General features: G+C 35.8%; 1 protein-coding gene across 3 annotated transcripts; it reads left to right on the forward strand.

Annotated features, from left to right (window-relative positions):
• Positions 1–17,755: 17,755 nt before the first annotated feature.
• LOC149542062 (increased DNA methylation 2-like) lies at positions 17,756–101,746 on the forward strand. 3 transcript variants are annotated; one of them, XM_089797104.1, is made up of 3 exons: positions 17,756–17,891; positions 99,653–100,806; positions 100,935–101,746. In XM_089797104.1, the coding sequence occupies exons 2-3, from the start codon at positions 99,828–99,830 to the stop codon at positions 101,207–101,209; spliced, it is 1,254 nt and encodes a 417-aa protein (XP_089653230.1). In that variant the 5' UTR covers positions 17,756–17,891; positions 99,653–99,827; the 3' UTR covers positions 101,210–101,746. The 3 variants fall into 3 exon arrangements, with proteins under 3 accessions (XP_089653230.1, XP_089653232.1, XP_089653231.1); XM_089797106.1 differs by having other exon boundaries at positions 17,762–17,891; positions 99,759–100,806; XM_089797105.1 differs by having other exon boundaries at positions 17,888–17,980.
• Positions 101,747–144,179: the final 42,433 nt, after the last annotated feature.

The following is a 144,179-nucleotide window of genomic DNA, read 5'->3' on the forward strand; positions in this document are numbered from 1 at the left end:
GTCTACCCTTTTAAAGGCTTAAAATAGTTACAATGATTAGAAAGAAAACTATGGATATTGATCTAAGAATATGGCACACCTTGCCTTGTAGATCGTTTGTGATTACCCACAAATATTTATTGATCATCTTCTTTTATTTTGGCTTGCTTATATGAATGATTCTTTCTCACATCTTCCTTTTATGTCTTTTTATGGTTATCTTTGTTCTTCTCTTTGGTTTGTCTTTCTGAACTATACTACTCTTGTGTAGATCTTCTCTCAACAACAACCTCAAAATCATCCAACTTCAATAATAAAGTTAAAGTTTCTAAATACACTCCTTCCATGTGGGCATCAAAACCTTAATATTATCCCACTAAAAATGTGTATTCGAATTTGAAATCCATGAATGATCCTATTACATTATACCCTGACTACCTATACATGGGTGCCTACTCATGTAGGCATGTCTGTCCTCCTATGATTATACATCTAGAGTTGTGTCCTTTCATCCTTTAGATGCTTCTTACTATGTGCATGTCACATCAATATTAGATTGTCTTCTAGTCTTGTCACATCCATTGCGATTCATCTTAGATGATCTATGATCAACTAACCTCTACTCTTATGTGTTGGTCATAGCCTTGACTACACCATTCTCTTACTCTTAACTGGTATGCCAATCTACCATAGGTTGCAATACCTTACAATACTTCATCCTTTGTTAATGAGTTTCTATTCAATTATAATATTATAAGTCTTTATGAATTTGCATCTTAGTCATCATCGTTTTCTAGTATAATATGTCATTGTGACTCCTTAGGTCCAACATAACATGGTACCCTTCCATATTTATTTTCACCTCTTTACCGATTTGCATTATATTATGATACATTGTTCTTTTAGGAATCTAATGCTTCATTTCATGCAAGATAATGTCATAGGTCCAATTTATTTGAAGGTCATTGCTAAAATTGTCATAAATATGGTAATGTTGCATACGAGTGTAGATCTAGACTTAGCAATAAAAACACTAATAGCAGTTTCAGTGGACACTACTACACATGCAACAAGTTGTGACATAAATTTTAGAGATGTATACTCAAGGTGAAATTCCCTAGGTCACCTCTTTAAGCAGTAAAATTTGATAGAAGAGAGTAACAATTCAATCCTACATGTTTGGTGTGTGGTAATCTTAGAAATATAACTGAGATTTTAAGATTTAGAAGACAAAGAGGTAATTCTAGAGATTATCTTCCAATACTTTTTTTTCTAGTGCAACAAAGTTGGTCACATTGTCAGTTATTGCAGATACAGAAACTAGTCTCCTAATGATGCAGGAGCATCCTAGGTGTAAGAGCAATCTTCCATCACTCAAAAATATTTTTATTTGCAGTCTTTTCTATTTTAATAAGGACTAGATAGGGGATTACTATTACTGGGAACTTGCTATTTTTAGTAAGTTTGTCATACAAGCTCGGAACGTTCTCATTTTCTACATGAAAGTTCATTTTATAATTATAAGCCTACCATAAAAATCACATTGCTCCATCTTAAATATCAAAGAAGTTATTGTGAATTTCAATGGAAAATTTTGAACTCAATTTTGAAGGCCTTAGAGGCCCCAAATGAGGTTTAAAACCTTGATGAAAGGGTGCTTGCATAGCTCTAAATCTGTAGATCAGGAGTTGGCATTTTCGAAAAGTGGTTATAATAGCCAATCAGAGCAACGGTTCAAGAGTTATGGCCTTCCAAAGTTGGGTTGCCTAAAATTTCTAAAATAATTGTCAAAGATGTATTTAGCCAACTCTATATGTATTGCTAGCATTTGTTGGCCCTAGGAATTAAGTTTGAATGTCTAGAACCTTCCCAGGCGGCATGAAATTGCCTATTTAAGAAAGGCCCGAACATTGTCTAGAACAACTCTAGGTGATAGTTTGCAGTGTTGTATTGCAGATTATTGTAATGAAGGCACCCATGTGGGTTAGCATATTGTACTTATGGATTCTGTAATTCCGCATTTGCGGCGATAATAAGAAGTCAATATTTTGGTTCTCACATTTGTTGTTGTTTCTTTGTTTCTGTTATGTGTTATTAGTATTAAGGGGAGCACCCTTCAACACCTAAACAATCATAGGAAAGGAAAAAAAGAATCATGTGTATTTCTTCATGAGATTGGAAATGAGATGAAGAAGAATTGGGTAAAGAAAGAAGAGAATCAAGAAAGAGCCATGCCATCTTAAAAAAAGATCATCCTCTACTACAAAGGGTTTATCTTCAAACTAAGCACCATATTTTCTTAGGTGGAGCACATAAAGGAAAAATCATTTATCGATCTCCTATAGTCAAGAGTGATATGATAAATTTACATATTATTATGTTAGAATTTATTATGATTATTTCTATGAAGATCTTGAGAAAAGAGAATAGCTCCCTGATGACCACTCTAAAAGGTTTCATATATCTAGTTGTTATCAGTCATAACCATTGGCAAAGCACTAACTATTGAGTATTCATTAACTAGTGACAAGACACTAATCCTATTATTGGTAAGGGGATTGTTTGAACCAATAATGACCAAAACATCCCTTTCATAATGATAAATAGAGGGAAATCATTCCATTTCACACCTTTACTTTAATTTTAAAAATTTTGAACTATTTTAAGAAATATCAAGTATTTGTTGAGATCAAATTCATATTTGTGCAAAATAATTACTATTGTGTTTTTGTGATCCCTAATCAATTTATCTTGAATAACCAGTCTAGATAATTGTTCGATTTATACATTGTTTCAACTGAGAAGAATGACATAGAATGTTGAAACACTTGCCCTAACCAATGATGCAGAAGAACTATGATCTCAATACAAGCCCCAACCAATAAAAATGATCGATGTAGACATGTCTAGTGTGTGGTCTACCATTCCATGAGGTGTATTATTTTTAGAGCATGTTCAAGCATATTTCCATTACAAAATCAAAGAATTGGGATAAAAGGCAATCAAGGAGGAGTATAAAGTCATGTATCTCAAACTTATACACCATCGAACATGTACATGTATAAATTAGATCAAATGTCAAATTATATGTATATCAAACTTACGTTTAAAATCAAAAGACATAGAACAAAAGCAATCTAGAATGTATAGATAAATCAAAAAATGTACATGTACTAAAACATAATCAAACATGTTTCACTTATTAAACATACACCTTTGAACATGTACATGTATAAATAGATCAAATGTCAAATCATATATATATTAAGTACATTTAAAATCAAAAGACATAGAATAAAAGCAATCTAGAATGTACATGTAGACCAATAATCAAATGTATATGTACTAGAGCACAATCACGTGTCAAACATTGATCTCAAGTAGAATATGTCAATCATTGAACATATGATAAAAAGTATCTAGGGATCTCAAAAGATAATACCAAATATAAATAACACATGCACATTATAGATCAAAAATATATATATAAAGTGTAAATATATAATCTATCAATATCTCTAGATGCAAGGAGATCAAATAAGATCAAAATAATATATGGATCGACACCTCGAGCCTCATCATGATGACTCCTCACTAAGTGGTCCTAAGAGTGACTATCAAGTTGTGAAGGATGTGTTGATCCATATATTAAAGAGAAAGTGATATCAATGTCCAATCATAAATAAAAGAAATATGTAACTTGTACATATTATACATGTACATGTGTAATAAAAAAATTTAAACTCACATATCCACTTCTGATGTCATCATCAAGTAATTCTTGGCAACATAAACGATCAAGCATCAATGACAAAGCAATATCATATAACAAATAAAATTTAAAAAATGTAAAATTACATGATAGACATCAATTAAAAACTTTTGAAAGATTAGTTTACACAAAAAATAATATTTACATGTGTAGATGTTGGCATTTGATAATACTTTGATTCCCTAACCTCAATCATATTCACCAAGCTATCAAGATTTTGTTGGGCTTGGTCTAAACCTAACTCTACATCTAAAATATGATTGTCAATACACGTCTTAATAATTATAAATCAAGGAGATTGATGAGATGAGATGGTGTGGAAGTAGACTCATCACATATCAACAAATCCAACCAACCTGTTGTCGTCATACTGAAATTGACATCATCAAGGCCAATATCTAAACTTTTGTGCCTTACACTAGCTAAAGGGTCTATATAATGTGTGTCTCCATTCGTAGCAATAGAGTGGTCAACATGTGGACCCTAACATGTACTACCACTATGGACTCCACCTAAGCGATGAGAAGAATGTGTCTAGGATGTTTAGTACCACCCACATGAGCTCAAACATCAAATATGGGTATACCATGATTTGTTGCTATGAATGAATATGCATCCGGTAGATCCTTAGCCAAACTAGTCAATATAACTCATGCCACCTCTCTGGTAAGATCCTTTAGGATGGCAAGTGATTAAAGGATGACTGCTACACTGTAGATTTCAGTTGAGAATGAAGCACCTCATGATCTAAACACTGATAAGACATCCAAATACTAACCAACCTTATCACTAGATATGGATCTGATAGCCATTGCAATGTCCCCAACTCCCTGAGTCACTCCTCACAATTGGCTTCTATCTACAACCTCATCTTCCAAGGGACCCAATGTAGGGGCATTAACAAGTGCCCTCTATTTGATAATAGCCCTATGTGTTAGTGCCAGATGATCATCTTGACAGTAAGTATCTCTATTAGCCACCCTACCATGGCCTTGTCCTAAATATGGTGGTAAATTGGTGCAATTCACCACCCTACCTAAATGAACCTTGACAAAAAGTAGTTGTGAGAAATTGAGTGGAATATGGTTGTTATTTGGATAATGATCATGAGCAACAAGGAAGCATGGGTATATCAATGGTGATATATATGGGTCCTAACATCTCATACCCTAATACCCCTTCACAAACTTTTGATTCACATAATGAGGTAAACACTCCCTCTTTAGGGTTTCTTTGGGCATTATGCCTTGTACCTTAGTCAAAGAAATACTTGAAGAGATCTATCATCTCTTACTCTTAAGTATTGCCTCCATGGTATTAACAAAATATGGAGCAACACCATGAATCACATCCCTCATACTAGTGAGGCTATCTAAAATAGACTGACATGTAGTACTATACACACTAGAACGTGTATTACTACTCAAAGAGTCTCTCAGACTTTGGATTTCCTTATTAGTGCGATCATAAAGCTCCTGGGGTGGAATTAACTGATCTTCCATGATGTGTAGGATGTATAGAATAAACAATCACGTGTATCTATACCTAAAATATTTTAATTTAAGTTACTAAATAAAGCTACATGTATATATTTTTCTTAAATTTGAAAAATATTGGTATGTGCATATATATGCATGTGTACATGTGTGTGTATATGCACATGTATATTATATATATACAAAGATATGTACAATCATATACAAATGTGTATATATATACATGTACGCATATATACACAAAATTTATAAACACATACATTAAAAAAGAGAATATATATATGTGTGTGTGTGTGTGTGTGTGTGTGTGTGTGTGTGTGTGTATGCATATATACATATATACATATATACATGCATATAGACATATATACATGTGTATATATGCACATATACATTTAAAAAGTCTAAAATATACTAAAAAAAATCTACAATTTATTAAACATTATTAAAATATTCAAAAACTAAAAAAATAAAACCTTTTTCGAAGGTTGATGAATCAGGTGCTTCTTCTGTTGTTTCTAATTGAAACTCCATAGTCAACAAAAGTCACTGTGGAGGCAGTTTGGCGGCTTTAAATTTACCATAATACTTTCAATCAAAAGTATGCATTTTTTGTACTTTCGATCGAGATTATTTAAAGGTTTCTACTGGAACCTTCCAACTAAAAAATCAAGCCCACACATTTTTGGAGGGATTTATTCCTCCAAAAAAGTGTAACCTACTATAGTGGGTTCACCTTGTTTGCAGGTAATGAATGTGAATGTTGTCACCTCTTCAAGCACTCAATAACTCTCACTAGTGATTATCCTAATTAGTCACCTCAAATACTTCTAATTGTTATCACCACACTTTGTAAACTCTAGACCTTGACAACAAACAACTCAAATACCATTGTCAAAATTGATGCTTACGAAAAGTTACAACAAAAAATGAAATAATTAAATGAGGGTTCTTTGATCATAAATACAATAATTCACGAATACATATGCACCACCCTACATGACTTCTCGAGAACCTAAGTACACACAAATCAATTCTTTACATGAGATGTTACTAAAACTATCCCAAATCTCTTTCTCCGTATTTAATTTTAATTTTACTCCGATGTTTAACAATGTGCCCACCAACCTATTTCAATCCCTCTTTCATGATACCATTAACGATGATCTATGAATTAGCTTACAAATAAAGTTTAGACACAAATTTATTTTTACCCATTTGTATAGATGTTAGTTAATAGATTTGTCCTTCAAACACAAATACATAAATTGACTCCAAATACCCACAATGAAGTACAAACTACACTGGCAGTTGGACAGATTATCATGGGATTGATAATCTTCCTCTAAATTGTCCTAGGTATATATCCTTGTGTGAGATCTTTAATAAATTCACAAGACTGATTATAGAGACACTTTTAACTTGGAAGCAAAAAAGGCAAAAGAACATTTATTCGTAAACATGGAATAGCTTTTAAAGAACTAAATAACTAAAAACAAACAATAAATGGAACAAAGACCATTTATCTAACCCTTACATTACAGAGAACACAAAGAGAGAAAGGTGTGTCAAATCTTCCAAATACATGAATAACCTTGATTCAAAGATCAAGTGATACACACATTCATGATCGAGCGAGCCAGAATGATATTTAGAGAAAACTGAATTAATTCACAAATTGATATCAATAAGAAAACAAGAGTTGAGACTCGAAGATCTGATACACAAATACATTACTTGTCTAAACATACAAGAAGATACCAAATATCCTCCTCCCTCTCCACTCAAAAATTAGAGATTTGAATTAAAAATACTTAGTCTTTCCTCTTTGCATTACAAACATAAAATCAACCCCCTTCCTGTAGCACAAAGTCTCCCTAGAAAGAAGTCGTACTAGAATTGGGAACCTTTCTTGCCTCCTCCTTTTGCATATTTATCCTCTTTTTACTATCCGGTAATGTTTGTCAATTTTAATAACTAATTCCTACAAAGTATCTCTTTTCAATTTTCTCGAGTTTAATGTTTTGTGATATTAAGGCTATCATAATAATCAAATTTAAAGAGATGCATATTTATCTCGTGGGACATGTGGCACATTGTGGTGATGACAAATCACCCTTATCTCTTGATAACCACAAAGACTTAAGTCTCAGAGTTTTTGTAAAAATCTCCAAAATCAACATATAACATCTGCATTGTTCACAACACTGCCTTTACAATTTTGACTTGATCGGGGAATGGAAAATGATAGGGTCAATCTTCGTATTCTATTTCTGTATTTGGCTTTTTGTGAAGTTTGAAGCATTACATTAAACAATTGGAGAATTATCTTCAATGGTCCTTCCTGAAATTCATTATGCTTGTGCCAAGGATATGTCAAGCTGGTATCACCATGAGGTTAAGGGTGCTTCTCTAAATTTCCATGTCATTATGTTTTGCTCTGATGCTACAACCATCAATCTTCTCGCAGCTCTAACTTTCTGATTGACTTCTAATCAGAGAGTTTAAACATCACACACTAAATTTCATTCCAACTCTAAAAGTGCTAAATAGTCAAAGTTGACTTTTTTTTTTTCAAACTTAATTTTCTTCTTAGTATGTGATGTTTAGGAGTAGCCACTTCCAACATATCGCATCTACCTCACTAGTGAAAGCATTTTCATTTATAGGGAGCCCAACTTGAGTGAGATTGAATTTTGATGAGGGGTATTCACATCATTTTTCTATGGGCTCTCGATTTTCTCAGTCTCCATGAGTGATGAGAAGGGTTCCTTGATTTTCTTAAGCTTGATTATGCTTGCGGTGGTCTATTTTCCATAGTGAGTCAAATGAAAAGAATTGTTGGAATCCACAAATACACTCACACAGTCGGCATTCTGCCTAAGATATCTTTAAGAGGCATTCTGTCCCTTAGACTTATAGCTTCATAGACGTCATAAAAAATCTTTCATTCATTATTCATTCTACACATGCCCTCAATGGGGGAAGTTCAAAATAAAGCTTCAAGGTTGTTCCCTCACAATCTCCGTTTAAGCCTAAATCTTCCTATTTGACTTCACGTTCATCAATGCCTTCTACCTCGAGCTCTCAAGGTGGTTTTTGAACTCACCAATCAGGATCCTCCAACACTTACCATGCTCGGTCATTCTGTCAAACATTTGTAAGTAATCTCTGTGCATCTTGATTGCAACATGAGTTAGCGTTTTAATATTCTTGGGATTAATTGGTACATGATCATCATTGTCGAACACCACTACCCTTGATTAGGAGCTTAGTTGACGTCCTGCCAAATGGGTTCACATACACTGAGCTTTTGAGAATCTATCCTTCCGCACATCAGCGATGGAGTGTGCCAAAATATGTATGGGAAAGCTCATTTTGTCGTGCTGATTATAATTTGCCATGCCCCACGGCACAAGATAATCACCAACAAACTGTGGCTTCACTGGACATTCATGATAGCCGGTCGTCACATACTGCACCAATACAGTCACAATGGCTCTTGTCTTTGCATTCGGATCTCATGCCATCATCACTAGGAAAATTTACATTCGGAAGCTTGAAACTTTTGACTTAATGGTTTTGAAACATCTGAACCTCTCGATTGATTCCTTATATGAAAGATATATCGTGCTCATTTTGGAATGTCTAAAACGGGACTGGGTGATCTCGGGATAAAATGTACTAAATATAAAAAAAGTCAAACATAAACACAATGAATTTTCCCAAATTTGTTGGTGTTTTGGATTACAAAATATGGACATGGTGAAGATCAAATGCTGAAAATTTCAAAATATATCACTATATTTTTTATTTTTTGAAATTTGGTCAACGGTGCATTTTGTAGGGAGGATAGCTGACTCTGTTTAAAACTTGGCAATGGGTGTGGAGTGTTGACCAAAGCTCTTATGCCCCAAGTTGTTGTTCGAGTTAATGTTTCAAGAGTAATAAATAAATGATTGTTGTACATGTGGTAAACCTTATTTGAGTAAGTTAGAATTTGAGTTATAAACAATGAGTAGTTGTATAGGTGTTTGAGTTAGGTGTCCATAAATTCAAGTTAGCTGTTAAGTTTGTGTGTATGTTGTCAATCTAATTAGCAGTCATTTAAATTGGTGGATCAATCTATTGTATAAATATACATCGATTATTCAAGAATAACAAGTTGAAATTCTTTCTTTCTCTTTTTTATTTCCACAGTTCTATTTTTTCATCAGTTGTGTGCATATCACAACTATATGATCGATATCCCCGTTCATGCTCAACCCAAATATTCTTTTCAAAATGGGGATGCGGTTCTAAATTTAGTTTTCACCGACTTGAGGCCCTATGCATGTATTCTTTATAAAAGTCCTCTTAATGTCAGCGATGACGATCTCAAACTTTTTCACCATGCGTTTACATATTTGGATTATGGATCAAACATTTGGCTCCATAATGGATTGATCTTTTCCCCACATTCTCTATATTGACTTTGGAATAACTGAGCCAATTGTGTTCATGAAAGAAGACATTATTCATTTGGTATTATAAGCCATTGAGTTAATAATGGAGAGGCAGAGTAAAAAAACAAAAATTCTGAACCTTCCCATATTGCAGGGACATGTACTATCGACGGTATACAAATCCTATATATCACCACCGTTCAGAGGAATCATCCTTTATTGTGCCAAATCTCTCTATTCGACAAACCTTGCAAACTATTTGAGCGCATTAAATTGACTGGATTGCCATCATGTGTCAATTATCGAAATGCCTTATGAATGATCTTCAAACAATTGAAGTTGTACTTTGAACTTCTCCATTGAATCTTTAAACCCGAACCTTTGAACTGCACATTTGAACTTCCTGTTAAGCTATTATGAACTCGACAATATGAGTCTGAATATGCCCCTTTGAACTACTGACCTTGTGCTACTGGACTAGCACTCTAAACTTCTGATTTGGGGTTTATGAACGTGCATGTCGGGTATCTGTAGAACCTGTCAAACTATTTTGAACCGGTTGAACCATTTTGAACCTTTTTGCATCAACTGAACCGGTTTGAACTAGTTCAAGGTGGTTCAAGATATGTTGTTGAACTTACCAATATTCAACATGAAAATCAGAGATAAAATGACTGATTTTAATTTTTTTTTTTAAAGTTGGGGTTCATGTGAGGGCTAACAATAGACAAGGGTTGCTCGAGCCTCAACTTCATTGTTCATTTTTGAGACAAAGCCAAAAGCCTCAATTTCAATGATCTTTCCATTAGAATCCTAAGCTACACATCATGCCTCTAATGATCCAAGATTACACTTTAATACTCTATTAAAATTAATTTTGGTCCATCCATTGTGTGATACTAACCACTCCCCCACCCATTTGACTAGTTGGATTGCCCCAATGAGGACCATCAATGACCAAATGTATTTTATTATTATTATGTGTATGGAGAAATCTTGAGCCTTTAGCCAAGCTTAAAATATGCAAACATTAGATGGCTTCACAACAAAAATATTATTCAACTCATGAATACAACTAAAACACACTCCTCACAAGATTTGATGAAACCTAATAAGTGCACCCATAAAGGCTTGTTTGGTTTTCTCTCTTATAGAGATGTGGGTGCTCTCTCTCTCTCATAAATACAAATACATTAATCCCCAAGTGATTATTTGACTGATGGTGAACGAGACTATAGATGAAAGCTAATGAATGATGGAAGAACTCAAGAACTGGTGTGAGGAAGCAGTCTCAAGCTTCCAACAACAAAAATGAAGAAGTTGTAAACATCAAATAATATGCATCTAAGAAGCTAACAATGATTCATTTTTACCAACATGATATGTAATCTAAGATATAAACTAAGAACAAGATTTCCTATCAAAAATACTAAAATGCTTAGGAAATTCTAGAGCTAAATTGGCATGATAACAATGCAATTCTAGTTGATTTATTTTCTCTTGACAAGGGATCTATTTATAAATTTTTGGGAGAGGTCGACGGCTTTGGATGAGGTGAAACCTATGTGGCATCAACATAAAAGTGACATGGGAAATATATAGGCTAGAGGGGATGACCATGCAAAAGGACAATTTGAGACAAGATAGGCATTTTGAGGTTTGAAGGGCCCAAGGTCACTCACACATGTGTGAGAAACATTGGACAAAGAAGTGAGAGATAAATTTGTAAGCATGGAGTTAGAGACTTAAGGAACTTGAGTGGCTTCCTTCAGAAGAGTTGCTCACACATGTGTGATCAACTCATTAGCATTGATGAGGATTGATTTACCTTTTAAGTGAGTTGAGTGGGTGATTAGGGATGAGTATGTTTAACAAGTCAAGTGATGGGTGCATGCTAGACTCCTACATTAGGTTTTAGGATTAAATTAAATTAGATTTAATTGAATCTAAGGCTAGAAGATTTCTAGGAATATGTAGGATTAAATGAATATGCATTTATTTAAAAAGGAATTTACGAAGGACATAATAAATTAAATTTAATGTATTACAAAAGAATGTATTTAAATTAAATTTAAATGCCTCATTGAATGAATTGAATTACATTAATTTAATAAAACAGATAAATGCATCCAACAAAGATAATTAACTAATTAAAATTAATTATTATATTTGCAAGAAATTATTAATTCAATAATTTTAGTTAATAGAATAATTTTAGAAGTCTACATAATATACTAGTTGTTTGTATATTTTTATTTTAAAGTATCTTTTAAATTATATTATCTTAAATTCAATTTTAAAATAAAAGATAAAACTATTAAATAACTGATTTAAAAGGTTAAATACTTTTATGTTGATTTATATGTTATTTGTTAATATAAAACATTTCTGATAAGTGATATCAATTTTTTAATTTGTATAAATTATTTTTAAAAATAAAAATATTAAATATTAAATAATTATAATTATTTTTGGTTAAAATATAATTAAATATATTTATTTACTAAACTTTATATTAATAAATAGTTTCACTTTTTAAAAATGAATGATTAATTTTAAATTTATTTTTAATAATGACATGATAACAATGAAGTTGAAAAGTATCATAAGTTAAATTGAACCTAGAATGGGGTTTTGAGAATGTTAAACAAAAACTATATTGCATGGAAGAGAATAAGTACAAGGTATATGGTGGAAACATTTTTGGATCGGATGACAAAGAGATTAGTGGATTTAAAATTTTAAAATATATAGTGGGATCATAAAATAGCTTCTATGTTTTAAAATAGTAATTAAGCCTTTATGAAAACAAGGTTAAACTACTAGTATACAGTTATAAAAATATTCAAAAATCAATTGTTTATAATCAATTCTAAGAGGTAGTCAACATCAACTATTATTATTATGTGTTGTTATTAATTATTATTATTTATTAAGTTCGAGTAGATTCGAACCCAAGACCAAGGTAATATTAGTGACTAATATTCGTGAGGCTAATTTAATAATTTAAAAAAAAAAAAATAGTTAATAGTAAGATTTAATGCAACCTAAATCACCACTTTTTTATAAAATTTAGTTCTAAAAATATTTAAAATCATCCAATAATTCATTTTATTAAAAAATTTAAACTAAAGATTCACTACAATATTTGATACATGATTAGATTTGATTCACCTAAATATTATATATAATTCAAAAAATTAAAATTAATTCACCAATAGTTAACATAATTATTAGTTACTTTAGGGATATATCACCAATTTAGTTTCCATATTTAAAATACAATGTAATGATCTTCATAATATCAATGACCTTGAAGAAATTGTAGGTCCCATGAGAAATAAAAATATCATTACATTTACAAAATACAATCAGGATAAATAGATTACATTTTAAAAACAATATCATCTAAATATTATATTTTGTCCCTTAAACTCATCTCTACATATAACCCAATAATTTTCATTGTATTTTTTTTTATCGGTAAGAGGCCGAAGCCAAGATTCATTATTATTATGTGATGTGATTAATTATTATTATTTATTAAGCTTGTGTAGAGTCGAACCCAAGACCTCTCGGATAAGAGGCTCACACTTTACCGTTGTGTTGTAGGCTCTTGCCTAATAATTTTAACTGTATTACCATAGTGATTCTTATTATTATTAAGATTCACCAATATTTTATACACAAAAATTATGATTCCAAAATAATCACAAATATAAATAATATTTAAAATTAAAAAATTAAAACATTCAAATTTTTTATTTTATTTTTCAAAATAATGAAAGATTTGTCAATATTTATATCTTTTCTTGAGTGGAGTTTCTTAAAGTTTACCCATAAGAGGCTCACAATTTTACCATTGTGTTGTAAACTCTTGCCTAATTTTCTAATATAATATTTATTTTTTATCAATTTAAATAATTAAATTTTAATTATTATTATAATATTTGGTTATACATAAAAAATTATGAAACTTCACTCACAATCTATGATATTAAGATAGTAAAAACACAAACATATTTTAATTGTTTAAAAGTTTTCTTTTTATTTTGTAACTTTTGTAACTTTTATTTGATTTGAAGTTTAAAATTTCTTATAAATTTTTTAAGATTTTTTTATTTTGTATACTTAGAATGACTAACAAACAATTTTTTTTTCTCTTTTTAACTATATTACAAACTCTACATTGAATGAAATATTAAATTTTAAAAAGTAATAAGGAGAAGAATATATTATATTATAATTATTTTAAAAAAAAAAGATAGATAGATAGTTCATTCTCATTATAATTTTTTACTATTACAAATAATTAAATTACATATAATTTTTTTCTTTTTAATATTTTAATCTTAAATATATGAAATTATGTCAATCCTAATTTAACTATAATTTTATTTCTTATTGAATTGTAGAAATAATTCTATTAATATATTAAATAAGTTTGAAGAAATATTTTTTTAATAATTATATACTAATAAAATTAAAATTAAATTAAACACAAATAATTAACCACTATATGCCACTTGTTTAATTATATTTGTTTAAGAAAGTTTTTAACACATAGATATGAGTGAAGAGGGAGAATATAGAGGAATATAGAAGGGATAGCGAAATATAGATAATATATAGAGAGACAAAAAAATAAAAAGCAAAAAGGAGAAAGGAAATAGAGAAGGGAAACAAATAAAATGAAGGGAGGGAAAGAGAGACACTGAAATGTAAGGGTGGGGAAGGTCCTATGAAATGAAAAATGCCATAGAATTAATTGGAACATTTGCTCCTACTTTTTTATTTTTAATTCTTATCAATTTTGTTTTTAGTTATTTAGTCATGTAAATTAACAATGTTGAATAAAACAAGATGGCTTTGATAGGAATAGGAGTGAGGGTGGTTTTTCAAAATTTGAGAGTTATGGAGATGAGGATGGTAAAGAGGAGGATCCAGGAGGATTTGAGGAGTCGATGTTGTGGGTGATTTGTTTCTCTCATTATTTATTGCATTCAAAGTTTTCTACTGGGATTTGTGCTTGTGAAGTTCCTTGGGCCTTTAAGGCTTTCCATAGGAGGGTCATTATTCCTTTGACTTACTTGGGCCATTTTCTTCCTCTTCTAAATGCTCGATTCCCTGTTTGGGTAGATTTCCCTAGTTGTGTGCCCTTTGTTGTGGGTTCCCCTTCTCTTTAGTTGTGTGCTCGTGATGGGGAATGATTGGGTTGGACCCACTTGGGGACATCTTTCCTATAATGGGGCTTGCATTTAGAGGGGTTTGTCCCCAATTTTTTGTCTAGTTTCAAGGATGGTGTGGAAGCTTATAGGCCTTGGTAGCTTCCTCAATTTTTTTGAGGCTGGGGGTATGATTGTGTGGGCTCTTCTACTTCTTGTGTATGGTTCCCACAAACCCATTGGATGTGTGTTGTGGCAAATGACTTATAAAATCCAAGTAGGTAACCGTAGTTATGGCTCTTGATCGCCTCTTTATGTGGGTTTTATCTTTTTAGACACAGATGGACATGCATCATGGCTAGGGATTTTATTGGACTGCAACCATTGTGGTGTGTTTTGGCAAGAGGATTCTTGTAAGTTTTATGCACTTGTTGTTTTTGCCCCTTTCACACTTCTTTGTGGTTATTGGAGGGTTGGGCAAAAGCTTATGTATGCTTTTGGGCTTTTAACCTAGATCTCTACCCATGGCTTTGTTTTTGTTGTGGATAACAATTCACTTGCCAAAGGCAGTTGTTGAGGCAAATTATTTTGGGTTTCACTTTCTTCTAAGGAGCCGGTAGCAACAACATGGTACTATTGTAGGGACGATTAATTACGTTACTTCTATTAGAAGGACTCGGAGGACCCAATCTATTGGTTATAACTTGCTTTAGTAATGGATTATGGGTGTTGCACTTTGGGACTATGTGGGGTCTCTACCCATATTTTTACTAGGTCTTAAGGTTGGCTTGGGGTACTCTCCACTTGAAGAAGACAATTTTGGTTGGGGGGATGGTGTTTGGTTGTCCAAATGTTGTCCCTGGAAGAAATATTGGGGGGCTTTTGTTTTGGTTTCCCAATGTTAGTTGGTCTAGATTTGTTGTTTGGCTATACATTTTAGGGGTCTTCTCAACATTATATTATTTGGTGGGCCTTTGTTTCTCATATGGTTGTTATCCCATTTGGGTGAAGAGTAGACATAAGCCACAAAAGGTTTGTTTACTTTTGATGTTTGATGTGAACCACTCTGGTTAGATTTGGAAGCAACTCCTTGGGGTTGATGTTGTTGGGATGTGAGGTATTGTGGCATTTCCTAGGTTGCTCTAATGTTTTGTTGGAAGGTGATAGCTCTCCTTAAGGGAGTGCAATAGTGGTTGAAAGGCTTGTCTTTAACTTTTATGTTGAGTGGCCTCTCCCTTATATTTATATGGGAGAGTTGTTTTTCTTTTGCTAGATGTTAGACGATTGCTGTTAGGTTTCAAGGGCTCATTCTGGATTGGTGTTTTTGTGTAATTTGGGTAGCCAGTTTTGGGGCTTCTCCTAACTTTGTGGTTGAGTCAAGAGCTCAGATGGCTACCAAGGGGGTCTTGTGTTTCCTCCTCTTCCTTTTTGTGTACCTCTTCATTGTTCCTATTGAGATGAGCCTCTTTTCTGTTAAGGTGGAAAGGGGATGTGCAACTAGGAGGTGTATCTCTTTATAGATGTTTTCTTTCACCACTGGGGGGCTTTGCTCTCCTCAAGGTTGCTTAGGGTTCAGAATTGGGAAGATATGGATTGTTTTATGGTCATGTATATGATGGCTCTATGGCCTCTAGTTATCTTACGTGCCCTCTTTGACACCTGCATTGTAATGGGCCTGTCATGACCTTGTGTTATTTTGCTGACAGTACAACACCCTTCTTGTTGTGTTGATGGTCTTCTCCATTTCTTTCTTGTTCTAAAGTGCCAACCCCCTTTTTGGCTTCTTAATTTATCAAAAACAATGTTGAATAAAACAATTCATAAGACTACCAAATTTCATAAATTGTGGAGGTTAAAATTTTAATCATAAACTCCACTACAAAATTTATGGGACCTCCCACTTAAAAATAATCCTAAAATGTCTCAATAGCACTCGTTGAGTTTTTCCAAGAAGGCCCCAATATCCATGAGACCACACCCTAAGAGAGATGAATCAACAAAGGTAGGGATAGAAAAAGAGAAAGAAAGAAATATAAAAGCGAGACAAAGAGAAGAGAGATTGGGCATCCTTTTCTCCCCTCGCCCCCTACTCTCTCCTTTACCTATCTCTTTATTTACCTCCCCCGCTCTGTACATGTTTCCTCCCCCACGGCCCCCACCCCGCTCCCCCCCTCCCCAACTCACCCTCATTGTATGTCTCTATATCACCATTTCTTTACATTTCTTCTGCAATCTCTATTTTATTATCCCTTCATCTCTCTAACCTATATCTCTCCCTCCTTCTACCCCTTTATATAACTTCCTTTCTCTCTCTTTATATGTCTATCCCCTTGCTCATCCCCTTCTTCTTTACACATTTATCTCTTCCATCTCTATCTAGTTTTATCAACAATGAAGCTTTATTACATTTTTGGTTTCAATTGTAGTTGGATGACATCGATTTTTTTCTTTCTTGATAAAAACAACCTCGCCAACCAATTGACCCTTTGTATTTCACTACATGGCCAACCAATTGACCTCTTGCACTTCACAAATATATATAAAATATAAACCACATTTCTTAATTTACCTCTCACATCCATTACACACAAAGATACACTTGCTTATAGTTAATAAAATCAAAACATTACATTCCTTTCTTATAATCCACATTAATAAAATGTTTTAAAACAAAATATTTCTTAAATAATAAAATAAAACACTTCTTAAACAATAATAATAAAAATAATAATAATAATAAAACACAGCCCAAAACAAGCGCACATGTTTGAAATCAACGTGCCAAACAGAACCGCGCGATTCCCACCCTGAGGGAAGTCATCTACGTGGCACAATCCAGATCGTCCATTCTGTAAATGTACGGCCAGATCCGAGTCCACACACAAATGAAGTCAAAGTGGGCGCAGGTGCGTCGTGCAGGCAACGGAGAAAGGCAGACGCAATCACAGCGTGTTTGTATGGCGCTCGCTTTTGCTTGTGGCGGTGCTCTTCATTCATATATTCTCCACAGAATTTTGGCTTCCTCACTCTCGTGGTACGATATATTTCAAACTACCATTTTTTCCCCAAAATTTCATGTTTGCTTCCGTATGGGATCTCAGTTACCTTAGATCCGGGATTGGGGTAATAGAATTTTGAATCTGAAATTTGTTTGATGATATTGATTTTCATACCAATTGCTTAGAAATTGTGGGTTCTTCTTATTTCCTTCAATGGCTGCCTATAAACACTACAGCTGTACACGTTTGTGATTTGTGTCTGGCATGAAAGTGAGTGAGCATTTGGGTGTGCTGATTTTTTTGTTGATGAATATTGAACTCCGTAAAAGTGCTGTCTTGAAGTTCTCGTTAGAGTGGCATATCCGTCGTTGAAAACTTAGTTGCATATCAATGTGTATTTCCCTTGTTTATGTCGAAAAACGAGTTTATATAGATGAAACTTGTCTTCACGTGGGGAATTTTTGCAGCGCCTTCTATCTGAGATGAGACAGGAAGCTCATTTCCTCTTGAAGGATTCGATTGAGAAGTATACTTTAGGCATCAAAGCTTTCAAAAGTAGTAAACTAATATCGAAGTCAACGAAGTGTCACATTTTTTCCCACTCGTAGTCAAAGAGGAAAGAAGAAACATTAGTCACTATACATAATTACCGCCATCATGATGACCCCCTGACAAAAAGACTTCTGGTGGGCTTTCTTACCGTGTCAGTGCTCCGCACTCTATCTTGGATAAACCTTTCTACCAAAGAAGGATAATAACCATCTGTCATGTAACACTAGTCGCCAGTGGAATAGAAAAGTTAGTTAGGAATTATCTACAGACAAACTGATGAACAACAATTTTTGGAAAAATTAAGCTTTTGCTAATTTTACAAGAATCAACCTATTTGATGACATTAGTCCAACCTACATTCCATAGAGTAAAAGCATTAACCCAAAGAAAATGGCAATTTAAAACATTATTTCTTAAATCTCTAGCATTTGGAAGTCGATCTTGGCTTTAGTCATTTTGGCAAAAATAATTTTGTCACTACTGCAATTTCACGATTATGTTGCTAGTGACTAGTGAGAGGTCGTTGAATGTACTCCAAACTCCTGTGCTTGCATCCTCCATTGAGCTCGATTTAACAAATTTGACTTTGAAGCTCTATTCTATAATGCAAAAGGAAGCAAACAAAGAAAAATATCATGTCTTTCTTTTGTGGAAACCTGATTTCTTAGTGAGCTTTGCTTTTGAAAACTATTGGGTCCAATTTATTGAACTTTTCTCGCATGTTTCGTTTGGTCAGGAACCCATACATAAAGTTCTTTTCTGAGATTTTGTTACCCATCAGAACTACACTTTTTTGAAAATTCTGAGAACTAGTTTATTTGTTTTCTCACCTCTAGCCATCTTATAAAATAAAATGGAATCTTTATTAAAGTTTGAGGTTTATTTAAACCCAAACCTTATGCATAAGTATAGTTCATTTTGAAAGTTCCACAAGTTGCAGCAAGGTGATGTCATTCTTATGTCATCATTTTATTGTCAGCCCCTTTTGCAGTGACTCCCTTGCCTTTTTATTCAGATCTTTTAAAGGCTGCATCCCTGACTGGTCCAGTTGCATTTTTTTTTTTTGGCAAGCCTTATCATGTGGCATCACCATGTCCTCTGGCTGATAGTTTCCCACCTTGCTAACATCATCATATCCAGAGCCAACATCATCATCAATATTCCCATCTAAACTGAATATCACTAATCTGTTGGTAAACAGATTTGTTCTTTCTGATTTTAACTCTTTAACACTCTAATTTGTGAACAACATTTGATTACAACAGTTGGAAAGTTGCTTCTGAAAAGACTTACTTTCCTCTGAATTATTAGGTACAGCTCCCTATTGCCAAATTTGCAATGAATTTTGTTTACTCCTAATCTAAACAGGGTATGTTCTTAACCAGAGAACAGGAGAGATAAACCAAGTCAAACCTATATAGGATTTAACTCAGGCAAGAAATGATATTTTGAGGGTTAATTAAGTTTATGAACTCACACATCACATGAACTCATGGTTAATATGTACTGAGGCTAACTGATCTATCTAGAAACTAAATTGCAAAGAGAGAGAGAGAGAGAGAGAGAGAGAGAGAGAGAGAGAGAGAGAGAGAGAGAGATATTAAATTGAATGAAAACATCTAAAGGATCTCTTTTAAGCCTATAATGACATTACTTATCATATTCAGCTCATTGTTTCAAAATAGGGGAATGAAGCTCTATTCATTCCTCGTTTCAATCTAGAATAAAGAGAAAACAAGCAATTAACAATTAACGAAAATGGAACAGAAAATAATTGATACTTAAATACCATTCAATTGACTCTGCAACATCAAGTACTTCACACCGAAAATTCGCCGACCTTTTATTAATCTTTCATTATCATACATATAGGATTTCGAGATGATCGTTACAATGGAAGTTCAATCGGTTCATCTCCTAAAAAATTACAAATGGCAAGGAACTAGTTTATCTATTACAATGATTACATAAAAAAAAATGAAAGGGCGGAATATGAATCACTTTGCCTTCTTTCTTTTTTTTGCCTTTTCCCTATAGGCTTTGGCGGCAACAATGATCGGAATTAGCTCTTCGTGTTTATGGACGTGTACATTAGTGTATCTCAAGAGCCATTTAGAATGCTCTCGGGCCAAGTCTTTAATGACGCCCAACCGATCTTGTAATTCTTCCATGGCCACATGCATGCATCCACCAAGCCTTTGAAGCTTGGAGATTCTGTCCTAGTGACTAGAAGTCATTCCTGTCAAATCATCTATGAAATTGGAGAAATTTGTCTGCATGACAGTTACTCCAATGATTGCCTTCCCTTGCCCACTAGATTGTGAGTCTGTACGCAAACCTCTTAATAGTTCATAATCTCTATCTTGTTCCTTCTTTACTTTGACTTCAGTTTCTTTAAGTCCCTCGTCTTTCGCCATGATCATTTCAAACTTGAATTGCATGCTCTGAAACCACTCAACTAGGGACTCTTCTCCTTTAGGTAAAATCTTTGCTTCAACAGCCTCCTTTACCTTCATGTTGATGATCATCTTCAACAAGGAAACGCAATCATCGCTCTTGGTTTTCTCTGTAGCCAAGGTGGCTCTATTTGATGATATGTTATCTTTCTCTGTTTCCAATCTTAATATAGCATTACCAATCTGCTCTATAATGGAGAGTCCTTCCACCTTGATCTTCTCGCTCCACTCCAAGATTTGCCCAAAATGCTTATCTTCCTGGAGCTGGGAGATAAGTGCCTGAATGTCTGCAGCGGTGGGATCTCTAGTAATGGGCATCCTGGAGATGGTTGCCAAAGGGGTGACTAATTGCCTTATGAAACCATTCAATTCTTGTATTTCCGCTTTCATCCGGACCTTTGACAACTTAAGGCTTTCCAGCTGGCCTTCGATCACCTCATTTGTGGACTTCCACAAGCCGACTTTGGTATCGTGTTTGGCTTCCCCAAGATCCACCTAAGGCATGGTGAAATCATCTATAGTCATATCCTCAATCTTTCCTTCTTTAGTAAGTTTTTCTATTTCCATTGTTAAATGCCCTGTTTTAGGGTCTTGTCCAAGGATAGACAAGGTCTTTTGTTTCTTAACCTTAGTCAATGCAGATCCAGAGCAGACAGCAAAGGATAAGGTACCTTGTTGGCAGCACCTTCATCCTTCCTCTTTTTCTTCCTATCTAGAGTATCTTCCAACCATGAATTTGTGCCTATTACCTTTGAAGCTGTCCCAAGAGAATCTATGCTAAACATTTTCCTTTTGACCAGGGTGATTGCTTTTGCGGTCGAAGAGAGGGATTCTTTTGGGCTTGTGAAACGAGCTTTGAGGACTCTTGGCCTTTCTCTGTCTCTGCAGTCTTCTTGCTTGCCTCATCTGATTCAGTGGACTTACTATCACTACTTCCTCCATCTCCTAAGTCCACTACTTGCACACGAGGGCTGCTTGGTAAGAGAAGTGCAGCGTTTGCTGATGGAACTGGACTACTATGAGGTGAGGGAACTGGAGTAACAACACTATCTTTCGGTTCATCCACCTTCTTCTCAGCTTCTGGCTGGGCACCAATCACTGGGAGGGAGCTGTCCTGACAAGTCTTAGCCATAGGGATATTTTTGTTTGGAGGATGATCACCTTCACCTACTGGTTGAGCTGGTCCTTGAGTTATCGTCAAGGTTATGCTTGATGTGCCACCTTGTGAGGAGGAAGTAGGGGCAGTTGCTGGAGAAGCTTGAGTGGGTGTGCTTTTACTTCGACTCCTTGTTGTAGTCCACTCGACCCACTTCCTGGTCCTTTTAATAATTCGTACAATCATGACATCTAGATCTTCTCCAATATCCTCATTAGGCTTTGAGCTGATAGGAGTATTTATTAGCTTTGTTAAATAGGTATTACCATACATATTCTGCCCATCATCTTCCACTCCCTCCACATTGATATCAACTTTATACATTTTCACTTGATCTACTGTGATTCTGGCGAAAGCACAATCCCGACTCTCGAATTCATCCTTGCAATCGGCCCAGTAGTCGTCAGTGGTGGTGATATGTTTGATAACACTTCCAATCTGCAACACCTCTCTTGCATATCCATTTGGATCAAACGTAGACCTCAAAACCTCATACATCTCCAATTTATATTTCATTTCGAACACCTTTAACATGTTCTTTGCATCAGAATGGGACTCACAACTGAAAGCTCCCACCTTCATAGGAAACTCATAACCTTTCTTCTTTAGACTCCCACTCAGCACATTCACTTGAATTGCTTGCCTCACGATCTCAATCAACATGATCATATTGCTTGGATATCTCGGCAGCTTCAAGGGGAATCCATCAAAAGTTGCAAGACGCAAATATGAAAATGATGAGAACTAGATAAAATAACTCCCGAACTGACTAATGGCCGCCATAGCTTCGGGACTGAATCTCCTCTTTGGGCATCCATGGAGCTCCTTGCAAATTCTCATGGTAAATGCATCATTGACTCTTGTATACTCTGCGTAACTATTTTCCAATTGTAAACATGGGTAGAACTCATAAGGCTTCACATCATCAGGGAAATTTTCTACTCTTGGGAGACCTAGCCATAACTGTAGAGAAGCTAACATGTAAATTAGAAAGGAGGACATATAGAAGGTGTTGTCGAATTTCGTAGCACGAAGAGCATTGGATAGAATCTCGCTTACCTCGTGAACCCAATCAATATATTGGGTGTCATAGCAAATAACTTGCACCAAGAAGAAATATTGCTCAACGAAGTTTAAAAGCTTCTACCTCTCCTTTCAATCTGTGCAAGAGAACTAGGATGTCGACAATCTCAGGCTTGAGATTAGTACCAAAAAGAGTCTTAGGAACCTTACTCTTGGCGCTCCGTGGTTTTTGAAACCATGATTGCATGATTTCCTTTCTCCAAATCATTTTCTTCGGGGAAAACTCAGAGATGGCTCCGCTAATTGTCAAATATGAAAACTCCTCTCGCTCCAAAACTCAAAGGCAATTTACCACAGTTTGTCTATCAATGCAGATCAATACTGTGTCATCTGGCAATACAATCTGTCTAGTGTCCGGGTTATAATGATTTATGCATTCATATATCAACTTCGGAGCTTGGACTACAACTGGAAAACCCACTGCTTCGACTAGCCCATATCCTCGGAGCTTCTCGATAATGCGATGAATAGGCTCTAATCTCACTCTCTTCTAAAAATCTTGCATGTCATAGAAATGAAGAGTAGTATCCGTGAAATTCTGCAGCCAAGACTTGATTCCATTCAATCCGTCGAAACTTGCAAATCTAGTTGTTATTATGTTTGAAACTGAATTTGAATCTAGAAAACGAAAGGAATAGCAAATGTGCGTATACTAGCTTTTAAAAAAAGTAATGCAATTTTAATAGAATAACAGTTCAAGAAAGAGCAGTAGTTTTGTAACAGTTCATGTTTCCACCTATATAGGGGCTTTAATTCACTCGTTGATCTTCAGAATTTGCGCTACACGAATGAATTGAAAGAGAGATCCGTTGGAATAGTAAATGCATAGTTTTAACGGGTATTTAGATGTCTTTTCATTGTTCCATTGGCCCAACGGTAACTTTCTATCTCTCATACTTACTTTCCCGTTTTCCATTAAGTTTCGGGAAGTTATGAACAGAGTACTCCATAAATATCTGCTGAATCGAATTCTGCTTGATAGATCTTTCCTGCAATGGTTAGATTATTTCCATTATCATCTTGAGATGTTTTGCACACGAAATATGGTTCAATCTGCTTACCAAATTGATTTTCTTTAAAATCCAAAAAATTGTCCTCATGGGTTGAAAACCCACCAAGGAGAAGACAATTTCCATTTCTCTGCCTAGGCTTCGCTTTTAACTTTATCTTTTGATTATGTTTTCCCTTGAGTTCGGATATGTAGAAAAGTAGTGCGCAAAATTATTAGGGGCCCACCTTTTGTTTCTTTTCCCTCAGAATTATTCTCAATGCAAAAGAGTTTCTTGTAGATTCTAGGTTCCAGTCATTGAAAATCAGCCGTAGGAGGTGTAATGACCCCATTTTGAGCAAGCATCAGAGTCAATGGAATTAGCTTATCATTGGATCCATGTAGGCTAACATTGGTGATTAGAGGATCTTTTTTAGGAGTTATTTGGCTTACCAAAGAGCGATTGTGAGTGTGTATCTCTTCAAACTCCATATATTTTGAAGGTAGGTTGGTCAATGGGTTTTGACACCGTTTGAGGGACTTACTATTTATAGTAAGTCAATGGATGATTCCAATTAGCTCAGAAAATTTAGAGGAGTTATATGATGCTTTTATATGTTATTTGTGACTTCTGAATTGGGCTCCAAGATTCTTGGAGGGAGTGTCTATTTTTAGAAAATCGCCCAATTAGGATCATTAATCATATTTCATCATCACGATCACTCTTGTGCGGTTGAAGTTCACTACTTGTGTGGTTGAGCCATTTTCGCAAATTTAGATGCATTATTGGTTATAATTTAATTATGTGCACCGAGGTTTCTATTTCTATTGAAAATTTTCAATGGGCCCTTTAGTGTTATAGCTCATTGGAACTGGGATGAGAAGTTTTAAATCACGGGCACATGAAACAAGGACCTTGTGTGTCAGAATATCGTTATATTAATGAAAAGGTCATTTTTGGAGCAATGGGGGAGTACAAATTAATAAAGTGACTTTATTATACGTTAGCATAAAATTATAACTTAAAGTTGCTCTTGGAGGGAAATATAATTAAATTTTATATTTCAAACTTTGAACCAAACTGGCACATATGTAAGTTATGTGAGGTGTTTGCCGGAAGATTGAAGCTCAATTTGCATTTGAGAATTATAAATGCATTCGATGCAAAAAAAGAACCATTCTATTATGCATGTTATTTTGATGAAATTGTTTTGGAAGAGTTTGGCAAGGGTTTGAGCAAGGACATTTTGTAGGAAGTTGGAAGGTTTCTCGAAGTCTTGAAGTCACTTTGAATCAGCGTCCGATGCTGATGAATTGTGCTTTAGTAATTCTGATAAAAAATCAACAAGAGTAGGGTTGTGAGACATTTTGGTCTCTGCTGTTACATTACAAGCTGGACAACATTACTGGTCTGATCGCAGCATATTGGTGAGGCTGTCTATGCTTTATTAGAGGCTGCCATGCCTCAGAAATTCCATCCAAGTGGCAGCATTGGTTTATTGGAAAAGCTGTGTCTGCATTCTAAGGGCGAACGTTTAGTTCCTTGGCTCATTTTTGTATGGTTTAGAGCCTTTCAGCCTTCAACATTGATGACACAGAAAGAATTATTCCTCGTGGATTTAAGTGCCATTATACGGGTTCCAGGTTTTCTTACTTTACAAATTAATAAGCATTTCAATGCATGTGTTTATCATTTTAAATACTTCAATTTCATAAATTGCAAATAGAAGAGTTTTGTACAAAGTTGCATTGGTAGTTTTTGAATTTCAAAGCATTGCAATTGTTTATATCTCAGAAAAATTAAAAAAACTATCTTCCCTCGAGCTTTTGAGTAGGGACGGCAGGGGACAGCGAGATAGGTTTCTGTGACAGCAATTTTTTTTGCCGATTTTGGGGACGGGGGAACAGCTATATATATAGGGAAGATTTAAAATATACCCTGAAATTTACAAATATACGTGTCATTCATATGAAACTAAGCACAAAGCATGTCATTTAAACATTATAGAACCTTAACATACACCATTTGAATGCAATGTAGGAAATAATAACCGATTTAGTGCTCAATTGTCAATATGCATATCAATATGTGAACAAAAATATAAGTTTAGCAGTGAACAATATTTGAATATCATAGAAATATGGAAATCTAAATACGCCAAAAGGCTAGAGGGCTGCCATAAAATTCCACCATGTTCAAGTTCAAAATAAAAAACAAAATATAGAAACTAAGAAAAATGAAGTAGACAACTGCTATTATTCTGTTTCTGCCACCATGGCATCAAAATCAGAGTCCTCATCCTCACTAGCATGCTCCACAGGGAGCGCAGTGTCACTCAATGGAAAGCCAACTAGTCCTGGTGCTGTCTCATCCTCATCTATTTGGGCCACATCCTTAGGCTCCCATCCCAATGCAAAGTAGGAGTCTACCTATACTCTGGAGTCTAATGATCCGCAAGTTGAAGAGCATGATGCACTGCCACCAGTTTCTCCACTTGTTTAGAGGTAAATATATTCCTCTTAATGGAGTGGAGAAATGAATATGTGGACAAATTCCTCTCTGTAGTTGAGGAACTAGCAACCTGTGCAAGGAGACGAGTGGCAAGTACTTTCAATTTTGGTGTATCTCTCCCATGCTAAGTCCACCATCCAATGGGATCTTTTTGTGCCAAAACCGCTACATCCAACCTTTCTTGTGGCTTACTCAAGTTTGGGCCACAAAAGTTGGTGAAGTCAAGGAGCTGTGCATGAAGAAGTAGAGACCTCTTGAGCTGAAAACATCTAATCAATCACTGTTGTGAAGCCATCAAATACCTCAGGATCATCACATGGGAGGCCCCTTCCGTCCAACTCTTAATACCATTTGGGATTTAGAGCAAAGACTACCATATAAAACGGGTATTCATTATGTTCCATATCTGTGTCACAGTAGGCCTAACATGCTCCTCATAAAACCCCAATGTAGGATCCTTTGCTATCACAATTTTCTTCATCTTCCCCAACATCCTGTCAAAAGTCTCATATATCTCTCTAAGACTAGGAGCGTCAGTATCAACATACTACTGACATCTACAATTGGGGCAATGATAGAGCAAATATATCTGCAAGATGCAAACAAAAATTAAAATCAGAAATACAAATTTTAAGTTAGTATGAAAATCAGCAAGCAATAACACTGAATTTAAAAAGTAGCAACTTACCTCGTCGTGGACCACCAGTTGTCATCAAGGATCTTTTGCCTCACCACTTTTCCTTCAAAGGACTTAGAATTGGACCATCATCCCCACTCTGGATTCACCACCATCAATTGGAGGGCCTCATGCACTTCAATTATCCTCTCCATCAAAATGAAGTATGTGCAATACTTATAGAGACAATTCTAAATTAAAATAAAGTTAAACATTAAACACATCACATGTAAGTTTCTAACAATTATAAATTAAAATAAACTTAAAGCAAATTGTACTATAATTAAAATTGACATACCTTGTCTCAATTGGGTCGAGGAACTCCTTCTTAGAGAAGGACTTGAATAGAGCAAGTGAAGTGTGTTGGTTGCATATGAATATTTTCACTTCTCTTCCTTCTAACACCACTCATTTCACCCATTCAATCTTCTCTATGTCCTTCAATGCATTGTTTAATGCATGAAAACAACAAGGGGACCAAAAGACGTGCCTATAAGCAACCTCTACCATCAAACCGATTTATTTGCACACACGTGTAGAAATTGTGATCACTTGCACTACATTAGCCGACCCAACCTCTTTTATGGCATCCTTGAAAATGGTGAACTAGAAATCTGCATCCTTCCTCTTTCCTGAGCAATTTATGGCTTTCAAAAAATAAGAGCCAATAAGGGATGTGACAATGATATTGATGAGTGGCCGATGTCTAACATCGGTCCACCCATCCATCCCAATAGAGCAGCTCGTCTTAAGCCAAGTACGTTTCATATCCTCAAACAACAAAGCAAGCTTAGAGTAATCATTATCTAGGATGGTGGTTCGTAGCTTATGCTCACTAGGGGGTACAATGAGGGATTCATAGACAATATGTCTTTCACCGTTTGTTTGAATTAAGTGGAATGGACTGCATGATATGGGACACTATTAGCAACAAAGAATCTACCAATGGATGCCCCAAAATTTTTCCTTTGCCTATGCATTAAACAAACTTTTCACCGAGCTCTTCTCACCACTACCCATTTTTTCCTCTAGTCTTAGTAGGGCTGCCACTAGTACCAATGGCGGATGAAATATGCCTAGATGATTGTGAGTAAACAAATCTTTATGTAATTGTCAAATTTTGCCCCCCCATTTCAACCTTGAAGTGCAATCTTTGACATTCTGTTCTCTCCTCATTAGTCAATTCAAGACAAGCTTTTGTTGGTTGGATATTTTGCAACTGACAGTTTTGGGTAAAATCCGGTTGCAAAATAGGTAGACCAGCCACAACGTGTGAGGCAAAGTCTCTCCTACCTTAAACGGAAGGTTCCCCCTTCTCACCGTTCCTTGGATCAACTCAAGTTAAGCAAGAAGTTGAGAGATTTGAAAGGGTATTACCAATATTCTTTCCTCTTAGCTTTCAGAAAAGAATCCACTTATCCACAGAGCGAGTAATGAGCAAGATGAAATCTTTAACTACACTTTTATCTAGTAGCTGGAAACGGTGATACCAATAAACTAACACCAACTCAAAGGCTTATTGAAAGCGTATCAGTTTGGCTTTAATTCCTGTTTTAACCTATTCTATAAGAATAACCTCTACATTGGGGCACAAAGACTTCCAGAAGTAGAGAATTCTAACTATTTTTTGTGAATTTGAGATGGTAATACAAGCGACAGTCAAAGCTTCTAGTCTATGTATCACCACAATTGCTCCTAGTGAAAGCTTCAACTCCGATTGCTTCTTAACTCACTATGCTATATTATTCAACACACAATATAACATGAATCAAAGACAATAGGCACAAATTAGAGTCAAAGCTTCTAATTTGCTCTATCACAATTGCTTCCAGTCAAAGCTTTTAATCCAATTGCTTCTTTTATTTACTTTTCTCCCAAATTGGTACTACACAATCAAAGTTATGCTTGCACAAGTTTGACAACGCTTTCTTGTATACAAAAAAAGATGATTTTTACAATGAGGGGGCACTCCTTTACATAGCAAAGGAGTTGAGAAAAAATTGGAGGAAAAAGTGGGATTAACTCAACCAACTTTGACTCGATCAAGCTAGGTGAGAGAAATTATTGGATTACATGTCATGAGGACATGCAATTACAGGCATTTGAGTTGCATGCAATTGGATTACATGCAATCTATCTTCTGCATCTACAAAGCTAGAAAACACTTGAAGAGAATGTTGAAATCGTTGATTCCGAATGAATCAATCCTATTAGCAAAAGCCTTGCACTCCGTGATGATCGTGGGATCAGGAATTCTTGTATTTTGCGGTAGTGCATTCTCTTTGATGAGTTTTTAGTTGTCTTTTTGAAAACTTGATTTGATCAAGTTTTTCCTTGTTTGATAGTTGTCGTGAATTCTCCTTTGTAGATTGGCACATTTTTGAGTCTTCAACGCTTTGAACACTTTCTTTATGATGTCTGGATGTAAACTTGGAACAACTTTTGCACCAGCATTTTGCACCTTTTTTTTTTTGAAGCAAAGTGCTTGGCACATTCCCACACGAACTCAGGTTCTTGGACAACCATTGGAAAAGTGGAGACCAAATGAATTACTCCTTCCTTTGAATCAAAGCATATCTTCTCGCCAGAATGTCTCTGTTCTTTGAAGAAGTTCTAACATATCTTGAAGAGTACGCCGCAACATGAAGATGAAAACATCTTCTAATGAGATTAGATCCATAAAATCCTTTGGATTTGAGTTACAATGATGAATCCATGAGGGATGAATGCTAGAAGTACGGATTAGATACTTATGAAACACATATGATGGCTGGAAATGAATCGGAAAACATGCGTATTTGGATGGAAAGGGCCAAAGTCGGACTTGGAAAGAAATTTTGCATGTGGGCAATGATGGGCTTTCATGGGTATGGCTAAGAATGCAAGTTGGGATGCATATGGATCTATGCAAATGATGGCTTTGGTGATTAGAAGTGTGACCTTTTACCAAAATCGAGTTCTTTAGATGCAATCGCATGTAAAGGGATTTACATGCAATAATGACTTCATGAAATCATGTAATTAGGTTCAAAGGATGAGATTACATGTAAGTGGGTTTGGGAAATAGGTTTATATGTAAATGCATACGAAGGATGGAATTACATGTAAATGTGGATGGAAGATGAGACTACATGTAATTGCATGTGGGGAATGAGATGCAATGTGTTATGACAGGTAATGATGAATGTGAAGTGAAGTGAAACGTGCTCAAGTTTTTGGGAAAGAACTTGCAATATCTTCCAAATGAAGAAAAACGAGAAAGCAAGCAAACAAACAATGAAAATAAGCACAAAAGAAACCTGTACCTTAGGTTTTAGACTCAAACATGTCAACAAGCAAGTTGTTTTCATGTGCAAATTCGAATTTGAAGTTTGGGGAAAATTGAAAAGTGTGAAAATAAGAGTTTTTATTATATTTAAAGGCAGAATGCACTTTTCATGGCATATGTACGAACAAGTGTGCAACATCAAGCTAAAATATGCATCAAAATAGCAAGATAAACATTAATTAGTAAGCAAGATTGAAATGTCTACTTACTCGGAGATCAACGAGCCAAAATAGCAAGTTTTGTAGACTTGAAGACCAATTCTCCCTCAAATCCAGATTCACAAACAACTATTTGACTTCCTCCATGCTTGCAAATAATGAATGATTAATGAGGATTTAATGGTCGAATTTGACATGAGAATGCAAAAAATGTGGTCTCCAAAGGCAATAGCATGCATTAAAACTAAAAAATGACCTCTATTGATCCAAACGTATGGGCTGGAAATGCCATTTTCTGGATGTTTTTAACAAAAATGTGCCCTTTTCATGCAAAAATCTGGGTTGTTTTTGAAAAACCGTGGCCAAAAAAATGCATGTATTTGAGTGGTTTTTGATTTGGGAATTCAAAATCGTTTTCCTCAAATGCATATACATGTACCCAAATGCAAAAATGTGACTCCAAAATGCAAAAAATGTGGATAAAAACCCAAATTTCGGGGCGTTTTTAGCAAAAACGTGATTCATAGAAGGCATGAAATGAAACATTTTTGACATCTAAAGGCAAAAACGTGTTCTTCAATAGCAAATATATGGATCAAAACCTCAAAACGACTTCTATTTGAGCCAAAATTTGATCAAAATTTGCCCAAGTTTGGGCGTTTTTCACCAAAACGTGGCTTAATAATGCAAAATCATGACCCGAAATGCATGTGTATGCATTAAAACTAAAAAACACCTCCCTTGTGATGGATTTTAAGCCATTATATGGGCAGATCTAAGCATTTTTGATGAAAAATGCGTGCTTGGAGGAAGAAAACAAAGTTTTTTGCCCTTGAATCTTCAATTTTGGGTTTACCATTTGCAAATGCATGAAACATATGTAAAACACATTCTCCAAGAGGGATTACATGTTTTAGAATGTTTGTAGTAGATCTTTTCATGTAAAACGCACTCTAGAAGTGCCATTGCATATTTTAAAATCATGTTTCGAGGCAAAAACACGTTCTCCAAGTGCTATTACATATTTTAAAAACTCAAATATGCATTGCTCACTCTAGGAGGGTCATTACACATATTTTAAAGACTCAAATATGCATTGCTCACTCTAGGAGGGTCATTGCACATTTAAAAAAAACTCAAATATGCATTTGTTACTCTAGGAGGGTTATTTCAAGTCAAAGGCATTTACATGCTTTTAGTTCAAAAACTCATTCTCTAGGAGCATTTGCATATTTACATGCAAATGGGTTTGAAGGAAATGTAATGCACAACTTAAGTGTAATGACCCTGCTCAAATCTGATCTCAAAGTGCTGATAAGGAACTCAAGGAATATCGTCAAATAATATTATAATTCACTTGCAACCTCCCAGCTTGCTGGTTTATGTGATCAGACTGATATAAATGCTTGTAGAAGAAACCAAAGTACTCCAAACACTTAGAAATCAAACTACAATGCATAAACTTTAACCTAGAGGCATCAATGACTCAATTTCATCTTTAACAATGCTCATATATGACTTCTAAATGCAAAACATGCACCTACAGCCAACTGATAATTTTAGCAAACAGTTGGTATGCAACCTATATGTTGATAAGAACATCTACAGCCATTGACAATTTGTCAAATAGTTGGCATACATCTTCATATCTTATTCAAATGAACATTACAACTATGTGAGACTTCCCAAAGATGATGTCTTATTGAAATGCAATTGTCTACACAAGTTTTCATCGAAATGCCAAGACTCTTGGCTTACAACATGACCCAACTGAAAATGCCAAAGTCTGATTACATCGTCTACCAATAACAGCTCTATAAAATGCATCTAAATGACATGTAGATAGCATGAAATCTTCAAGGAATTTGTAGCTTGAAGTTGACTTGAGTCTCCAATGGTGAAGCAAGCATTATCTCAGAAGATGAAGACCTCATGAACCCAAATCGAGCCACCTATGCTGCCGCCCCTGTTTCTGAAGCAATGGCAGATATAAAATAATATGCAGCCTCTTGGTTGCGAACAAAGCCTCCAACAAGATCGCCTAGACCTCTAATATGAAGCGCCTCCACTCCTCGATGAAATTGTCCCAAGATGAAGTGTCTATGAGCAAAATCGAACCTCTCACACAAGCTGATATGAAGACAGAAATTCTGGAAATGATTGGTACAAAAATCTGAGCATGCAATCGAACTCCTTCATGCCAAATTTATGGAAGACTTAACACCAAAATGTCTCCTTAGAGCCCTAAATCGAATCATACAAAAAAATTGGCCAAAGGCCACTAAGGTTTAACAATGGAGCTCAAATAGAAAGTCTGAAGTAACTTTCTCCCAGCTGCAATAATTCAAGTGATATTTCACACCGTCAAAATTGCACACCAATTGAGAGTTTTCGTTCTCAAAGGCTAAAGACAACTGCAGAAACCCTAGGCTCCACAACCATCAAACATCAACATCAACAACAACAAATCTGGTTCGAGAGAATGAAGCCCAGGATGCTTATTTATTCTTTTTCTCCACTTTCTCCAAAAACTTCTACAACATTATTTTATTTTATTTATCAAGTGACTTTATAAGATATTTTTTAATTTAAGTGACTTTATTAAATTAATTAAATATAAAGTTACCCTTTTATATTTATTTATTTGATAATTTTATAAATGATAAACTTAATACCACTTATTTATTTAATTAAAATAATTAATTATTCATCCTCATAAAATATTCATTATTTTGGACAACATAATTAATTAAATCAAATTACCTCTAAAACGGGGACATTATAGTCTGCCCCTCCTGAAATTTGCTTGTCCTCAAGCAATTCACCACCTGGATCCCACAAGAAGAATTGCATAATATCCTTGTCATCATCAAACAACTCCTGCAACATTTTCTCAAACCATCTGTCTTACCAACTCAATACCATCACCAAGTGCCGCAGAAGTATAGGCCTCAAGTGGAAGCAAGCCAAGAGACTGATCATCCTTGCCTCCAAACTTCACGCAAGATAAACTATCATCCCAACTATTCAGCACATGCTCTCTTGAATTGTGCATCATGAATAGGTCATGTACATGAGAATAAAAAATGAAGCTGTAAGCATTCCTTACTATGTACACCTCTGAAATCTCCTCTGTGAGCCCTGTTTGCAGTCCTGACGCACTAGTTGGATCACAAATACTATCAACAATGCTCATCTCAAGACTGGAATCAAGAGAGCTATCATCATCCAAGCTATAGAGTGGATTGTCATATGACCAAGCGGCTTCCACTTCGAACAATGGATTGAGAATCATCTCATGTTTCCCTTGAATCACCTTTTTCTCTCTTACTGTCCAGCCCTCTGATACAATGCAAGCCTCCATCCGTAATACCCCTCAATACATGCCTCCTACCATCAACCTCAAAAGCCATTTCCATCTTAGGTACATTAAGGGTAAATACTCCCAAGTCCTGGAGCCACTTCATTCCCAAAACTATGTCCATCTCTCCCATATTGACCACATAAAATCGTGAATGTAACTCATGGTTGTTCAATCTCAAGGTTAGATTAGCAACCTTTCTGGTGCATGCGAGAGTATATCCATTTGCTACTCGAACTCTGAATCCGCCAAAATCCTCAACTTGAAGTCTGTACCGAGCTACAAAATCTCCATTAATAAAGTTATGTGTCGCACCAGTATGAAGCATAGCGATGCAATGCTGTCCATCAACTGTCCTTCTGAACTTGAATGTAGTCTCATCCTGAACATTGGTAATATATGCCATGGGAGCAGAAGTCTCCTCACCCTGATCAAGTTCTGAAGCAACCTGCTAATCAACTTCATTAGAATCAGAGTCCTCAAAGTATGCCCACATGAAACGGTTTGCCTTGCTCTTTGGCCTCAAAAGGCAATCATGATCTTTGTTGTAAGGCTCCTTGCACCAATAGCATAATTTCTTCTTCCTCAACTCTTCTCGTGTCTCCTCATCCATCATAGGTGCTGATTTTTTTTTCTTGTCTGATTGTTGGGGAATCTCATTGCTTGTTGAAGGGATTTCCTTATGCAAGCTCTTGCTCTTTGGTGCTGCAAACTCCATGCTCCTAGCCTTCTTCATCGCCTCCTGAAGAATAGAAGGATCAAAGGCTTCTATCCATCCTCTCATAGGCTCCAATAAGCCCTCCATGAATAACATCACCGGTCGTCTCTTTGAGATATTGAGAACCATTACTGACAATCTTTGAAAGTCACCAATGTAGTTCTCCAAATTCCCAACTTGCTTGAGTTGAGCCAAATCTCCGAAGTATGATTCTGGGTCTTTCTTGTCAAAGCGTTCCATCAATCTATCCACAAATTCCTGATAAGATGTAATCTGATTATGCTGCAATGTAACCAATCCATGATACCACCATTTGTGTGCTGCTCCTTCTAGGTGCAAAGTGGCAAACTTGATGGCTTCCTCTTCTGTCATGGGTCGAAGAGCCAAGAAAGTATCCAACTTATGAATCCATGACTGTGCAGTAGTTTTGCCACTTCCATCAAACATAGGTAATGTAAGCTTATTAGTAGCTTGCTTGAGATCCTTATTCTGATTCTGAGGTCTCCTCTCCTTTCGGGACCTGTAGTAGTCCATCCTCGTTTGTGCAAAATGATCAAAATGCATGAGCTCTTGAGCTCCTGGTGTCAATCGTTGCCATTCATCATAGGCAGCCATATATACATCAGCAAAGGTAGGTTCCTCAACATCTTCAACATTCTTTTCTATTGCACGTTCTTCTCTCAAGAAGGTGGGTCGTGTAGGTCTATTTGCTATTCTGGAAAGAGTTCTAATGAACTCTAGGTGATCCCACTACACTCCTATTATCCCCTTGCTCCTGATTGTGTCTGTCCTGTGTGTTCATGCACTCAACCACTGTGGTGAGTGCCTGCAAAGCTTCAGCCATCCGCTCTTGTCCTGTAACCATTGCTCTGAAAAATTCCCTTGTTTCCTGATCCTCATTCCTATTGTCTCTTGGTAGGCTACGCTCTTGCTTGTCACTCATGGTGTCTAGTTGCCTGTCAAAATCTTGTTCCTTGTCAAACCCAGCTCGCCTACGAGTGTAAAATCTGAGGGCCAACACCAGGTGTTTGCATGTGATTGCTAAACCTTCAGGATGACAAGATTTGGCTCTGATACCACTGTAATGACCCTGCTCAAATCTGATCTCAAAGTGCTGATAAGGAACTCAAGAAATATCGTCAAACAATTCACTTGCAACCTCCCAGCTTGCTGGTTTATGTGATCAGACTGATATAAATGCTTGTAGAAGAAACCAAAGTACTCCAAACGCGTAGAAATCAAACTACAATGCATAAACTCTAACCTAGAAGCATCAATGACTCAATTTCATCTTTAACAATGCTCATATATGACTTCTAAATGCAAGACATGCACCTACAGCCAACTGATAATTTTAGCAAACAGTTGGTATGCAACCTATATGTTGATAAGAACATCTACAGCCATTGACAATTTGTCAAACAGTTGGCATACATCTTCATATCACATTCAAATGAACATTACAACTATGTGAGACTTCCCAAAGATGATGTCTTATTGAAATGCAATTGCCTACGCAAGTTTTCATCGAAATGCCAAGACTCTTGGCTTACAACATGACCCAACTGAAAATGCCAAAGTCTGATTACATCGTCTACCTACAACAGCTCTATAAAATGCATCTAAATGACATGTAGATAGCATGAAATCTTCAAGGAACCTGTAGCTTGAAGTTGACTCGAGTCTCCAATGGTGAAGCAAGCATTATCTCAGAAGATTAAGACCTCGTGAACCCAAATCGAGCCACCTATGCTGCCGCCCCTATTTCTGAAGCAATGGCAGATATAAAATAATATGCAGCCTCTTGGTTGCCAACAAAGCCTCCAACAAGATCGCCTAGACCTCTAATATAAAGCGCCTCCACTCCTCAATGAAATTGTCCCAAGATGAAGTGTCTATGAGCAAAATCGAACCTCTCACACAAGCTGATATGAAGACAGAAATTCTGGAAATGACTGGTATAAAAATCTGAGCATGCAATCGAACTCCTTCATGCCAAATTTGCGGAAGACTTAACACCAAAATGTCTCCTTAGAGCTCTAAATCGAATCATACAAAAAAACTTGGCCAAAGGCCACTAAGTTTTAACAATGGAGCTCAAATAGAAAGTCTGAAGTAACTTTCTCCCAGCTGCAATAATTCAAGTGATATTTCACACCGTCAAAATTGCACACCAATTGAGAGTTTTCATTCTCAAAGGCCAAAGACAACTGCAGAAACCCTAGGCTCCACAACCATCAAACATCAACATCAACAACGACAAATCTGGTTCGTGAGAATGAAGCCCATGATGCCTATTTATTCTTTTTTTCCACTTTCTCCAGAAACTTTTGGAACATTATTTTATTTTATTTATCGAGTGACTTTATAAGATATTTTATAACTCAAGTCACTTTATTAAATTAATTAAATATAAAGTTACCCATTTATATTTATTTATTTGATAACTTTATAAATAATAATCTTAATACCACTTATTTATTTAATTAAAATAATTAATTAGTCATCTTCATAAAATATTCATTATTTTGGACAACATAATTAATTAAATTAATTAAATCAAATTACCTCTAAAACGGGGACATTACATTAAGTGATCAATTAAGCACATGTTTAATTGATATTTGAAGAAATATCACTTAATTGGGTCATAAATTTTACACTATATAGTTAATATATAGTGTGCAAATATCATTCTAAAAGTAATATTTTTTAAGATGTTTTGAATTAAAATTAAAAAATCAAATCAAACTATATAGTTAAATAATCACTTAAGTGAAAAATTAAAAAGCAACTCAAATTAAAAATATAACATAAAGTGCACTATATAAAGTAACTTAAAAACATAACATAAAGTGGATTTATGTAATATTTTTCAAAAAGTGAATGTCAACTTTAAAATATTACATGATATTTTAAATCGTGTAGTTGCATCCGGAGAGTCCACCTTTTGGGCACTAAAATGATCATATCTTTTGATTGCCAAGTCCAATTAAGCTCTAGTATAAATCAAATCAAAGAGAAAACCAAAAGCAATAACTTGAGCAAAGCTAAAAGACCAAAAGCTAACAAATACACTAAAAAACGCACAAAAAGACTTTGAAGGCTTCAAAAATCAAGCATAGGCTCAATAAATAGAAAAACTAAAAAAACTTGACAAAAGGCTTTAGTAAAAAGATTCATTATATCGATTGGGGTCGATTGATTGAGCAGTGTTATCCAATTAAATAATGAACTAACTTAGAGAAAAATGAAACTAAGTTGAAAAAGTATCGTATTGTTACCTATATTTTGTGTTGACAAAATGCAGGACAACAACTTTGACTCCCTGGCATGCAACACCTAAAAAGTGTGATATCACCCTTGTATAGCTGCCCCAAAAATCATCATGACAAACATGGCAATCCCACATCCTAGTCCCTCCTGCATTCTTTGTTGCCTAGGTGTGACATATTGGAGAAGAGGTTTTTTCCTATTGAATAGACCCTTTGCATGTTTACTCATGATGGAGGAAAGGCATTTAAATAAATCACTTTTAGGGTCAACATCTTTCCTAGTCCCACTACTAGCAATATCACCCCCAACCACATATTCTCTTAATCACCACCACTACTACTAATACTTCCACTATTGCTCATTGTGGTTTCTTTTGAGATTTTAATATGCAATGAAAATATGAGTTGAAACAATGGAAAAAATAAAAAAGAATTCGACTCTTTCAAATTGCAAATCTATTAAAAAAATGAAAAATGGAAGCAAAAAGACTTGCATACTTGGTGTACTATAGAGGAAGCTCAAACCCCTGGTGAAGCTCTTGGAAGCAAAAAAATCACCTTCTCTTGTTGCAAAATGAAAACCCTAGCCTACTGCTATAAACTCCAACTTCACATGCAAAACAAAACAAATGTCAAAACAAACATTATGTGGTCGTTTTTGACCTTTTAGAGATTTGGGACCCATTGGACGACCAAGTATGGAGCATTTTTTTTATGTTCTATGTTTTATTTTTTTAAAACTTGGGGCATCCAAAAGAAAGGGGACATATGACTGTCTTCGGGACTGATGAGGGACGTCCATAACCGTACGTCCCCTTCCATACCAAGGATGTCCGTACGTCCTTTTTTTTCTTCTTCTTTTTTTGCTGTCAAACATATCGGCATCCTGGAGATGTCTCCTAGCAAATCTGGGAAAATGGGGACCGGGGGACGTACCATACCTGTCCCCCCATCCTGGGGATGTCCCCATCTCTCCTAAATGTGGACTTTTAGGCCAAGGACATGTTCCTGGGTTACTTAGAAAAAACCATATATCTCAAAAGCACAAAAAAAATTGCAAAAACAAAAAAAAAAGCTTTCTTCAACATAGTTGGAGTTGGAGCCAATAGGTCTCTTTATAGTGGTAACAGAGCGGTTTCTTGCCATCCTATTGGGAGTTGGGAATTTTTTTATATTGATCTCACAATTCATAATTGAGTGATCAACATTCTTGCAATTCTTTTAATCATGGAAATAACCAAGAGATTACATAAACATGGATTTTTGAAGAAGGTTCCACCACAGGATATAATGGGGTGACATGAGGAAAGCAATGCTTAGCATGTTTGAAGAATATAACACTCTTCCTCAATATATTAAGAAGATTTATCTTTCTACCATTATATGGACTTCCATCCAAAGCTATATGGTGTGACTGGTTATGCAAAGAAACAATATCACAAGATAGCTCGTGAATTGTTTGCGAGAAGAGTTGGTTCACGCAGTGACAAGAAAATGGTGTCTGGTGGTAGGAAGTTGAGAATTGCAGTGGAAGTGGACATTAGCAGCGTCCAAGAAGTTGTTTTTGGCATGGATAACAATTCTGATTTCTATGGCAGCAGAGTTAGCATTGAGCCTACTCATGAGATAACATCCATTTCAAGTCTGAAAGATGGTTGTATGGAGTCCTCTTGTGTAGACGCTCAAGATTTCAGTGCTAGAGATGAGTTATGTGATGTTGATGCAGGGCACAATAAGTCTGATTTTTCGTATCAGACCTTAGAGAATGAATCTGAAATTTCATTCATTGGTAATAGGTCCTAGGATCACAGTTTGGATGGACATGCAGCTTCCTTGACAGAAGTTAGTGAAGACTTTGTCATATCAGCAGCTTCTACATTACTAGTTGAGTCATCTGTTGAGGTGTTTAGTGGTATTTTTGTGGTTGTTGATGTGTGGACTGATGATAGCACACATATCGTTGTTGATTATGAGGTGAGTGATGTAGAGATATCGTCATGTTATTGTATAGATCAACACAGTGGTGAGGTTAACTTTGCGGACAATCCTATGTTTGAGATGGATGCAACATTGTCTTATGACAATTTGTTTTTTGAGGTTGATGTTGATCACTCACTTGAGTGGAGTTGGGCACAATTTACACCATCTGCAGACACAATTCAATTTCCTATAGCAACAGTTGTTAATGTTCCTATATCCATATATTATGATGAGGATGTGGCTACATCCATTGCAATTATAGGTACAAATGATTTAGTTGGGATGAGTGCATCTGAAGAGAGCAACATGAACTACATGTCACATCGGGTTCTCCTATGGTTACATTTGTTGTAGATGTCGTTGGTAATGAGCTAGATGATAGTGGTTATGTTCCATACTATGACAGTTAGTGCCAGATCAAGGTGGGAGATTTTTATCAGGACTGCATAGGAAGGAGTATTCATTACGACTTCTTAGATCTACAAAGAGAGGTTTTGATGATGCATTAGTGTGTATTGGTTTTGAGGTTCTACCATCTGTTGGGGATGAGTATTTGCCATCTACAATAGATGGGATCAGTGGTTGCAAGTTGGATTACTTGCAGAGTCAACACATCCATGGGAGCCTTGTAGAAGATGGAGATGGTGCTAGTGATATTGCCACTCGCAGATTTTCTGATCTTGATAGTATGAATGGATTGGCATTTAGTGTGCTTTGGGTCCTTAGTGACATGGTTACCTGTGAATTTTGGTCAGGTCCCGTTGATTGGCTTCACCACTTTGGGCTTGGTGAAGTTGAGTTCAGAGTTGAGCAATAGATGCTGGAGGATGTTCTTCTTGGTAAGTTCTAGTGCAGTCTTTGAGATCCTTCTAGTGCGCCAGGATTTCAGGCTGTGCTCATAGAGGAGTTTTGGGATGTGTACATGATGTCAAGTACATATGGTTTTACTTTTGACTCTCATGTGCATGATCTTTTTCAGGTGCATAGTTCAATTGCACACGTGCCGGATAGTGTGTGTGGTAGCCCACTTTACTCAATTTGGGGAAGCAAGCTTTGTCTACTTATTGAGTTGCTTCCCTTTGTGATATTCACTCTTGCAATATCTGCGGTCAAAATTTACTTCAATTTGGTAGGTTAAATTAGTTGTACTGGTGATTATGTTACAAGAGGTGCTTCGTGATCACAGGGACACTACTCACTCTTATCTGTGGGATCCGGGTGGATTGAAGTGTTATTAGTTTTTGAGATTGCATAAGGGCAAGCAATTTTAGGGAGGGTGGATTGTAATGGCCCCATTTTGAGCAAGCATCAAAGTCAATGAATTTAGCCTATCATTGGGTCCTTGTAAGCTAATAGTGGTTATTAGAGGACCTTGTTTTGTAATTATTTGGGTCACCAAAGGACGACTGTGAGTGTGGATGTCTCCAAACCCTCCATATATTTTGATGCTAAGTTGTTTAATGAGCTTTGCCACTGTTTTGAGGGACTTACTATTTAGAAGTCAATGGATGATTTCAATTAGCTCAAATGATTTAGAGGAGTTATATGATGCTTTCAAATGTTATTTGTGACTTCCAGATTGGGCTCCAAGATTATTGGTTGGAGTGTCTATTTTTCAGAATGTCATGCAGTTGGGATCATTCATCATATTTCATCACCACGATTACTCCTATGCAGTTGTTTTAACTACTGGTGTGGTTGGGCCATTTTTGCAAACTTAGATGCATTATTGGTTATAATTTAATTATGTGCACTAAGGTTGCTATTTCTATTGAATTTTTTTAATGGGCACCTTAATGCTATAGCTCATTGGAAACAGGATGAGAAGTTTTAAATCATGAGCACATGAAACAAGGACCTCGTGTGTTAGAATATCATTGTATTAATGAAAAGGTCATTTTTGGAGCAGTGGGGAATTTAAACTAATAAAGTAACTTTATTATATATCAACTTTAAATTATAACTTAAAGTTGCTCTTGGAGGGAAATGTAATTAAACATTATATTTCAAACTTTGCAACCAAAATGGCACATATGAGTTATATGAGGTGTGATTGGAAGATTGAAGCTCGATTTGCATTTGAGAATTATAAATGCATGCAATGCAAAAAAAGGACCATTCTATTGTGCATGTTATTTTGATGAAATTGTTGTGGAAGAGTTTGGCAAGGGTTTGAGCAAGGACATTTTGCAGGAAGTTGGAAGATATCTGCAAGTTATGGAGTCACTTTGAATCAATGTCTGATGCTGATGAATTGTGCTTGAGTAATTCTGATCAAACATCAACATAGAGAAGGGTGCTGAGACATTTTGGTCTCTGCTGTTAAATTACTAGTTGGATGACATTACTGGTCTGATTGCAGCATATTGCGGAGGCTGGGTGTGCTTTATTAGAAGCTACCATGTCTTAGAAATTCCATCTAAGTGGCAGTGTTGGGTATTGGCAAAGTTGTGTCTGCATTGTAAGGGCCAATGTTAATTCCTTGGCTCATTTTTGTATACTTTAGAGCCTTCATTCAGTCTTCAGCATCCATGATATAGGAATAATTATTCATTGTGGATTTATTTGCCATTATACAGATTCCAGGTTTTCTTACTTTGCAAATTAATGAGCATTTCAATGCATTTGTTTATCATTGTAAATACTTCAATTTCATAAATTGCAAATAGAAGAGTTTTGTGCAAAGTTGCATTGGTAGTTTTTGAATTTCAAAGCATTGCAATTGTTTATGTGCCAGAAAAACTGAAAAAACATATATCTCAAAAGCACAGAAGAAACTGCAAAAACTTAAAAAAACAACAAAAAACTCTCTTCAGCATAGTTCGTGTTAGAGGCAGCAGGGCTCTTTAGAGGAGGGCAACAAATGTTGTTAGAATATTTGAGGATACCATGGTAAAGTATGTTGCAGATCTAATTTTTGCAACATCTTAGCTACTTGTTCAGGGTTGTCTCTTTGGACAATAGAGTTTCTTCTTATTGCATTTGATGTTTCATTTGTAATGCTCACTTTGATGTTTTCTTATGCATAGTAGCCAGACTTGGACTTGGAGAGTACTTGACAAGCACAATATTTTTGTCCTGGCAGAAACTTGGGAAAAACTTATTAGAGACTCAACATAGACTTGACAAAAACTAAGATTTACCTGAAGGGAAAATGCATGGTTTTAAACTTTTGTCAAAAATCCCTGTGAAGTACACATTTTAACCTATGTTTTAATTTTTGACCCATGTTGGCACATTTCAATCCCACATTGCCTTTTTTATCTCATAATCTTGTGAACCCGACGAATTTTTGTCTTCAATTTGATGAAATTCTCATTGCAACTCTTATTCAAAGGCTTATGAGTTAAACTTGAGAGTACTTGCTCAATTGGCAAGTACTCGACAACTTGGCAAGTGCTCATTGAGTGTTCTATCTATGCTTTTTTTGTTTGGATCAACTAATTTGTTTATTACCCTTCATTTCATTTTCCCTATTAACTTTGTTTTGTTACTCGCATATAGGCACCAACTTGTGATTAATAGGAATCAAAAGCTTAAAATTAAAACAAATCTTTAATGATTTCATTTTGTTTGGTTTTAATTTATGCTGTTCATGTTTCACCACATTTATAGGGAATAATAGTCATAAGCTTTTGTAATGTGTATCGACTATACAGAGGTAGGTGTAGCTTCCCTTTCTTGGATCACCTTGTACTTGTTAAATGCACAAGACAATTGAGGGGGGTGGGGTGAATTAGTTGTCTATAGAACTTATTAATCTTCTCTTGAATTGGATCCCCAAAATCTTAATTTAATCCTTAATCACAAAATAATGTAAGCATGAAAAGAGCATGTGAAAAACTAGAACCACCATACACAATGAAACACCAGATTTCAGTTGAAAACCTTGCTAACGAAAAAACCACAGAGAATATTAATTCTCAAATATGTAAATACCTATTAGGGTAACATCGGTTAAGGTGATTTTTACAAAGGATGCTCACTGCCCAAAAGAAAGGTTCACTTTAATATCCCTTTTCGAATATTTTACTAAAAATCCGTGATATAAACTTGTAGATTTAAATCCGAACAATAAACCAATATTTGATACAAATTCCAGAACCTTAACTGATTTGTAACCTGCAGATTTGCATACAAGGAAGCTCAGAAAACTTTGTTTTATTTCTCCAATATTCAGAAAGTACATATATAAACCAGGAATTGACACAGATAACCACCAAATGGGTTACTGTATTATACAACAGCAATACTAACATGCAACTATCCAAATGATCCAATCTTATAAACAGTAAAAACAGTCAGATTGGCAATATAGATAAAGCCTGTAAGAAGGCTAGGTTTGCGTCCAACCTCCAAAAGCTTCCTCAAGGGTTTGCCTCGAAGAGAGAAACAGTAACTATTTCCAGCTCCCAGATTAATATTTGTTTTAAATATTATAATCTTCATTACTTCCCATGTGGGGCTTGTTGTACCTTTATCACTTTTCCCAATGTGATGCACACTCTTTCAAGCAACGTGGGATAAAACACCTTTTTGTCCTTTAGTCACTTAAGTGAACATAGTACCTTTTCTGTAAAAATAAAGTTACAAGTTAAATGAACTTTAATAGTCACTTAGTAAACCATATAATCATCAGGCATTAAAATAACTGATCAAATTGAACTCGGATAAGCACGTGCAATAGCTTGTTGGAAAGCTCTTGGCGAGACGCTTTCAAACCAACACTGGGATATCAAGAATACCGAGCTCTATTTACTTAATAAAAATAGTAAGTATCCAAACAACCTGCCAAAATTGCTTTGATGGGTCTGAAATTGGAAATGTCTAGGCCAAACCTCGAACTAAACTCCGTAAAGAACCTTTTCACCCCTGAAACCTAGGCGAAGTGATCCGGCAACACAGAATTAAAATGTCCCAAAAAAAGGGGACATTACATTCATTGCCCATATGAAGGAGAATAAAAGAGGAAAGATTCACCACAAATACACCTCGACAACTTTTACCAAAAGATCTATAGGTACCTTCTACTCATTGCTTTCAATAACTAACACATGAAAGTCTACACAACATAACACGATACTTCACCTCAACTCGTAACTGCACATATAGAGATATGAATTCCCTATCACAAATCTTCATCATGTTTACAGACTTATAATTTGTCAATAACTCTTCCTTCATTTATACTAGTGTCATACTTGAAAAATCTCTCAAGGTTCTCTAAGCATCTTAACCAAACAAAATTCAAAGTAGGTTGGAACTTAAGCATTCTTGTGGTGGAAATGAATGAAAAGAAGACCACATCACATCTTCACTAGGAATAAAATTTTCAACACACATTACATTGCCATTTACATTCACTGAAGCTTTTTATGAAAAAGTGTAAACACCCGATGTTGGCCAAACCTAGAGTAAACACCATTGGACTTCGAAAACATGCCTCCAAAATACAAAAATTTGCACCAACAAAAGTATACAAAGATACGACCACCATTGTTTACCGCATAGGTTAATTAAGAATTGCACACAGATAATGAACAAGAACACGAACAACAGAACTCTTATTATTATTCGCATAAGCCAAACAGTACGTTATGCTTCCATGATCCTTTACAATAATCTTGAACGGTGTCTAAATACTTTCCCAAGAACTTTCCCGAAGGAGTCCATCGGCCACATACATTATGTCCGCTACAAACTATTTACCTGTCGGCTACATAACAAGAACTTTCCCGAAGGGACCCGTCAGCTGATACAAGAACTTTTCCGAAGGGTCCTGTCGGCTGATACACAATTTCTACCGACGACATCATCCCCCCCAAAAAGAAAAGTCGTCTCCTGACGACTAACACAATTAGGAGACAACCCACAAACAATAAAAGAAATACTAGAGAGAAGGAGGTGGTGTCCCAGAAGAGTGTTGTTGACGACGTAACTCATACACCTAGTCTGTTCGGATGCGTAGATCTGTCTGAATCTGTGAATTAACCTCTACGGCCTCCTTCAGTAGAAGTGCCGCATCCATAGCCTGTCTCCTGGCCAACTGCAACTCATGCTTCGCCGCATCTTTATCCTGGATAGCCGTGTCCTTATCCTGTACAACTGCTGCCATATCCTTCAATAGTGCTGCCCGCTCTGCTGCCCATGCTGCTTGCTGGTCGGCCAAGTCGGCGGCTAACTTTTCTCTTGCCTATTTCTCAACCGTTAGGAATCTCTGAGCTGCAACACTGTCTGCTGCCCTATCCGCCTCCGCGCGCTGCCGAGCATAGTAAACCTCTTTGTACAATCCCATGATCTCATGTGCAGCTTCATCAGCGGAGTGTCACTCGGTCCCAATTCTGGCTCAGTGGCCCAATCTGCCAACATCTTTGGTGTCTCAACCGCCGACCAACCTCTATCCACAAAACAAGTCTGAAATCGCCGAGGACAAATCCCACGAATATACGCTTGGAGCAAATGCCACTCTTTCTGCTGAGTCAGAGCCTGGATCGCCACATCATACCCCTTCTTCAACGCATACTTCATAGTTTACCGCATAGGTTAATTAAGAATTGCACACAGATAATGAGCACGAACATGAACACGAACAACATAACTCTTCTTATTATTATTCGCATAAGCCAAACAGTACATTATGCTTCCATGACGATCCTTTACAATAATCCCGAAGGGTGTATAAATACTTTCCCAAGAACTTTCCCGAAGGAGTCCGTCGGCCACATACATTATGTCCGCTACAAACTATTTACCCGTCAGCTACATAACAAGAACTTTCTCGAAGGGACCGGGTTGATACAAGAACTTTTCCGAAGGGTCCTGTCAGCGGATACACAATTTCTACCGACGACAACCATAAGCACAATTCCAAATCCTTAATACCAAAAAAAAATATGTGGAGAAATTCGAAGCATGTGTTTCTCATAGGAAATTGTCAAAGGCTATCACACACTAGTGAACATCAATTCCTTTGATCCGGAGCACAAAGTCCCGAATCTTATATCTCTGAACATTGCTTTACAACATATCCAAACTGCATCAATAGATTTGCAATATAGGGATACGTAGAGCATATCTTTCAGAATCACTATACAAAATACTCAAGAACATTTGCAATAGCCAGTCACTAATGATAACAGAAACATTTCGACATCAATGACAATAACGATGCCTCATCCAACTTCTCTTTCTTCTCAAACCTCCAATAGTACTTTGCCATAAATTCACAAATCCAAAACGAAACAAAGAGAAAAGTATAGTTAGAGAAATAATACCCACTCTAGAATAAGATGAGATAAGCTTGTTTTGAAAGCATGCAACCGGATTAGATGAAAATGTAGATATATCTCATAAAAGACATCCAATTCTAGAGTTAGGAAATATATATTTCAATCTACACAACAAATCTCAATGGCTATGGAACTCAACCATAACAAGGGTTTTGATTGAAGACATGATGAGCTGCCTCAAGTATCCACTACCCTTGGCCCAATAGTAGGGTCACATCTTCTTTGATCTCACGTGGTTTTTAACCATTTTCATGAGGTGGTGACCTAGTGAGGTTTGTATGCCATTCTCCTCCATCATGTCAACATCTGACCTCTTATGATCAAGGATCATGTCTAGTTCAACAATTGATCAATATGGAGATGGTAGGAGAGCTCCAATAGGGTACCTTTATATTGAACCTTGGCCCAAGAGCAAGACCTTATCCTCCTTGGCCTCATGGTCCTTAACCATTTTTATGAGGTGCCTTACCTAGTGATGGATCTTTTTTGTTCCTTCTCCTTGCACTCCCTTCCATTTGTCAACATGGTTGATTATTGCAACATTTCATGTTGATGATGCATAGACATCTAGATTCAAGTATTCATCGATTGCACATAATCAGGTATAAATATATATGTATCCTCATCTATGTATAATTATATATGTATATGCATATCTATTGTTTTATTCCACGACAATTAAGAAATAATGATTTTGTTGTTCTGCTATTTTTATGAATGCTTCTACTGTTTGTTCTGTTGTATGTATGATTACTTCTGCTATGTTCCATTGTTGTTAAATGATTGATTGATTGAATGAATCACTTTGATTGGATGATTCCTAGTATTGATGAGTTGTTATTAAGTAATTGTGATTAGATAATTGAAGAGTAACTATATAATGTTAGCTAGTTTGATATATTGGTGGATGATGATTGAATGAATGTTGATTTGATAACATGATGATTGATTGCTAAATTGTATATTTTCATGATCTGAAGATGGAGTGATGATTGATGTGTATTTGATAATTGTTTGCTTGATCTTTCTATTTGATTGTTTGTTTGATTTCTTGAGAGATTAATGATTGATGGATGAAGGATGATGATTGATAAGTCTTTCAATGCTTGGAATGAAATCTTCTTTGTACTTAATTGGTGAAAGGGTCACCACCTCTCATAAGAATGGAGTCACCACTTTAATTGTCGCCTTTGAGAATAGTACATCGTTCTCCAAATCTATCTCCTTTGGATGTCCTCAATTGAAATCTCATCTCCTTTATATCGTCCAATTTGGGGGTAGAGTCACACCTCATGGCTTCTCTTTGCAATGTTCACAACCTTTCACAATTACCACTCTTTGGAAGAGACACAAAGCTTTCATGTCTGCCCCCGAGAGGGTCACAACCTTTCATTATTACTACCCTTTGGAAGAGTCACAACCCTTCATCATTTCTGCCCTTTGAGACAGTTGCAACCTTTCATAATTAAAACCCTTTGAAAGAGCTATGCGTCTTCATCCTTGTTGCTCTTTGAAAGAGCCACTATCTTATATTCCTATTCTTTTCTTCTTCGATTGATCCTTCGTTAATCCCCATCCTTCTCTCTTTCTTCTTTCCTCCATACCCTGTTTCAAATGAACCTACTCCATTTTATATTTTATGTTGAGGGAGTCACAACTGCTCATTGCATGCCTATTTACCTTTCATTAAACTTACTTAACTTGTAATTATATTATTATATATTTATGATTTTTTAAAAATTTATTTATTTATTATTATTTATCATTATATCCTATTAAAAAAATGGGACATCACAGTAGGGTAACCGGTAGTTGTTATGCTCAGTGACAAATCTTTGGAACTATATTGACAGTTTGGGTTTAGTTTTCATTGTTTCTAATTATCTTCTTATTCACATAAGCCTCTACGAATACACCCTTGAATTTGAGCCTAGCTTGAAGTGTAGTAGAGAAAATTCATTTTCATAGAGTTGATCTTGAACCCTCTATAGTATTGTTGATGATTTGGTTTCACTTGCTAGATGACAACCTTGCTCTTGTGACCAAAGTTTTGTTGTAGGGAGTGGAGCAATGGTTTTGGGATCCAACAAAAGTAAGAAGTGTTTTCCATGTAAGGGTAAACACTTGATATTATTTTCTAGTTTAACTCTTAACATTTGAGGTATCACAACCTTCACCGGAGTCAAGAATTTTCACCTTGTTATAGATGATTGGCCTATTGGAATGGTGAATTCATAAGATTATATCTTCAATTAATAGTCAACACGCTGTATTAAATCTAAATACAACATGTATGAAACTAATGCAATGTTATGCATTCACAAGATTGAATAAGGCAAAACATTTCTATGCGAGAATGTTACGTCTCTATGTCAAGTTTAGGTCCAATGAAGCCCCTTAGCCTATTATTTCATTTCTCATAAGCTAATGGGATGGTGCAATGGAAACAACTTAATAAATTAAGTTGTTAAAAAATTAACTTCAAGTCAATATTATAAAGTCAACTTTTTGTTTTATTAGTTATAAAGAAGGTTGTTTAAAAAGAGAGGACAAAAAGTGATGCTACAAATGGGGCTTAAAATTAAAAATAATGTTTAGAAGGAAAAAAGAGGGAAAAAATGAAAATGATAATATCTTATTCTTGAAAAGCCTATACATGGAGTTGAGGAAGGAAGAGGGTTACCAGTTCATATTATCAAATTCTTTTCTTTGAAGATTGAACATTGTTCTTTTCTAGCCTTATATGAAAACACTTCGGCAAAGAATGGATTTGATGAAGAATGTTATGTCCCCTTTTTAGCTCTGTCTAGCAGTGACATGAGAGTTAGCCTATTATGAAGTCTCGTAGGCTGGCAGTGGTGATCAGGGACTCAGTTAGGGTTTTTAGCGTCTGGATTTGGTATTACAGGCAGTAGTAGATCAGTTGAGAGCAGTTTCTTGATTTTAGGAGGCAATTCCTTGATTGTAGGAGGAGATTCCTACCTTCTAGGAGGTGGTGACATTTCCAGAGTTGGGGTTCTATGAGATCACCCCCAGTCTCAATTTCAAGAGATTTGGGTGTGTTCACTATATTTTAGGAGTATCCCTAGATTTGAGGGTGTAACTGCAAGTTGGCTCAGGTTGTCCGACATCAGTGACAGGCAGGTGACGAACTCAGTTTCATGTTTTAGAGGTGTTTGGGTTGTTCCTTGGCCGCTTGGGATATATTTTAATATATTTCAATATTCTCCTAAGTTAGCATTTTAAAAATTTAAATAAGGCTAAGTGTTTAGCCATTTTGGAGTAATAAGGAGTTTTCTGGCTCCATTTGGATCAATTTGCCTATGTGTGATAGCTCGTTGGAAATAGCTTGGTCTCTAGTATTTGATTATCACTTGCCAGGATTTATTTGATGCTTGGAGCTATTTGTCATTAATAAAGTAATGATTTCCTCCTGCTCATCTTCTCCCTTCTCGGCAGGAGTTATATGAGCATGTTCGCCTTGATATCTATAGATGTTACATTATTGCTACTTGGGTTAACCCTCCTGGTGGGTTACACCCACGGAGGTCTTTCTATGCGACACACTTCTTGGAGATCTTTGATGGGATTATTGCCCGACCTAGCTATCTCTCACGACGTTGGTCTCATGCCCTACGGATCTCTTTAGGTTCTTTCAGAGTTGGTTCTCACTGTCTTCAGGCCTAGTCGGATCATCATATTGATAGGGAGGAGCGGACCTGTTTTTTTTGTACCACAGGGGAGGTGGAGAATGAGGCTCACTTTCTTTTTCGATGCCCTATTTATTATGAGATCAGAGGGAGGTTCTTTTGTTTGTTTAGAGAGTGCTTCTCTCTCTATGATTTCTTCAGCTATTATGATCAGAGATGCCTTGCACTGTATCTTCAGGAAGCCACTATGCTCAGGGATAGCATGATTCAGACTCAGCTTCCTCACCGACACTCTTCTACTCAGCTCATTACTGCCTTTTTCACACCACTATCCCCCTTACGTGGTATGAAAAGGCCCTCTAGCTCTTTTCAGCCTAGTGAGCTTTCTAGATGCGTTAGATCCCGTTTTGCTTATTTACACCAGCGACACTCCTCTGGGACGGGTCAGAGACAGTGCAGTACCTATACGCATCAACATGTGTATCATTCTATGACAGATTTCTTTTCGCCCAAGAAAGCCTCCTAGTGCTTTCCCGATCTCTGCGATCTGTTGCTTTTCTTTCCTTTCTTTTGTTTTTTGTTGTTGCTTTTCTTCTGACGCCTTTGTGTGCTCCTGCTGGGTTCTGTTCTGCCTTTGTTGTAATCTTTCAGTCCCATAGATCTCTTCTTGGTCTTTTGTTGGACATTAATATCATTATCTTATCTATTTGGATGCCTTTATTAGGAAAATAATGTTATATTATAAAGTTCAAATGCAATCCACTTTAGGATTCTTTTAGGGTTCGAATTGCCTTGGAGAGGGGATATAAGGATAAGGCAACCTAAAGATGAGTATCGTTTATCATTTTGTCAACCTATGTTGGACACCATTGCTCTGGAAAAGCATTCCTCACCTAGGGTGCAAATCCCAGTGTTGAGAGCAGATTTGTTGGGACGTAGCCCTCAACAAGATCAGATTTGAAGGTCCTTATGCATACAGTTTGATCACAACAGAGGATCAATTTCTAGTATTGCAGTCACACTTTGCAGGTAGTGGATTTATTGGGAAGGTGGCCACTTTGGTTCAGCTTGGCTTTTCCTTATAGCAGCTTGCAAGAGGAATTCTGGAGTGTTTATTTGCAGCAAACTAGAGTTGTTTTATAGCAGCAGCTTGGGCTCTATCATTTGAACTTGTTTGGCTGTAGCTGGCATCAAACTTGTTTGAAGTACATGCTCGCATCAACTTGTTTGAAGCGCATTTGTATTGGTACTATTTTGAAATAAATCAGATTCTGGTGGTATGATTTTAGAATCATTTCCAAATTAGTATGTGTTGTTGCATATGATTTCTATCACTTCTACTTTATCAGTTACATTATTTATTCATTGTAATTCCTATATTCTGAAAAATACAAAAAAAAAAAAAACAATATTTTTCTGCAACTTCTGTTTAGCTCTATAAGAGCAAAGAAAAATCTACAGGAAAATATAATTTATATAATTAAACATTATAGCAGCAGAAGAGCAATTATCCACTTGGGATATTTCAAAGAAAACCCTCCTTTTGATTTGAGGAGTTCTACTAAGGAATTACCATTGAGTATAGCGATTGCAGGATATTTTCCAGATACATTTAATTGAATTGTGTGAGATTTTCTATTGAGATTATTTTGTGAACAATTTAATTATCTTTATATTATTTTGGGCCATTTTTTTGGCTGTCTTAACTTCTTATTGATATTCATTATAATGAAGAGCTGATTGCTAGTATTGAAAGTTATTGCTTTTGAATTTCAAGGTACTATCATACTTATGTATGCTTGATTGTGGCCTTTGTGCTTTTCAAAAGATTCACTGTACTTTTTTTATCTGCCCACACTTACTTGGCATTAAAATGGAAGCCATACCAATATAATATTGGTGCGATCGAGTAGGCGACAACACTTTAATGATATGAAAGTTGATTATTGAAGTTGTACCATGCCAACAGAGGTTCACAACTACACAAGAAGTTGGTTTTAAATATGATTATCTAATAATTATCAATGAAATTTGTAATCAGTTGTTGATATTTTGATTCCTTATTTGGCAGTTATATTTTATGTTGTTTAAAATTTCTGTTGGTCATCATTCTTTTATATAATGTTGCCCACATTTTTGATCTTGACCAATTTTAAACCTTTTCTTCAATGCTCATTGATCCTCGTATGCTGATTGTCCTTCGATTTAATTCTAAATGTTGAATGCAAATTGTCTCATGTATTTCTAGTCAAGACCGAGTTTAGTTGCAGACGCTCTGGTAAATATGTATGTAGATTGTCAAAGCTTAGGTAAAGTGCACAGTTTATTTGATGGAATCCCACAAGGAAGTATTGATTTAGCAGAAGTGAATGTTTGAAAGATCCCCTTCAAGCTCTGATTGAAGTTTAATGTTTGTTTGCAAGGTTTTAGTTTTATGTTTCAATGCCAGATGATAATGGGAGGTCTAATCATGAACATATGCAAAGAAATAATACTACTAAACCCCAAATGAAAAGAATATGAAGGTCTAATACAGAAATCTGAGTTCCTATTTATTTAGAGTAGTCAACAACAATTTCATTCCAATTCTAGGAAAATCATACATGACACAAAATGCATACACAGAAATCCCACACAACGTACTGGCAATTTTTTTGATGGAGTCAAAAGCAATTACAAATGAAAGTGACATCAATTCTGAAGATGCAGATCTGAGCGTAAAGAATGCTCAATCACTATTGAGTCTCAACAATACCATGAAACCTCTCTGTTAAGGTTTTATATATTTGTCATTGCTGTAACTTGTAATAGCACTTATAGATCTTTGTGTGTTTCATGTTACCTTCTCAATGCATATGTATCTGATATTAAGAGGCATGTCTCCATAGAGACACGTCTCTTTAACTTTCATTATTTATCAATAACATTTGCTTATTATCATGATTAAGAATGTGATAATAACCTATCTATATATATGTATATATATAAATATTATATTTCTACTTAATTATCAATAATACTAATGCTCCATGATAATAATTGTGTAGGATAGATATCAAATGTCCGAGGTTAATAGGTCATTCAAACATTTGATTTCATCGATTGGAATCATCGGATCGACGCTACAATCATTCACACTCCCTCTTAGCTAGGGAGGATGATTTCTATTCAAACAACACAGTGTACAACTGTTACCTCACGGTAACATAAGGACTATGGTATGTCCAAGAATATCAACCATATATTCATCAACATACGGTAATATGAGGACTGAAGTTACAATTCATTAACACTCCCTCTTAGCTACGGAGGATAAACACATGATTAGATATTACCTCAATGTGATATCAAGTTGGCATGATTAAGGATATGTTTGATTACAGGATATCCACCATTTAGATATGATCTCATGATATCAAGAGTAATCACCTCAAAATATCAAGTCACATGATATTTACCGAGTACTTTGAGTAATGGCCTCCTGAATATCAAGTCGCATGATATTCACCAAATAATCAAAATTTTCATAAGGTATGTGCACACGTATCCTCAATAATATTTACCATAGGAACATTATATTCATGGTTTGTTTAAGGAAATTAATCCACCATGCAAGATATAGTCTAGGTTCAATACTATGTTGGATCTACTATCATAAGATCATCTGAATGACCATCTTGATATTTGAGCAAAACTTCATCGCAGTTCACTCCTCAATGTAAGATATCCTTTATCATGACTTTATTTCATAATCCAGGCTGTTGTAACCCGTACAGATGCCTCAACAACATTCCTTATGCATCATTCTTTTCCTCCTGAAAGAATATCCCTGCAGACCAAGGAATGGAAGAAGAGTATATCAAGTGGCTCTTATTGTTCATACATATAGGTGATAGACTACAATAAACAAATAAATGTAATACTCAAAGATAATCAATACTTATCTGGACATCAATATCCTTGATACAAGTCCATATGCATCAAATCCATTTCAAACGCTACTAATGAACGAAATTAATGATTTTTCGGCTAGTTATGCAACACCATACTTTTATTCTTTAGTCTTTATTCCTTCATGGACCACCAATGTCCCGGGAGCCTTAACAATGATAGGGACTCTACTGCCACTGTCGTGTCAGATTCTGTCTACCTACGAGTCTTACTTACTTCCCTTCGTAATCGGTCTTTGTAGAAATATACACGTTTTATCTCGAAACATGCTCCCTTCATATTATTGGTCCTATGTCGAAAGTGCAAGATATGCTGTCTGTACTGTCCCCTTCCGGGATAGCCTCTCACTATGAATCTACAAGTCTTCAATAATGCAGTAACTCACTCTAATGTATATATGACTTTACCCTTTTTCTTCAAACTATTGTGATCCTTGAAATCAAATCTTTGTAAAACTGGATATATTATTCTCATTAATCATCTTACAACAAAGCTCCTATAATGAATAAAATGTTTGATATGTTTATACAGGTGTTCTCTATATTAAATCCTTTATAGTTTCTCTCACAAGTTATCTATAGAGTTTGCCTTCAACTTCTCTCTGTAATTTTCTTCGAATTCTACCCAAAGGTCTTTATCTGATCTTATAGATATATTTGTGATATACCATTTTCCCTTTGATAATTAAAAGTCTCTGACTGCTAATATGTTTTGATGCCTACTGGTCGAGCAGCCTTGATGAATGATCTTGATCAGTTTTCTGATTGGATGTATGGAATCTATTTAGTGATATGAACCTCGTCCATCTTTGCATTTACAAATTGTAGTCTTCATAAAGTTCTAAATATCGATGCTACGATCTTTTTGGTTGGATCAAAATTAATAATTGTCCATCACATCGTTTTATAGCCTCCACGTATGACTTGTATGTCCATGCTTTTAATAATATGAATATGTTGTATCTTATCGATTCTAGTGTACGTGTTTTCTGCATTTTGTTAATTCCTATCACTGTTGAAATAACTTGGGCTTAGGTGAAGACTTAAGATAGTCGCTTGCTAGCTCAGGCACCTCACTTGCATGTAGTATGTGAATCTAATTATGTGATGTTGGTTGTGCCAGTTCTTAGATTGTATTTTGCCGTAGATTCCTGACTGTATGTTCTCCTTGCTCCATTTGACCTGTATCACTCCACGTGTTTCCTTGTTAATAAGACCCTCTTCTAAGCATTGTCTTTACTCGAGCCTCTCAGGAATATAACCCATCGTTACTAAGAAGATGAACCAAGAATAATCCTGAAATGGATCTCTATGTCATTTCGATCTACTATATTAGCATGTCGAGTCCTTGATTAAAATATATACGCTGAATATGGAGTGCTTTGTATCAGGTTCAATTATAAGTCAGAATATCAGTTTAAAATTTATACAGTAGAAGTAAATACTTTGAGGTGGCAATAAATATTTTGGGTAATGATTATATTATTATCACACCAGTTATCTCCATTTTGCAGATTATTCATAATGTCTGCTTATTGAAGTCAAGTTCTATTTACTTTCTTAGAGTTACTTGGTAAATCTGATCTCTCCATTCAATAATGGAGATGGATGTTTCAATGCCCATTGAGCTCCTGTACATTGACTGTAACAGGTGTGACCTTAGACGTCTTGCTTGCTGACTGCAATTGTCTCTATTGTCTGAGTTGGAAGTTTTCCTTGTAATAGCACTCAATCCACCTCCATCTTTGATATGTTGTGTAATATCACTGTTAATTATATGTGTTCCTTCTACGTTGAGTGAATCTCCATCTACTTTCTTATCCTCCAAAGTCATACACTTTTCTTTGTTTTTATTATTATTTCTATCTGCTTGTGTTACATGGGTTCTTCGTTGTTTGCTTCTAAGCCTGGAGAATGGTCCTCTCCTTGTATATGCATGAGTTTGTTTCTCTGTATTTTAAGTCCCTTCATATTTTTAATATGCCCTTCACTTATTATTCTGTTCCCTCCTCCTGCCTTCTTCTTTGTTTATATCCCTTAAATCTCTTCCTCCCCCACCATATATTCCTCCCTATTATATATATATATATATATCCAGTATGATCGAATGGTCATGCCTTTTCTGAGTTGTGACTTTTAATTACTAAATTAAGTTATTACTTACATTTGATATTATTGTTCATTTATTCATTTATATTATTAATATTATGTTTATGTTTAATCTATAGTTTAGATAATTACATATCAATTCATCCATATAATAGTTTTATTATTAAATATATTTAGAATAATATATAATTAAAGTTATGCATATATTTGATATTCATGTTATATTTATAATAGTTGAATATTATTTTTATTATAATTATTTATCTTAAAAGTTAGTTTATTTTTGATTAACATATCACTTTCATATAATATACTATTATAATTAATATTTTGCCTTAGATGTTTATATTTAATAATTAGTGCATTTCAGATAAACACATTTTTGATAGTATATAGTAATATTATCATTATATAATTTAGATTATATTATAATGATAATATTGATTTAGTACATTATATTATTATATTTATTTATTAATATTTTATATCTCTCATCATTATTATGTTTTAAAAAAAAAAGATATTTTATGATTAAATATTAAAATTATATATGAAAAATGGGGACATTACACTGTCCTCCCACTTCGCTGCGAATAATATATGTGTTGAGGTATCACACAAGACTCACCCAAATATGAAATTTGCGTTCTCACATATACATCAAGAGTTTTGATATAACACATGTTCTCTTGAAAATATAATACGTCCTTTGAAGAATATGAAATGATAGCATATAATATGTTTCATGTTTCTACAGTTTGCACTTTGTTAGTTGTTAGATTGCTTCTTTTCGGTTTTGAATATTACTCATTTCCTTGGACTTCTGTGTTCAATGAGTGATCTACGAACATAGTGGTCTTGGAGAAATGTGATACTCTGAAGACAATCATATAAGTATAGCATACGGGTTAGTTTCGAAACTGTGGCAACTAGACAATAAATTCCGATTCAAATGCAAATTTGCTTGTTTACTACATCATCTAATGCTCACAACGCCACCATTTCCTAAGTCAGGCTTTTCATGAGGAGGAACACAAGTTACGAAATGGTGGTATGTGTATATATTGGGTGTCATATTTGGCCCTATTATCGATAGGGAAGACTTATTGCATTTGGCGCCATTGTTACTAAGATTATCGACAAGTTCATACATTGCCGCCATACATTTCCAGATTTTTAAATAAAAGCTTGACGACTTCCGGTTATGAATGATTAATGAAAATCATTGTAAATATTTATATATTAGGCTCAATAAGAATCATTATTGCAGCTTTATTTCATCCCTAGAATATTTTATATTTGCAATGTTATTATATCTTGCCTGGCAAAAGGTTTATTTTTATTTTAAAATTGCAAATCAAAACCAAACATTGAAAAAAACAAACATTTGCAAGTTGGAGGTTGGATAACCTGTAGGGGTTATTGCATGGAATTTTCTTTGAAATGATCAAATTAGGGCATTTGATCTTTCTTATATTGTAGCATCTTCTTTACCAATGTTAGCTTTGACAACCATTAATATAGGTCAACTTGGCGATAATTTTTGAAACTTTGTTTTTTTGGAATGTGTCAGACTTTAATTAGGTTTTTGTAACCACTTTGGAATCCAACATATGTTTCAAACCCTTTTTTTTCTTGTTTTTATTTTGTTTTCTTGCCTTACTTTCTTTTCTTTCTTCATTTTGAATAAGCTTTGGAAATGTTGAAGGCTTTGAATCACATGTTGGTCGCCAACGATGTTGTGAAAACCTTATCCATGATCGATGAGGTCGTCACAACTTATAAATTTCCCTCTTTTGGACACCTTGCTTACTCTTCTCTTTGCTTACTCTTTGGTTTTGTTTCTTTTTTGTCATCTCATCAAATTTTCTTTTTGGTTTTTGAATTTCACGTTGAAGCCCGACAAGGTTGTGAAAACATTGTCAGTCCCCAACACAAGTTTGAAACCTTATGCTTAAACTTCTTTGAAGAATTTTTTATATTTTACATCTTTGAAACCTCTTCTTTAAGAGAAAAACCTTTCAAAGAGATATGGGGTTGTGAGAACCCTGACAACTTCCCAAAGAGTTTTGAGAACTTAATCGAGGATCAACACTTAGAAGACTCTTTGAAAACCTTGATGATTAAGGCAGAAGGAACCCATTGGGCCTATGACAGGTTGTAAAACACTTGCTAGGACTCTACATTATTTTCAAAACCGTTAACAAAGATTTACAACCAATGACTAAACTCTGTGAAATTTTGAAAGGAATATTGCTTAAGACATATCTTGGTTGAGGCACAAATGGGTTGTGAGAACTCTGTTAGAGCCTGACAATGGTTTCAAAACCAAGGGTGAAACACAATAGAGTAAAATGACCAAGTGTTTCGAGATTTCCAAGGGGTTTTCAAAATAAATTGACAACACTTAGGGATTCCCAAGATTCCTAAGATTGATTTGGCCAATTAATGGGCACAATGATTGTTTTTTTGAAATTTGGGAATCAAAATTATGACAACACTTCACATGTAGATAACCTTGGCAGTCAGGACATAAGTGTTTTGGAATAGGACAGATTTACTATATAGAGGTGGACTTTGATGATAATTTGATGTCTTCAATTAGTAGTTGGGTTGACTCTTTTTTTTTTAGATGTTTGGTTTTAAATAATTAAATAAAGAGTTAAATAAATAAAATTATTAAACATAATTATTGAAGAATTTGTAATAATCATTTCCTTGCTATTCGCCCTTGGGGTGACTCTTCTTGGGTTGACTTTGGAAGAAAACAATATATTCGTAGGGATTAGGAATAGTAACAAAGGCATGGTATATTTTTGAACTCAAATTCGCATCTGGCGAAAATGGTATTTTCTGGAATGAAAACTATAGAAGGTAGTTTTTGGTAGGATGACACTCCTACTTAGTCTTTTTTCATGAGTTTGTAGTCTTACATTTTGTGTGCCATCTTCATTCCTTTGATCTACGTGATGAAGCAAGGAGAGGTCCTAGTAGCTAATAGGGCAAGGAGCCATTTACGGCAAGGCTTCTGCCTCTCAAGGAAGGCTACTGACTAGCTATTGACCTTTTCTATAGATACTAGTATGCAATGCATGAGCACGAAGGATACAATATTTTTGCAAATCTGGAAGAGATATATTGAGTTGTATGGAGAAGATGATTTCATGCGATAATGCAAGTATCCTTTTTTTGTGTCTAATAATGGCAAGCTCAATCAATAGTGGTTAGTTGGGTGACAGTCAACTTCCTGATCAAACCTTATGAATGTCATCACAAGTCATCTATACCTGTAAGAACATGCAATCTTTGTGACTATTGGAATATGGTATACATTTCTATTAAACTATATGTTTGGTAATAATCATTGTGAAGGGAAACCTATTCATGAATTGTTGGTTTATCCATTTCTTTATCGGGGCCAAATATCTTAGAGTTCAATGTATTTTTGTGAGGATGTTGCAATTTAATTAAAAGTTGTTGCATTGAGATTTTTCTTACTATTGATTAATTGCTAAGACTTGGCAATTATTTTGTTTGGTTCATCTTAACTTGTGATCTTAACAAGGATACTATCTCAGTTGGTGAGAATTATTTTTTTCTTTCTGATTTTGGCGGTGGAACGCTTGATTTGTTTGTTAGATTATTGAAGAGGGTATTTTTGGAGTTAACACTGCTGTCATGAGTACTTTGATAAACATTTATTAAATCACTTTACACAAGAATTTGAGAGAAAGGCAAAAAAAGGGTGTCAAGTCCATTATAATGTCTAGTGTGTATAATAATTCTTTGGATGGAGGCCTAAACCTTTGCTCTGAAGATGACAATATGATCCCCATGTTGGGTGGATATTTTGCAAGCGACAATTTTGGGTAAAATCCAGTTGCAAAATAGGATGACCAGCCATAGCGTGTGAGATAGAGTCTCCCCTACCTTAAAGGGAAGGCTCCCCCTTCTCACCATTCCTTGGATCAACTCAAGGTAAGCAAGAAGTTGAGAGATTTGTGAGGGTGTTACCAATATTCTTTCCTCTTAACTTTCAGGAAAGAATCCACTTACTCGTGGAACGAGTAATGGGCAAGATAAAATCTCTAATTATACTTCTATCTAGTAGCTGGAAATGGTGATACCAATAAACTAACACTAACTCAAAGGCTAGTTGAAAGCGTACTAGTTTGGCTCTAGGTCCTGTTTTAATCTATTCTATAAGAAAAACCTCTACTATTGGGGCGCAATGACTTCCGGAAGTAGATGATTTCTATTCTATAAGAAAAACCTCTACCATTGGGGCGCGAAATCTTCTAGGAGTAGGGAAATTCTAACTATTTTTTCGTGAACTTGAGATGGTAACACAAGCTACAGTCAAAGCTTCTAGTCTATGTATTACCACAACTGCTCCCAGTCAAAACTTTGGCTCCGATTGCTTCTTAACTCACTATGCTCTATAATTGAACACACAATAACATGAATCAAAGACAATAGACACAAATTACAGTCAAAGCTTCTTATTTGCTCTATCATAATTGCTTCCAGTCAAAGCTTCGAATCCAATTGCTTCTTTTATTCACTTGTCTCCCAAATTCGTACTACACAATCAAAGTTATGCTTGCACAAGTCTAATAGGGCTTTCGTGCATACAAAAAAAAATGATTTTTACAATGAGGGGGGCACTCCATATATAGGCAAAGGAGTTGAGAAAAAGATGGAGGAAAAAGTGGGAGCAACTCAACCAACTTTGACCCGGTCTAACTAACAAGAGAAATTATTGGATTACATGTCATTGCACATGTAAATCATATTACATGTAATTACACATATTAATGTAATACATCCTTTTCAATTACAAACATGAAAGAATAAGAAGAAGAAGAAAGCCGGAAAAGTGAAGCAATCCTAGGGATTGTTGTGAAGGGCCTTGTACTTGGTGATGCAATCCTGGATGATAACAGGATCAAGAGTTCTTGTAGCCACTTCATTCACCTTGATAATCATGGTGTTATGTCTTTTGATAGTCCCTGACTCTCTTTGATGAATTGTCCGTTGTCATTGGAAAACTTGATGTGATCAAGCTTTTTCTCGTTGAAGTTGTCGTGAATTCTCCTTTGTAGATCAGCACAAACTAGAGTCTCTGACACTTTGAAAACCTCGACGGTGTCTAGATGTAAACTCGAAACAACTTTCCACCAACACCTTTAACTTTTTTTTTTTTTGAAGCGAAGTGCTTGACGCATTCCTCACAAACTGAGGTTCTCAGACAACCATTGGGAAAATAAAGATCAAATGAATTATTGCTTTTTGAGAATCAAAACATGCCTTCTTGACGGGATATCTCTGTTTTTTGAAGAAGTTTTGACATATCTTGAAGAGTGTGCCACAACATGAAGATAATAACATCTTTCAATGAGATTGAATCCTTGAGAACTTTGGGATTTGAGTTACAATGATGAATCCATGAGGGGTGGGTATTCAAAGTACGGATTAGATACCTATGGAACACATGTGATGGCTAGAAATGAACTAGAAAGCATATGTATTTGGATGGAAAGGGCCAAAGTCAGACTTGGAAGGATGGATTGCATGTGAGCAATGATGGGTTTTTGTGGGTATGACCAAGAATGCAAGTTGGGATGCATATGAATGCGTGCAAATGATAACTTTTGACTTTAAAAGTGTGACCTCTAGTAAAAAATGGGTTCTGTAACATCTAATACGAACATGCATTTAGGTTTGGAAGATGGAAATGCGTGTAAATGGGAATGAAGGATGAGATTGCATGTAAATGTGGATGGAGGGTGAGATTACATGTCATCGCATGTGGATAATGAGATACAGTGTGTCATGACATGGAAAGTGGAATTACATGTAATTGCTCTTGAAGTGTAACTGCATATGAAAGGAATGGATGCAATATTCCTTGGCATGTAATGGTGAATATGGAATGAAACGATGCACTCGCATGAAGAAGTGGAGGTGGAGTGAAGTGAAACGCGCTCAAGTTCTTGGGAAAGAACTTACAACTTCTTCCAAATGAAGAAAAACAAAAAAGCAAACAAACAAGCACAAAACAAACGCATGCCTTTGGTTTTAGATTCAAACGTGTCAAGAAGCAAGTTGCTTTCATGTGCAAATTCGAAATTGGAATTTGAGGAATTTCCAAACACTTAAAAATGAATGTTTTCATCCTATTTAAAGAGAATACATGGCATACATTTGGACAAATGTGCAATAAAAAGCCATAATATGCATGCAGATAGCAACATAAGCATGAATTGATCAGCAAGTTTGAAAATGTCCACTTGGAGATCAAAGAGCCAAAATAGCAAGAATCACAGACTTTGAAGGCCAATTCTCCTCCAAATCCAGATTCTCAAACAATAATTTGACTTCTTCCGGACTTGCATTCAACAAATATTAGTGAGCAATGAAGGGTCGAATTTGACATGAAAATGCCAAATACATGGTCTCCAAAGGCAGTAACATGCATTAAAACTCAAAAATAACCCCTATTGATCCAAACTTATGGGCTGGAAATGCCATTTTTTGAGTTTTTTGAACAAAAACGTGCCCTTTTCATGCAAAAATCTAGGTCTATTTTGCAAAAACGTGGCTCTAAAATGCATTTATATTGATTATTTTTCACTTGTGAATGCAAAAAAAACTTTCCCAAATGTATATACATGGACCCAAATGCAAAAACTTGGCTCAAAAATGCAAAAAAGTGAATGAAAAATCCAATTTTCTGGGTTTTTTAGCAAAAACGTGACTCATAGAAGGCACGAAATGAAGCATTTTGATATCTAAAGTCAAAAACGTATTCTTCAATAGCATATATATGATTGAAGCCTCAAAACGACTTATATTAGAGCCAAAAAGTGATCAAAACTGCCCCAAATGTGGGCATTTTCCCCAAAAACGTGGCGAAAAAATTGCATTTATTTGAGTCATTTTTGTCTTGAATATGCAAAATCATGACCCCCAAATGCATATATATGCATTAAAACTCAAAAACGCCCCTCTTGTGATGGATTTGAAGCCATTATATGGGCAGATCTAAGCATTTTTGATGAAAAATGTGTCCTTGCAGGAAGAAAACATCAAGTTTTTTGCCCTTGAATTTTCAAAAACGGGATTCTTGAGGACAAATGCATGCTCTTGGAGACAAAATGCACCTTTTGGATGCCATTACATGTATTAAAATCTTCATAAATGGCCTCTTTATAAAAAACACACCTTTTGGGTGTAAACACGTTTTAATTTGAAATCATAAGCAAAAACACACCTTTTAGGAGCTAATGCATGTTTTAAAAACTTAAAAAATGGCTCAATAGGCAAAAAACACAGCTTTTAGATGCAATTGCATGTTAGCAATGAGCCACAAGCAAAAACACACATTTTAGGTGCAATTGCATATTTTGAAAAACACATGTAATATGCATATCTCACCTTTTGAGAGTCATTGCACATTTTAAAACACTTGTAATAACATGTTTTTTGTGTTTTTATATGGTATTTTCATTCAAAATTGCACCTTTTAGGTGCAATTGCATAATTTTGATGAAAATGTGCTTGTAGACATGTTTGCACAACTTAAGTGATGAATTAAGCACATGTCAATTTAATTTTTTAGGAAATATTACTCAAATGGGTCAAATAATATTACACTATATAGTTAATATATAATATGCAAATATCATTTTAAAAGTAATTTTTACTAGGACATTTTGATTTAAACTCAAAAAATTAAATCAAACTATATAGTTAATATAGTCACTTAAGTGAAAAATTAAAAAACAACTCAACTTAAAAATATAACATAAAGTGCACAATAGTTACTTTAAGTGAAAATTAAAAGGATAAAGTAACTTAAAAACATAACATAAAGTGAATTTATGTTATATTTTTCAAAAAGTGAATTTCAACTTAAAAATATAATATGATATTTTTAATTTGTGTAGTTGCACTTGAAAGGTCCACTTTTTGGGCATTGAAATGGTCATATGTTTTGATTGCCAACTTCGATTAAGTTCTATCAAATCGTAGGGAAAACCAAAGGCAATGATTTGAGCAAAACTAAAAGAGCAAAAGCTAACAAACACATTAAAAAACATGAAAAGCGACGTTGAAGGCTTCAAAAATCAAGCATAGGCTCAACAAACAGAAAAACTAAAAAGACTTGACGAAAGCCTTCAGTAAAAAAGATAAATTACATCAATTGGGGTCGATCGATCGATAAATGTTATCGAATTAAATAATGATCTAACTTAGAGAAAAACAAAATTAAGATGAAAAAGTTTCGTACTGTTACCTACATTTTGTGGTGACAAAATACATTTAGCACCCCAAATTCCATTTCAGTGGTCGAACTAACTCCAACACCCACATACATTGTCAATTACCATCCTCCAAATTTAGTAATTCATATGGCATGCTAAGGCCTTCCTTCACAAGTGATAAATATCCAAGTTTCAAAACATAATGCTTCTCTTGAAGTTTGTATTGCAGGAGATGAGAGAGAAGTTGTCAAACAAGAAGATAGTAGAGCTATTAAAGCTCAAAATATTGCAAAGTTGGAGATTTCTATTTCATAGTAGTTCTTGATAGTTCAATTGCTAGTGTTCTTATAGCAATTAAGCATCTATTTGTGTTCAATTATTCTTAGGAAGCAACGTGTCCCTATAGTAATATATAGTCAAGCATTCCTCTTGCAAGCTTGGGATCCCTTGGAAGAAAACCAACATTATCTAATATTTCGTCTAGGTCATTTTCAACATCTTCAATGGGAAACAAATGGTTTCAAGACAAATTAAGGATTTAACAACTTGTCACAAACATGGAAGACATTTTCTCAAGGGTGTGGTGAGCAACCATCATATCACAATTCTAGATATGATGGACCACCATTAGACAAGATTATTTAGTTGGTAGTGCTCAAGGGTAGGAGGAACAATGTTCCATTAAAATCCCTCAAAACATGCCTATCCCAATTGGATACTACTAGACAACCAATATACAAGGCAAACTTGTTTCACAACCGCACCTTATCCATAATTTTCAATTTTTGAGGACAATGAAAGGCTACGTTTTTGAGATTTCATTGGCTTGTCTAACAAGTTTTTAACCTAGTTAATATGTGGGCAATAAGAATAATCTTGAATGTAATAGTAAATAGAAAACATGTAATGCAACAAATGAGTTTTTTTGGCAAAGTTATCCACGAGAGAATAATTTGAGACAACCTGAAAACCACAAAAGTATTGTGAATGAAAGACTTGCTAAAGGAAATAATAAGATAAATGGAAGTCGTTTTCAATGGGCTCCTCAATTTACCAAAGGGAGAATACTAGAGAAATTTTTCTAGTTGAGGCAAACGTATTGGCGACTTACCTTTCTAATAATAAAACATAACTTGTATTTTTATTGTGAAGTTTGATACATGTATATAGGGACTTGGTTCGGGTTTGGCCCAAATACGTCTATGTTTCTAGGAAATGTTCATGCCCACAACATATGGTTTGACGGTAGTCAAACCAAATGTTGATCCAAGTTCAATTCTGCGCAGAACACATGGAATTTCATCAAACCATATTCACACCCATCTGTAGAAATGACGACTAGGACATCTTTTTGGAGACTAAAATTTTGAGGTCCAAAACCCTAAAAAGGTATTTTAAATTTCCTTGTGGTGGGTTTTATGGCTCATTTGGTTTGCAAATGGATTGTTTCTTATTGAGGAAGAGGAAATAGGTGGTTGAGAAAGAGGGAGTTGGAAGATTGATTTTGAATCTTCATTGAGTGTTTGTGCCTCATTCCTGCGCCTTTGCAAGCTTCCAATGGGTGAAAGAGGTGATTTTTTTTTTTGTTCATTTCTCTTTAGTTGTCCATAAGATATATCTATTTTTTTTCCATTTTCTATTACAAGTGTGGTTGTTGTTGCAGCAAAAGATCAACCTATCAATGCGCGATACAACCACTAGACTTATAGAAGGGTGAACCCACAATAGTGGGTTACACTTTTCTTCCTAAACGAACACTAAAATGTACATTCTGGAAAAATAATTTAATTTTGGATGTATATTGCCACTAAACAATTACAAATTGGAAGACAAAATAAATTAGAGTATTTTATGATTTTCTGTCTAGATTCTAAATATATATTTTAATTTTTTAGAATGAATTTGAATCGATTTTTCTTTCTCCCACAAAAACTAGTATGATGCTGAAAACAACATTTTTAAAGAGTGTTACTCATTTCATAGAGCATAATGTTTTTTTCTAAAATAGATATTTAGTGGATTCTTTCTAATTTAGTTTTATAACATCTATATCTAGGGATTGCAATTGGTTTCATTACTCTATCCACAATATTTCATATTTCGTTAATGTTTGAAGTTGAGTTAACCATAATTTTGATATATATTAACTTCATAGATTATAACGACTTGTGTATTTGTCCAATTTCAGTTTTTTTTTATAGAAAGAAGATTTCAATACCTAGTGAATAGATATTTTTCAGAATTTTTCTATCTCATTTACTATTTTCCATGAATGCCAAACATAGAGGTTGATATATTATGGTAAAATATCTATGTTTAATAAGACTAAAAAAAAAAAAGTCATAATAAAATTAATTTATATTAACATTATAATCATTGGAAATCCTTTTTTGAGTAATACCATACAAAACAGATAGATTTGTGAAATGGATTCTTTTCATCCTCCCAAATATAGGGTCAAAGTGATTTTTTGTGAGCATTTTGATAGGTGGGAAGGAGACTACATTATAGTAATGATTGAAGAGTGGAGAGGTTATATCAAATATTTTTTTTATGTAAGAGGCTTTGATCCAACATTTTTTAATTATTTCCTTCACCGGAACCTCTCAAGGTTTAAATCATCATGTTTTCTAAAAAATGATGAATTTTAGGACAAATTAGCATGTCCAAAAAAGTGTAACCCACTATTGTGGGGCCACCCAAAATCCATAGGAGGTGGTTAGTCGCTTGCTACAAATCCTAAGGGTAGTGTTGGCCATATTGTCAACAATCTCCCCCTCAATGTTATCGCAAGAGATTCAAACCTATGACCAAGCTTTGATATGAATTGTTACAATTGTGGTTGTCGTTGCCCTAAAAGATTGACTTGTCAATGCTCGATTGCAACCACTTGACTTATAGAATCCACATGAGGCAATTAGTCCCTTGTGATGAATCCCGAGGGGAGCATGGACCATTTTGCCAATATTCTCTTGTTTTTATTTCGAGTGTGTATCAAATTTCTCCTCGTAGGATCTATAATGACATCAACTTCTTCCTCCGTGGGTAATAATGAACAGCAAAGGATAGAGCCAAATTCTGATTCTTCCTTGTGGAAGCATGGTGATATTATAAAACCCTTTCCAAGAGGTGGTGGATTCTGTTGGAAATGTTCGAGTTGTGGTGTAGAATGAAATACTTCATATTATTGGGTGGCAAGCTATTTGTGTGGATACCCTAGTAGACGAGTCAATAAATGCCTTAGGAAAAAATTACATCTATATATCAAATGAAACTTTAGTACATTATTTCATGTAGCATGACGAAGTAGAAGAGAGAGAAACACAGAGAAAAAATATAACCACTAAAAAAAGTTCAAAGGGAATAGAACCCCCATCTTCAAGTATTCTAACAGAAGACAACCACTTTTATACTGCTACAAAGCCTGAAACTGAAACTTAAGCACCCATTCCATGTAAAAGAAAGTGACCTTTGGAAAGTTCATTTTAAAATGAGAGTTGGGACATTGCCGATGAAGATATAACAAGATGCATAAATGCATGTGGGTTACCTTTAAATGTTGTTTGCTCCCCATATTGGAATATCTTGGAATGTTCCAATGAAGCTCCAAGAGGGTATTAAGGGCCTTGATTATGAGAAAACATGCACCACATTGTTGAAAAGATAGTTTAAGGGAGGTGAGGATGCATTGGAGCTCGTAAGGGATTCATGGATTGAGACATGGGTATCGATTGTTTCATATGGGTGGAAAGATGCAAGAATCGTCCATTGATTAATGTCTTCGTGGCGTCCCCTTAAGGCACAATGTTTTTGGAATCCGTGGATTGTGAGGGAAAAGTAAAAGTTGGGCATTTTTATAACTAATGTTCTCATCTGTATCATTGAGTCTGCAAGACCTAGAAACATTGTCCAAGTCATCATAAACAACACAAAGAATTGTACAACAGCTGGTTTGTTAGTTGAAGATTGATATCAACATATCTTATGGAACTTTGTGCAGTCCATTTGCTCAATCTTATGCTACAAAAGATTAGGTGGATCAAAGAGATTTATGCAAAGGACAACTCCAGGAATTTCTAGGTTTGTCTCAAGTTTGGAGTTATTGAAGGTAAGTAAACATGAACTTGAAGTAGTAATTTAAGTTAAAAAAAAATTAGTATTTGACATTTTCCGATTCTCATGATTTGATTGTGTAATGTGTATTCTTTTTAAAGTTTCTATCTACTTAATTGTTTTTTTTGCTCTAATTTCTATTACAAGTTGCTAAGATCGATTTTGCATTGAACTTAATTGTCTTGAGACACAAAATACAGTAAAAGTGACAGTTTGCAACATGGTGATCAATTTTAATAGGTCCATATGGAGGCAAAGAAACATTAAGAGGGCAACATAAATTAAGCAAAGGATATTGGATGACTCATGGTGGGAATATTTGGAGTATCTCCTATGCTTTATCAAGCCTATTATGAGCTTGCTCTACTACACTAACATGGACATGCACTACCTTGGTGAGGAGTATGATGGTATTGATTCCATGCTTGAGAAGCTGAAGAGAATCATAAATGATAGAGCAAGACCTTCAAACAATTGCAAGCAATTGTTGTAGAACAATGGAATAAGATGACAACTCTACATTTTCTTGCCTATTAATTGACACAAAAATATTATAGCAACCAATATGTTGGGAAGGTTACGACCATAGAGATATTTAGAAGTGTTTGAGGGATACAAGGCAACATTTGAAAGACTTTTTTCCGATAATGATATGTCAGATTTGATTACAAATGAGTTCATAGAGTTTGAGAATACAATAGGCCTAAGTAATGATGCTCTTCGTCATTGGTTTAGGAAGGATGGTTATGGTGGTAGCTCCATGGTCAAAGATTTTAAGTGTTGCAGCTCCTTGCAATTAAGATTATATCCGATGTAAGTTTTAGTTATAGTTTTTAATTTACTATTTTCAGAGGTCACTAGAATTATATAATTTTAATAATTTTATTTAAATTGTTTATTTTGTCTTGTCTTTATAGGTTGCTAGTTCATTTGCATTAGAAAGAAATTGGAGCACATATTCTTTCATCCACCCAAGAAAGCGCAATAGGTTGCACTAAAAAGAGTGGAGAACTTAGTATATGTGCATTCCAACTTGCGTGTCCTTTCCCACAAGCAAAATGAATACAAAGAAGGTGACATGAAGACGTGGGATATAAATGTAGAGCATACGGAATTTGATGCTTTTAGTGCTCAACTTGCATTTGATGCATTGGATGACCTGTACAATGATAATATGATTGGTGCAACTAATCCAATGGGTGTTGGCACTATTTGTGCGTCAACTAATGTCATTGAAAAACAAGAATAAATTATTAATCTATTATTATTTTTAAGTGGGTTTCTCTTTCTTTCCTCTAATCACGTAATTTATTTCATCACTTAGGCCCTATATTACCATTTGTGCCTTTGCGTTTTGCCCCGATCTTGGAACCAATTATACTATGTAATGTGGCATCCTTTGGTTGTTCGAGATTTGTGGTCCCAGTTTGAGCTTTGATTGGTTGGAACTCGACTCCTAGGGCATTTTGTTCCCCAAGGATTAGGCCCAAATTGGATTTAAGGTACCATCTCGGTGGTTTAGTGGGATATTTCGATCTGTAATTAACCTTCTTGTGTTTTAACCCCTAAGATGTTGTGAGAGGTATATAAACATCTCATTTTGGCAACCATGATCAAGATTATCAAGCATTGACATCCACTACTATGTAATCAGGCAAGCATTTGAGCATTTAAGATTTAGAGTTCTCAAGATTTCAAGGTGTTCTTCTCTATGGATCAAGCTTCTTTCCCTCATTGAAGGTTAATTAAAAGAGTTATCTATCAAGGAAGGAGATACACCTACATCTACATCTTTCTTCTTCTCAATTGAACATCATGTTGAGTTATAACATCCATCACATGAGGTTTTGTCCTTCATGATTCACATTATCAAGATATGATACATTCTATTTTTCAGATCTAACCTCTTCTATATGACAAAATACTTTCAGTTCTTTTGTTTCATTTCAAGATTGATTTTAGATAGGGGTTTGATTGAGGCAGAACCCCTCTATCGAACATAAGAACAAGTAGTGCGATTATCGGCACTTAACCTGGCAAGTATAGGTTCTACCTAGGAAGTTTGTAATTGAAATTGAGGAAAAACCCTAGGAACAAAATGTCCCAAGCTTCTTGTTCCCAGGAACCAACAAATTACCTTCAAATTTGGTGTGCAAGTCAATACAGTGCTTGAAATTCCATTTCTCGTTACTATAGGTCTCGTATATTTTCCTGAAACAATTTATTTTTTGATTATTTTAGTCATTTATCTTGCATCTTTAGTTAATTCCCCAAATCTATTCATTCTCTTTCACACTACGGCGAAGGATCTTTGCACTCACTTGGTGCTTAAGTCCCACTTAAGCCTATTGGGCCATCTTCTGCCCTATTGTGCATTAGGCAAGGAATAGAGGTGCCGTCTTATCCTCTTCCATTTTCTTATTGTACATCATCCATGTTGCTTTCTCAATTTCCAAGCTATATGGAAATTTTGCCTCCTTCATCGAGATAATTTCCAAACTCCTTGCCAATTATGCCTCTTTGCAGGCCCTGAAATTTCATAGATAATTGGGCCAAGTATAGTTTGAAAGTGAATGACATTGATGAACTTAAGAGTATTTGTTGGGCAAACACCTAGATATCAAATATTTGCAGTTAGAAACCTAAAATTCTTAAATCCAAAGTTGGAATTTGCCATGGTTTATTCATGAGTATCATTAGGATGATGAACAAATAGTTTCTTCAAAGTTGAATACATATTGTAATGATATTTTAAGATATCCTTATGCCATTGGTATTTATTGGCATGAGGTTAAGGAAAGTCCCTTCTTGTTGGTGCAATGGAGGATGGAGATACTCGAGAACATGGACTATGGCAAAATCACAAAAAGGATTATAAACAAGTATCATATGGAGATTTCAAGCACTAACAAGTCGCAAGTTATTCATCAAGTGACCCAACATCCATGTAGAGGTGGATAGCTGAGAAGATGATCGAGATCCAAGTTCAAGTTAAAATCTTCAAGATGGAATTCAAAAAACAAAATTGTTCAAAGGGAGTGAACAAGCCTACAAGATAGAAGAAAACATCACAAACTTTAGTTTTCTAGGAAAGCAATGATCCAACTACACGAAGGACCTCGTCCTTGCTAAAAATCAAGGCAAAGAAATCAATATTTTTAAGTACAAGCAAAATAAAGATATTTCAAGGAGAAGGTTTCTAAATTTCAAAGGTGGAAAAGATTTAGGAAGATGAAACAAGTTGTGGATATGAGCCATCACAATCAATTGAAGTATTAAAAATGTTGAGTATTGAGAGATTGCTAGAGATACACAAACTTTTGTATGACAATGGATAAGTGCAATTGATGAAGTTCACTAGATAATCATGTTGAGGTGGTGCCCACACATCGTCAACCAATCAGAGGATTTTAGTTTCACAGTTAGTTTATCCAATCCAGTCATTCCAAGTGTACATGTGGAGTCCATCTAATATCTCTATGTAGCGAATTATCTCATTGGTTCATCAATGTTATGTAACTTTCGCATTGGCCCACAAGTTGGTATCTTATTGTAATTAGGTAAGTATTTAATGTTTGTAAGTGGTAGTTGTATTAGAGTATGTTGGAACAATCTTGGGCATTGATCTTGAATCAATCTTGGCTCTTCGTTGTGTTTGAGGCAACTATAAAAGGCAAAGCCTGCTCATTTTGTAATGGAGTTAATTAGTCACTAGGAGGATTAGATTAGTTAGAGTAGAGAGAGACTTGGAGAGATTCTTGCTACAATATTGCCAAAGTATTGTAGATCCATTGGTGTTATCATGGTGGATTACTTGTGTTATGTTGGAGTTTTGCATTGTTTCGACATTTCATCTCTTAGATTAGGATTTTATTCATGTTGAATAGAAGTAGTTTAGTAGATGAATTGAAGATATTTTTGATTGGTGAACTATGGTGAAACTCATGCTCATACCTTTTGATACTTGTTTGCAAGTAACGATGTAAGGCTGGTCTGAACTTATTGCAAGCATTTAACTTCAATTGGAAATGTTGATTTGAATTGCACCATTCTTAGGTATTTGAATGAGTGTTGATAATATGAATATCATCCACACATTCTTAGAAGATTGCACCCTCCTTTGCATAATTGATTTGATGAAGCAAGAGCTGTTTAATCTCACATCACCGTTAATAGTTTCTTGAATTGGTAATGTTAGCCTAGCCTCCTAAACCCTTTGTCTTGTTGCAGTTTGTTTAAATAGAGGTAGTTGAAGAGCCTATATTGTCAAATCTTTCATCATTTGAAGCAGTTGATGGGTTGCCCATTGAATGAATAACATAAGTCCCTGTGTGCTTACCAAGAAACTACATCATAAAACTGATTTGTGTCCAACAAGAATAGGAACCCTTGGGTCTCCTCTATGATCTTTTTTGCAATGTTAGCATATGTGGTGCCTTTGTTCAAGAAAGGGTTTAATATTTGGTGTTTCATCTTCGAATACTAAGTGTTTTGTCGTGCATGTTAAAGTGGTCAAAAAAATCACATTAACAGGAGTTTGTTCTAATTCAATCCCTTTTCCTTACTTTCTTATTCCTCTCTGTTGTCTCCTACAATTATTATTTAATTAAACCATCACCAAAACTCCCCTATCTATAAGTTTTTTATTGGGATTTGGGATCATTGCATAGGAGAAAGGTTTTTTGAGCTCTACTGTGAGGTTTTCACACCATTGCTTCATTGGAAATAGGGACTCCTCACTTTTTTCTTTGGAAATAGCAGTGGTCTTAGCCTTGGTAAAAATTTCAAAATCTTCCAATTAGTGAGATGAGTTTGAGCAAATTTAGGAATGAATATGCCCACTTGAGAGTCCAGTTAGCCAAGAGGAAGTGAGCTAAGACTAGATGAAAGGTGAGATTGAAATCCAATATAAGGTAGAGGTTTGGTTGTGAGGATTAAGAGGTTGAAATTAGGGAACTATAGAGGAAGTGGACTTAGAAAATTTGGAATTAGGGTGAGAATCGTAGAGATAGTAGTAAGTATGGAGTTGAGATAAAAATGTACGGCAAATATGCAGATATGAGATGAATTTGAATATGGAAGACAATGTTTTGAAGGTTTTGGTGATGAAGAAATGAGAAGAAAGGTATGAAAAGAGGGAAACAATACAAGTGTAATAGAAGAGTGAGACTCTCCATGTCAGAAGACTTGGAGTGGTCAAAATCCGACCACACCATGCCCAAGCTTGGATATTGAGGGGCCGGATTCCAACTCCCTCATTTCCACAACGAGACTTCCCCCTAAGAATTCCTGATCCTTTATTATGATTAGATTTCTAGTCCACAATCTCTTGCTAAAAAATACGGGGTTTGAAGATGAAAATAGGGACCTCCCTCATCAAAACTAGTCTAGTCTTAGCTGGTTAAGGATCAACTTCTCCATAGAAAATATTGTGATTAGACTTGCAATTTGAGGAGAAGATATGATTAAGCCCAACATTTCAAAATTAAATCAAGATCAAGGCAATGACAATTGGAAAAATGAGAAGCGAGGAACACTTAAGTTTGTAATGGCATTTGGATGTTCAAGGAAGGTGTTAAATGGTTGGGACTTGTTGAGGCTGGTATCCGACTTCACCAAGTCCAAGATTGAACTTTAGACCTTGAATTTCTGCCCTCAAACCTTGGGAAAACTCCAGCTCCATTGCCATGGCGGCTAAAAATATGAAACATTTAAGGTGTAAATAGTTTCTTTACAGTTAAGTCTAGTTTGAGTGAGTAAAGGACATCAATTTTCAATAAATACATGCAGCTCAAACATTTTGATCAGATTTGAGTCCATGATTAAGAAATTAAGATGAAAGCATTGTTGTTATAAGATCAAGAGGAGTTTGAAGTGACATTGAAGATTCAAAATGAAGAAGGAAGTCTAGAGTGCTAATCCGTGTGAAAGTTGAACAGGCTTGGACATGGAGGGGTCAAATTCTAGCCCCCTCATGTTATTTTGAGAGATGTTAAAGTCAAAATCTTATTGTGCCTTGAACCAATTGTGTCCAAGACTCATCAAATCTTTGCCACCCTTTATGTCTCCAACTTGTCCTTCAAATTAATTTGCCCTTACCCAAATTCAATTAATGTATATGATCGAGCTTGGTTAACAAAGGAAAAGTTCGCTTATTTTAAATACAATTTCATTTGGGCTTTTATATTACCTTAATATCATTTAAATTTACCATTCTATGAGCTTAATGAAGCCTTTTCTTTTGTTTTGCAAGAGAAAGTAGAAGTGATTCGAGTAGAAATGACAAGATCAAGGATAAAAGGTGCCTTCCTCTTCAAATATTTGAGACAAGACCAAAGAGAGGAATTCAATATTAAGAAAGAGATGAAGATTAATGAACTAGGAGGGTGATAAAATTTACTAGCAAAGCAAAATCATCATCAACTTGAATTTCCTTTGGAAATCCAAGTTTAATTGGAAAGTTCCAACATCATGGAGCACTCAGATCACTTCTAAAGATTGAGGGCTAAGAATCAAAATTTCAAGTACAAGTATGTTCAAAGTTGTTGCAATGAGAAGATTTCCAAGAGGTAGAGAGAATTCTTGAAGATAAAGCAATTTGGGAAGATTTACCATTGCAATATGTTGAAGGCTTTGATAATGTTAAGTATGAAGAGATATTTTCTCATCTCTAAGGAATTGATCAAGTTTATAAAATAAACACGCTGAGCTAGTGCCTACTCATCTTCAACCAATTAGAAGACTCCGGTTGCACATTTCCATGCGCAACCAATCAACTCATGCCGACTGTACATGTGGATTCAACTCAATGCTTCTACCTATCCTATTCTCTAAGTGGCTCTCAAAAGCAATGTAATTTTCTTATTGGCCCAAAAGGTGGTTCTTCGATGTAATTGGGTTAACATTAAATAAGTTTAAGTGGTAGTTGTGGAAACCCTAATTAGAGTTGTATTGGCTAAATTTGGGCCATAAATCTCAAATCAATCTTGACCACTCATTGTATTTGAAGCCTTCATAAAAGGCCAACTCAAATATTTTGTAAAGAGTCAAGATTGTTGCAATAATGCTACCAAGGTTGTTCATTATTCATTGTTGGTCTTCGTGGTGAATTTTCTGTATCATTTGGAGTATTGTATGGTTTCTACAGTTCCTCACTTAGTGGGATTTTGTTTCATGTTGAATAGAATTAGTTGAGTAGATGATTGGAAGATATTTTGGATGCCTCTTTATGATCTTTCTTTACCACTAGCTGGTTGCTGATTGTAAGTTTGCCTAGTGTGGTCTACTCTTTAAGTGTAATAAAATTTATGCCGATTATTGTTTGCGCATTGATATGCATTCATTGATGGCATTGATGTAATGGGAATAATTTGAAATTTTATCATTTACCTTGGGAGATTGCACTAGCTTGGTGGAAGTTGATGGCAAAACTATGTTTAGTAGAGTCACAAGGACATTTATCATCTTTTGCATTCTAGGAGTAGGTTAGATCTTCCTAAAGTCTTAGTTGTTTGCAATTCGTTTGATTAGAAGTAGTTGAATAGCTCCATTTGCCACGTCTTTCGCGTTTGTAAAGTTGATAAGTTGTAGTAAACTAGGTTAAGTCCCTTTATGATGTCAACGTATCACATCATTATAACTGAGTGAAAGTCCACAATTAGAAAAAACCTTGGGATTGTCTCATGTGATCACACAATCCATATACATTATTTAAACATATGAGTTTCCTTTGTTCCAGAGAGAGATGGACTTTTGATGTTTCATTTGGAATATTGAGTATTCAATTCTACATGTTGGAGTAGTCATGAGACTCACATCAACAATCTCCTCTCCTTTTTTGTTGTGGGTCCCTTTCCTTAAAATAAATGTCCTGAATATACACGTTGGAAGAACACTCATGATAGAAAAGATGTGGTGTCTTTTAAGTAGCTCTTTTGAGCAAGCCTAGCTATTGGGAAATCAAATTTCTTGTAAATATGTTGTTAAATATGGCGTGCATCCTCAATTCTCCCTCTCTTTGCATGTATAGTCACTTGTAACTGAGAATAGCATAGGAAATGACACAAAATGAAGATCATAATTTGAAGGGGTTTTAGTTACTTATAAATAGATATTATGTTGTTAAGGCTTCGAGAGGTTCCCTAGTACTATGGGGACCTGCAACAAGTTCTTGTTCCACTTTAGAGTGTTGGAGATGTGATTTAGGATGCCCTTTTTGAAGTGTTGTTGTGGGTTTTGAGGGTATTGCGAATTATTGAGACTTAGGGATTGATTAGAAACTGTTATGGTAAAGGAAGAATTTGGAATTGTTGAGGTTTCATTGGGAACCAAAAACTTTTTAGGGGTTCCAGTGGTTTTGGGAACCAATGAATGCCCTGACTTGTTCCTAAGAAAACAAAACACACCAATTTCCTTTAGACTTAGTCTATTGTTCCTAATTGCACACCTGAGTTTTCTCGAGGAAAAACACTTGTAGGAAGCACTTGTAGGACATGAGGGAAAGTGCTTGAGGGAAACACCCAAGGACAAGTACTTGAGGACAATGCTTGAGCAAAAGTACCTAAGAGCAACCCCTGAGGGAAAGTACTTGAGGGCATACACCTGAGGAAAAGTACTAGAGGGAAACACTTGAGGGAAAGTACCCGAGGGCAACGCCCAAGGGAAAGCACTCGAGGGTAAGCACAATGGGTGTACAAACTTCATTGAACCACGTGTACGGTGAGGATTGGAGGGGGGTTATCTATGCCAAATGTATGGAGTGGAAAGACAATGGTGTGCAACGGGGGATTCAGTGCAAGGGACATGCTAGGAGTTACAATGTAAAAATATGGATTCGTAGGCATAGACAAATAGAATACCAAATTTCATGGATACCAAAGATGAGCGCTAATAGCTAAAGGTGCTAGGAGTAATTGATAATAACACTTCAGACAAGAGGCGAAACTCCAGATTGTTGTCGCCAAAGCCAACAACTCAAATATATTTATAGACGATGAAAGTACTTTTGAGCAAATATAAATTAGTGCAATACAAATTAATCTTAAGATGAAATGATCAACATATTTGGCGCACAAGTGAAATATCAGAGCGATATTTCCAACAAAAGATTAGGATGGTTGTGAACCATCAAACTGCATTCACCAAATAGGGAGGATCTTTCACCTTCGAAATGCCAGACACGAACTCCAACTGGAACTTAAAGTTACAAAATAAAGAGCTTCGGGGAAGCTTCCCAAAGGATTACAAAAAGTGTCGACACAATCAATAGCTATTAAAATAAAAATAACAATGGGCCCCCCTATTAATTAATTAAAGGTCCATTTATAATATTATTTAAATTATGGGACCATTAATTAATTATAAAAAAATATCAAAGTTGGGGACATTACAAATCCTTGCCATCCAAAGATTGCTTGTCCTTAAGCAATTCGCTATCTAATCAACACCATTAGCTCTAGGATCCCAAACCAAACATGTAGGCATAAGATGTGTGTTGACATCAAACCTCTGCATCAATACATTGTCATACAACTTTTGTTGCACCACTCTGATATAAACATTGTTGTGCCCTTCACAAGTGTCCCAATGATGCCGATTGATGAAATCCTTTATGCCATCATGTTCAACAATCTCTTCAGGTATGGCCACAGACACGGATGTTGATACTGAGACATTCAACCACAAAACAACCACAACGACAACAAAAAACATGACCTCAACGATATACAGAGCTTTGGTGATAGACACAACCTCAATGTTGGACAGAGCCTTGACAATAGATAGAATGTTGAGAATAGACAAAAATCCAACAACAGAAAGTATCCCGATGACAGGTAGAGCTTCGATGACGAACAAAACTCTAATGACAGAAAGAGCCTCGATGACAGGTAGAGCCTTGATAATGAGACCCTTGACAGACAAAACCTCAATGATAGACAAACCCTAGGTGGTTAGAACCTCAAAGGACAGAGTTTGCTGCACATAAGAAAGGGATCCATACTCAAGGAACTGAAGGCTTGACTCATGAAAAGGAGTGGTGGTAGAGTTTATGTCGCCTTGATCTTTCCATGTCTTGGCAAGATCCATGCAAGCCACCTCTTCATTTTTTAGGTGTTCTCCACATGTATGTGTATCAGAAAGATTTAGTAGATCCCTCTGGAGCAGCCCTATAATCATGCCTTCATCCTCCTCATGTAATGCATCACCCTTATTGTCGTCATCTACTTTCTTCCACTTGGGCAAATGAGATTTTAAATTTTCTTCACAATACCTTAATACATTATTGACTAATCTACATGCTGCCAGAGAAGAGACACATTCTAGATTACGAACAACCCACAACATAGATATGATAGGTTGGGATATTTCATTTATCTCTTTTATGCACTGAATCAGAAGGCTCTATATTGCAATTGAAACTTTAGTATCATGATCTTCCTTGATGGTGACCAAGAAGTGATGAAACATATCATGGACCAAGTCTTGCAACTCTAGATTTGGTTACTTTTACATTTGTGCAGTTCTCCAATATTGTAGATCTCCTTCCAAAAGGATCATCGCTAATGTCATCAAGGCTTTGAAAGTTGTCAACGATCAAATGCAATATCTCTATCATGCTGTTCTCATTATACAGTGCTCTAAGAATCGAGATTCTCAAGATCCCACTTAGACACATTCCAGCTGCCAAGTTGATTTCCTTGTCATGGTGTCTTAATAACTTGGGTTGTTTTAACACATCCTTAATTGGAGAAAGGATCCTTTGTATAAATTTGGGAAGTTATTGATCCACCTTACAAAAAGATACCCCCAATATATCTAATGTAAGATCAACACCCTCGCTGAGCTCTTTGCCAATCTTTTGTGGTGCCTTCAACCACCATTATCCATCATTGCTAGGCACCATACTGTGATCCAAATCCCAAAATCTCTCACACCTCGACAGGTTGGCAAGATCACTAGCGTTGATATCATTGTAATGTTCCCAATGGCATACCCGAGTTTTCTTGAGGGAAAACTCCCGTAGAAAGTGCCCAAGGACAAAACTTGAGGGAAAGTACCTAAGGGCAACAACCAAAGGAAATTCCCAAGGGAAAGTGTTACATGACCATTGCCGTTATACGAAAAGCTCAAGTTGTCAATGAATGTCACAATAACCAAAGACAAGGATCCACAGAAGGTGGTTAAGCACATGTCACAAATCCATCGGTCTATGCTAAATGATATCTTCAGCTAGAGGGGACAAAGGCACCAACCTCCCAATAGAAAGTACCCTAGGGAAATGTAATGTCTCAATTTTTAGCAGGTTCTTGTAGTTGGCTTGGTCAGTTCACCATCGCGACCCTCATGAGCTGACAGTGGGATTTGAGGGTCTCAGTTGTGGGGTTATAGGCTTTTCAGCAGCCTATGTTGTGTTTTGGCTCCACTTGAGGGACTTACTATTTATAGTAAGTCAAACTATTGGTTCCGATGAACTTAGTTGAATTAGAGGAGTTGGGTGATGCTCTCAGTTTTTATTTCGGGCTTCCATTTTGGGTTCCAAGAATCTTGGAGGGAGCGTCTATTTATAGTAAGTCACCCCGTTGGGTTCATTCATCTTCATTCATCATCAAGATCACTTTGGTGTTGTCAGATTTCAATTCTGATGCTTCTCCAGTTGTTTTCACAAAGATGAGTTACTATTATTATTCATCTAAATACGCTGAGGTTATTTTTGTTGGTATTATTGGTCAGTCACCTCAGTATCATAGCTCGTTGGAATCGGGACGAATAATTTTAAATCTTGGGAACAAGAAATAGTGGCCTTGTGTGTTATTAAGTTATGGTGGAAAAGGTCATTTTTGGAGCCAAAAGCAATTAATAAATTATATTAATGACACTTAATTATATTTTAATGTTGTGTATGTTGGGTGGATATTTTGCAACCGACAGTTTTGGGTAAAAATCTAGTCGCAAAATAGGATGACCAGCCACAACATGTGAGACAGAGTCTCTCCTACTTTAAAGGGAAGACTCCCCCTTCTCACCATTCCTTGGAGCAACTCAAGGTAAGCAAGAAGTTAAGAGATTTTGTAAAAGAGATGTTACCAATATTCCTTCTTCTCAACTTTCAAGAAAGAATCCACTTACTCTTGGAGCAAGTAATGGGCAGAGTGAATCTCTAACTAAACTTCTATCAAGAGTTGGAAACAGTGATTCTGATAAACCTTCACTAACTCAAAGGCTAGCTGAAAATGTATTAGTTTGGCTCTAAGTTCGGTTGTACTTCTATATGGAAAACTTTACAATTAGGACACAAGGACTCCTAAAAGTAAGAATAACTTAACTATTTTGCGAATTAAGAAAAAAATATAAGCTACAGACAAAGCTTCTAGCTATACACTTCCACAATTGCTCTTGGTCAAAGCTCTGGCTACAATTGCTTTTTAACTCTTTTTTATTCACTTCATGAGATACAATTACCAATAACATAAGATAACATGAATCAAAGATAACTTGGATGAATTATAGATAAAGCTTACAATTCACACAAATAACAATCTCACTTAATCAATGTTAAGTCTCAAATGTTCCTTTGTATTCACTTTCTCTCAAAATAGTGCTTACGCAAAGAAAGTTCTCTTGCACAATTTCTCCAGAGCTCTCTTGTATAAAGATAATGATGATTTTACAATAAGGGGGGACTCCTTTATATAGGCACGGGAGTTGAGAAAAAGGTGGGAGCAACTCAACCAACTTTGACCTATTGTAACTATAGGAGAAAATAAAGGGTTGCATGCAACTACACATGCAACTTGCATTACTTCCTTTTATATACATGTAACTCGTATTACATGTAATTACACTTTTTCATGTAATGCATCCTTTACAACTACTAACATGAAATAAAAACAAAACAACAATTTTAGAGATTGTTTCTCAGTGCCTTGAATTTGACAATGATGTCTTGCACTATGGGAAGATCAGCAATTTTCATAGTCTTCGATATGACTTCTACTCTCACTGCATTTCATACTCTGATTGCACAACTTTGGAATTTGTTGCTGTAGTATCTAACAAGTGTTTTGTCAAGGATTTATACAAGACAAACTTGTTCATTGTATGCGTACCGAAGTCTTCAGAATCTACATCAACATTGATCCCGATTGTATATTCTGAATTTACTCTCTCTGTTGCAATTAGATTACCAGATTCATCAGTAACATGGCATCCCATCTATTCCAAATCACAAGTAACACTTGTTTCAGTTGCTTGACAATCTCCAAAGGCCACTTGCAACTTTGTGATCAGCTTCCTCAATGTCTCCTCTTTGTAACCAATGAGCCCCTAAAATTTGAAGAACGTTTCACATGACGGAAGAATGTCACACGAGACCAAGGCATCTAGATCGAATTTCACCATTTCATTGTAATGTTCAGTGCTAGCAGTGTAGTGTCTAAAACACGATGAGCGAATTTTTGGGTATGAATGACAATCTGTGTGTTCCTGAATGGGGTCCGTACGGTGGAGGAGGCTATGCTGGAAATAGGTCGTATGGTGGAGATGGGAGAGATGTGCAAGGGATGTACTGATGAGTCCATACGGTGCAAGGCGGAGGCCGTACAATGGCAGGATGTGGGATGACGTACGGGGTGGTAGGAGGATGGTGAGGAAGGTCGTACGGGCGAGCCAAGGTTGCCATACAGTGAGGTTGTCAGAAGGTATGGTTGCCACAAGGAAGGTCGTACGGTGTTTGTAGGGAGGTCGTACGATGGGAATAGGGTCGTATAGTAGGAATAGGCAGGTCATATAGTGGGAATATATGTTGAAAGATGGTGCTCTGATTTGCCAGATCCGAGCGAAGTGTTACAGGTAATAGAATAGGGTGAGGGTTAAGTCCCATCGAAATCAGATAAACCAAATAGGGAAGGTCTTTCACTTCCGAAATGGTAAACAACAAAGAACTACAGCAGTAATTTACAGTACAGAGAAAACAATCCAAATTGCATACTTAATGACTACCTACAAGCCGTGCTTAAATACTCGTCCGGGAAAACTTTCTGAGGGTGTACAAAGATAGCTGACGGCAACACAAACTACGGAAACCAAAATAAAAATGGGTCTAAGATATTTTAAATCAATTAGCCCAAGTGCAATAGCTTAATTAAAATTTATTTTATAATGGGAACATTACAATCCTCCCATCCCAAATTTTGCTTGTCCTCAAGCAAATGCAATGCCGAATGATGTAGAATGTGCTCGCCCTTCCACGTCATGTCGTCCAACGGCAAGTGTTTCCAATGTACCAAATATTCCTTCATAGTGCGGTTCTGCACGGTCTTCTCACGTACTTCGATGATCTGGGTTGGTTCCAAATACAAGCTTTCCTTCTTCATTGAGTGGTGGAAGATCTGCTGCTACTGTGACATTCTGTCCCACAACTTTCTTAAGTCAGGAGACATAAAAAACGTAATGAATACAACTCCCCTTTGGAAGTTCCAACTCATAGGCAACTTCACGATGCGGCGAACTACTTGATAAGAACCATAAAATCGTGGCTTCAATTTTTCTTTCCCCTTTTCCTTCGATGAGGATTGTTGGTATGGTTGAAGTCTGAGATAGACCAAGTCTTCCACTTCGAAAGTTCTCTCGATTCGATGTCTGTCGGCGTAGATATTTTATTGATTCTTTGTCCATTGTAAGTTTTCCTTAAAGCACCTCAGTATGTCCTGTCCCTCCTGAAGCCAGTTGCTCACCCTTGGTACATGACTTTAACCCAAAATTGTGTTGATGAAAGAAAGGGGTTCATACCTGTATAGTGCTTTGAACAGTGCCATCTCGATGGACATATGGTAAGAAGTATTGTAACAATATTACCCTAGGTGCATTCGTTTGAGCCATGCCCGTTGCTGTACTGAAACGTAATTCTGAAGGTAACCTTCAAGCCACTTGTTCACAATCTCCATTTGTCCGTCTGTCTGAGGGTGATAACTAGTGCTTAGCGACAATTCTGTTCCTGCCAGTCGAAATAGTTTTGTCTAGAAGATATTGATAAATTGTCCATCCCGATCACTGATAATGTTTTGGGGCAATCCGTGCAGATAAAAACTTATCTAAAAAATAGATCGGCTACCTGTGCGGCCTGAAAGTCTGAAGAGATGGTGAAAAAATGTGCATACTTCATTAGTTTGTCAACCACTATGTAAATACAATCCTTTCTGTTCACCTTCGGGAGTCTAGTAATGAAATCCATTGAGATACTTTCCCACTTTTGTTCTGGAATCGGCAGAGGTCGTAGTAACCCGACAGGTAGAGTATTTTCAGATTTGTTTTGCTGGCAAACCGTGCACTCTCTTACATACTGCATAACGTCTTCTTTAAGACCCTTCCATGAAAACCTCTCCCTGAGACGTCTGTAGGTTTTGAGGAAGCCCAGGTGTCTTGCCAAGGGTGAGTCGTGGACTTCCTTCAAGATTATCTATGTCAATTTGGATTCTAGCACCAAAAATATCCAATTCTTATAGTAAACGATGTCATCCACCACTTTGTATTGATCATCCTGGGTGTTGCCATCCATTAGCTCACAGGAAAATGTGTTTTTGAAAATTCTGCCAACAAATGTGCTTTCCAGTCAGCTGCAATCTAGGTCAGTAAGTAGATAGCGGGTTTTCTGGACAAAGCCTCTGTTACCACATTGTTATTTCCTTTCACATATTCAATGTCAAAATCATAAGTTTGAACCTTGCTTACCCATTTTTGTTGCCTCTTGTTCAAGTCCTGTTGCTCCAGAAAAAATCTTAGACTATTGTGATCCATACAAACAACAAACTTGACACCCACCAGATGTTGTCGGAACTTGGTTAGTGCATGTACGAAGGCCAACATCTCTGTCATAAATGGAATATAAGCATTTTGTTTGCGTAAGATTCCTGCTCCCATAGGCTATGGGGTGTCTATCTTGCATCTGTACTGCGCCAATGCCTTATCCGGCTGCGTCGCACTCCAGAATGAAAGGTCAAGCAAAATCAGGCAATGCATGTATGAGACAAGTGCTCATTACTTCTTTTAGCTTATCAAAAGTGAGTTGTGCTTTTTCATTCCACTTGAAGGAACCTTTTTTTGTCAAATTTGTTAATGGGGTGCTGAGGTGAGAGAATCATTTTACAAACCTCCAATAATAATTGCACAGTCCAAAAAATCCTTGCAACTCTGTGAGCAATTTCGGGGAGGTCAATCAAGGATAGCCTAAATCTTCTCCTGGTGAACTTGAACTCCATATTTACTGACAACATGCCCCTGGTACAATAAATTTGTCATACCGAATTCACATTTGGATCAGTTGGCAAACGAGGATTGATCTTTCATGATCCGTAGGACTTCATCCACATGCTTCAGGTGCTCTTCCCATGTCCTGCTATAAATAAGAATATCATCAAAAAAAATACTAGTAAGTACTTACGCAATTGTTTGTTGAAGATGCAATTCATGCATGATTGGAATGTAGCAGGTGCATTTGTTAATCTGAACGGCATGACTAGGAACTCTTAATGTCCGTAGTAACAATGAAAAGCCATTTTTTCCACATCTTCCTCCATCATGCGGATCTGACATTATCCGGAACAAAGATCTATTTTCGAAAAATAAACTGTGCCATGTAATTCATCCCGCAACTCATCTATCCTTGGAATGAGATATCTATTTTTTAGTTTTTTTGTTCAATGCACGGTAGTCCACACACATGCGCATCATCCTGTCCTTTTTGACCAATACCATTGACGACGCAAAAGGGCTAGAACTGAGATGGATCCATCCTTTCTCTAACAGTTCTTGAATAGTCTTTTTGATCTTATCTTTAAATTTCTTGGGATGGCGGTAGGGTGTGGTTATGACCGGTTTGGCTCTAGCTTCGAACTCGATATTATGTTCAAACCTTCGATGAGGCGGTATGCCAGGAGGAATGTCAATAAAAACTTTATCATGTTCACTCAAAATGTTCTGGAGATCATCATCCTGGGGAGGTGTCCGTTGCCCTTTTATAGGTTCCGTCGAGACAAAACAATGTGCAACCCAAGAAATGTCATTACGCCAAAATATTGCCTCCATCCGATGTGCAGAAACTTCCTCCCCATTCCCAGAAGAACAACCTTTTTTCCATCGACAACAAAAGTGAAGTCCATCCATTTGAAGCTCTGAGTGTATTCATCAAGTGTCTTCATCCACTGTATGCCTATAACAACCTCCATATCATCAAGGTCCATGATGAAGAAATCCTTAGTCACCGTGTGATTCACCATTGTGATACTTAGCTGAGGAGCAGGGTAGAAGAGTCCCTCCGGCAACTTTGATCTGAAATCCTGCGTGCATCTCTATAGGTAGACCTCTTCGTTTTACCAGAGAGGAGTTTATGAAGTTTAGAGTAGCTCTGCTATCGAACATCACCATAACCCTTTGTCCTTGAAGGGTTCCCCATACACGAGACACTGTGCACCTCGGGCTACCCACTAGGGCAATAGTTCCTCCGCGCCGTACCGATGCTGCAATCCCTTCCGTACAGTTCAAACTAACCATTTTGGTGTCCTCGTAGGGTTGGCTGTCTTCAGTGGGTATATCTTCTTGTTCGTCCTCAGCATTGGACACGACTTCAATGTAGTGGATCTTTTCTTTCCTGAGGCATTTGTGTCTAGTTTCCCATGGTCCTTTGCAGTTGAAACATACTTTCTTCCTTCGAAGATCTTGTCTGGTACCTTCGTCCAACGACGACTTCCTCGGTGAAGGTTTATTACCTTTGTCCTTCGGAAACATCGGTGGTTTGGAATGTGTGTAACCCCGAGAGGATGATGCCATACTTCGTGCTTTCGTAATGGCCTCCGACAGGCTGACAGGATTGAATCCCTTTACCCAACCCTTCAGTGGTTCTGTTAGCTCGTCCATGAAGAGCACTATCCTTCTTCTTTTAGAAATGTCTGTAACCAAAACAAAGAGTTTTTGAAATTCCGCAATGTACTGCTCAACCAATCCAATTTGCCTTAGTTGTGCCAAATCTTTGAAATTGAGTTCCAAATATTTACCATCAAATCGATCTATCAATCTCTCAGTGAATTCCGCATAGGTATCTATTTGATCATGCCCTAGCGTGATGGTGCCGTGATGCCACCATTCATGCGCAACTCCCTCCAAGTGTAATGCCGCAAATTTAATTGCTTCTTCTTCTGGCATAGGGTTTAGCTGGAAGTAAGTATCGACCTTTATTACCTACGCTTGTGTAGATATGGATCTGGATCCTTCAAATGGAGACAAATTTACTTTACTCAACTTCCTCCTGAGATCATCGTTAAAATATCCTCGGTTTCTGCCTTCGGCATATCTCATTCTCAGATCTGCGTAGTCTTTCTAAGATATATCTTTCTCAAAATTCTCATTCTTCCAGTCTTCTCTCAGTTGTTTTTGAACCTCCTTAAAAGTTGGTTGCTTCCATCCATGTGGTGCCTCCGTCCATGGGGGAAAAGACGACATGGAAGGTCGTGAACATGCAGGATGAGGGTTTGCTTTACCCGACGCAGAGTCCTAGCTGTGACTATTCTGTTCACCGAATACTTTATTGTCTACCAATTTCTTGAGAGTTTCTTCCATGAGTTGTTGAGTATCATTGATTTGTGCCTGATTCCTCACAAGTTCTCTTAGCAATGCCACGAGTTCGGCCATTGTGGGTTCCACTTCTGCCGCCATTCTATCAACTGAATGGGTTCTCCTTTTCTTCTGGCTATAAACTCTCATTCACTGTTCATAGGCTGGCAGGAACTAGGCTCTGATACCACTATAATGTTTCGTGCTAGTAGTGTAGTGTCTAAAACACGAGGGGTGAATTGTTAGGTACAAATGGCAATTTGTGTGTTCTTGAATGGGGTCCATACGATGGAGGAGGCAATGCTAGAAATAGGTCGTATGGTGGAGAAGGGAGAGATGTGCAAGGGAAGTACAGATGAGTTCATACGGTGCAAGGTGGAGGCCATACAATGACAAGATGTGGGATGATGTATGGGGTGGTAGGAGGATGGTGAGAATGGTTGTACGGGGGAGCTAAGGTTGTTGTACAGTGAGGTTGTTGGAAGGTACGGTTGCCACAAGGAAGGCTGTATGGTGTCTATAGTGGCTGTACGGTGGGAATAGGAAGGGTGGGAATAGGAAAGGTTGTATGGTGGGAATAGGAAGGGTTGTACGATGGTGTGGGAGGACTGTACGGTAGGTTTGAGGGTAGTACGACTTATCTTGGAGGCCGTACGGGGAGTAATGTTGCGGACGGAAATTGTATTGAGTGGTACGGAGGGGAAATGGTTTAGCCCTATACCTTAAACTGTTAACTCTGAATTCATTAGATGATACCAAACAAGAATGGAGATTTGAACACAAACAACCTTGAATTAATATATGCCGAAAGATGGTGCTCTGATTTGCCAGATCCGAACGAAGTGTTACAGGCGACAAAATAGGGTGAGGGTTAAGTCCCACCGAAACCGGATAAACCAAATAGGGAAGGTCTTTCACTTCCAAAATGGTAAACAACAAAGAACTCCAACAAGAATTTGCAGTACAGAGAAAATAATCCAAATTGCATACCTAATGACTACCTATAAGCTGTGCTCAAATACTCGTTGAGGAAAACTTTTTAAGGGTGTCCAAAGATAGTCGACGGCAACACAAACTATAGAAACCAAAATAAAAATGGGTCTGAGATATATTAAATCAATCGGCCCAAGTATAATAGCTTAATTAAAATTTATTTTACAACAGGAACATTACATTCATCCCAATCATCAAGGATTTCCTTCAAGTTATCTGCTTTTTGAGTTAAAGAAGAGATTAAGTTTTGCTCCATTTCATTCATCTCTTTGACACACCTAAGAATTGCAAATGTTTCCGTGATGGCTCAAATTCCTTCAGAAATGATTTCCTCTATCCAAGACTTAACGGCTTCAGTCAGCCTTCTCTCTTTAAACATTTGAGACATAACAACACTCTAAGAAGATTGTTTCTGGATAACCTCATTCAGACTAGAGACCTCTTGTTTTAGTTGATTTTTCTTTTTCCAAAGCTCATGATTGCTCTTTGATACATTAGCCAATGCATCTTGAGCATCTTGCAAACAACTCAAACGTGATTGCTTTCCAATTTCAACCTTTGTAAACTTGTAATCAGAATGAGTAAGTTCTTCAACAGATTTGTCAACCAGGGGCTCAACAACTTCAATAGATTTGGTTTTATCAGAATCAACCAAAATTCTGGAAACAATCTTATCTTTCAAGGATTTGGATTTGGTCTTCTTAATAGGACGATTGTCCAGAGGAACAACCACTTTTCTCCTTTTCGTTGTTCTTTTCCTCAACCATACAGGTAGGCTGAAATTTTCATCTGCAGAAGCAGGTACAATGGAAACCATTGACATTGATCCAGATTGTATTTCTGTAGTGATTGAGCAAGATTCAGTTTGTACAACTGAAGGCATAGGAACATGTTGAGAAGACTCCGTCATGAAAAGCTCAAATCCTATCAAAGATGTATCAAGTTGGGAAACTTGACCACTGGCAAGAGTTCGAAAATCTTCAAACACATTTGCTAAATGATTGTATTGTTGTTCATCTGCAGGAATACGAGGAGCAATAGAGGAAATAGGAAGAGCCATGGTATTAACTTCCGAGACTAGAATGGAAGGAGTGAAAACAATAGAGAATGAATCCACATCATCATCAACCTCATGCATAAAAGACTCTTCATATATAAAAGATATACAAGCTTGTGCAGGCTTTGGAGGAGATATGATCATGATTTTCCCCCCTTCATCTGAATCTCCTTTATCAGATTTTGTTTCCAATTCCTCTCTAATTCTTTCATTGATTTTTGAATTGGTTTAGGAACTTGAGATGATTTAGCTCCTTTTCCGCCTTTCAATTTGAATTGGAGGGAACCCTTAACATCAAAAGATGAGGCACCATCTTTCCCTGTGATTTCCAATTGTGACTTCTTGCAAGGAGGACCAAAACTTCTACAATCCAAGCCCCTCTTAGTATTTACTCTTTTAAGACTTTTACTTTTCAACCATTTGTTGGTGTTTACCAAGATGGATTGAAATCTATCCATGATAGACGTACCATTGTTTTGTTGCCATTGAATAGGAAAAGGGTACTTCTTATCAAAGTTGGCTTGATGAAACTCCGGATCATGGATGTTGCCATCATCTTCAACTTGAAAATCTAAAGGAATTTCCAACATGTTAAAATCAATTACCTGCTACAGGGTTAATCTGCAGTAGTCCATCTTCATGATGTCAAGTTCTGTCCTCATATCAATCTAGAGGTCCTCAATGTGATGAGCATGAGTGTAGGCTCTTTTCATTTGAGAGTTCATCTCTCGGTAGTCAAAATTGAATTTGGCCTTGAACTTCTTCAAGGTGATCAATTGCAACCCTACTTCCATGTTCTTTGCTTTAGGCACAAAAATGATCGGATAGTTGCCAATAGACAAAGGTTTAGTTGAGGTAATGTCGAAACCAGGCCTATGCAAAGCATGCTGATCACTCTGCACGTCCATGAGTTGTCTAGCTAGCTCCATCAAGATGATTTGATCTGTAGCATATCTAGGTAAGGTATACGACTCACCTTTGAAATATCCAACTCTCAAGTATGTGAAAGTGGGAAATTGAATAAAAATACAGCCGTATTGGTTCACCTTCTCCCATGCTGCATCAGATACTCTTTTGATAGATAACTGTTTATTGAACAAATATCGGAAATGCCCAAAGAAAGCATCTTGAACTCTTCTATAATGGAATTTATTATTTGCCAAAGTGATTTGGTCATAGTAATCCCAAATAAGAACCTGAAGACGATCTCCTTTGGTAGAAAGACCGGAGAAAGATCCCATGGCAGCAGCAATGTAAATAGGATAAGAATTCATGTAGAAGGGCACTGATGTTCTCACATTGTATATCTATTGGCAAAGTGTAGTACTGATGAGTTCTCCTCAAAAGATGTGTTCTTTATTCTCCATAATTTGAAACATGAACTTATACATCCATGACTTGAAATCAGTAGAATCTTTAAGGCCACAAATCATGTAGAGAAGGATAATGAGATCCTTATATTCTTGTTTGAAATTAGATCGATGAACAATCTTTGGCCATCTGGAGAAATTGCTTCTTTTATTGTCTAACTAGTAAAGGTTGCCATACTTCTGATAATCGCCCTTTTGCCCATTCAAACATGTCAAAGATGATTCTTTAGTCAAGTTTGCACATTCTACTTTATGTGGAACCTTGAATATTGGTTCAATGACCTCAGGATCAAGGCTAATGATAACCTTGTCGTTCGTGTCTTTGATAGTCTTTATCTTTGGAGTAAACTGCCATGTACATCCAAAAATGAAGTCAGGTTCTATAGCCGCCATAGGAAATGTAGACACCAGGCGAATATTGCTTCTCTTAATGCGTTTCATTTCATGACTAGCTGGAGCTTCAACTCTTTGTAGAAAATCAGCCACGTCCACATGACCAATCTTTGTGTCCATTATGTTATCCAGAATAGATATGATTGACGAAGGAGTTGCATGGGCCAATTTTTTATCATATTGATATTTCATTTTGCCTTTGGATTTTGATGGTGAGGACATCTCTTGTGCTTGTGTTGCAACACAGAAATCCCAAAACACAAATACATCATCAGAAGGAATCCCCATACAAGTGGATTTTGGATCAGCATGAAGATTCGAAAATGGAAAGGAGACTTCGCAAATCCGACAAGTGATTTTAAAGAGAAAGCATATGCATATGCAATGGAGTGCAGAATGAAATGAACGAAACGCCGAATGAAATGATATGAAAGTGAAAATATGGAAGATGGAATGAGAAAGTGTGATGGTGAAATGCATGGGAATGCATGCAAATGAAAATTGCTGATTTCAAAAGCGACTTAGTGTTTTCAAAGCACTATTGCATGAAAAATGAATACTCGTAAGTGCAACATATAACGGGAGATAGAAGGTGAGATGAGATGCGGACGTGGGTGGAGGATGCACTTCACGTGTAAGTGCGAATGGAGGGTGAGATGAAAAGCATGGAAAGAACAAAAATATGTATTTTCTCAGGAGGCGCAAATGCATAAGGATGGAAATGGAAATTGGAAAATGGAAGAGAGATAATGAGTTTTATAGTCACTTTTGGTGAAAAGCGGAAGTCAAAGTACATGAGAGATGAAAATAACATCTTTTTGACTTTTCAAAATTTGACTTCTAACCAAAATTGGACCTTTTGGATGCAATTACACGTAAGACATTTTGTGTAATATTGTCATGCGAATGGATGCAAAAAGTGAGATGAGTGAAAATGGAAATGGAAAATGAGATTACATGCATGTGCGGATGGCAAATGAGATGGAAAACATGTAATCGTATTTGTTGAGTGAGAGATGAGGTGTTGTGACATGGAAATTGCATGTGGAATGTGATGATGCTTTTGTATGTAATGAAGCAATTGCAATTTCTCCAAGGAGAGAAAATCGACAAGCAAGCACAAAACACAAAACTCAAAAGAAAAAATGTACCTTTGGAAAGTGACTCAAACATACCAAGATGCAATACACTTCAACACTCAAATTTGAAATTGGGACTTGGGAAAGAACCAAAAACATGAAAATGAACAAAAACTTCATTTTTAAAGTAAAAATGCACTTTCCATGGCAAAGATTTTAACAAGTGGCAACCATCAAGTAATTACATGCATAAAATCAGCAAGATAAGCACAAATTAAAAGCAAGAAAGAAAAAGTCCACTTACATGTGCCAAAAATGAAAGGAAAAGATGCTCCAATGTTTGAAAAATTCTTCAAAAACACTAGACTTTTTCCAACTTTACAAATTCGAATGGGAGAAGGCAACAAACAAGGAATTCTTGTTAAAAAATGCCAAAATGTGCCCTATTCATGCTCCATAATCCAATGTTTTTGGATGCTCATGCTTGTGGGACTTTTTTGGTGAAAAATGTGTTTAACCAAGAAGCATGATCAAAATGTTTTGATCATCAAAGGTCAAAACATGCATCAACATGCAATGCAATCACCATAAAACACCAAATCGATTAATCATTGTGCAAAAACGTGGGTCAAAAATGGATCTATTTGGAGTTATTTCCAAAAACGTGCACTAAGTGGGAGCTTTCAAAAATATTTTTTAGCTTGTTGAATCCATTTTAAATGCAAGATAAATTATTGCCAATCAAAAATGCCTCCAATAGGAGAAATCTCATGCAAATCCATTGACAAAATCTCTACTTATGATCAAAATCGTGTTCTTGGAGGGCAAAGACATTTTCAAAAATGGACTTTTTGAGTGTCATTGCATATATTAAAACATGTTTTTGATCAAAATCGGACCTTTTTGGTCACTTGCATGTTTTAAAATATGCATCTCATCAAAATCACACTTTTTGGGTGCTATTACATGTTTTAAAATATGCTCATAAGCAAAATAAGACCTTTTGGGGGAGGATGCATGTTTTAAAATGCATCTCAATTTTTAGATGTAAAAGCATGAAAACTTCACTTTTGATGCAGTAGCATTGAAAAGGTTCACTTATGATAGATCTTTGGTGTAATGACATCAAAAAAGTCCACCAAAATGAACTCTATATGCAGTGACATGTCAAATGTCCACTTTTGATGGATTGTACATGTAATTGCATATAAAATGTCCACTTTTAAAGACTTTAAGTCATTTAATTCACTTAAAACTATAAAAAATGTTACAAAATGGGCCATAAGCAATATTTATTTATCATATCTAGAAATATAACATATAAACGTCATTTAAAAAGTAACATTTAAATAAATATTTTATTTTTAAAACAAAAAATAAAACTGAAACTATATAGTTATATAGTTACTTTAAGTGAAAAATTAAAAAGTAACTCAACTTAAAATTATAACATAAAGTGCACTATAGTCACTTTAAGTTAAAAATTTAAAGTTAAAGTAACTTAAAAACATAACAAAAAGTGAATATAAGTTATATTTATCAAAAAATGAAAGTCAAATTGAAAATATAACATCATATTTTTAATTTGTGCTATTGCATCCAAAAGGTCCAATTTTGAGACACTAAAACGGGCATATCTCTTGATTGACAACTCCGATTGAGCTCTAGGTTAGACCGAATTGAAGGGAAAAGCGAAAGGCATGACATGAGCAAAACCAAAGGACAAAAAACCAACAAACGCAAACTCAAAAGCAAAGAAAGGAAGATGAAGGCTTCAAAAATCAAGCGAAAGCTCGACAAAAAGCAAAACGAAAAAGACTTGACGAAGGGCTTCAGTAAAAAAATTTGATATACGAATTGAAATGGATCGATCGACCAACATTAAGCAATTGAATATCAAATTCACGCTTAGAAAAATGCAAAACTAGCTTGAAAAAGTTTCGTGCTGTTAGCAACATTTTGAGGTGACAAAATGCAGGACAACAGTATAGAGGAAGCTTCTTAAGTGGAGTTATTTTGGGAAACTGGTGCCATTTGGAGATTATAAATTTGAGGACATTTGATGAGAAAAACATTCGATTATTTGTTTATTTCTTTGCTGCTTGTCTTTGTGACAATTTTGAGTCTGTGGTTTTGTACCCTTGCTGAAGTATAAGGGTTAGATTATGAGTTTATCTTGCAATTTGCTGCTGAGGTAAAACAAATTGTAATTGCTTCTCTACTGTATCTACTATTATTGAGAAGTTGATTGAACAAGTGTTGAAGACTGGATTCTGCAAAACGAATTGAAGGCTGAATTATTAATTTTATGCTTCTACGTCCCGGCTGGGAGTTCAATATGAGTGTAACAGGGCTGCCGTTTCACTATAAGGCAACAGTTTATCAATTGCAGGGTCATGTTCACCTAAACAGGGTTTGCATCACATTTCTGAGGGGCCGTGTTACACTTTTCAAGAGCTGCGTTCAATTTATATGGCTTGCGATATATATTACTAGGGCTGCAGTAGATTCACATTGCACTGCAAATTAAAAGTCAAAGTCAATCTATATTTCGAGGTTCTTGGCATTTTAAATATTATGGTTGCTACTATTTGTTTGAAACATTGTTGGTAATAAGTTAAAGCTACAACAAATCGTTTGCTTTTCACAATTATATAATTGCACAGTTCGTAGGGCAGAATTATGAATTAATGTTGGCATTCATACAAAGTTCTTAGTATTAAATTGATCTTAAATTGTAAGTGCCCAATTGCATTTTCTAGTGTAATTTTGAAAATCAGATTCTCAAATTTGCAACAATAATAGTAAAGACTGCCAAATGTTATTGATTAGCAAAGGAAAATTGATGATTGTTACGGATATAGCCAACTAGGGTTTTTACAGGAAATGCCCAAGGAAAAGTCCTTGTGGGCTACACCCAAGGGCAAGCACAATGAGCGTACAAACTTCAATGAATTGTGGGTGTATAGTGAGGATTGGAGGGGGGTTTACTGTGCAGAATGTTTGGAGTGGAAAGACACAATGGTGTGTGGTGAGAGGTTTAGTTTGAGGAACACGTGCTAGGAATTATAACACAAAAATATGGATTCATAGGCATAGAAAAATAGAATGCCAAATCGTATGGATACCAAAGATGAAGATACTTCCAATATATCTAATGTAAGATCAACACCCTCGCTGAGCTCTTTGCCAATCTTTTGTAGTGCCTTCAACCACCACTATCCATTAATGCTAAGCACCATATTGTGATCCAAATCCCAAAATCTCTCACACTTGGACAGGTTGGCAAGATCACTAGCTCTAATACCATTGTAATGTTCCCAATGGCATACCTGAGTTTTCTTGAGGAAAACTCTTGTAGAAAGTACTTGAGGGAAAAACTTGAGGGAAAGTACTTGAGGGCAACACCCAAAGGAAATTCCCAAGGGAAAGTGTTACGTCACCATTGCCATTATACGAAAAGCTCGAGTTGTTAATGAATGCCACAATAGCCAAAGACAAGGATCTATAAAAGGTGGTTAAGCACATGTCACAAATCCATCGGTCTATGTTTAATGATACCTTCAGCTAGAGGGGACAAAGGCACCAACCTCCTGGTAGAAAGTAGCCTAGGGAAACACTTGAGGGAAAGTCCTTGTGGGCAACACCCGAGGGTAAGCACAATGGGTGTACAAACTTCAGTTAACTGTGGGTGTACAGTGAGGATTAGAGGGGGGTTTGTTGTGTAGAATGTTTGGAGTCGAAAGACATAATGATGTGCGGCGAGGGGTTTAGTTTGAGGTACACATGCTAGGAATTATAGCACAAAAATATGGATTCATAGGCATAGACAAATAGAATGCCAAATTGTATGGATACCAAAGATGAGTGCTGAGTGCCGAGTGCCAGAGATACCTGAAGTAATTGATAATAACACTCTAGATAAGAGACAAACTCTAGATGGTCGTCAAAACCAATGACTCAAATATATTTATAGATAATGAAAGTACTTCTGAGCAAATAAAAATCAGAGCAATACAAATCAATCTCCAAATGAAACAATCAACCGATTTGGCGCACAAGTGAAATACTAGAGTGATATTTCCAACAACAGACTATGGTGGTTGTGAACTACCAAAACTGCATTCTCCAAATAGGGAAGATCTTTCACCTCCGAAATGACAGACAAGAACTCCAATTGGAATTCACAATTACAAAATAAAATCTAAGCCGCATGCCTACAACAACCTACAAATTGGCCTTACAAAGAGCTTTGGAGAAGCATCCTAAAGGATAACAAATATTGCTGACATGACCAATACCTACAAAATTAAAATACAAGTGGGCCCCTTATTAATTAATTAAAGGTCTATTTATAATATTAATATAAATTATGGGACCATTAATTAATAAAAATACTTTATTAAAAATGGAGACATTACTCTCGGCCATTTTGATCTAATCTTTACCATACTGGACTTGGAGGCATACTTAAAGCCCTTCTTTAAGATGAATTGTAGATGACTTACATATCCATTTCCTCTTCTTTCTTGTCGAGGGTCCTCACCCATCAAGAACTTCCACTATGTTTGCAAAAACTTTTCCCTTGTTAGAGGTTACTTCTTCACTAGGAACAATGGAAGATTTGCCAACACTTTTACTAGGATCTAGAATTGTTGGAGGATTTCGGTGTTCTCGGAACTTTCAATCTTTCTGAATCTTTTTTTTCTTGCTTTTGAGCTTCTCCAATATTTACAATGTATTGTGGATGATTAAAGATTGCTCAAGAACTAAAAACTTTGAGGCTTCATTTTGATGGATCTCTATATCAGAGCTTATGAGAATACCGAGAACCACTAAACATTTAAGGAACTTGTTGGAGGTTACTAAGGAACCTGCTGACTTTTATTTTCCTCTTCTTTTTGACAAATCTTCAATTTTGAACCTTCAAGTAAATGATCTTCTCTATAATGCTTGTGTTGGAGCACTGAACCTTATTTGAAACCAAACCTATTCTGGAACTAATTGAAACTCCTAGTTCCTCTCATTTCTTTCTTTATGTCATTAGGTTGATATCAAGGCCGAGACAGGAATAGGAACTTGTCAGAGGTTCACGGAACCTATGATCTCACCAATTTTCCTTCGATTTCCTTTAAGCCTATGAAAAATATCTTAAACAGTGGGGATGAAGATTGGGAATAGAACTGAAAACTGGTTGGAAGTTCATATGGTTCTGGGAAGCTATGGAACTCTTACTTATTTGCTGGAGTAATTTTTGTAGGTATTAAAGAGTAAGACAAGAACCAGAACCTATTGTAGGTACAATGTTCATGAGCCAAAAAAAACTCTGATGTGAGAAAACCAACAAGCTTTCGAGAAGATGAAAGTGAAGATTTCTCAATGTAGCAAGAATTGGCAATGGCCGATTCAAGAGTTCCTGTTGGGCCTGAACCTCTGATTAAGGAGTTTTTGATCAATATAAAAGCTCTGATTTGGCTGAAAAACTAGAACTTTCTAGAATCTGAACAAGGGAATTAAAGGATAAATCTGGAAGAACTAGAGATTGAATGACTCCAAAAAAGATTAAGTTTTTGGAAAAAGATGGGGACCTGGGTTTGAATAAAAAATTAGGGCAGCAATACCGAACTGTTACAAACCAAAGCGAACAATTTACATGAATTAATCACTTCTGTGATTGGGAATCAATCATTTCTATAATTCTGCTAGTCTCAGTAAAAAGATTAAGGTAATTAAAGGGATAAATTTGGTAGAACTAGAGATTGAATGATTCCGAAAAAAGATTTGAGTTTTTTGAAATATATGGGGACTTGGGTTTGAACAATTTACATGAATCAATCACTTCTATGATTGGCAAACAAAACTTATAGGAAGTGTAAAACATGCAAAAGTACAGACATTAATAAAGAAATTTTGAAAGCCTGAAACAGAGATATGACGCCAACTTTAAGACTTTTTAAAGGTATTAAATGCTTGTCTATAGTTCTGCTAGTGTCAGTATATAAGTCTTTTAGGGAAAATAGTTTTACAAAAAGTGAAATGCTGACTAAGATGGTAGATTGACAAGATTGATGGAAAACAGCTTCAGACAAGTGTGGAGATAATTACAATGTTACCCAGTTTGAGACAGGTGGTACACCAAACGACTATTTCTCTAGGAATCCCAGTAGCATCCTTGTGTGATATGTGATAATCATCTTAACAACAGCAGGCTCCACTTGAACCTAAAATTCTAATGTACACGACAATCTTTCAGGTTTCCCATGCTTTAACCTACTGTGGCCAAAATTCCATGACGAGTAAGGTTAACCATTGGGTCAACATATAATGACATGTCATTCTAGAAATTAGACATTCTCTTGTTAGAGTATTAATAGAATAGACACTTCATTCTAAACAATTTTATTTGTTGTGAAACAAATGTAAATACTAAATGTTGTTCACGGGGTTAGTTAAAGAAAATTCTTGTCATTGTTATGTTGTTATTCAAATCTTAATTCTTTTCTTGCAAAAGTTATGCATTAAGCAAATGGATAGCTAATTAATTTTTTCTGCAGATGCATCTGCACAATGCTGGAAAAATCAATAAAAGAAATCAAATACATTCCAAGTGTGACATAGGCCTCTAATAATGATGTGCGAATCTTGATGACAATTTTCTTTTGGTGTATTTTCTTTGATAGGGTACATATGGTTGGCCAAGGGTATTCTTTCATATGGTGTCCATCTTTCCTTACTTTCCCAATCTACAAACATCTTATTCAGAATCACAGTTTTATTTCTCAACAGTGAAAAAGGAGTTCTACTGTTGTTTGGAAACTCTAGAGGCAGAGACATTTGCGTTGTCCCACAGAGCTTATGGACCAAGGTTCAGGATCACAAGACGTTCATGTAGATGAACCTATCACTCTTCCTAAATCAAGGGTAGGAGCATCAAATGATCAGCGTTTCTTATTGATTTTTATTGCGGGTACATACTTTGGGCCAGATGTGAAAGATGAAGTACCAACTAAGTCAGCTTTGCAAAGAATAGCACTGAAGCTTCCACCATATACTCATGATCAGCTTGGAGGTTCGGTTGTCCGACTTGCAGAAGTTGAGAGTGTGTATTTTTATATTCTAAGAAGAGCTCACCCAAATGTAGGAGCAAAGCTGCAGTCTCTTTACAAATTTCTTCAGGGTCATCTGGGACCTCCTACAAAGGATAATCTTGATGATGAACGACAGTTTACAACACTCTTCCCTCCTGATTTACATCGGCAGGCTAGATTGAAAGGAACATACAAAGTTGTTGAGAATATCGTTTTTATAAACGATCCAGATATCACATACATAAAAGCTGAGGACATAGAAAGGTTTAAGAAACTAACTGGATTAACTGAATTAAGGTTAGATAGAGATGAGGCACGGTTGTATAGGCATGGACGGAGGATGGATAGAGATGAATTAAAGAAGGCACAACTTATTGCTATTCAAGAGACACATCAGCAGGCTCAAAATGGTGGGGTGCCACCTTTGATTTCAGATGCTACACAAGAACCTCAAAAGAGAAGAAGAAAGGAACCAGTGCAGACAGCACCGCTGGCACCTCAAGCTGTGCAAGGAAAGGAAAACTCAACTCAAAGTAACAGTACTGGACCGGCAATGATACTTCTTCCTTTGTCACCAACTGAAGAGCAATGGAGCAATATCCTGAAAGCTACTAAACCCTCAATTGCATTTACAGGATCTGCAGCTGCTAGGCAAGTTGGTCCTATAATTGGACTTGTTGACATTGGTGTTTGTGAAGATGCTTATTTATTCCGCATAGCACTTCCTGGTGTCAAGAAGGATCAACGTAGGTTCATTTTCTATTTCACAAGTGGGACTACTTATAATTCAATTTTAAAGCATGGATGACATTTATTTGTGGTGGAATAGAAATGAACAACATAGAGACCTAATGATCTTTATGTCTGGTGGCAGGTGATTTCAGTTGTGAGGTTGAATGCGATGGTAAAGTGGTTATTAGGGGTACCACTACAACAGGAGAGCAAAAGGTCTTGAAGAGCTCGCGAACATTTCAAATGCAAACTCAACACTTGTGTCCACCGGGTCCTTTTACTGTCTCATTTCAATTGCCAGGACCTGTTGAACCCAGAGAATTTTCAGGTAATTTTGGTGCTGATGGAGTTTTAGAGGGGATTGTAATGAAAGAGAGGGAAAGAACAGTCTCTGCTTGTCTGACCTTTGAATCCTGATTCATTGGCATTGTGGACACATTTGGTTTCGTAGCTTTAAACACATTCAAAGCTGCACAGTCAAATTAAAAGCGCACTTGAAGCTTCTAGCATTTTGTATACTACTGAACATAGTCGAGCCATGGTACATGATAATTATTCTCTCTGACTATTTGAGTGTCATAGATTTGGCGAGCAATTCACCTGGATTGGATCTTGCAACATTATCTCTTTCTGGCTGTGGACATTATTTACCCTCAAGTTCAGAGAAAGCATAGATGCAAGGCAAACAAAGGAATTGAGCAAATGAAAAATGATATGCTAACATGAGAGATTATAAATGTTAAACTTTTTTTTTTCTTTGACTACCCCACTCTTTGTTTCTCTGGGACCGAGAGATTGCAGGTTAGATTTTATTCCCCATGTCGTCTTTCTGTTCTCTTTACTTGTCAAAACATGAGAGGCCATTGGTATGTTACCAGTCATATTTCTAGTGTGTATTGTTATGTACTTCATTTATTGCCCAGACAACAAAGTTTGATTCAATTTTTTCTTCCATATTTCCCTAATTATTCTTCACATTTCTAATGCCTGTCTTGCTTCAGTGGTGGAAATGCTGGACATGCATATCATAGCTACACAATATTTCATAGCCTTACGCTTCAAAGAAATGCTTACAAACGTGGATTGTTAATTTCTTGTATTGAAAATCTTGAGATAATTTGAACAAAGTGAAATTATTTTATGAACATTATATATAAAATTATTTGTAGATTAGAAAATAGAACCATATTTGTGATATTGGTATTAGGATTCAACCGTGTAGTTTTCAAGTCAAGCTCATTGACCCATGTTTCATGAATGGCAGTTCATAAGAACCCAACTCTCATGAGAATGAATGGAACACTTAGCTCTCATCGCATTTAGGTGATGATCATAGAGGTGAAGCATTGGGCCTTCACTGGAGGTCACCAATCCCAATTCAGCTCCAACTCAAGCATGCTTAACCATGAAATTTAGATTAAACACACTTCAATAAAACCATAGTTACACCACCCTAGGGGATGACAGAACGAGGGGACAAGTTTTTGGGACAGGGGACAGAGGGGCGTTAATTTGGGGATGACACAGGGCCTATGGGGGGACATCGGCGGGTGATCGGGGGGGGGTTGTATATACTATACTCATGGTACTTAAAATGCTAGTTATGAATATATGTATTGCAATATAAGATATAAAGATGTAAAAGAGTAAATACTTGAGCATTGCATTGAATTGGAACATCGAGCATTGAACATAAATAGTTAAATTAACAAATAATTAACGTCGGGACGTCCCCCCATCCTTGGCGGAGGTGCTAGAATTTGGTGGTGCCGCTGGGGATGGGGGAACAAAGTCCCCAAGTCCTCGGTGCGAGGGGCAAAAAAGGGGGGGAGGGGGGGGGATGCGTTCTTGTGTTACTAGGAGTAAAACTTTCAACAAGTGTTGTCCCTGATGAACCATTCATTATAGAGGCTCTTTAGCTCATCAATTGATCACTAGGAGATATTTTCCACAAGAAGTCAAATTGTGATATTGCTATTAGGATTTAACTATGTAGTTTTCAAGTCAAACTCATTGATCCATGTTTCATGAATAGTTCATAAGAACCCATCTTTTGTGAGAACGAATGTAACACTTTGCAATCATTGCATCTAGGTGATGTCACAAGTGAAGCATTGGGCCCCTCTTAGTTTGGCTCCAATTCAAGCGCCTAACCACAATGTTTCCTACAAGGTTAAACCTACTTAGCTTGCTATCCCATTTGTGAGGCCTTCAACAAGTGCTATGCCTTATGAATCGTTCATTATAATGCCCTTTAGCTTATCAATTGCAAAGTAGGAGATATTGTCCACAACAAGTCAGATTTTGAAATTGTTGTCAAAATTCAACTATGTAAGTTTCAAGTCAAACACATTGACCCATATTTCATGAATAGTGGTTTATAAGAGCCCATATTTTATGAGAATGAATAGAACACTTCGCACTCATTGGATCATATAGTTGAATCATTCAGCCTTCTTGAGAGGGCCCCATCTCATTTCTACTCCACTCAAGCATGCTTAACCATTAAGTTTCCTCTGAGGGTAAACCCACTTAGCACTATCACATTTATTTAGATATTTTTTCTTGATATATTTTGAAAGTCAAAACACGTTCATTTATTTGTTGAAACTCAAGATGGTTCCCTTGACCTAAAAATGTAGTTTTGTTCAAATGCTTTTCTTGTGTTAAATTATTAGTAAAATATTGATCTAAAACATAGATCACCAACAAACCATTTGAACTTCGTATGACCATTTATAACCTACCATCACCTTGTATCATCCCACCTCTTGTTAGGATAAAACCATAGATATAAATAACAATTATATGCAAATATAAACAATAACAAAAAATAATTAGATCGCACAAAAGAAAACATAAAACACGAAGATTTAACGTGGTTCACCCAATTCTTGGGCTACATCCACCAAATAACAAGTCGAATATTATTACGATCCAGTGATTACAACCTGATTACAAACTGTAAACCCTTACAGTTCAATATCGCTACAAGAAGCAATTTTTGCATCACCCACACTGAAACAATCCCGAACTGTAAGCCCTTTTATACAAGTATTTTTGTCGTTTTAAGGTTAATTAGTTACAACATATTGGCCATAAAATGCTAATAAAATAGCCCCAAAAAAAAAACCCTCAGACAATCGTGGCCTGACGGCTCGGCCTCAAACCCTGCCGAGGAATTATGGAGTATGTACAATACTTTACTAATCAATCACCACAATCTAACACTGCAATGTCCCATTTCTAATTTTATATCATATTTAAAGCCTCTAATCAGGTTTTTAAAATCAAACAACCAATATTTCAAAGATCCACCAATTTCTCAATAAAACTCAAATCGGGTATGCTCGAAATAGTGCCAAAAACTTCACATCTTCACATATTATTAATAAATTTGAAAGTGGAAATTTTTATAGAATTTCACCAACATAACGACCTACAAAATGTCATTTCTAGATCTGTATAGCATTTATACAACAACTCCCAAACGGAAGACAAAAACAATGCTCATCGGGCTCCCAAAAATAACACAAAATAGCCCAGAAACACTACAAAGACACTAATAATCTATCACAGAAGTATAACCACAATCAAATACATATATTTAACTCTATTTTAACTAAATGTTTGAAATACAGCAGCAACCCAAACTGATATGAAATACTCAATCGAAAACATCAAACTCTTACAAAAAATGCACTCGAAAATTCACAATTTTTCACTGTTCAGCACAAGGGCAAACTCTGCATGAGTTTGCACATGGAATGGCTTTAAACTCCCGTCCTTAGCCTTCTTGGAAACCTGCAAACTCCCGTTCTTGGGTCTCCTTCTCCACAGGTTTGGCAGCCTCTGAAGAACAACAAAGCAATGAGCAAAAATCAAATTTTGGAATGAGCCTAAAATGCTTCCAAATTTCTCTAAAAGAGGGCATAACCCTAACTCACGACCAAGAGGGGTTAATAAATCATATTTTAATAATAATTTTCATTTATTAGTCCATTGGTTTCCAAAGATTAGCCCCTTCTGCCGAAACTTCACCTTTTTGAGCCTGCCTGCCTTAGCAAAGATTATTATTTTTAATTATTTGAAAAGGGGACATGACAAGTCCTCCCCTCCCAAATATTGCTTGTCCTCAAGTAATGAAGGTTGGAATGCTCAAGGATATGTGCTGCTTCCCAAGTTGCATCCTCCAATGATAATCCTTTCCATTTGACCAAATGCTCTATGATGCTCCTATTTCTCAAACTTCTCTCTCTTGTATCCAAAATCTCTTCTAGTATCAAAACTAATTTTCCTTCATCATCAAGAGGTGGTAATTTTGTAGATACTATGGTTTGCTGGCCTAGAACCTTCTTCAGGCAAGATACATGGAAAACATTATGTATTTTGCTGTTTGGTGGAAGCTCCGATTCATAAGCTACCTCTCCTACCTTTTTGATGATCTTATAAGGCCCATAGAACCTTGGCTTGAGCTTCTCTGCCCCACTCCTCTTCAAGGTGCTTTTCCTATATGGCTGCAACCTGACAAATACCAAATCTCCCACCTCAAAAGATCTTTTAGTCCTTTTCCTATCAGCATACAACTTCTGTTGGTTCTATGCATGTTGTAGATTATCCTCGAAGGATTTTATTATGTCTTGGCTTTGCTTGACGAAATCACTTGTTGTAGGTACTCTGCTATTCGAAAGTACTAGATCAACAAAGGAAAGGGCATCATAACCATAAAGAGCACGAAAAGGAGGCATACCAATAGACATGTGATGAGATGTATTGTAACAATACTCTCCTAGGTGCAACGATTTCACCTAAGCATGTTGTTGATTTGAAACATAGTTCCTCAATATCCCTCTATCCATTTATTAACTATCTCTGTTTGTCCATCTGTTTGAGGGTGATAGCTAGTACTAGGAGTGAGTTCAGTTCCTGCAAAATGAAAGAGCTCCTTCCAAAAAGAGTCGAGGAATCTACTATCTCAGTCACTGACAATGTTTCTAGGCAAGCCATGTAATCTAAAAATTTCTTTGAAGAACAATTCGGCCACTTGTGATGCCTTGAAATCAGATGTGATAGGAAAGAAATGTGCATACTTAGTCTATCTACCACCACATATATGCAATCTTTACTTTGAACTTTGGGCAACCCAGTGATAAAGTCCATGGAAATACTTTCCCATTTTTGTTCAAGAATAGGAAGTGGCTACAACAACCTTGCAGGAAAATTTTGCTCACTCTTGCTTTGTTGGCATACCATACATTCCTTAATGTGTTTGAGGGCATCCTCTTTCATACCCTTCTATGAAAACCACTCTCGAATTTGCCTGTATGTCTTGAAGTATCTTTGATGACCAACCAAAGGTGTGTCATGAAAGGCCCTCAATATCCTCTCCTTAGTTTTTGATCCTGGCACTAAGAAGATCCAGTTCTTGTAATAAATCAATTCATCAACAACCTTGTACCTGTTATCATCCACTAACTTATTTAAAATCTTGGTGGCAAAGGAATCTTTAGCATACTCTAAAATTATGGAGACTTTCCAATCAGCAGAGATAGATGTTAAGGAACACAAAGTGGGCTTTCTTGAGAGAGCATCAGCAACCACATTATTCTTTCCTTTAATGTATTCAATATCAAAATCATACACTTGCAATTTGTTTACCCATTTTTGTTGACGATCATTCAAATCCCTTTGGTTCAAGAAGAACCTGAGGCTATTGTGGTCTGTCTTTACAATGAATCTCCCACATACCAAATATTGTCTAAACTTATGAAGTACATGCATGATTGCCAACATTTCCTTATCATAAATGGAGTAACCTTTCTTTGATTGATTTAATTTTCTACTCTCAAATGCTATTGGATGTTCCCTTTGAGGTAGGACAACCTCTATACCTTCTCCAGAAACATCACATTCAACAACAAAAGGTAAAGAGAAATCTGGAATTGCAAGCACAGGGCATGAACTCATTACCTCCTTAAGCTTATCAAATGTTTTTTGTGCCTCTTCTGTCCAAACAAAAGCTCTTTTCTTTGTCAAATCAGTCAAGGGGGCAACAAGTTGAGAAAATCTGTTGGCAAATCTCCTATAGTAGCTACACAACCCGAAGAAACCTCTCAACTGTGTAAGATTAATGGGTGGAGGCCAATCCAAAATTGCTTGGATTTTTTGTTGATCAACCTGTACTCCTTTAGAACTTATAATATGTCCCAAATATAGGATCTCTGTCAAACCAAACTCACATTTAGATAGCTTAGCATAGAGGGATTGCTGCTCCAAGATTCCCAAAATAGTGTCTATGTGCTTTAAATGCTCTTCCCATGTTTTACTGTAAATCAAGATATCATCAAAAAATACCAAAACAATTTTTCGAAGATGCTGGCTGAATACCTTATTCATACAAGATTGGAATGTTGCGGGTGCATTAGTGAGGCCAAATGGCATAACAAGAAATTCAAAGTGCCCATAGTGACATCTGAAAGCAGTCTTTTCCACATCTTCACTCCTTATTCGGATTTGATGGTACCCTGATCTTAAGTCAATTTTTGAGAAGTATACAACACCACATAACTCATCAATGAGTTCATCTATGCATGGTATGGGATGCATATTTTTTATGGTCTTCTTGTTTAAAGCCCTGTAGTCTATACACATTCTCATTGTACCATCCTTTTTCTTGACAAGTACCACACATGATGCAAATGGACTAGAGCTAGGCCTTATGAATTCCATGTCCAGGAGTTCCTTAATAGTTTTTTCAATTTCTTCCTTATAACCTCTTGGATGGCGGTATGGGGTTGTTATAACTGGTTTGGCACCTTGTTCTAACTCTATAACATGCTCAAAACCTCTATTTGGTGGTAATCCCGGAGGCAAGTCATTGAAAACTATACTATGCTTATCAAGAATATTTTGAATTTCAAAATGAAAATTACCTTGATTCTTTGGAGAGCTTGTTGGATGGATTATGACTCTTGCTGCCCATGCTACTTGTCCTCTTCGAAAAGTTCTCTCCATCCTCTTTGCAGAGACCATCTTAGATGCTGCATTCGATAAGCCTCTCAATAAGACTTCTTTCTCATTGGAATGAAATTTAAACTCCATAGTTTGATGATTCATGTAATAGCCTCCAATAGAGTGCAACCATTGAACACCCAATACAAGATCTGTCTCCCCAATGCCAACAACATAGAAGTCATCACATAACTCATAATCTCCTAAGGTCATCTTGAGTTGTTTCACCAGCCATGTGCAAGGCATAGTGAATCCATCAGGTATAGTAACATTGAACCCCTCAAAATCTTTTGCTTTAAGCCCTCTTTTCATGACAAATCCCTTATCAATAAAATTGTGAGTTGCCCCACTATCAAGAAGAACTGTCAACCTTTTCCCTGCTAGTACCCCTCGAATTCGAAAGGGATGGTATCTTGGGACTCCTGATAATGCTGCTAAAGTGCCATCCTTGCTGATTTCTTTTTCTTTCTCTTCTTCTTCCTCCTCCTTAGTGTCATGAAATTCCTCATGCTCATTTGAATAAGATTCTAAAGCAACTTCAATATAGTGCACTTGACCTTTCTCCAAACATCTGTGTCGTGGAACCCATGGTTCTCTACAAGTGAAACAATGCTTTTTCCTTCGTAATTCACTCCTAGTCTCTTCATCTATCTTTTTTTTTTTGCCACATTTATCACATCTTTTGGTGGTAGTGTCGAAAAAGTCTTTTTTTGAAAATTCCCATTATGTTGCCAAAGATTTGGGGGTTTTTGATTAGTGACTGGTTTCATAGGCACACAAGTTTCAAGTTGCAAGCTTCTTTTGATAGCTTCCTGTAAGGTTGAGGGTGAGAAAGCCTTAACCAAACCCTTAACAGAATCTTCCAAAGCATCAAGAAAAAGATAAACAATCATCTTTTCACTCATATCAGGTACCATAATAGCCACTTTTTGAAACTCTTCTATATACTCATTAACTGATTTGGTTTGCTTCAACTTTGACAATTTTTTAAAATACTCTTCATCATCCTTGAGGTCAAATATCTCTATCACTCTTTGATTGAAATCATCAAATGTAGTTACCTGATCATGACCTTGAGTAGTCATTCCATGATACCACCAATCATAGGTTGCATCTTCCAAATGTAGACTTGCAAATTGAACAACATCACTCTCCTTCATGGGGTTAAGTGTGAAGAAGGTCTGTAATTTTTGTAGCCATGCTTTAGCTGAAATTTTATTTGTTCCATCAAAAGTAGGTGCTGTAAACTTGCTTATTTTATTTTTGAGCTCTCTTCCACTTATGTCATGCTCCCTCTTGTACTCTTTCTTGGGCATCAAAGTGTTCATCATATCCACATATTCTCTAAAATGTACGGAACTGCGAAAGTCATCATTTAAGCCATTGTAAGTAGCTCTTAATGCAATCAAGTTACCTGTAACCTCTTCCACGGGATTAAGGGATGGATTTGGTACTGGTGGCTCATCTGCAGGCAAGAAGATAGTTTTTGTTGATTTAGAGGGTGTGGGTTTCAAATTTCTGGTCTCCTCTGAAGTGCTTCCTTTCTCATTAGTAGATGCAACTCTTTGCAGTTTTTCTGTCAATATTCGCAAAGCCTGTCTAGTTTCTGCCAAACTATCCACTGTTTGCTTCTGAGTATTCTGGATGTCTTGGAAGAATTTCTTTGTCATCTCATCTGGGTCAGCCATACTTTTTCTTTGGATTTTGTACTTTTACTTTTAACTAAAGGTTTGATCAAAATTTCTTTATTCTTTTCTTGATGTGAATATCTCTTTTCTCTTTCACTTAGTTGCATTCAAACTTCTACAAACCCTCAAGCTGGCAAGATCATAGCTCTGATACCACTGCAATGTCCCCTTTCTAATTTTATATGATATTTAAAGCCTCTAATCAAGTTTTTAAAATCAAACAACCAATATTTCAAAGATCCACCAATTTCTCAATAAAACCCAAATTGGGTATGCCTAAAATAGTGACAAAAACTTCATAGCTTCACATATTATTAATAAATTTGAAAGTGGACATTTTTACAAAAATTTCACCAGCATAACGGCTTACAAAATGACATTTCCAGATCTGTATAACATTTACACAACAGCTCCTGAAAGGAGGACAAAAACAATGCTCATCGGGCTCTCGAAAATAACACAAAATAGCTCGGAAACACCACAAAGACACTAATAATCTATCACAGAAGTATAACCATGACCAAATACATATATTCAGCTCTATTTTAACATCTAAATGTCTGAAATACAACAACAACCCAAACTAATATGAAATACTCAACCGGAAACGCCAAACTCTTACAAAAAACGCACCTGAAAACTCACAAATTTGCACTGTTCAGCACAAGGGAAAACTCTGCATGAGCTTGCACATGGAATGAATTTAAACTCCCATCCTTAGCCTTCCTGAAAACTTGCAAACTCCTGTTCTTTGGTCTCCTTCTCCACAAGTTTGACAGTCTCTGAAGAACAACAAAACAATGAGAAAAAATCAAGTTCTGGAATGAGCCCACAATGCCTCCAAATCTCTTTAAAAGAGGGCATAACCCTAACTCACGACCAAGAGGGGTTAATAAAACATATTTTAATAATAATTTTCATTTATTAGTCCATTGGTTTCCAAAGATTAGCCCCTTCTGCCGAAACTTTACCTTTTTGAGCCTGCTTGCATTAGCAAAGATTATTATTTTTAATTATTTGAAAAGGGGACATGAAAAACACCCCTAATGTTTGTGGCAACATGGACCACCATCTTATAGACTTCATTAATAACTTTAACCATAGAATGACTTCCTAGGACACTATTTGAAAGCCACTTTATAAAAACTATGAAAATAAATTATTCATTATTGTAATATGTTAAATGAATAATAAACAACAACCGTATGGACACAACATAAATAAAGATAGTTTTAGTTATTTTTAGGAAAAAATGTTATATTATCTGTATATATTTTTTCTCATGTTTGGACTATTTACATAATGAACCTTGATAATTGGATATTTTTAACAAAAGAGGAACACCTAGCCTATGCAAAAATTGCTGAGTTCAATCTCTAAGCATTCTAAAACTTATAACCAACAATCTAATCTATAAAGTTGCCACTTGTAGGTTGCACAAATGCATGTTAAGGTTTGCATAATGCCCAAGGTTGAATATAATCAATTTGACTTGCTAGTGATGAACAAATTGCGCAAATAACATTATTGAGGAAACATTGGGAGACAATAGGAAAAAAAAAAAACACAAGCAAGACACACAAGTGTTTTGAACTCCACAAACTTCCCAAAATACAATACACAAAACTAGGAAGAAAACAAATAGTGGGTGCAAGTGAGACTTGGGCACAATAACCAAAAATCAACAAAGATATATTTTGGGCAATGTAAGATTTATTTTTGCCCTTGAGATGGTCTTCCACCAAAGACCTTAGGTGTACAAACTTTGTTCGCAATGCTCACAATTATGCTTGTGCAAAATATAAGATTTATTTTTGCCCTTGAGATGGTCTTCCACCAAAGACCTTAGGTGTACAAACTTTGTTCACAATGCTCACAATTATGCTTGTGCAAAATATTTTTTTAGCCACACAAGTTCCTTTAATTCAACTTTAGAAATCCATGACTCTTTCTAAGGTCCTTTACCCTTTAGCAAATAATATAAATCTTGTATTCAATTTGTTTTTAAATTAAAAACAGAAAAAGGTGTTATCCCTTACACATCCACAACTTGAAAGTGTTAAGGCAACAAATTAAACCAACTATTTACAAGGAAAAAAACAAACCATTAACAACAGACTAGCAACACAACTAGTAACTTACATCAAGTGGGGATTTCCAAATCATCCACAACTTGGGGAGGAAAAACAAAGATCGAGGGGCAATTTTTCCCTTTTTGATGATTAATCATCTAGGTGATACTTGCAGAAGGGTCTCCACCATAAAGGGAAGGTGGTGCAACACTTAATGTTAGAGAATCAAGACCAACAAATGGAACAAATTGATGACATTGTTGAATCTCAATAACCATAGACATGAGCAAATCAAGAGAAATTGGAATAGGAGAAGGGTTCGCATCACTAGAGGGGACTATACCATCAATAGGACAAGTCTGGGCCACCAGGACAAAGGCATCCAAGTCAATATATCACTACCCTAGGGGGCATTGTCACAAGAAGAGTCAAGTTATTTGTTCTTCTTGCTAACACAAATCTTTTAAGCAATTTCCTTTTCATTTTTCATGCATGCTTTCTTTAATCTGGTTTTTTTCTTTAATGAATATTAAGTCCTCATGATTGGGTATGGTTAGAAATATGAGTCATGATGTAGTAGGAGGTGACACTAACATGTAAACCATTGGTTTAGTCACATACACCCTTCCTCTTTTTTTCTTGTGGGTGATAATCATGGTGGATAAGCTCACTAGAAGTTCCTACAATAAACCCACATTTTGTAATATCTTATTGGGAACAAGTTCACTAGGTGAGGAAGGTGGAGGTAGTTTTTCTCCATCTGAATGCCACCTTGAACAGACCCAAGGTTAGCACTAATCTTTTGTGAATTGTAACCTAAAGGGTGTCCACATTAGCACTAGGCCCAGTCAAGCTAGATAAAGGGTTCATCTTAAGTGTTGGCTCCACCATGTGTATAGGTACCCTAGGTATAGAAAAGCTAACATGTTCTCCTGCAGTGTAAATCTAGTTTCCTTGAGATTTCAAATGAGGAAGATATGCATGGTCATCCATGGTTTTTCCTTGTGCTATCAACACCTCAAGGCCTCACCTATTTGAAACTAACGACTCTCTTAGATTTCCAATACCTATCCTAGTTGTTGGGTGTACATTTTCTAACTAACAATTATGTGAAAACCTAGTCGCAAAATAGGATGACCAACCACAACATATGAGATAGAGTCTCTCCTACTTTTAAGGGAAGGCTCCCCCTTCTCACTTTTCCTTGGATCAACTCAAGGTAAGCAAGAAGTTAAGAGATTCTAAAAGGGTATTACCAATATTATTTCTTCTTTAACTTTCAGGAAAGAAACCACTTAACCGTAGAGCGAGTAATGGGAAAGATGAAATCTCTAACTACACTTCTATCTAAAGCTGGAAATAGTTGTACCAATAAACTAACGCTAACTCAAAGGATAGTTGAAATCGTACTGATTTGGCTCTAAGTTTGGTTTGTCTAATTTATAAGAAAAATCACTACCACTGGGCCACAAAAAATTCCAGAAGTAGATGATTTCTATTCTATAATTTATTTTTAGTTTTAATCTATTCTATAAGAAAAATATCTACCATTGGGGCGCAAAGACTTCCAAAAGGAGGGAAATTCTAACTATTTTTCGTGAATTTGAGATAGTTACACAAGCTACAATCAAAGCTTCTAGTCTATGTATTACCACAACTGCTCCCAGTCAAAACTTCAATTCCTATTGCTTGTTAATTCATTATGCTCTATTATTGAATGCACAATAATAAAATGAATCAAAGACAATAGGCACAAATACAGTTAAAGCTTCTAATTTGATTTATCACAATTGCTTTCAGTCAAAGCTTCAAATCCAATTGCTTCTTTTATTCACTTTTCTCCTAATTTGGTACTACACAATCAAATTATGCTTGCACAAGTTTGGCAAAGCTTTCTTGCATACAACAAGATGATTTAATGGGGGGACATTCCTTTATATAGGCAAAGGAATTGAGAAAAAAGGGAAGGGAAAACTGTAAGCAACTCAATCAATTTTGACTCGATCAAACTAGGTGAGAGAAATTATTGGATTACATGTCATAAGGATATACAATCTAATTACATGTAATTACATGATTTCATGCAATCCATTCTCTCCTACTATAAATACAAAAACACTTGAAGAAAAAGTTGAGGTTGTTGATTTTGAATGAATTAATTTTTTAGACTATCAACAAAAGCCTTGTACTTCGTGATGATCACGAGATCGGGGATTCCTGTATACTACACCATTGCATTCTCTTGATGAGTTTCTAGTTGTCATTTGAAAACTTGATGTGATCAAGCTTTTTCTCGTTTGAGTTGTTGTGAAGTCTCCTTTGTACATTGGGAGATTCTAAAGTCCTTGACACTTTGAAACCTTCTCAATGTCCAATGTAATTCAAAACAACTTTCCATTACCACCTTTAACTCTTTTTTCTAAGCAATATGCTTGGCTCATTACAACATGAACTCAAGTTCTCAGAGAACCATTCGGGAAATATAGACCAAATCAATTACTACTTCTTTTGATTCGAATCACACCATCTTGATAGGATGCCTCTATTATTTAAAGAAGTTTTCACATATCTTGAAAAGTGTGACATAACATGGAGATGAAAAAATATTCCATTGAGATTGGATCCATGAAAATTTTGGGATTTGAGTTGCAATGATGAATCCATGAGGGATGAGTGTTCGAAGTATAGAGTAGACACTTATGAAGCACATATGATGGCTGAAAATGAATCAAAAAGCATATGTTTTTGGGTGAAAAGGGCCAGAACCAAACTCACATGGGTGGATTGCATGTGGACAAAGATGGACTTTTGTGGGTATGACTAAGAATGCAAGCTAGAATGCATATGGATGTGTGCAAATAATGACTTTGGTGTTTAAAAGTGTGACCTTTAACCAAAATTGGTTTCTTTAGAGATAATTACATGTAAAGTGATTTACATGTAATTGTGCTTGACGAAAACATGTGATTAGGTTCGGAGGATGGAATTACATGTAAATTCTCTTGGAATGTAATTGCATATATTGGGAAATGGATGCAATATGCTTTGACATGTGTTGGTGAAATATGGAAAGATGTGATGCATTTGCATGGAAAGGTTGAAAGTGAAAAGGTGTTTTTTGCTCTTGCATTCTTGGGAAAGAATCCTTAACTTTCTTCCAAACAAGCAAGCAAACAAGAAGCAAAACTATGAAAAAACAAAAATATACCTTTGGTTTATGACTCGAACATGGCAAATACCAAGACACTCTCTTATGAAAATTTGAAATTGGAATTTGGGGAAATTCCAAGCGCTTGAAAAAGAAAGTTATCCTCTTATTTAGAGAAAATTTGCAAAATATATTGCATATCTTTGGACAAATGTACAAGGATGAACCAAACCATGCAATGAAATAACACAGGATTGAAAACTTCAACTTACTTGGTGATCAAAGAGCCAAATGTGGAAGATTAATAGGTTTGAATGATTGACTTTCCTCCAAATTTGAATCTTCAAAAACTCTCTTGACCTTTTCAATGTTTGCAAATGATGACTTTGTATATGCAAATGCCCAAAAACATGATCTCAACACTCCAATGTGCAAAACGTTTTTAGCAAATACCTTGTTTTTGGATAAATGTGGTCTCTAGATGCACTAACATGAAATATTTTTTGCAAGGGAATGCAACAACATGATTTCCAATATCAATAGCATGGATCACAACTCCAAACTACCTCATATTGAACCAAAACGTGAGCTGGAAATGCAAAAAATTGTGCCCTAAAAATGCACACATATTGGATGTTTTTGACTTGTGAATGCAAAAATGTCTTCCCTAAATGCTAAAACATGGATACAAATGCAATAACTTGGGTCCAAAATGTGAAAATGTGAATGAAAAACACAAATTTATGGGTTTATAGCAAAAACATGCCTTAAAATGCATCTATTTGAGCCCTTTCTGTCTTGGGAATGCAAAATCGTGGTCTCTAATAGCATTTACATGTGTTGGGTGCCAAATCACACTCTCTTGGAGCCTTTACATGTTTAAAATCAATACATTTGGGGAGTTAGAGGACAGATCACACTCTTGGAGGCCAAACACATGAACTCATTTGCATGTAAAGGAAAGAAGTGCAAATCACACTCTTGGAGGCCCTTTGCATGTTTTAAATTGAATGTCTTTTGGTTATCCAATGCAAATTGCACTCTCCAAGCTTCATTACATATTTTAAAACTTGCAAATATGGACAAACAATGCAAATTGTACTCTCCATCCTCCATTACATATTTTTAAAACATGCAATATGTAATATGCATTTGGCAATTTTGGCCTTAGAAGGAAAAATCATGGACTCTAAATGCATTTACATGTGACACTTAACATGTAAAAGACCATTTTAATGCAAATCACTATCTTGGAGGTTTATTACATGTTTTGAAGAAGTGTCTGTTTAGTGTAAATCACACTTTTGGAGGCCCTTCACATGTACACATGTAAATTAGTTTAAAGTTGCATTTGCACAACTTAAGTGATCAATTAAGCAAGTGTTTAATTGACTTTTGAGGAAATATCTCTTAAATGGGTAAAAAATAACATTTACACTATATAATTAATATATCATGTGCAAATGTTATTTCAAAAAGAAATATTTAACATAGATGTTTTAAATATAATATTAAGTAACTCAAAAATAAATTGAGCTATATATTTTTGGATTACGGTAAAAATAGGTTTTGATGGGACTCGAAACTCCATACAAAAAATAAAAAAGATATCAAATAAATAGTCCACTAGGTTTTACAAGGACCTGGAAGCTAAATAGTAGCAAACATACATAATAAAGTTGGAAAAGGAAAAGACAAAAGAAACAACTAGTAAATAGAGCTAGGACCATATATCCATATCAACAACTAGAACTTGCAACAAAAAAACATGAAATTACTCCAAATCCTTTGTAGCCTTAGTCAAGTCTTTAGCAGTATCATCAACCTCTTGAAGAAAACCTTCAACAGTTGAGACAAAAGCATCTTCAATGGCCTTTTTTGTAGTCAACCTAGTCCTTCTACTTGGTTCACTAGTCATCTGGGCAGGCATAGGGGAAATGATTTCCTCATTGCTCCTTCCAATGCTAATCACCACTGCACATAGACTGTAAGTAATCATGTCCATATGTTGGCCACTATCCTTTACCGATTGCCTCAGCCCAGCTTCATAGATTACCAGTTTTTCAAGAATATTCCTGACTTTTCTCTCTGGCTTTGTCCTTCTGGTTTTTTCATTATCTAAAATCTTCTGCAGATCTTTTACAATTTTCTTTAGGGCCATGATTTCATTGTAAAGCCAAGTATCTACCTGAAGAGTCACATTTTCCTTCAGTTTGGCTTTGTTAAGAAACATAAGCCTCCTACTAATATTCGTCTCCTTATTAACCTCATCGATAATGTTATCCTTAGGATGATTAATATCATTGTGGACATCTTTAGGCATAGAGTCTTTCTCCCCAGCCAAAGCCTTTTCCTCAGTGTCATTCTTCTAGGTAATATCATCAATTTTTGGCTCTTGAGTAATAAGGATCCTATTCCTATCTTTATCTTTTTTATTAGTATACATGGAATGCCCCTTCTCATCATTAGCTTTAGGGGTAGACATATTATCTTTCACATTCTTGTCTTTTCCCTTGGAAGAATTCAGAGACACGTCTTGTTCCTTCTTTCCCAGGTGTAGAGAACCCACATTTCTCCCCATGCCACTAGACTTCACCAATGACTCATCCTGACTACTTGAATACCCATCATTGTTTGAACTATAATCTCCACTCTTCATTTCTCCCTCCTTTTCTCCATCATTCTCTGCATCCAAAGTGCCCTTGTCATCTTCTAAATTTTCTTCAAGTCTGACCTTTGGTTTTCTCTTGATTTTACCTTCACCCTCAGTCTTTTTCTTTTTCTTTTTCAATCAAACTATATAGTTAATAAAGTCACGTAAGTGAATAAAAAATTAAAGAGCAACTCAACATGAAAATACAACATAAAGTGCTCTATAGTCACTTAAGTGATAAAGTAACTTAAAAATATAACATAAAGTGAATTTATGTTGTACTTTGTCATGTACCCTTTTCAAATAATTAAAAAATAATAAACTTTGTTAAGGCAGACAGGCTCCAAAAAGGTGAAGTTTCGGCAAAAGGGGCTAATATTTGGAAACCAATGGACTAATAAATAAAAATTATTATTAAATTATATTTTATTAACCCCTCTTGGACGTGAGTTAGGGTTATGCCCTCTATTAAGAGGTTTGGAGGCATTTTGGGCTCATTCCAGAACTTGATTTTTGCTCATTTCTTTGTTGTTCTTCAGAGGCTGCCAAACTTCTGGAGAAGGAGACCCAAGAACGGGAGTTTGTAGGTTTCCAGGAAGGCTAAGAATGGGAGTTTGAAGCCATTCCATGTGCATGCTCATACAGAGTTTTCCTTTGTGCTGAACAGTGCAGATTTGTGGATTTTTGGGTGTGTTTTTTGTAAGAGTTTGGTGTTTTCAGTTGAGTATTTCATATCAGTTTGGGTTGCTGCTGTACATCAGACTTTTAAATGTTAAAATCGAGCTGAATATATGTATTGGGACATGATTAAACTTCTGAGATAGATTATTAGTGTTTTTGTGGTGTTTCCAGGCATATTTTGTGCTATTTTGGGAGCCCGATGAGCATAGTTTTTGTCCTACATTTTTGAGCTGTTGTGTAAAGGCTATATGGATTTGGAAATTTCAATTTGTAGGCTGTTATGCTATTGAAATTTTTGTAAAAATGTCCATTTTCAGATTTATTAATAATTTGTGAAGTTGTGAAGCTTTTGGCACTATTTTCAACATACCCGATTTGGGGTTTCTTGAGAAATTTGGTGGATCTTTGGAATATTAGTTGTTTGATTTTAAAGATCTGATTTGAGGCTTGAAATATCATGTAAAATCAGAAAAGGGACATTTCATACTTTTCCAAAAGTGAATGTCAAAATTAAAATATAACATGATATTTTAAATTATGCAATTGCATATAGAGGGTCTGCTTTTTGGAAACTCAATTAGTCATATCTTTTGACTGCCAAGTCTAATCAAGCCCTAAGATATATCGAATCAAAGGGAAAACTAAAATCAAGGGTTTGAAAAAAATCAAAAGACCAAAAGAAAACAAACACACATCCAAGAATGCGAAAAAGGATATCAAAGGCTTAAAAAATCAAGCATAGGCTTAATAAAATGAAAAACAAAAAGGAATTGACGAAAGCCTTCAGTAAACATATTCATTATGCAAATTGGGGTCAATTGATTGATCGATGTTAGCCAATCAATGAACTATCTCAGAGAAATTTGAAACCAAGTTGAAAAAGTTTCATACTGTTACCTACATTTTGTGGTGACAAAATGCAAGACAACACTAATCTCAAGATGAGACTCTTCATCTTTGAGAAATCCCTCCCTCCATTAGGGATTGAATATGATTCAATTTCACGATAAAAGAAGATTTATTATCTACTATAGCAAGGGACTCAAGATGAGAGTTTGGTGAAGTAGTATGGTTGGACCCAATTTTGGGAGAGGTATTTAGTCCCAATATTATGTCCTTGGAGAAATGAGATCCAAAAAGATTGTTCGGATCCATATTCCAGATGAACACATGATCTTAAAATGAATGCCTTATGTCAGGTTCACCAAAATGTGGAGGATGGAAAATTCAATGACCTTCTAACTAGTTAAATTCTCAAGGGATGAGATATCCCTCATGCCACCTCATTTCAACCATCTCTCTAGTGAGCTATGAGATCAAGCAAACTAGGTGATAAATACATTTAATCAAAAAACAAGAGATGTAATAAATTAAAAAAATATAATCTCCCTTTCCAGAGATGCTCCTTTAGAAACATGAGTATTAGTAGTTCTGAACATGGAAGTGGCAAATCAATTTTTAAGGGAAAAGCAATAGTTCAACCAGCAAAACCCTTTTTCTTCAACCCACAATTTCATGATCGACAATTAGATCTGAAACCCCAAGCTGGACGGAATCAACATTCTAGAGGTAGCAAGCCCTAGAAAGACACTTCAACTTTTGAAATAGGTGAATCTTCTTATTGATCTCAAGTTCAATATAATTATGGGCGGGAAAATGTGGTCTTGTGGAAGTCAGACTGTGATTTGCATCAATCTCAGAATCGAAACAAGACTGGGTGGGAAAATTGGCCCTTTTAGAAGAAAAGTGATAGAGGACCTCAATACAAAACAAGCAAGAAAAATAGGGCAAAAGAAAACCCATTCGCAGACCTAACCACAAGCTGTTAGAATCTGAAAAGATTAATAACCCAGAAAACGAGTCCAAAGAGTAAATATCTAAACTATGAATGCAAATGATACAAAATCAAAATAGCATCATAGAGTTAGTCTCCAAGAGAGTAATGAAAATGCTGGAAGTAGAATAGCATTAAGAGGATGCAAAAACAAGAGATGCAAATACAAGCTAGGTAGCATGCTTATATAGGCTAGGAAGAGGGAGGAGGTGTCAACACCAACCAATGAGGAGCAACCATCTATCGGACTAAAGATAGCAAAGTATCTTCCCAAGATAGCTAATGGATGCTCACATGTAGGAAGGTGACACCTCATAACCATTCACCTAATAAGACATGCTTTATTAACCTAAGCGAGATTATTAAAAAGTGTAGGAAAAACCTAGCAAAATAGGAAAAATAAAAAACTACACTAACACCCCCCCCATAAGCGAAGCTTAGGTGGATGTAGAAATGGGTCCCAACAAGTCAAGCCTGATGAGGTACCCATGTACATAAGATTTCTCAAAAGAGACAGAAAAGAGACCCCCCCACAAAAAAGTCAGGACTCCGAGTGAGAGGAAGAGGCCCCCCCAGAAGATGAAGCATCCCGCACCCCCAGCAAAGCTCGCAAATGAAGGAACTTGCTCTCAGTGAAGGGTTTGGTGAAGATATCAACAACTTTCTCGGAAGTTGGACAATAGCGAAGGTCAATGACATGACCATGGATGAGCTCCCGGATGTAGTGCATGTGGACCTCTATGTGTTTGGTCCGTTGATGATGAACTGGATTTCGTGAGATCTGAATGGCACTCTGGTTGTCACAAAATATGACTGATGGCCGTCTGATCTGGATACCAAACTCAGTGAGAAGATGTTGAATCCAAATGGCCTCAGTGGTGGCATTTACAGCCCCCCGATACTCAGCCTTAGTAGAAGATAAAGCAATAGCAGACTGCTTTTTGCTCGACCAACAAACAGGACCTGACCCAAGTGAGAAGCTATACCCTGAAGTAGACTTGCGATCCTCAGAATCACCTGCCCAATCTGAATCTGTGTAGCCCATAAAATCAAGCTCAATACCTGCTGCCTAGTGAATCCCACAACTATGAGAACCCTGAATGTAGTGAAGGATCCGCTTGGCTGCTTTCCAGTGTAACTCATGGGGCTCCTGCATGAATCGAGAGACCATGCCTACAGCATAAGAGATGTCAGGTCTCGTATGAGTCAGATAAATGAGACTCCCAACAAGTTGGCGGTACAAAGTGCCATCAACAAGTGGAGAAGAACATTGAGCCTCAAGTTTGACTCCAAAAAGGAAGGGAGTCGGAGCAGGCTTACAGTCAGCCATATGAAACCTCGAGAGTAAATCTAGAGCATACTTGGATTATGTGATGGTGATCCCAGAAGGAGACTGAAGGATCTCAATCCTAAGAAAGTAATGTAACAAGCCCAAGTCAGTCATCAAAAAACTATCTTGAAGGGCCACTTTGACAGCCTTAATGGTGGGTGAAGAACTTCCTGTGATCAGCAAGTCATCAACATACAAAACCAAAAATAGAAGTGAATCACCCTGTTGCAAAATGTACACATTAGGATCAGAATGGTACCGAGTGAACCCAACTGATAGAAGGAAGGAGTCCATCTTGGCATACCAGGCCCGAGGAGCCTGTTTGAGGCCATAGAGAGACTTTCGAAGATGACACACAAGTGAAGAATCCTGAAGGAAGCCCTGTGGCTGCTCCATGTAGATCTCCTCATGAAGGTCACCCTAAAGAAAAGCACTCTTCACATCCATTTGATGTACTTCCCAACAATTAGCTGCAGTAATGGCAAGAACAATTCGAATGGAATTCATTCGAGCAACTGGCGCAAAAGTCTCAGAGTAGTCAATCCCAGGAACTTGGGAGAATCCTTTGGCGACCAAGCGAGCCTTGTGTTTGTCAACTAACCCATCTGCTGCAAATTTTGTCCGATAGATCCACTTACATCGAACAAGTTTTCTTCCTTTAGGAAGAGGGACAAGATCCCAAGTGTGGTTCCTCATCAAGGAACTATACTCTTCCTGCATAGCTGTATCCCACTCAGAAATACCATAAGCCTCATGAAAGGACTGTGGATCTGAGGCAGTAGCAATGAAGAGGCAGTAGCAATGAAGACGTGTGGAGCATCTTGGAATTGTGAACGAGTTTGCCTGGTGTCTGATGGATCCCCAACCCAATCACCTGCAGACTGCAAGGTCTGTCTAGCCCAAAGTGGGCAAGAAGATGGAGAAACTGGAGGGGAATCATTAACCTCTGAATGATGACTAGGAGAGGAAGGAGGTGAGTTCTCTGAATCACTTTCTGCATCAAAAGTAGAGGTAGAAGACTGTTCAGGTGAATCTGACTCATCAGAAGATCTGTCATGTATTCCAAGTGACTTTAATGTCAAGGTAGAAGGAGTTGGAGAAATGATAGAAAGTGAGCTTGAAGATCCCTCCTCAAACTGAACACTCCTCTCAATGAATAACTCATGTGTAGTAGGGTGGAGCAATCGATAACCCTTCACACCATCAGGATAACCTACAAATATGCAAGGTCTGCTTTGCGGATCCAAGGCCTTACGTTTCTTTGTAGGAATGTGGGCCCATGCAGGGGAGCCAAAAACTCGAAAGTGCTTAACTGATGGTTTTCGACCGCACCAAGCTTCAAAAGGAGTAACTCCCTTCAAGGCTTGGTGAGGAACACAATTCTGGATATAACAAGCACAGTTAATGGCTTCTGCCCAATACTGTGGTGCAAGAGATCTAGAGTGAATCATACAGTTTGCCATTTCCTTCAAGGATCTATTCTTCTGTTCTGCAACACCATTTTGCTGAGGATTGTATGGAACTGAATGCTGTAAATCAATCCCCTCTGAAGTGCAAAATCTTTCAAACCGATGGTTGACATACTCACCACCATTGTCTATGCGCAAAACCTTAATGGCTTTCCCAGATTGCTTTTCTACAAAATTTTTGAAGTCTTGAAAATGATCAAATACCTCTGACTTCTGTTTGAGAAAGTACACCCATGTACATCGAGAAAGGTCATCAATGAATGTGAGGACATATCGGGCCCTGCTGAAAGAAGGATGTTGAAATGGACCAGCCAAATCACTGTGAACTAACTCTAGTATCTGTGAAGCTCTCCATGCCTTACTTTTGTCAAACTTTTCCTTAGGATGCTTACCAAGAATGCAACCTTGACAAACACCTCCTGAGAATTGAACTGAAGGCAACCCTGTGACCATGCTTTGCTGGTTGAGCTGATGCAAATAGCGGAAATTAAGATGGCCAAACTGCTCATGCCATAATTTACTCACATCATTAGAGTGAGTGAGCAAAACAGATGAAGGAGGATCAGGAACAAAGTGAGAAAACAGATAGAGCCGTGACTAATGATCTGCTCTCCCAACTGCAACTACAGAATCACTATGCAACTCACGTATCTCCACTGAATCAGGAGTGAACTCAACCTGCTTGCCTAAATCTGTGTGAGTGATTTGGTATATTGATAGGAGATTAGTTGATAATGAGGGTACACAAAGAACATCATGGAATGTGCCATCCCCCACATCAACAGACCCTCTCCCACACACCTCAATAGGAGTGTCATCACCCATCAAAATAGAAGGCATAGTACATGGCTCCAAGGATGCAAGTTCTTCCTTAGATGAAGCCATGTGGTGCAAAGCACCCGAATCAAGAACCCAAGTGGATGGTGAGGAAGCAATTGCAACAAGAGCTTTGCCCTTTCCTTTTCCCTTGTTGTTTTCTTTTGCCTTGTTAGACTCTTGATTAGAACTTTGTTTGATAGACTCAGGAACACTAATATTATTCTTCTCAAGAATGTATGTCAAGTGATCAATTTGTTTCTTCAAACATTTATGTTCATCATGATCGGGTCTTTTACAATAGGCACATTTAACCTTTTCTTTCTTAGGCTTATCGCCCTTAGAGGATGAGGTATCAATAGTTGCTTTTGAAGCAATTGGTATCTGATCCTTCTTTTCCTCACTATTATTTTGTTTCTCATCCTTACTATTGTTGTTACTACTTTGTCCTTTTTGTTCTTTTGTGCCTTGGTTGGTTGCTAAGGCATGTGACTTAGAGGACTTAAGAGTGCCCATCTAGATTAGCTTGTCCTGTTCTCGAGTGAGATTGACAGCAAAATCATCTAGAGATGGCATGGTGAATTGAGTACCAAGTGCACCCTTAGTAGCATAGAAGGTAGAGACAAACACAGAATATTCTGAACTTAGCTTAGAGAGAATACTGAGAATTAGTTGTTCATCTTTCTTTTCAATTCCACATTGTTTTAACTGCAGCCTTAGTGATTTCAATTTGGTGAAGAAATCTTGGATTGTGTTGAAATTGCCTGGACTCAAACTAATTAATTCATTTTCCAACATATGACCCCTCATTGAATCTTGTGTGCCAAATAATGTTTCTAGCTTTGTCCATACTTCATTTGGTGTATCCAAAGACTCAGTGTGAAATAGCAAGTCAGGAGAAACAGACAAACACAATGTTCCATATGCCTTATCACATTTGTTAAACCACTTAGGCTTGTCTTCATCTTTAGCAGGTTCAGTTTCAAGTCCCATAGTTATCCTATTTAATCCAGCTTTCCTTAAGTGAATTATCATGTGTGATTTCCACTCAAAGTAATTGTATGGAGTTAGGATGGGCATATTTGTTTGATCCATGATGAAGGAATACATACTTAGTGGTCTTGATTTCAATGCATTACAAACCCTCATGAAGAGCATATGCTAAAAGTGAAACTTGGGCACAATAATCAAGGAAAAAAATAGCACCACTGTGACCTACTCAAAAAATCATGCACTTTCAAAAAAAGAATCGCCTCGATACGAGGTCGTATGAGAAAGTTATGATCCTCCGAAGTTTCCAAAACGAGAACTGTACACAGTCACGGCTGAGAATCTGCAATTTCTGAAAAATTCATGCATGAAAATCAAAAAATAACTCCACTAGTGGATAGAGCACAAAAAAATAGCCAAGTTCATAAAAAGAATCATCAAAATCAGAGTCCGTATGAGCAAGAACGAGACATTTGAAAACTGCATTTAAATCTGCGGCTGCCAACGGAGAGGGGTATGGCTGTAGCTTTGCATGCTCGATTATGAAAAATATACAGCTTACATGCAAAATCTGAAAGATACCCAGATGGTTTTTCGGGGATGCGAACAAAACCCAAAAAGCGTTTTTCTTGCTAATGAACAGAAGATGTTGCTGTAGTGTAAATCAAACGCCTTTAACAGTAAAAAATGGCTCCAAAAATCAGAAAATGACCCTAGCAACCAAAATTTGACATGCAAATGCTAGATTAGCTTCTTAAGTCCATCAATGGCATGCTGGAACCTGCAAAACTGATTGAAAACTCCAAATATGCAAGTTGGTTGTTAGATTTGAGATTGAAACCCCAGAGAAAAACTGTTTTTGTCAAAACTTTTCTGATTCTCAGGATCATCCAAAGATGCAAGAGAAGAGCATACTTCGTTTTTCAAAAAACTACAATAAAGTTTATTTGCCCCCCCCGAATCTCTCAAATAAGGAAACTAAAATCTACTCTTGCACATAGAAAAGCTTTGATACCATGTTAGAATCTGAAAAGATTAATAACCCAGAAAACTAGTGCAAAGAGTAAATATCTAAACTATGAATGCAAATGATACAAAATCAAAATAGCATCATAGAGTTAGTCTCCAAGAGAGTAATGCAAATGCTGGAAGCAGAATAGCATTAAGAGGATGCAAAAACAAGAGATGCAAATACAGGCCAGGTAGCATACTTATATAGGCTAGGAAGAGGGAGGAGGTGTCAACACCAACCAATGAGGAGCAACCATCTATCGGACTAAAAATAGCAAAGTATCTTCCCAAGATAGCTAATGGATGCTCACATGTAGGAAGGTGACACCTCACAACCATTCACCTAATAAGACATGCTTTATTAACCTAAGCGAGATTATTAAAAAGTGTAGGAAAAACCTAGCAAAATAGGAAAAATAAAAAACTACACTAACACAAGCAACCTATTTTCAATATTTGTGAGGGGGCTCCTCCTACATCGCTGAATCAAATGCAAGATAATTTACTAACTACTCAGAGTAAAGATGTTGAAGGTGGAATGATGAATCTAGCTAATGTAGCTACATGGGTCCAACTCATACAAAACAAATCTGGCAGAAGAAAACTCAGGGTAATGTTGTCCAAGAATCACAAAACCATACACATGATCCAAATCAATTGCATATTAGCTTCTCGTGTCACATGTTGTAATGCTCGATTGATACACTTCAGTAATTAGCTCTCATTGGTAAGTTTTCATCCCCTTCCCTATCTTTTTCGGATATTAAGAAATGGTCATTCGGCTCTTGGCCTGGGCTTAAGGACATCTTCTACAGTAATCTGGAATCTAAGTTTTTTATTGCTTTATTTGCATCTAAGGATGAGAGAAATGTTGTTCATAAACAGAAAGGTTGGTTTTGTCAAGGGATTGGTTTATATACTATGATGTGGACTCAAAATTTTAACCCATGTGATACAACTATTCAGTTTTTCCCACATTGGATCTCCCTTCCTTATTTGCCACTTGAATATCGTGATCCAAAGATTATTGAAATTATAGCCAACAAATTGGGTATCTTCCTAAAGCATGACCTTATTCCTTATGAATGCCCATAATTAGAAGTTAGAGTGTATTTATTGATTGATATGCGTAAACCTTTCCCCAATTCAATATCCCTCATATCTCAATGGGCTAATTGGTGTCAGTCAATTAAGATTCAATATGCAGGCACAATAAATAAATTCCAACACAATCTTGGTCATCTTAACACCCTTTGCCAAACTGGTGATCTTGATGACATAGTTTTATATCCAGACCATTGTTCTAACCCAATGAGTTGTTCTCGAAAAGCACCTCAGCGGGATAGCCAATTATCTTCATGCTCTAGGTCAACTAAATTCTAGAGATTCGAGTATGCAAGGTTTTTTCTTATCATCTAATCAAACGATTATGATCAACCTTGTGCATACTCTTTGTTGGATTAGGGACTTTTTTCATCAGGTTTTTGATTGTTCAAAACTATACTTGTTGGATGCCCCATATTCTTCTTTGTACCCTATTTCAGTATCAATTCCAAAGCTCACAACTTCGCCCGAGTATTGCACATCTTTGGTCTTAAGCTCACCTCAGCTTGTTAACTTCCAAAATAAGTGTTTCTCTCTAACTATAAGTCCTATTCGACTGCTACATCTTCAACCACCTTCTGCAGCATTGATGTCCCATCAAATTGGTGATCAAATTATCTCAGAAATAGCCACATTCATCATCTTTGGCATTGCAAGAGAAGACGACATAATAGATGAGGAATATAATTCGCCTGTGATTGACAATCTGCTTAGAGAATTTTGGCTTTGGAACAGTTTGGTTCAGGGTCAAAATTCGGCTAATGAAAGCTATATGGGGATAGGTAAAGAATCATTTGAGGACCTACAACATGCATATAATCTTACCAATTACAATCAGGGATTTCATCTTAATAGTCCTAATGTGAGTGATGCTTTAGACTTGGAGGACCCTTTGGGTTTGGAATCCAATATACATTAGCAAGTACAACAATCTGTTGATTTGATTTCTCAAGACCATTACTGCCAACATGAGTATTCACAAACTCCACCGGACTGTGTATCCATTAATGAAAACCAAGTTACTAATAACCTTTAGCCTTTATCAATCTTACAAACTCTGTCTCAAGCTACTTTCAATCCCAAAGCACCTAATTCTAGAGGCATACCAAAGGGATCTAATACTAGAACTGAAATTGTAGCTGGAATACAAACCACATTGGATAACAAATTTATTGTTTCCAAATTATTGACAAGGAGAACAAGGTGTTCTCCTTGTCCATAATGAAAATAAACTCATGGAATGTCAGAGGCATTAATGCCTTTGACAAAAGGCATATAGCTAAACAAGTGATTGATTCTATGCAGGCATACATTATTTTGTTACAAGAGACTAAGTTATCTCAGGAAAATTTTGATAAAACAGTTGCAAAATGCAAAAAAATAGAAATCTCTGCATGTTCTTGGAGTGGAAACATTTGGGGGCCTTGCAATTCTTTGGAATCCCCTTTCAATTACTGCACAACTTATTCATCAAGATAATAATTGCCAAATGTTGAATATTTCTGCTTTTGACATCTATTTTATCTTGATTAATGTCTATGGTCCTTCATCATCACTAGATAAAGCATGCTTGTGGGAAAATATTACTCATTTTGTCCAGGTCCAAGATCCACAAAAAATTATCATTGGTGGTGACTTTAATGCTTTACTATCTCAGGAGGAAAAAATTGGGGGCCTTGTTCCTCCTAAAACTCTACAAGATTTCAATTGTTTTGTAGATAATAATAATCTCATGGATATTCACCCAAAAAATGGATCTTTTACATGGACAAACAAAAGCTCTGGGTTCACAGATATTGCTGCATGTCTGGATAGGTTTCTTCTATCTCATGATTGGAAATTGAGTTGCTTGGACATCTCCTCAAATATTCTTTCTGAACCAAGCTCAGACCATTTTTCTATATCTTTAAGTCTCATATAATTAGATAAAAGCTCTGATAATTAGTTCAACTCCTCTTTCAAGTTTGAAAGAATGTGGCTTCGGCATCCGTAGTTCTTGAAAAATGTTCAGAATTGGTGGAATGACGCTTCACCTGTTGATGGATTTAAGATGCATCAGTTTGCCATGAAACTGAAGTTTGTGAAATCCCGAATAAAGATCTGGAATCAACAGGTATTTAAGAATTTCTTCTCTAAAAAATATGAAGTGAAACAGTAGCTAGAAGATGCATATAATCATATCATCCAAAATGGTATGACTGAAGAAACATATGTGTCTCAGAAAAATCTCTAGCAAGAGTGGGATGAATTGTGCACTAGGGAGGAAACTTACTGGAGACAAAAGTCTAGAGAGCTATGGCTTCAAGATGGTGACAAAAACACAATTTTTTTCCATGCTTCAGCTAAGCAAAAGAGAGTCTCTAATTCAATATTCCAAATCAAAGATACCTATTCAGGAAACCTCATTACAAATGAAAACCTCATTCAGTAAGAAGGGCTTAAATTTTTCAAGAATCTTCTTGCCCCTGCTACTTCACCCTTTCCTACTCCTTCACAAGTTGATGAGATCCTTGAATCCATACCAACTATGATATCTTCCCAATATAATGACATGTTGTTGGCACCTTTCACCATCCAAGATATTCGTAAGGTGGTTTTCTCCTTTTCTCCTGACAAAGCCCCTGGCCCAGATGATTTCTCTGCCTTGTTTTATCAAAGTTGTTGGGATATCATTGGTTGGGACTTTTTTGTTGCTGTTGAAGAATCTAGGAAGAGCAAGAGCATGCTTAAGTATTTCAATACTACAAATATTTCAATTATTCCAAAGATCAGGGATCCTTAAACATTTTCTAATTTTAGACCAATTTCGCTATCTAATCTATCTTACAAGATTATAACTAAGGCTATTTACCTATGCTTACAACACCTTATCCCTCACATCATTTTGCCGAAACAAGGGGGTTTTATCCCAGGTAGAAAAACTATGGAAGGAGCCTTAGTGGTACATGAGGTTCTCCACTCTATAAATTCAAACTAGTCTTCAAATTTTGTAATAAAACTTGATATGATGAAAGAATATGATAGGGTTTGTTGGAATTTCTTGTTTCAAGTGCTTATCAAAATGGGTTTCTCTAAAAGCTGGTGCAAGTGGATTATGGCTTGCATTTCAAGTGCTTGGTTCTATGTTTTAATAAATGGTAAACCAGTAGGATTTTTTGCATCTACACAAGGGGTCAAACAGGGAGATCCATTATCTCCAATTCTCTTCATCATTATGGTAGAAGCTTTCAACAAGACCATTTCTCGCCAACACATGATCAGTAAATGGCATGGGGCTCATATTTCAGGTACAAAATTTTCTATCACACATTCCTTATTTGCAGATGATACATTATTATTTGGATTGTCAAATGTTCAGGAGGCTCAACATATTAAACATATTATCAATTTTTACTCAGTGGTATTTGGTCAAGCCATAAATGCACATAAGTCAAAAATCTATTTCTTCAATACAAGCAAAATGATATCTGACAAAATCAATATGATTTTGGATTTTACAATAGATTTCCTACCATCTATATATTTGGGAATTCCTTTCTTTATGGGTTCAAATAAATCTTGCTATTGGTCTTCAGTCATTCAACGTATTCAGTGCAGAATTGTGGCTAGGAAAGTAAGATGGTTATCTTTGGCTGGTAAAATTTTGTTGATCAAGTCCTTCCTTGCTGCAATCCCAAATTATTTCATTTTTGTCCTCAAAGCCCCCCCCACAAATACTATTCCAAATTCAAAAAATGATTAAGGGATTCCTTTGGACAGGTAACATGAATGATTCTCACAAAATCCCACTCATCTCTCTTCAAGATATGTCACATATCCCTGTAGTTGGAGGTGGTGGTGTGCATGATCTAACCAAAAGAAATGAAGCTTTTGGTGGAAAATTAGTTTGGCAAATGTACAACAAGCCTCATTCCACTTGGTGTAAGATTATGCAACAAAAATACCTAGACAATAATGAGTCGTCCAGAATTTTCTCCATGCTCGATTCCCCAAAAGGTTTAGTTATTTGGGATTTCACGATAGCTTCACATGACATTGTGGTTAAATATGTCTCTTGGGAAGTTAGTAATGATAGTAGAGTCAATTTTTGGAGGGATTCTTAGAATGGTCAGACTCCTCTCTCAAATTGTTTGATCTCTACTAACATTATTAAGGTTTTTGAACTTCATTGGGGTACTCAACTAGATCAATTTATTGATAATGTTTGTGAATTTTTTGGGAAAGTGTTTTGGAAGAACTCGAATCTACTGCCTTTGACATCTAAGGATATTAACCAATTCAAAGGCATATTGGCTTCTAGACAAGTATTCATCTCTGGATCTGATGATAGGATCATTTGGGGTCTAGCTAAGGATGACCATTATTTAGTAAAGGAGGGTTATAAGATCTTGTAGCAAAATGTATCGAATAAAGTTGTTAGTAGAGCATATACATTTTTCTAGAACCATATTGTGCTTCCAAAGGCGGGCTTCTTTTCTTGGCTTGCATTAAAACATAGGATCTTGACTAGTGATAGATTGAATAGACTGCATATTGCTCCATCTTTTAACTATGTTTAATCTAATGAGTGTGAAGAATCAATGGATCATCTCTTTGTCTCATGCCCATTTTCTTATTAGTGTTGGAGCTTCATTTTGAACAAATTAAATTATAGTACTCCACTTCAAAATAATCTTTGGGATCTCTTTCAAGCTTGGCTAGTTCTTTACTCAAACTCTTTATTTGCAAATCTATGGAAATGTATTCTAGCATTAGTTGTTTGGGCTATATGGTGGGAACCGAATAAGCGTATTTTCAAAAAAGAATCTCATTCCTTAGAAAAAGTTTTGGAAAGAATTGAAAGATCTGTATCGGAGGTGACAAACACAAGTTTGAGAAACTCAAAATTTAACCCTATTGTTACCTCTTGGGACTCACAATTGATTCAAAAATGGAAATTATTATTTATTTTAGATGGTTGGAAAATCAATAACACAACTTCTTCTCCCTTATCTCGAAGAAATGTAACTTGGAGACCCCCGAATGCGAGATATTGGAAACTGAATTTTGATGGTGCATCAAGAGGCAATCCTGGAAATTTTGGTCTAGGTGCATGCATTAGAGACTCTAATGGTGAATTTGTGGCACTTACAACTTCCCCTTTGCCTACCGATACAAATAATATTGCAGAAGCCCAGGCTCTACTAGCCAGTCTCATTTTAGCCACACAAAGTAATTTTTAGTTGCTGCATATTGAAGGTGACTCTTCTATAATTATAAATGCTTGTATTCATAGAAAAATTTATTCTTGGAAATTAAAATACATCCTCATCCAAATTTGGAGGCTCTTAGATAATTGTCATGGTGTTTGCATATCGCATACATTAAGGGAGGAAAATCAAGTTGGTGACTCCCTTTCAAACATGGGTTGCGATGGGCTATTCCTCTCATCATTTCATTCGATACCCATAATTGAAAAGTATGATACTTTTAAAAGTTTAATTGAGCTTGATAAGACTACCTGCTCGTGCCTAAACTAACCTTCGATCATGGCGTGGGTGTTTTGTTACACTCACATTTATTATATCTTATGGCTTATCGTCCCTATTTCATGTGGCAATATTTGGGCAATTAATGATCTCAAAAGTTCTTGACAACTCTGCATTGTTGTTTTCTCTTGCTTCAAAATGATGCACGAGATGGATATTGCTACTCCATGTGGGCTGTGTCACAAGATTCATAACCACAACTCTATCCACATGAAAAATACTCTGCATGCTGCCTCTCGGTCTTTGGGTATTTAGTTTGAAGAACGTGTCAAGATAGTTGGATATGCTCTTGCTGACTTGTAATGGGTTTCGACCTTGATTCATCCTCAGGGGCCTTGCATTGGTAATGTGAATCCTCGAACTGAAGACTATAATGAATGGAATTCACTTTTTGCACCTGCTCTCCCTTCACTCTCAATGTCTAATGTTGGTTCGGGCTGGTCGCCTATCTCTTCAGTGGGGGCATGTTCCAATTGGGGTCCTATGTGTGATTATGGTGAGGACTGAAATGTTTCTGTCACCAACCCAGTTGGTGTTCATGATGCTTTTGTATGTGACAACCTCTCCGTGGCTATGATGATATGAAAGAATGATTCTGGGCCTAGTTTTATCTTTTTGGGTCGCTATGTTTTTTGAATCTTAACTTCTTAAGGGATTAGTTGTTATTGGGTTTTTTTTTCTTTGAAAAATGATGACCATCAGTCTTTGTTCGCTGATAAGTATATCATCAACTGGTAGTTGTTTCACCCTTTTGTAATTATACTTTGTCAATAGTTCCATGAAATTATGTAAAATCTATGTATGTAAGGGATGAAGCTGGGTTTTCTTCACTGATTCTTTCCCAGTTCACCTTTTTGAATAAGTTTTAATAAAATATTACAGTGGCTTGCCACTTTTTGCCTTAAAAAAAAAATTTGAATGTCAAAAATGGAAATGTGAACTATGGAGATTAATAACATAAACCTTAATGTTAAAAATTAAGTAAATACACAAATTCAGCTTATAATAGACAAATCTCTCAAGTCAAATACAATATTCTTATTTCACCAATTGAATGGAATGGAAGAGATCTTCTCTCGAGTGACTTGCAAAAGAATATCCTTGAATGTACTTGAAGATGACTTGAATGTTTGAACACTTAAATGCTTGAAGACTTGAAGACTTGAGTCCTTGAATGCTAGTGTGTGATGGATTCTTGGGTATGATATGAGATGCAAAATGAGGAAAATGGATGAGTTTATAAAGGTCTCAAAATAAAATTTCTCTCATAGGCTGACTGTATGTTGAATTTTTCTCCTTGAATTAATCCAGACTTGGGAATTGAGAAGTGGACCAAAAATAGCTCACAATAAGGGATGCAGTGCATCCCTGCTAACCAAGCACACAATCTCTTGGAATCCCTTGAGGCCCTATAAAAATAATGATTTTGGGAAATTAGGTGTAATTATTGAGATTTTTTTTTTTAATGTAGAATATAGATTCTAATTAATTAAAGGAATGCAAGAGAGGACCCAAATGGATAGATCCTATGTTATTCTTTGTGCCATGAAATTAGGAAAACCAAGGAGGATCTATTAGATCCTACCCTATTCTAGCTAGGAAAAATAGGAAGAAAGGGGAGAAGTGCAAATCAAATTTAAGTCTAGCATTATGTATCACTAAATAGGTGCTAAATCATCATTATATTGAAGTGCTTCCAATTCAAGATGCTACATTTACTCCCCATTTTAGTGAGAGTATGGAATCAATCCAAACTATTTGTAAACAAGAGTACAAGACATAAAATAATCTTATCGCAATAAAGGAGACAAAGAATTCATCAAGCCCCCAAGGGATTAAGTCTTTGCTAGCTACAAGATCATAATAGAGAGAATCACTAATTGAAAAAAGTCGAGGAGGGGTTTGATTAATCTGTCAATGGCACATGCACATCTCATTATGCATTACACATGAAAAAAAGTGATACCAATGTATGGATTCATCATGTGCTTGAATGCATTACTTGTGTATGAGATTTAGCATATTGAATGTGGATTAGTTACCAATTTATGATATTTAGATAATTTCTGTGTTACCTATATATTAGATTTATCATATTTCAATGTGCGCAAAATAAAGAGAGATCCATCTTAAGGATGTTCACTTCATAAATTGAAGGTGTGCATGGAGAATACATTTTTAAAGGATTGTGCATAATCTATAAAGGGATTTAGAAGATGTAAATTAAAAAGGTTGATGAAGAACCACTACATAGATTTGAGGATAACCAAGAAAGAATACAAATCCCCCAAATTAATGTACTATAAGCCACACTTAGAATCCATATTTTCAACTGCGTGAGAATGATTTTAGAATGTTCTAGGATAGGTCAAATGACCTAGAAAGTGTGTATGTCATACTAGTCAACTAATTCAAGACATGAAAGAGGAAGAAAAATTGTCGCTAACAAGTTTTGTTACGATAGTGTACTCTATATGAAAAACGTATGAAAATAAAGAGAACATGTATGCTTCCCTTAAGATGGAAAAATGATTTCTTATTTTGGCATCTTCAGGAAGTGATGAATAAGGATAAATAAACACATTTCAAGATAGTATCCACATGAAACACCCATTCTAAACCAAAGAGGTAACAACTCCTATGAGTTCATAGAAGGGTAGGATGCAACAAGACACCATTTCATAAGTCAAAAATTAAATCCTTGGAAAGGATAACAAAATATTATGAGGCTCTAAGGTAAGTGATCAATCTTACATGGAAATTCAATTGTAAATAATATAAGATCAAATGACACATGATAAATAGCTAAAACACAACCAAAGGAAATAGTGGATGCTTGAGAAAATAATAAAAGATGGATAAGGTTCCCCTTCCCCACAAGTGTAGGAACAAAGGGAAAATATGACTTGTTATGATACTCACAAAGCCAACCATGCATGAAAATGAGCCCCCAAGAGTTAGGTTAACAATGGTACATGGTGTGGAGTAACATAATAGGAAACTAAAAGTTATTTATACAAACAAGGATTGAAAAAGAGCTCATCATAAGGAGTTATGTGAATAAACCCATTAGTAATGAGTTATTGAATCTTGTAATATAAATTCAGGTAATCATTAGTAGAGTGAGCATGATAAGGATGATACAAGAAAAATAAGGTTCATAAGTTGTTGAATGTTTCTTTCTATGTTTAAGTCTACTAATTATCTTAGCATGAAGATGCTTACGAAAATCAAGTTCTTTATTAGTAGAAGATGATAAAGGAGAGGATGTGAACAAAGAATCACTTTTTTGCACACATCCTACTATATGATCAGCAAGGGTATTTAAAGAATTCTTATGCCTCCCATTTACTAAGGGAATATAATGTTTATATCGAGAAACTATATTGCAAAGAAATTTATCATGAGTGGAAGTAGCAAGAATCTTAGTAGAAGGGATAGTTTGTTAAGATTTCATGAATGAAAGGTCATTAACTCTATACTCACCAATAGAAGTTGGATTAAAATATAATTTATCCCAATCATCTTTGCATAAAGAAAAAGAAGAAGGTTCTTCTTTAGTTTCAGGTTTTTTCACTCCCTATGTAGGACCTAAGAATCCTAAGCATAGTATGCATTTAAAACAGGGTTATGTGCAACACTAGCATGAAGAGAATAAATAATATTATTATACACAAACTTGTCTTTACGGTGAATAGTAGAAGGAACAACATGCATAGAGTACAACCAAGGTCTTCATAAAAGAATTTTGTAACTAAGGGGTCTAGGAAACATGTATAGTAGTTCCAATAATACTAGACCAAATCACATAGGTAGTAATATAATACTCAAAGTTCTCCTAGCAATGCTATCAAATCCTCTAATATAAATGTTATCTAGTTGTATAGTAGAAATATGAACATTCATGCCCTTTAACATGTCCATACTATAAATATTAAAACTAGATCCATTACCAATCAAACTCCTACATATGGTACTTTTATTAATAGACACAACTACAATGAGAGCATCATAATGATCTTGAATCTCTCTAGGAGGATACAAAGTGATACAGAGTAAATATCTTAATAGGGTACTTTTAGTAGGTTTTTGTAAACCTCTTAACTGAGTTCTTACTTCGTTGTGAGTTTAAGTCCTTTAGCAAGGTGTGATCTAACCATCTTTGTAAGCCTTTAACAAGAAAAACCTTTCATAGGGTAGATCATAGTTTATGATAAAAAATTTGTAGCCATAATAGGCTACACTCTACAATTGCAGTAGTGAAGACTTGTGGGTGTCACCCCCACCCCAGTTTTACCTTCTCCTATGAGAATTTCTGGGTAACCAAAATCTTATGTGTTATGTTTTAATTTATTTCATGCTTTGGATGTGATGAATGGTTACATATATTTCATCTTACATGTTAGGTTATGAGATGGATGTAAGGTGAAATATTTTAGTGGTAAAAGTTTTAAATGTCAATTCACCCCCCTCTTAGAATGAACTTACTCATTGTTAATTCCAACAATTCGTATCAGAGCCTTATTCTCTAAAAAAAAGGTTTGACAACTTTGGAGGTAAGATCTTGAAGATGGGAAGTCTACAAATTGAGAAAGACTATTGAGAACCAAAAAATTGAAATACAACTTGCCCTACATCAACTCAAGGAGGCAAGAGATGAATTACAATATTCATTGAAAAGAAGAAAGGAATTGACCATTCAGCTAAATGACACTTAATATCAAGAAGAAGACACTAGTAGATTGTTTGAGGACAAAAACTCAAATGAATTTGATGCAACTATTGCAGATCTGATGGAAAAGAATAGTGCCATAAATGAAAAAGTTAGGAATATGAAGAGGGAACAAGAAACTCAGTCAATATTGTTATGTGAGACAACTGAATTGAAAAATAAAGCTAAAGAATATAGAGTCACGATTCAAGAAGATAAAAGACTACTAGATAATAGACTTGAGGAAAAATCATTAGATGTGTAAAAGTTATCAAATATTCTATCGGATCCGATGAATCAACTGATTATTACAAATCAATAACTGAATAGGAAAGACATTGAGATTACAACTTTGGAAGCACATAATACCTTACTATAGAATGAATTGAAGACTAAGAAATAAAATCTTAACAAGCTTAGTGAAGACATAAATTATTTTGAAGAACTGATGGAAGCACCAAGGTCAAACAATGACACTGCTAGTTTGGGCTATTCTACTACTGAGAAAGGAGAAGCATCTAGAAGTGTTGAACAAAGGAACTATAAGGGACGGATCAACAAGACCACTTGTCATGATTGTGGAAAATTGGGTCACACACCAAATGTCTGTAGAAGCAACACTGGAGATCATAACCCTAAGCAAAAATTCAAGGGACATTGCCATAACTATAAAAAGAAAGGACATCAGGCACATGAATGCAGGACTAAGACCATCAACACTCTGAGATTTGAAGGATGTTGTTACAACTATCATAAGTAAGGACACAAGGGATATGAATGTAGATCTAAACCCAAGTGGACATCAAACAAGCAAACCAAGGTACATAATCATGAGAATAGTTATGATTGGGATTACAATACAAGGTACAATTGTCATTACTATGGTGAGTATGGTCATGTTTTTGTAAATTGTATTTGGACACATTTTAGAGGTAATTACAATAGATGGTTGAATGAGGTTGTATGATTTAGTTGTCTTAAGACTAGTGATGTGAGAAGAAATAGTCCAACTCAGTCACCTACATTGAGGAATGAATTTAGGAAAGGAAAAGCAAAGATAGATATTGAAAAGACAAAGATGTAGATAAACAAGACATGGAAAAAGAAAGAATATTGCAACACATCAAGCAAAGATGAGGTCACTTCATTCAATGGATCAGGTGATCACATCACCACCAACAAGGCAATCAAAGGTATGTATGGAACTGACATTTGAAATGATATATTTTGCATCAAAGTATTTAAGCAATGTAAAGGATCTATCAACATGTATTAAGATGCAATAAAGTGATTAGAACAAAGAGAAAAATCTATCGTTTTGTTACTTTCTTTGTTGCTATCAAGCATTGAAAGTTTTATAGTTACTGTTGATTAATGAAGGTATGGTAGTGATAGCCAAGCTCGATATGATAGCCGAGCATGTTGGAAAACCCTATAGCAACCAAGTAAACAACTGTATATGCACTAAGCATCAAATGCAATGTTTTAAAGGATATATACTTGATTTTTTGAGTCATTTGCACTTACCAAAGTTTGAAGAGCACAAAGGTGATTTGTGCAAGGAGATTCAAGTGTTTGCAAACTAGATTCTACTGCAACTCAACATCATACAACATATTTGAAAGATATTTAACTTGTGTTGAGTTACAATGTTTCCTATTTTGTAAACCCTAGAGAGTCTAGATGGTAGCAACCTCTTCAAAACCACCAAGGAAAGAGGGGAAGAATTTTTTTAATGTTCAGTTAATTAGCAATGATGTGAGACAACCTCCATTCTGTGTCATTCTTGAGATCTATTATAAAGGAGATCCATTTGGTACTCTATCAACCATACCACCAAAGGTTTTAATGATACAAGATGTGTGTTTTTGTTATACCTACAAGGTAAATGAGTTTGGGGATTTGGAAATCAGAGAAACTTATTAGAATTTGTACAAGAAAAAAGTGTTGCTGAGGTGAAAGAAAATGAGCCACAAGAATAGACCACATATCAAAGTGTAACTCTTGAATAGAAAGAAGAGATCAATCAAGTACCATCTTTAATGCAAACAATTGTCATTAAGATGAAAGAGAAGGAGGAAGTACCACATGTCACATCACTACCAAGTCTAGTAAGTTCAAGATTACTAGCTATATTGGAAGTTGATGAAGAGGGAAATGATAAGGAAGAAAACCCAACAATAGCCCTACTGAAACCTAGTGAAGATAACAAAGTAATGAATAAAAGGAAGAGGTTAAGATGACTACTAAGCTAGAGGAGAAAATTCCCATTTAGACATTGGTTACCTTACCAATCACTACACCTTCTCCCAATAGCCAGACTCTTCATGTACTGAGTACTCAAGCTATACTATTGTAGATATCAAGGCCAAGTACCATAACACCCAAGAGTGCTAAAGCTGCATCATTTGAGGACGTAAGTTTAGATGAGGTGATTGTATTACCAAAATTTGATCTAACAACAATCACACTTGAAGAAATGAATGTTCTTCAAGAGGCTCTATGAAGGAAGAAAATGCAAGAAATTTTAAGGAGAGAGCACAAGAAAAAGAAAGTTTTGTATGACATTAAAGAAATTTTCATTGATGCTTTTAGTCTCTCAGATTCATTATCTGATAAGCCTATTATAGACCAACTTGTCCACATAGTTGACAAAATAAAAGATGAAGATATAGAGACCAAAGTTAAGTTATTAGAATGGTTTGAGAGAAAATTTCACACAAAAGTTATGGATAAGATATCTAGTGCCATTGCACTTAGTCAAGTTGATTTAGCAACTAAGATAGAGGGTGTGAAGATAGTTTTGGGACACATTTATTCTCTATACACAAAAATATGTGTTGTTGATTTCTTTACCCAAGAGACTAAACAATTAATTGACAAGTTGCAAGGAGAGTTGAAATCAATTGGAAATTCATTACAACTATCTCCTACAACTAGCCAATTACATTTTTAGAGATTGATGCTATCACAGAGTAGGCTTGCCGAGCTACAAGAAAAAGATGAGAATATTAGATCCACTCTGATAAGCATATTGTCCATGTTGACTCCACACATGAAAGTTTTACAGAAGGATCAAGCCCAAGCAGAAGCATTGATTAAGAAAGATTCACATCTTTCTACTCACGAAGGCTTAGTTGATATGGTTGCCAAACAAGAAATCTAGATTCAAACACTAGATGCAGCAAGAGATAATTGTGATTCCACATTGGGAATCATAATGCAAGTGCATAAGCCATTTATGGACAAATACACTTTAAGTGTACCACCTAATCGACATAAGTGTCAAAAGGGGGATTATCTTAATTTTTGAATTTTGAAGATGTTTTCAAGGAAAATATCTACTCAGAGGGAGTTATAGAACATAAGTGAAACATTTACTCAGGGGGAGTAAAATTAATAAGGTAACTTTAAAAATTTTGCAAATTTTGAAATTATAGAGTTTTTTGCATACAAGCCAAGCAGAGAAGATACATTGTTTGACTTATGCATGAAGGAATGTATATGCCATGACAAAGTGTTTTTGCCACTCATGTCAAAGGGGGAGATTGTTAATCTCAATTTGGTTTTGGCAAGGCAGTGACAAACACTTAGTCATTATCTAGCAAAGAATAATGCGATCTGAGTGATCAATGTGAGCAAAGAAAACAAAGCATGTTGAGCATAAGTCTCCAGACAATACATGCCGAGTAATATAATAGTTAGTGCTGAGAACTAGTGTGTGTCATGTCACTTAGGTGCCAAGAAAATAGAAGGAGCCAAGCAAACAAAGTGTGCTGAGTGATTCAGGTGCCGAGCAAGAGTGAGTGTTGAGCCATTCAGAAGCTGAGTAGCAGTATATAGAGCACAGTGAAGGCAAGCATCAGAGCCTATTGATGTCAAGTGAATAGTTTATGTCATAAATGTTTGTAATGGCACAAATTTCTATTGAAAACATTTTTGGCCGACATGAACATGAATTTTTGATTAGAAGAAATAAGGAGGGAGTCATATTACACATCCATATGCTATGCATGCATCCAATCAAATTGAGGGAAGCATTATGCGGAAATATGGATCAACAATAATCGTTGATTCTAACATAATTTCATCTCCATGATATTTATAAAAGAAGTAAACCCTAAGGGTAAAAAATGTTGCGAAGGAGGATACTAAGGAGAGTATATGGCATGAAAGAAACATGGAGAAGATGGCTAAGATAAAGTTTGGCAATAAAGAATTAGTCTGAGAAGAATAGAGACAAGTAGTGATAGGTTAGAGAAGATAGATTTGATCAGGAGGATCAAGAAATAACCAACAAAGAGGAGATCTGACATCAAGAAGTAAGGTGCTAACCGAAAGATCAGGTGTTGAATCATTCTAATAGGTGATACTGAGTAAATCTCTTAACAAAGTAGTCTTAATAGGCTTTTATAAATCTCTTAATCGAGTGCTTATTTCATTGTGAGTTTAAATCCTTTAGCAAGGTGAGACCTAACAATCTTTGTAAGACTTTAATAGGGAAAGCCTTTCATAGGGTAGATCATAGTTTATGATCAAAACATTGTAGCCATAATAGGCCACACTTTACAACTGCAGTAGTGAAGATTTTTGGGTGTCATCCCCACCATAGTTATACCTTCTCCTTGGAGGGTTTATGGGTAACCAAAATATTGTGTTATGTGTGGATTTATTTCATGCTTTGGATGTGATGAATGGATACATATTTTAGTTTACATGTTAAGTTATGCGATGGATGTAAGTTGAAATGTTTTATTGGTAAAAGTTTTAAGTGTTGATTCACCCCCCAACCCCCCTCAGAACTTACTTTCCCATTGTTAATTCCAACATTCCCCTCAATAGTTACTTGAGAACAACCCTTAACTATGAGGAGAGGTTCATTGGAAGAATGGTAAGCCTTAACAATGAGAATAGGTTTAAAAATATTAAATTGATTAAGAGCTTGCATCTTCATAGAGCTGCAACTAAAAGAGAGATACTAAGGAGATTCTATTTTTCCTAATGAATCATTAGAATAGGGATTTGGTATTTCCACTAATATTTCCTCTCTGCTAGGATAATTAAATGAAGGCGAGGTGATATTGATAAAAGTATTGATAATGTCTTAATCTTCTTTCTTTAAGATATTCCCAAGAGTAAGATATGTGTTAGGAGAACATGAAACATCAATCTTGTCACTTGAAAATAAAGGGCATCAATCCTCATATTATCTTTCTTATGAGAAAGATAATAGTCAACATCCTTTTCTAGAGTTTCATCCCAAATAGTGATATTATCAATGAAGGGAACATCTCTATCAATAAAGCACACCATGAAAGAAGAAAAATCCCAAGTTAAAGGAAGACCCATAAAGGGGGGAGGATTGAAAGAAGTTATAAGAGAATCCTCAATCATTTTTTTTCCAAAGTCAAGTCCTAAATGAAGAGAAGGGATAATATTATTTTGAACCATTCATAACCACAAAGATCATAAGGTAATGTTAAGGTGATAAGAGGGAGGTCAAAGATAAGGGAATTATGTTTGGGTAATGTGTTAAGTAAATTTTGCAACACTAAAGGTAAACACTCAATGTTGCAAAATAAATGAAAAAGAGATCTACCTTAGAAGATCTAAATGCTACTAATGCAAACAAGAGTAGATATAGATACAAAAAGAAGAGAAAATCAATCTAATTCCACAAGATAGAAAGATTTAACTCCAATAAGAATAGGGGTAAGATGTTGGGTTCACCAAAATTGTGTAGGTGGAAATGTGAAGCAAGGAAGTAAACCTAAGTTCATTAGATAACCTAATGCCTACAATGGGAATCAAGGAATCTAATCCTTTCATTTCCAATTCTAAAGAAACTAGATCTAATAATATTAGTACCAAGTGATAAAGGATCACTAATTCAAGAAAAAATATAAAGGTTATAGAATTGAAAGAATACTAAATCCTTAAAACTCTAATGTAGAAAGGGATATGAAATATAGAAATGAAAGTATGTGTATGTCTAACATCCCTAATCATAATTTATTAATAATATTCTATTTATAAGCTAGATATAAGTATAAAACTCATGTTAAAATGGGAAGCATTTTTTTTGTACATTTTTTCTAGGTAAATAATTAATTACTACTTTTTACCACAATTGTTTTTTGAAGTATAAAAAAGTTTTACATCTAACCATAATATCTTGGTCAAAAGTTTATAAATTCATTTTTTGAATCCTATAATATGTAAAGAAATGAATCTGATGCCCCATGTTTAGGTTTCAAAATATGTTTCATCATTTGGAATTTATGGATGTTTACTTAAAATCAACCTATCAATAGAGACTTTAGATATAATTCAATTAGAAAATGATAGTATTTATTTATACAACTCTTAATAAGGTAGAATCCTTGTTGGTGGAAAGCTAAGAATTTCCTTAAAAAACCATTTTAGTTTCACAAATTATGCATTAAAAAGTCATCAATCACATGGATGAAGTCTAAAAAACTAAATAAATACTAAAAACACAATTTTTGTGTTCACTTTATAGGTTTGGCATAACCAAGCCAAAACCAACATCAATTTGAAGTCGGAGGGGAGGGAAGATTATGCCAAAGAAATTAGATATCCATTTTGTTTTCCAAGTTGGATATCTATTTTATTTTTAAAATAGATATCCATTTTGAGAAAACTTAAAACCACATTTTAGTAAAATGAGCACAACTATTGCTTTTTTACCAAATTTTTTTTTTTTAAAGGCATTTGAAAGGTGATTCAAAGCTCTACACAATGCAATAGACATTATTTTAGCATTGTATATGAAAAAATATTTAACAATTAATTCAATTTTAGAATTTATATTCAAAACAATAAATGGTCACAACTTTTTCATGTGAAACCCTTTTTCCATTATCCATTTTTCAGAAATCATCTCAAAATATTAGAAGCATTAAGTTAATAATTAGTGGTAAAAATTTTAATCATTGTACTTAGGAGAGTAACAAATTTGATAAAATATCAATTTTCTCCCCACACCCAAGATATAATGCTAGATCATTATACAATTATATTTTTACATCTCTCTCTCGCTTGCTCTCTCGCTCTCTCTCTCCCCACCCACCCCCCCAACCCCCCTCTCTCTCTTTCACACGCACACAAATATTCTTGAGATAAATTCTAACTTAAAATATTTGTTAATGAAAGTTATCATGCGATACCACACCACATTTTGTCCTTTAAATGGTTTCCCTGACATTAAGTTATTATATGTAGTGAAGGATTTCTTGATTAATTATAATAGGACCTCTTTAAGATAAACACATTTTTACAATTACATAATACTAGTCACATCATCAAATTTTAGGGCAT

This window comes from Cupressus sempervirens, chromosome 8 (genome assembly GCF_028749045.1).
Source record: "Cupressus sempervirens isolate cs-2001-9-10 chromosome 8, ASM2874904v1, whole genome shotgun sequence".
NCBI classification, from domain to species: Eukaryota; Viridiplantae; Streptophyta; class Pinopsida; order Cupressales; family Cupressaceae; genus Cupressus; species Cupressus sempervirens.

Bases quoted from the DNA above. Each gene is read 5' to 3' on its own strand.
- LOC149542062 (XM_089797104.1), top strand. From the start codon at position 99,828: ATGGACCAAGGTTCAGGATCACAAGACGTTCATGTAGATGAACCTATC. The intron at 100,807-100,934 runs GTAGGTTCATTT...GTCTGGTGGCAG, and splicing joins TGGTGTCAAGAAGGATCAAC to GTGATTTCAGTTGTGAGGTT.